General features: G+C 38.9%; 7 protein-coding genes across 13 annotated transcripts; 3 read left to right on the forward strand and 4 right to left on the reverse strand.

Annotated features, from left to right (window-relative positions):
* Positions 1-6,539: 6,539 nt before the first annotated feature.
* Positions 6,540-9,086, reverse strand: Ppa (F-box and leucine rich repeat protein partner of paired). The gene has a single exon (XM_014358836.3). The coding sequence runs from the start codon at positions 8,796-8,798 to the stop codon at positions 7,050-7,052; it is 1,749 nt and encodes a 582-aa protein (XP_014214322.2). The 5' UTR covers positions 8,799-9,086; the 3' UTR covers positions 6,540-7,049.
* A 6,667-nt stretch (positions 9,087-15,753) lies between these two features.
* LOC106643616 (protein Wnt-5b) lies at positions 15,754-26,269 on the forward strand. The gene is made up of 11 exons (XM_089592905.1): positions 15,754-16,111; positions 16,191-16,231; positions 16,316-16,581; positions 20,815-21,044; positions 21,990-22,075; positions 22,380-22,651; positions 23,714-23,894; positions 24,095-24,206; positions 24,279-24,381; positions 24,841-25,008; positions 25,212-26,269. Exons 4-11 carry the CDS (start codon positions 21,003-21,005, stop codon positions 25,397-25,399), a joined length of 1,152 nt encoding a protein of 383 aa, XP_089449031.1. The 5' UTR covers positions 15,754-16,111; positions 16,191-16,231; positions 16,316-16,581; positions 20,815-21,002; the 3' UTR covers positions 25,400-26,269.
* Positions 26,270-26,754: 485 nt separating this feature from the next.
* LOC106643641 (PHD finger protein 12) lies at positions 26,755-30,511 on the reverse strand. Its single transcript, XM_014358855.2, has 7 exons — positions 30,443-30,511; positions 30,257-30,374; positions 30,013-30,091; positions 29,718-29,917; positions 29,375-29,646; positions 28,040-29,220; positions 26,755-27,961 (listed from the first exon to the last, which is right to left on the reverse strand). The coding sequence occupies exons 2-7, from the start codon at positions 30,277-30,279 to the stop codon at positions 27,584-27,586; spliced, it is 2,133 nt and encodes a 710-aa protein (XP_014214341.2). The 5' UTR covers positions 30,280-30,374; positions 30,443-30,511; the 3' UTR covers positions 26,755-27,583.
* Positions 30,512-33,745: 3,234 nt separating this feature from the next.
* cno (adherens junction formation factor afadin) lies at positions 33,746-108,966 on the reverse strand. Of its 5 annotated transcripts, XM_089592946.1 has the most exons (25): positions 90,168-90,381; positions 81,494-81,605; positions 79,994-80,186; positions 77,793-78,077; positions 75,215-75,498; positions 73,343-73,442; positions 50,939-51,330; positions 47,807-47,928; positions 46,309-46,590; positions 44,824-45,109; positions 43,818-44,474; positions 43,502-43,747; positions 43,275-43,421; positions 43,132-43,197; positions 42,981-43,054; positions 42,784-42,902; positions 42,180-42,353; positions 38,853-38,954; positions 38,349-38,487; positions 37,994-38,218; positions 37,176-37,922; positions 36,137-37,113; positions 35,792-36,042; positions 35,127-35,239; positions 33,746-35,007 (listed from the first exon to the last, which is right to left on the reverse strand). In XM_089592946.1, exons 1-25 carry the CDS (start codon positions 90,182-90,184, stop codon positions 34,752-34,754), a joined length of 6,366 nt encoding a protein of 2,121 aa, XP_089449072.1. In that variant the 5' UTR covers positions 90,185-90,381; the 3' UTR covers positions 33,746-34,751. The 5 variants fall into 5 exon arrangements, with proteins under 5 accessions (XP_089449072.1, XP_089449070.1, XP_089449069.1 ...); XM_089592944.1 differs by lacking the exons at positions 38,853-38,954; positions 90,168-90,381 and adding an exon at positions 107,426-108,966 and having other exon boundaries at positions 39,738-42,353; XM_089592943.1 differs by lacking the exon at positions 38,853-38,954 and having other exon boundaries at positions 39,738-42,353; positions 43,281-43,421.
* A 2,289-nt stretch (positions 108,967-111,255) lies between these two features.
* Positions 111,256-116,679, forward strand: FLASH (FLICE-associated huge protein). 3 transcript variants are annotated; one of them, XM_023390769.2, is made up of 4 exons: positions 111,256-111,396; positions 111,871-111,982; positions 112,068-112,237; positions 112,305-116,679. In XM_023390769.2, the coding sequence occupies exons 2-4, from the start codon at positions 111,911-111,913 to the stop codon at positions 116,422-116,424; spliced, it is 4,362 nt and encodes a 1,453-aa protein (XP_023246537.2). In that variant the 5' UTR covers positions 111,256-111,396; positions 111,871-111,910; the 3' UTR covers positions 116,425-116,679. The 3 variants fall into 3 exon arrangements, with proteins under 3 accessions (XP_023246537.2, XP_089449269.1, XP_089449270.1); XM_089593143.1 differs by lacking the exon at positions 111,256-111,396 and adding an exon at positions 111,539-111,645; XM_089593144.1 differs by lacking the exon at positions 111,256-111,396 and having other exon boundaries at positions 111,837-111,982.
* A 10,986-nt stretch (positions 116,680-127,665) lies between these two features.
* LOC106643657 (uncharacterized) lies at positions 127,666-139,590 on the forward strand. Its single transcript, XM_089593225.1, has 25 exons — positions 127,666-127,803; positions 127,901-128,031; positions 128,361-128,487; positions 128,649-128,774; positions 128,922-129,065; positions 129,165-129,253; positions 129,330-129,534; positions 129,732-129,892; positions 130,895-131,000; positions 131,932-132,054; positions 132,702-132,910; positions 132,991-133,090; positions 133,168-133,502; positions 133,573-133,813; positions 133,901-134,038; positions 134,107-134,292; positions 134,365-134,814; positions 134,891-135,091; positions 135,160-135,549; positions 135,627-135,961; positions 136,022-137,474; positions 137,549-137,794; positions 137,892-138,173; positions 138,250-138,406; positions 138,507-139,590. Exons 1-25 carry the CDS (start codon positions 127,666-127,668, stop codon positions 138,632-138,634), a joined length of 6,201 nt encoding a protein of 2,066 aa, XP_089449351.1. The 3' UTR covers positions 138,635-139,590.
* A 3,780-nt stretch (positions 139,591-143,370) lies between these two features.
* LOC111643769 (non-structural maintenance of chromosomes element 4 homolog A-like) lies at positions 143,371-144,007 on the reverse strand. Its single transcript, XM_089593002.1, has 3 exons — positions 143,698-144,007; positions 143,503-143,612; positions 143,371-143,418 (listed from the first exon to the last, which is right to left on the reverse strand). Exons 1-3 carry the CDS (start codon positions 144,005-144,007, stop codon positions 143,371-143,373), a joined length of 468 nt encoding a protein of 155 aa, XP_089449128.1.
* Between the last annotated feature and the right edge of the window lie 172 nt (positions 144,008-144,179).

Below are 144,179 nucleotides of genomic sequence, written 5' to 3' on the forward strand. Positions count from 1 at the left end.
GTCATGTCCCAGTTATGAATGAATCATAGGTATCCTACTAGTCGAAATGTTGATTCTTCCCCATGAAATAGTCAATACATCCTTTATACACTATAGTTTCGCTAAAAAAAATCTCTTATTTTATTATTATTGATAAACATTTGGAAGCTTTTTTCACTATTTCGTTGGTAAAGAAATTTGCTCGCTAAGCGATTAACTAAAAATGTTTGCCATTCAAAATTCAGAGAGTAGGTATTGAGTATCTTGTACACACGTGTCGGTATGTATTATATATGTATATATATGTATATCCGTATATACCTGAATGAATACATGTTCCACTCTGGGACTTATGTATACGTGTGTGAAGGTGCGTGGGTGGGTACTCGTTGCGTCATGCATGCATAAGCAAGTTAGGTAGTATAAGGTAGTAGAATAACACAAATCGTCAGACGAGTGCACATATGCACGAGTATACGTGTGCAATCACATCACGTGGAGGGACGGACGAGAGAGAGCACTATCATAATAATATCATTATAAATAGGTAAGCAATCATAACAACAACAACAACAACATACATGTGTACCATTATACGAGAGCAAAATATCGTCGTCCAATTCTGATAGTTTAACATAAAATTTAATGTATAAAAGGGGTAAGTATAGTCCAAGGCAAGAGAGTTCGCTGGTGTACAGTAGCGAGAGCAATTTTCTTCTGCTATACTTATTATACGTGTATAGATACCATACTCGACCCCGGCCGGGCCCCTATAGCTGATGCATGCTGCAGCACTTCAAGAAGAGGAATTCTCGTCTGTTGAGCATTGAGCATCAGCTTCTACAGTAAAGGTGTGCGTGCGTGCGTACTTATATATGTATATATACATCCCGACACTCTCGGTTCTCTCATTTCTCACTCTCTCCCCCCTTTTTTCTTCTCACATACATATTTTCCGTCTCTCTCTCTCTCTGTGTGTGTGTGTGTGTGTGTGTCACTCCTCCCGGTTTAGCTGTCGCCCGTGCGTCCGGTCCGCTATATAAAAGTGTGTATATATATGTGTATATACGTACCTACTCTGTCTCAGAGTCTAAGCAAAGATGGACACCTATTACATTCATGTACGTATATAATATTATATCCTCCTCTAGTTTTTCCTAACGCCTGATTTTTCTTCCTTTTTTTCCTCTACGTCGCTGACGCGTGCGTTCCTACTTTATTTTATCGTCTGTTTAGCATCTATAAACTTTCAATGCCGATTTTTCGAAAACTGTAGGTATAGGCACCGTAATGTACGTATACTTACGTACAGTCGAGTTGAGTGGAGGCCGTTTAATTCGTTGAGCGGGAAATTCAAACATTTAATTCCTATTGGCTGATTCGATCACGAAACCTCTTTCATTGGTCAATTTTATACTTGCCGCTCAACGAATTAAACGGCCTCCACTGTACCTATGGCTATATGTGTATGCGTATTTCATGTTATACACACACACACATACATCACGTAGGTCTTTTAATTGAACTTACACTGGGCTCGGTTAAGTAATAATTGGCAATTATAAAGTTTGCAAAACAAAAATATCAATATCCATATTACGCCTTCGTCCCGAAATTTCCATTCGCGAAATGTCAATTTTGCACTTATGGGTATATAATATATATATATATATATATATATATATATATATATATATATATATATATATATATATATGTACATACCTAGGTTGCTTTACAAACTTTTCGAGGATGATTGCAGGTAGGTATCGCGGGGCAGGCTACGTGCAAACAGTGAGCACAGTACATAATATAATATATACACGTATATACAAATACCAACTCCTACGCCAACGCACATAAGATATTCAAATTTCATTAGCGCGAATATTAAAGTAGACAGTATGCGCCGAGTTAATTATCGGTCGATACCGAAAGAGAGAGAGAGAGAGAGCCAACAACAAATCAAAATAGTTTGAAAAATACCTTCTTTATACATAGGGATGCATTCTGAAACGTCTCTTGCAGCAAGGAGACAGATAGAGAGGAAAGTATAGGAGGGGTAATAGACGAGAGATGCAGTATATTTGACAAGCAGCCGCGGTCAAAGGGAAATAATATAGGCACAGGAGGTAAGTAAGTACCTCGCTCGAGGCTGCTCTGCAGAAGTCGAGGTGAACGAGCCGCCAACGCGTGATCGCGACGTGGCCTTGACTGATAAACAATTTTTCTTTCTCCCTCCTCCCTTTCACTGTTAGTACGTATAGTTACTACCATGTACGCGTAAATATGTATATATATATATATATATATATATATATATATATATATATATATATATATATGTGTGTGTGTGTGTGTGTGTGTGTGTGTGTTCAAAACGACATCTGCAGCTACGACGAAACATATATAAGTAAAAGATAGAGGTGGCAAAAATATAATATCACATGTAACAGGTACTCACACACACACACACACACACACACACACACATAATGTGTCACATTGGTACACCACACCACGGTAGTACGTAGACGTATACTATATGTACAGAGTAGGCGCTCATAAGTTTGGCCAGACTGTGGCGGGCGGACGAGTTGTTTAGTGAAAAATTGTCGAGTCTTGTATAGATTATATACGTATGTACACAAGACTGCTATATACATATAGGTGTACTGATTCTTCATTGCTCGTTGGCTTCCACCCACATCTACATCCACCAACACTGCAAAACTATAGGTACACCTACCCGCACACGTCTAGATATTACTACGATCACGGCCACGTGAGATCTGTTGAATTACTTATAGTACTCTAATGGCTATTTGCTGTATTATCTCGAACAAAGGATGAGACGAATACGCCGTTCCTGAGGCTTACAGCTGTACTTTTTTTTATTTTTATATATATATATATATATATTTTTTTTTACGGCAAGATGTGAGCACTAATATCAATCCGACGCAAGCAAATTCGTAAGCAATTTCATAAGTTATAGGTCGTAAGGAAAAAAAATCGGCGCCAATTTAAAGCCTTTAAAGCTTCGAGTATAGGATTATAGGTATACGAACCTATAGGTGGAGAGTTTTCAAATGTTATATGCGCAGAAAAGAGTATCTTATGTTTATACCATGTCCAGCAATTCTTCATTAAAGTATAAGTTAATCTTATTCAATTAAATTAACACTATAGTGGCTATAGACAATATTTTCGTATAAAAGATTGAAAAATTTGGTTTGCGTAACGTAAAACAACAAAATGTTTCCCGCGTAAAAAGTATCTTTGTTCAACGTATTTTTACAGTCCAGCGATTCTTCCTAGGTAACTGAATTTATGTTTTTACCGTTAATAGATTGTATAAATTGACATGGAAAAAAAAAAAATGGTTAAATTATACGTACGGGAGAAAAACAAAAAACGTAGAGAAAAATAACACATCCACAGAATATGGCACCGGTTTACAGTGAAAAAAAAAGTATGCGACGAATTTGGTATTTTTGTCAGCGGCACCGTTGCTCATAGGTGCGGTACCAGTGGATGAGATATAATAATTATTTAATGTAACAACAAAGAAAAATTACTCCGGTCGATCTAAGGGCTATAAAGTGCGAATTCACCATTTAGAGTACATACTTTCTTTAAACCACCATCGGGCATCCACAGTATCTCTTGCGCCCTCCTCCAACCCACCCTATCTCATCGTCTTTCGCAAACTTATTCTCCAGCCTTATATACACGTATACACTTAGCCTTTATAATATATAGTCATCCATCGGCAAAGCACAAAGCGAAAACTTGCGCCCTCGAAACCGAGATGTAAATACGAGGAAGGGGATGGTATACGGTAGAAAGAAACAAGGGATAACGTGTAGGTACGACTGTGTGCGTACCAAACGGGAAAGAGAATAGAAATGAAAGGAAGAGCGGCGGAGCACCAAGGAATAAGCCAAGGGTCGAGGGAGGAGAGATAAAAATAAGAGACGACGCGCCAATAGTATATTGTGTGCTGCATGCACATATACAGCCAAAGAGGCAGAGTGCGAGTGGAAAAGGATATGATGGAGGGAGAGGTAGAGAAAGGGTGTATCGAGGGGAGCCGCGCCGACTCCTACTACCACCACTCTTGTGAGCCATGTATACCTATACGGTGGAATGGTGTTGGTTATGCGGCGACAAGATATACACACACAAATACCTATATATACCATGTACAATACAAGAGGAGGGAGAAACAAGTCGACATTGTTACGGAATTGAATTTTAGGCCGCGGTCGCGAGCGTGCCGCTGATTACTCGGTGCAGCTACCTCTCTTTTTCCGTGTTTTTCCTTCCTCCCTCTCTTCCTGCATCCCTGCGTTGTTTACCCTCCCACTCCAATTATTTTTCTCTTCTCTCACCCTCACCCCCCTTATACCTACGGCACACGATTTCCCACAGTGACGCCGAACGAGCATCACGAGGGAAAAAAAAAAAAAGCAAGCTCCCAACGACCTGTTAAAGCGAATGTGGCACAGTTCGTGGCTGTTGCGTTTTTTGCCCGGTTTTCGCTTTCACTGCATGCATACACCTATACTAGTGGCCCACCACACTGCACCCATATAGCTTTCTGACCGAGCGAATTTCGACTGTACATGATGTGCGTATATGCATAAGGAACAATTTGCACGCGCTCTCTATCTCGCGTGCACCTGCGATGCAGTATACCTATATGCACACATCCCTGCCGCCTGTTTTTTGTTTTTTTTTTTTTAATTTCGCGCTCGAGACGCGATCATTCACGAGCTGCTGATGCTCCGAATTTTTTTCGGAGCCCACACACCTATTTGGTGTTGTAAGAGAACACGACCCTTTTCCTCGCTTTTCCCTCGTTTTGCCAGTACGTATAGACAGTGTGTCGGTGTAGCACTACTATAATATATATATACACATAGATTGATGATTACTTCGTAACAAGTCAGGTCCGCTAATCAAATGCACTCACGGTCACTTTCAGAAAAATAATTAATATAAAATTACCCAAGTTAAAACCTTTTCAAGTTTGTTTTTTCTTTTTATATTCGAAAAATGGTTTAATTATGCCCTAGTTAAACCTAGAAATAGTATCTTTTTTTTTTTAGATTACGAATTCCCACGTCATTATTTTAACACAAATAGTTTAGTCAGTTGTTGTAGCATGCACTGATTACCAATAACCCTCAAATGATAATTGTTCTTCATTTGATGAACGTACCAAAAAACGGAGTACAACTCTTTACTTTCTTACATACTAATGCATAGAATTAAGTTTTATGCTCAAATTAATGTCTTTCGAAAACTACTCTTTTTAACGATGATTCAGTCATTTGTGTTTTTTTTACTCTGGATAAATTTACAACAAATAAATCAAATTTCATTTGTAATGCGCGACAAAGAACAAGGTAACTAAATAATTAAGAAGTAACAATAGTATCGTAGGTACTGCGAACGAAGGTGCAAAATGCAAGTAAAGAGCAAATAAAAAAGGTTTAATCGGCGATAGGGACGTAACTCCAATTATTATCATGGTCGGGAATGCTTTTCCGACTATTGGGCCGAGGTTGATTTTTCATACAAGCGGAGGCTGTATCCATACATAGTGCACTTTCTTTTTTTTTCCTGCTCCCGCTTGTTTTATTCATTCGACGATGAATATCCAATTATAATACCTATATTACCCTGTAGGAGCAGCGCGGGAGCGGGCGCTCGCGTTGCCGTCATCAGAATGGACGATTTTTCGTGTCCTCTTCGTGCATCGCAGTAGAGCAGAGATATGTTGTTTTTTTTTTCGCGCATTAATTAGTCCACATCGTCGCATTCGGGAACCATTTTTATGCGTCGTGATATTATTTCGTTTTCTATTTATAATTTTACACTCAAATAAGTTATTGTCGATAGATTTAATGGTTCAATAGAGTATAGTTCATGATATAGTTTTCTTTTCACCAACTCATTGTAGTTAAAAGTGGAAGCCGACAAATAAATTTTTTTTTTCAAAAGCATTAAAAATATTTCAATGTTGAAAATTCTAATTTCCGTGAGTTTTCGGGATTGGCTTACCCAACGATTACTAGGTAAAAATATCGATAAAATTAAGTTGTAAAGGATTTGGGAAATGGGGAACTCACAATAGCATTGTACTGAAAAAATGAAAATTTTTTTTTTTATAAATATTTTTATTATGATTTTTTTTTTCATAAACAAAAATGTTCGCTTCGTTATCGTTTGAATATTTTTATTTATAAACAAACAATATTTACAATAAAATAACAAAACGTTTATTTACATCAATGCATTTGTTTTTGCAGTGTAAACAAAGATCAAAATATTTGGATAGAAAATATTAATCATACGTGTGTATTGGTATGCATGTGTGTATGTGTGTTATGGTATTTTGGTAGAAAATAATGTTATGTATTTACAAATTGTACACAAATAAGGAACTTATTTGTAAAACGCATTGGTATTGCATTTGGAAAAAAACATGTTTTTCAACTAGTCGCTCATCATCAGCATATTATTATTATTATTATTATTATTATTATTATTATTATTATTATTATTATAGTTGTCACTATAATTGTTACCATAATAATCATCGAATTCTTAAAAAGCCTACGTGTGTATTTACAAAAATATCCTCCTATACATCGAATAAAAAGTATATACACATTATTATTGCTATATTGCTGTTAAAGTACGCTTGAATAGTGGATGGAAAAAAAAAAAAAAAAAAAAAAAAAAAAAATCACGTCCATATGATTTGTATCTCACTTCGGCAGCGAATTCCACAGTATACTTGGGTACCTGAGGCTTCGCGGTCGCGGGAGGTTTATAGATAGAAATGAGAGGTGGGGGGTTGGTACACGGGTATAGTGCAGCGGTACGGGTGATGTAGAGGAACTAACCGCGGCCTCCCGACGACGAAGACGTGAGGCGCGCAAGAAGACTACTTACACGAAGGAGAAGAACGACGACGACGACGACGCAGGGAAAAGGAGGAGCTACCGGGGCCACGATGACTGGGGTCTCAGAGGCAGGGGGGCGAGCGGCCATCACCTATTGCGCTCGTGCTCCTCGCCGTGCAGGTAGAGCCGAAGATTGAGGCTTATCCTGAGCTTGTCGATCTTCTCGAGGCCGAACTTTGATATGCGCGTGCACCCGTAGAGATCGATGCACCGTAGCTCGGTCATGTTGTCGACGATGGCGGAAACGCTGCGATCGGTGAGCTTGCTGCACTGGCCGATGTGGAGGGTCTCGAGGGCCCGCTGGCTACGAGCGATCCTCGCTATGCCCTCGTCCGTGATCGGGCAAGCCGACAAGCCGAGGCACTTGAGATTGAAGAGGCCCTGGCTGATTTGCTGGAGCGCGGGATCGCCGATCTTGTCGCAAAACGAGACGTCGAGGCTCGAGACGCGCGAGCCACCCTCGGCGAGGTAAGCCATGCCGATCTCCGATATGCTGTCGCACGAGCGTAGATCTAGCTCGCGTAGGCTACCGATTTTCGCGACGTGCTTCATGCCCGCGTCGGTTATGAGGACGCAAAAGCTGAGATTGATGCTGCGCAAGGTGTCGCCGAGGCCGGTGGCCAAGTGGCGCAGGCCCTCGTCGCTCAATCTTTGGCAATCCTGGAGCCCGAGGTGCTCGAGCCTCGGGGTGCCGCAATCGTCGGCGGCCGTGCCCGCGAGAAAGGCAATGCCTTGGTCGGATACGTGCCAACAGCTGCGCAACTCCAGACGCCGGAGTTTCTTCAGGCCCCAGGATATCACGTGGAGGCCCATGTTCGTGATGTTGCTGCAACCGCCGAGCTCGAGGCGCTCGAGGTTACGCAACGCGTTGGCTATCTTGCCGAGGCTCGCGTCGGTTATGTTCTTGCATAGACTGAGATTCAGCTCCGTCAACGCGGGATAGCTCTGGCCGAGGGCGTTGTTCAGTCCCGTGTCCGACATGTTGTAGCAACCCGACAAGTTAAGACTTTGGAGCTTGGGTACCCCCCGAAACACGTCGCCGAGGCCGCGGCGCACGGTCAACGAGAGCACCTGGACGCGCTTGATGCCCCGCTTCTCCAGGCAATGGAACACGGCGCTCGCGTGTTTTCGCAGGTGGAGCTTAGCCTCGACGCCCCGCCAGGCCGAGCGCTGATAAGCCGCCTCTCGCCACACGCTACACACCTGGGCGGCCCGGCCCCGATCGCGCACCTCCAGTTTGCTGAATATCAACGCCAGGATTTCCGGGTACAGGCACGACACGTGGGTACTTGCGTTGCTCACTTGTTGCTGATACTGTTGATGCTTGTGCTGCTGATGTTGTCTTTGATGCTGTTGTTGTTGCTGCTGCTGTTGTTGCTGTTGTTGTTGTTGTTGTTGTTGCTGATGGCCATGGTGATGGTGCTGGCTGTTGTTGTTGTTGTTGTTGTTATTTAGCTTACCGAGGGCCCCTCGGGTCCTACGGCGATTGATGTCCAGAATGTGGTTGACCGAGTGACCGGTGAGGAGTTGTTGTTGTTGTTGTTGAAGCAGTTGGTCCTGGGTGAGCGAGGCGGCGGAAGCTCCGGCTGCTGCCGCGGGCCCGAGACTCGGGGCATCGGGATGATCCGCCTTAAATTTTTTGTGAGGCTGATGGTCCGCCAGCGTTGGATCGGCCGGCAGGCCAAGGTGCGGACGGTGCAATTGATAGCAATGTCCCGAGCGATGGATGAGGGTAGTGCCGTTACTCGGCGTCAGGCCCGACAACTTCGTCATCAGCTGGGGCTGCGGCGACGGCTGCTCCGGCGGTTGCTGTTCTTGCCCGGCAGCTTCTTCCATGCTATACGGGCTACCCCTGCTAACCACCACCGATGCTCCTGCTGCGAAGCTGACGTGGCCGAAGCCAGCCGCGGTCTCTTCACCCGATCCACGAGACTCGCGCTTTTTCGCTACTCTGTACTTACTCACGTACTTTGGGGGTGCGCTCAAACGAGGGGTATTATTTTTGCTGCCAACAGCCGCTTCCGTGTCACTCTTCGGTAACGGCACTTTTTTTCCGTCGCATCAAGCCTCGCCGCTACTGTCCTTTTTTTATTTTGCCGTCTTACTTCTTTTTTCGGAGTCGTTACCGGGGGGGGGGGGGGGGAGGAGGGCACTCTGCACAAACGCGTCGCTAATAAAACTACACGAAAGCAACGATTCTTTTATCGCAATACCTCACCACTTTTGTACTATTATTTTTTTATTGTTTTTTTCTTCTTTCTTTTCCACACGCGTACACGACCTATCGTTGAAATACATACACTTGGCTAATGTATAGATCGTTCGTAGTTATACCACTGTAACCATGGTTGTTGTTATTATTATCATTACTTTTATTGCCGTTGCTGTACTTATGTGTACGCGTATGACAATAATTTGCACACTGTTCTATACTAATGTATTTCCACGTCGTGTATACATCACCGATCACGGTTACTACTACGATCAACAAAAACAAAATAACAAAAGAAAACAACAAAACATAATATGTTATATCACTCGATGATATTATTATCACTTGTTATTGTAGTTTCGTTGCGATAAGCGTGAAACTTTGCACCCGACGTCCCAGCAAGCAGAATACACCAGTGGACATAACAAATGCGTATTGAACAATAACAACTATTATTATTATTATTATTATTATTATTATTATTATTTCAATAACAGCAGTAGTACTATATTAGTAGTTGATCAAGTAGTTTGCAGCACCAGGGAGGCGACAATGGTTTGTGGGTGAAAATGTTGTGCCAATCTCTGTTTCTTTTCTTTTTTGTTTTATTCTATGCACACAGCATCGCCAAGGTATGCGCGACGTCTGTCCTTGCGAGGGTCGATCGAGATACCCGTGGTAGCTCTGCTTCTCCCGCGGCTGTCGAGGAGAGTCTTTTTTTTTCTCGTCTCTTACGAAAGAGCGAGCCGTAGCTTTACGCTTTCAACGGCAGACTGACGAGCCGAGACTGTCGAGAGACCGTGTCTGCTGTGCTCTTCTACTGCTACGCTGCAGACTGCAGGTATAGGTATATACACCTATAACTTCTCCGCTCTCTTTCTCTCTGCTGCTCCCCCCTCCCCGCCCCGACGAGGACGAGATGGGGGTACTAGCATCAGCAGCAGTCCCTGGTGGCGCCTCGTCGCCGGAGCGAGTTTCGTTCCCGCAGCTGTTAAAAACAGCCGCCTACAGTGCCCGCAGCCGGGCTGGATGGCTCACCATCGTCAGCCACTTTTGAAGTAGCGTACACTCGCCGTACCTTGATTCGCAAACCGCGAAGTTTGAAGTCTTAAATTTTTTTATGACAAATAAACATAAAATATGATTTTAACATTGTTCAATAGTTGTTAATATGATAGTTGTTCATCATTATATTCTTATTTCATGGTTATGGTTGTTCTTCGTGTTTTAATACGATAAATTACTTCAAGAATTCAAACTTCGCGGTTTGCGAATCAAGGTACGGTGAGTGTACAACAATAATAGAGAGCTTGCCTGTCGCGCTGACAGGGGGCGGCTGTTCTTTTGATAGGTAGATGTAGGCACCTATACCTACGTATAAACGATATTCGTACCAACTCTCCATGCCTCTATATTTGTAACAACTTTTTTTAACAGTTACAATGACGTTAAGTATTTATCGCCGACTATTTATTATAGGCAAGCCTTGAATAGGGCACAAAGTGATTTACAGTCTTTCGACAAGATTATGGTTCATTTGGGATATCGGATGGGTCGATGATCATCATCCTTAGCTTTAAAATTGTTCTTGTGTTCATGTAAGATCGAGTTTCAAGATCACTGAGAATGACGATTTGGGTACTTCCATGTGCTTTATTGACAATCGTTCAAAGTTTTTTTCGAGAAATGTACTGCAACCAAAAGTTCTTTAGTATAAAAAAAATAAAATAAAAGTTAAAAAAATACACCTTTATTTTAAATGTATAAACAAGTTGGTCTCAATGATTCGTCCCCCTCTTATACGAAGTGTCAACAGGGACGCTACGACATTTAGGAAGCTGCTAGTTGCTTTTACTTATATATATATAGTACTCCCACTCATGCATTTGATTATAACAATGTCACGTCATATAGTGTGCATACAGGGGAAAATTGATCCACTACCTACACACACACATAATATAATTGATCAGATCAAAAGACTCAAATGTGTGAAATGTATAAACTGTTAAATGAACGTACCATAAGTACTAAAAAAAAAAAAAATTGTAAACATTAAACGGTCACAGAAAAACAAGCGTTACGTGTGGCATACAGCTTACATACTAAACATCACAAAATCAGGGATAGAAAAAATATTTTAAAAAAGGTGTTTCGTAGCAGCGTAGGACTTAGCTTGCAGCAGCAACACACACACACACACACACACACATAGTTATATATGTGCGTCCGTATATTATGACGAGCCAAAGCAGGCAAAATCCTCGAGGGAATGTTGAGTTGAGACGTAGAGTATTGTATATTTTACAGAGGCACGAGTGCCCAAAAAGGTCCTTGGGTCTCTTTCTCTCGCTGTTACCCTTCGCAAGGCATTCTCCTCCCCCTTTTTCCCCATCTCCTTCAAAATTAAAGTTTGAAAAAAAAAAAGGTATGCCGTAGTTGAAAGAGCTGATGCCGGGCTCTCTTTTTTGGATCGTAGCGATATACATGTCTACGTATACTATGTATAGAAATCAGTGGAAATTATGACGGGAATTACCCCAAAAATGTTTTTGTGATGATGTGAAATTACTTCGAGTAGTCACTTTGGGCTGGATCTGGCAAACATTATATTAACATGTGGTACACTTGTGCTGGGCGCGAAATTATGTTTATTTGCACTTTGAACTATATAGATACAGGTTGCGTTCCAAAATTCAAGTTTGTCAAGTAAATGATAGCGCTGCCATCGATGTCGACTGATCAATCAGCCGCAGCCAGCTGATGTGATTGATTTCGGGCCTTTTTACCTTTTTACCGTGTTAAGTTGAAAAATTGTTAGCTTCATAAATAAAAATTTTCGAATGAAATGAATTTTTTGATGAAAAGTGATATGTTTGTAGCACACGATTTTATATGTTATGCAAACGTCGACAATAGTGATGGACAATTTTTTAAATTTTTCGCTGAGGTACCTATAAGTCTGGTGGGAACATTTTTTAGCATCGAAAGTGACCAAACTAAGGAGGGAAAAAGGTGTCCCTTGAGCCAGGACATCGAGTCCCTGGTAAGTACGTACCGACTTCCATACTCCTTTTATCATCCGCTATTTATTCTTTCGTTTTGCTCCCACTGCCGTTCATTGTCCATGTCAGCGGCAACGGCTCTCGAAATGACATTGTGAATTTTAATAGGGCATACTGGGCATACCAGTACGGGAAACTATACTTTAAACTATGGCATGTTATTTGCACCCAAGAGAGTTGTAGACATACGCTCGCAAGGGGGGAGGGATCAAAAATACCTGTGAGCTCGTGGATCATGTATGGATGTAAACAAGAGTCGAATTATAAATGACATTGTGCCGAGGCAATAATGTTTCACAAATGGCTCTCTTGGCACGCGTGAACGGCCTATGCCTGTTATCTCGTCATGGCTCATCATACGGTCTTATTTTCGTGATTAGGATACGTATTATTTACCGTTTTGCTGAAATAATCATCAATTACGTGGATTGTCGCCTCGGAATGTACAAGCATAAAGGTCAAACGTTTGACGACCATAAGAATTTGTTTAAAATAGTATAAACTGCGAGGAGAAGATATTTGTTATGGGTATAAAAATATTGACTGAAACGCGGGCCAAACTTGTATGGATACTCAATGGAATTCCCCGCGATCCCAGCGGACTGGACGCCATTATTTGGACGACTCTTACGTTTAAAGTTGAAAAGGTATTTTGAGTTCCCGGAAGATAGCATTGAACATTTAGTGTGCCCCAACCCCCCTCCACGCAATCTTCTCGAGAAACCAAGTGTATGGGTGCGAGGTGCAGCACACCAGAGAATAAAGTAAAGGAGCGTTTGAGTTTTCCTGTGCGAAGGGCACGTTTCCATTCACGTCTCTGGCACGCCCCGTCGTTATATAGCACTTTCTTTCTTCCCCCTACAAGTAAGGATTCATAAGTATAGTCAAATCGCATCGTTTGGATTCGGACGGTACCAATATAGGTATACATGTACAGGTAACGCGTATACTGTACTGTATTGTACCCACTACAAGTGCATGGGTACCTACATCCCCTACATGACACTTGTGCGCAGAACGGCCCCGTGCTAAATGCTTTTTTTTTCCTTTTCACCCTGCACGACGTTTTTTCATAGCACAGCATAAGTATCTTACCTACACGCTTAGTCCACAGCACAGGACTGTTACAATGCCATATATACTAGTCACCTGTTGATACGTCCCGCGTAGTTCTATTGAATTGAATAAACCATTTTTTTTACCTTATTTCGCACGCAGGGACAACTTGTCCTCCACTGACAAGTATTGGGTAAATTATGAATTTTCGGCATCCCCTCGTGAGATTAGTCATTTGTTGATACATACATCTTTCTCCGAATGTTTAATCACGCGAAATTAACAAGTAATACTTTAACAGAAAAATGTATCGTGTCTGTGACATCAACTTTTAGGTGCACGACTTTGTTCATACTTTCACTCTTATAGAATTCAAATACATTTAAAACGTTTTACAATCATATTTTCATATTGGTTACCACGTCTCTCAAAGTTGTAACTATTAATAGTTAACTCCACCATAAGTAATTGTTTATTTTCATTTAAATTCTCTTGGGTTGTTGGTGATTTTTTTTTTATTCAACTTAGCTTTAACAACTATGTTGGTTTTTTTACTTAACTAAAAATTGCGTCACTAATATACATACATTGCAAACTAGGTATACATTGATATTTTATTATTTGGATTCGGAGGAATCATATTAGAAAATTTCGAGTTCTAATTAGACAAACATTTAATGCTCAATTTTTGGATATTACTGATTATATAATGTGTTATAACAAATCTAAATATATATATATATATATATAATATGGCAACTATATATTAAATATTTAAACTTCGACTAACTGGGTAACTTTTTTCAATCAATAACGTGAATTATGATCAGCGGTTACAAATTTTCGTCTTTTTACATTATACTAAATAGCTTATAAAGCTCTAGCAGTGGACAAGTCGCAATGCCTGTTTAAAAAGCAAAAGAATCCTGGGATAGTGATTCGAAACCATGTACAATATACTAAGAATAACAACTTTTTTGTTTATTAATAATGATAAACAGTTGGCTTAATAAAGTCAGATAAAGGTGGGCCTTAATTTTATTATTGCACAATGATTACGTATTCGAAAAATAAAAAATGATCGGCCTCTGCTCGATCGTTGCCGCATGTATTGAAAACATTTGACGTATAATAATATACATATAACTATTGTTGTCATCCTGCGTGTAACTCTATATAAAATATAGGCCAACTAAGCACCTTCTATATATATAACCTATACGTAAAGTGTATACAAGTATAGTATATACAACCACAATACCGTCCCACCGAGTTACCCAAAGTGTGACGATTAAGTGGACACTCCAAGAGAGTAAAGGAAAAAACAAAAACAAGTCGAAAGGGAGGAAAAAGGTGGAAAGTGCATTGGTGGTGGTGGTGGTGATGAGACGTGCTAATTGAGCCGGTCGGAATGAACTTGCGTAAGGGCTAAAGAGTGGAGCTAACAAGCATATGTAGGGACCAGTCAGCCGAACCACCAGAAGGAAAAAAAAAAAAAAAAAAACAACGGAGAGAGACATACTTAAACTAACACAACTTCCAAATAAAGTATTTATCATTTTAGTTGTATACAGATTAGAGAGAGTGAGAAGGGAAAGAGAGGGGGGGGTGGCAAAGGTTTACCCGCTTGTTTTCACGAGTAGTGTACATTACGTTTGTTTATACATGCAAATATTTATATAATATAAATTTATAATAAACGTGTGCTTTTCTGCGTATTAGGTAAGTACTGGAACATATTATAGCTTTAATACCTCATTATACCGAGGAGGGACGTTTGTCTGTCCGTCTTGGGTTCGCGAATGAATGAGCGTATTACTTATATAGAGTAGGAGGAAAGAGAGTTGGCAAAGCAAAGGGACCGCGAGGGAGAGGAAAAAAAAGAGAGACGAGGAGAACGGGCACATGGAAGGTGGGCAGTAGGTACAGATGCCGACAAGGGAGATGGGAATTAAGTGCGGCCGGCCGAGCAAGCGAAAGAGAGAAAGCAGATTATCGGCAAGTGCAAGCAAGCGGTGGAGAGAAAGGACCCACATGTTTATATATATATATATACGTATACATCGAGACGACTATAAAGTATATAGGTACACACTGAGAGCGAGAGAGAGTCCCTTTTTTGCCGCAGTTTTTGCTCAATATGTTCCTGTCTCTGTTCGACTCGCGGCATTACCGGGATATATATATATATATATATATATATATATATATATACACGCACACGCGCAACCGAATGGCTAAGTAAACTATATGTATATACAGGGCATATAATATATACCTTAAGCGAGAGAGAAGCTGCTGCCGCGGTATAAGCATATGGGAGTATCAGGCATTGCAGTGACTGGATAGGTACTTGCTCTCTCCCTCTCTTGCTCCTTCTCGGATTCCCCGGACGTCTCTCGCGGCAGCCTGCAGCCCCATCGGCAGCCCGAGAGTCGCCTTCCTCGCGCAGCCGCGAACAGTACAATACCTACTTACCTACCTTGGATATATTGTAAACCCCGTCTGCCTAGTATTCGCCGCCTCCAGTCTTTCGCCCATTACCTATACCACCTGCTTCCTCTCTTTGTTATACTTATTAAGTATGTATTACTACTGTAACATACCTGTCTTCTACTTGGGGAGTGTTTTCTCTCGACCAGGTCCCTTTTAAGTGAGCCATTTCGGGTATCGCTGAGCCGCTCCGGTGTGAAAAATCGGCAAGAAAAGTGCGCGGACGCAGATCGCGAGTCTGATATGATGTTACCTTCAATACAAAGTCTGTTATCTCTCGAGTGCTCCTGCCAGTCGCGTAAAGAATAAAAAATATTCCAAAAGTACAAATAAATTTGTTTAATATGTTGTTGTTGAAACTATGCAATTATTACCTACTATAAATTGTTATTATCGTTATAGCTAGATGTCTCACTGAAAGAGGCTAATTTTCATCGAAGGAGGTGCAACAACAGTTGTTAAAGTGCCCAAGTTATTTGCTATAGGATAACGATGATGATGATGATGATGATAATAATAATGCGTAGGATGTAGGCCTCTATGTGCGCCAAATACAAGGGGAGGAAGAAGAAGCGTGACAAGTTGTTCGCGGTGGATATTTCAATGTCAGCTGCTGTCCAAGATGTAGACAAGCTGTGGCTGTGGCCGTTTCGATTATCTTTTTTCTCCCCCCGTACTACAAGTATACCATTATAATCATTATCTACCTGCAAAGATTGGGAGAGGCTATACATGCACTTCGATACACCAGCCAAAGTAGCGAGCTGCCGATTGCCGATTTCTCCGCTATAAGGTAACGTTAAATTTAAGCTTGTTGCATATATATATATATAATAGTTACCCATACATTATAATTACCTAGTATACCTGCTCACATTTACACGTGCGTGTACATTCGTTTAGCTCATTCGTGCAGACGTATGTATGTATGTGTGTATACATGCTATGCGAAATAACTGTTTAATGTGGACATGCTTGTAAGAGTGCTCGTGAAAAGACAGCGAGATAGAAAAGTCTATATGTATATATCCATCGAATAGCATGTTTATATTATAATTGTATCGTCGGTTGCGTCGGCTCTTCATCTAAAATAAGCACCTACTCTTGTGCAAACGACAACAACATTTGCCCCGAGGGGTCATTCAAGTGTATGACTTTATGGCATCGGATCATATTCACATATCTCTAGGATTCTAAAAATAATATTTACCCTCAGTGCAACTGTGAACAATCGTAACTGTCTCTTGATGCAAAAAACCACCTCAAGTCTCGGAGGGTATGCCTTTCAATTGACCCCTGAAAGTAGGTATGCGCATTGCTTGTTTCATCGTAAGGGGATTATACAATTATACACACACGTAATACATAAATAACAAAAGTTAAATTACATCGGTCACCATAAATAAATAATTATTATGGATCTGACCGAGTTAGATTTCATACATCTCGTTAATCCTATAAAGGTATGGATATACTTACACGTGAGCCTACTTTTCATCGAGATAGTGTTAAAAAAAAAAGCAGTTAGGTACCTGCGGCATTTAACATATAAAAACAGTGAGCACCAGATGCGAGCAAATACCGATGCCCATGCAAAACCGGTGACGGACGATTTTTTTCCAATGACTATGAAAATGGATGCACATATCTAAGTTTAGTCGCGCATCACCTCGCGCACTTTTACAAGAACAACTGAGCAAAAATTAACTGATCGCTAATGTGACACCTATATATCAAGTATACAAGAACATTAATTAGTCTCGACGGTATAGACATCGAAAACTCCGCATGGAATAAGTATAGATACTTGTACTTAATCAATGTTTCAGGGAAAAAACGAAAAAAAAAAAAAAAAAACGCAGCTCTATAGAGCGCAAATAACAAGCCTCTCTTCGTCCTCACTCCGGCGTGTGTTAATTTGTGTATACATACATATATATACTTGTACAAGGAGCCAGTACCATCCTACATATTTTTCGCATAGGTACCTACCATAGCAGTGGTGGCACAGGCAAATACACTCACATACAGCCACGTACAAATATCAGGCAGGCCAACGTGAGCGCGAATCTTCAAAGCGCTTCTTTTGAGGCACCGACGCGTCTTCTCACCTTGCATTAATTTATTCGTCAGTCAAAAGGCCGACTTGATTTCTATGATGCTTTTTCTCTCTCTCTCTCTCTCTCTCTCTTGCAATGTATATGTATATGTGTGAAAAAAGGAAGGAAAGAAAGAAAAGAAACAAAAAAATCACTTGTTATGGTGAATAAATGATATAAACCCAAACAGCGCACGGGCAGCTTGTAATATGTTATTATTATCATTGCCGTACATATATATTGTTTGAAATGGAGAGCCAGAGGAGGCAAAGGGAAAAAAGAGGCAGGAAGATGCCAGGAGGCTGAGCAAGACGGCGAGCGCTCACGATTTTCGTCTTTCATCCCAGCCGCTCCACGCTGCTCTTTTTCTTCCTCCCCCCCCACTCTTCTTCCTTCCACCCCCAAGTGCTCATCCGCTCTTTTTTTATGTATATGTATCATGCTGCCACCACCCAGCGCTCTCTCTCTCTCTCTTTCACACATACACTCGTTGTGATAATAACGAGGGCCGATTCACTCTTTGGGTGTGTACTTACTTCTTCCTGCGGCGGCGGTTGGGAACCATTACACAGCTTAACATCCGTATGCAACAAAAATGATAATAATAATAATAATGATAATAATAATGATTTAGAGTGCTAGTTGCGTTGGACGTGCTTCGCGTGATCTCGTTATTTTTTTCATTGCCATGGCTATGTTCCATTGCCCAACTTGTACGCTACCCACAGAGTTTAAAGTGTTGTGCATATGCTTTTTCGCTCGTCTAATCGTTTCGTACGGTTTCGTACATACGAGGGAAATGCTTGCAATTTTCGTCAAATCAAAAACACTTTTTTACTATTTAAAGCGTCAAACAAATGTGCTTGGATCCCGTAAAATCCCGTATCATCTTTACAACACCGCCCATGGAATCCAGTCAAAGGGATTATCGGCGCTGACTCGTTGAAATCGAAAGTCACGACTTTTCGGCATTTTTTTCTTCACAATAGACAGGCCAATTTTGCGTATTAATGTCTCTGGGTCAGCGATGCGAATGTCCATGCCCACTTAAAATTAAGAGTCCTGGAGGATGATTCGAGTGACTTTTGGGGCCTGAAGGGGTTTGCTTGCTCGTTTCAGTACATAACCAATAACCCAAAGTTTATTGAAACACGCTCGCGCCCTTTACAAGAAAAAAGAGCTCATCAGTCCAAACGAGTGCGCAACTGGACGTTTATTGTTCCGTAGATAGTGTGTCTTAATTGTCGCGCAAGGTGGCTCGTTGTTATACCATGTACGTTTAAGAATAGATAGAGGACAACTCGGCTCGGCTACGTAAAAATAAAAAAATACGAAGGATTATTCAGCTTGCCACGATTTCGAGATAAAAACAACATTTTTTTTTAAATCTTTTTCGCTGAAAACTCGGGTTGATCCATCCCTCATTTAATTCAATGACCGAGTTGACTCCCTCCATCTTTCGAGTAATATCGTTTCCGTACAACGCACACCTTCATAAAAAAAGTCCACGTACAAATTTTGTTCCATTTTTTCTCTCCCAGCAAGAAGAAGGCGTTGTTTGGTTGGTTCAGATGTATATACGCATCGTATGTGTATTTTTACGTACTAAGGCAAATACAAGTCATAAAAAGCCTCTCGAGAGGCGAGTCCATTGACTCAAGTAGTAGGTATACCTAAGTACATACGACACATGAACGCGTGTGGATTTTTTTTTTCTCGAGAAAAGCGAGGGTTTATTCATTTGCTCGCAGGCGCTACATTTACAATATATACCCGAAGAAAATGCCAGTACTAATATTAACGTGCAGTACATATACATGTATACATGAATTATATTAAATATATTAAATAATTACCTACATGTGAATATTATCACGTAGGAGTGGTAAGTTACACACATGCATACAGTACAATACACCACCACTATATTTACCATGGACCGTCGATGGTCGATGAAGAGGTCCGGATGTTTGTATATATAATATAATGTGTGTGTGTGTGAGCGCGAGCGCGTCGTATGTACTTATACGTATATATACGTAATGTGAGTGCAAACTTATAGGTATTATTATGTATATATTATACTTGCTAGCACATATGAGCGCCGCGCGCGTTCATATGGGGTTTAGCTAAGTCAGGTATACTTGTGTATATATATATATATATATATATATATATATATATATGTATAACAGTGAGAACGGCGCGAGAAAATCCACTCCGCTTCGGCCAAAGTACCTATTACCTATACGTATATATAAGTAGTTACTAAAGCAGCCGATTAATATCAAGGTGAACGGCCCCGTGAACTTGTGCTACAACGAGCCGCATATACAGATTCTCTTTCTTAATTGAGCCCGTTTATTCCTCCGCTTCGTACTTCCTCTTATCTGGAAGCACTTGGGTGTACCAATTGATTGATGCGCGAATGATAAAGGAAATCCACGAGTGATAGGGAATATAAAAGATAAAAGTAACGGCTTGATTTCCAAGGTAAGTGTGCGTAAAAATAACAAACTACTGTTTTCCATCAGAGGCACACGTGACTTATGAACGAATACGATAATAACATGTTATGTGCTCTATGTGCATAATAATATGGTTACCTGAGACGATGATAGGAAAAACAATGAAAGAGAAATAGTCGGAAATAATAATCTATTAAACTTATTTTTACAATGTGCTTACGAGTCTCGCCGCGATCGGACCGGTCGCTTGTCAATAAACCGTAAAATCGGCAACTAGTTTTCATATCGCGTTTCTTCTCCCCCCCTCTCCTCGATACCTTGTCACCCACATACGTATATAATTATAAAACAAACACCATAAACGACGGGCCAAGTTTTACCTATACCTAATGTAATGCAACTTGTGAGCGTCCATCATCTTCATCGGGTTCTCTTTCTTCTTATTCTGTTTGGTGACAGGACACCGCCTCCACTCGTATGGGAACCATACTTACTTATCTCCTTGGGCCAGCTGAATCACTTGGTACCGATCAACACCCTAACAACGAGCGGAGAAGCCGATAGACAGACAATCAGATTGAAAACTTGAAAGTACAGTGCAAGGGGTGCAGGTAGCTAGTTGGAAGATTAATAACAGACACCCAGGCATGGCTGCAATAGGATCGGGTCCATCAGATGCATCAATAAGCGTGAGAAACAATTTCGTTTTTTTTTTTCCACGTTTTGGTAAATAATAATAATAATAATAATAATAATAATAATAATAATAATAATAATAATAATAATAATTATGATAATAATAATAATGATAATAATGATGATGATGATGATGATGATGATGATGATGATGATGATGATGATGATGATGATGATGATGATGATGGTGTAATTGCAGATTTATATATTATACACATATAGGTGATCCAATGCACACCAGGACGTGCTATAGGACGTGTGTGAAATTAATGAAGAAGAGAGTGCGCTGAAGCGAGAAAAAATCACTAGGGATCGAGATCGTCGTCGCGTTTCCAAGCAAATGACATGTTTCCTGTCCCGTGCGCTTGGTAATTCTCAAATAACCGTCCCGTACAGTTTTTCGGGTTATTGGGCTGCATGAACTCATGAACTTTGCGAGAAAGCTGTGCTGGTTACTTATCGAGACTTTTAGCTACACCAAAACAAAATACTCATATCGAAGCATATAGGTATACATATACGTAGAACAAGAACAACGGCACTGTTCGTACCATTACAACGGCATGCCTGACGTAACGCGAGCGTTCCAGTGTCGGCCCTGGACGAGTTCCGTGAGTACATTATACTACAACAATACTCGATACAACAAAAAATATATATATATACCGGATCAAGATTCAGCGCACTGGTATGATGATACAATGTTATGTTCCCGCGATGTGGGAAACATCGAGTAAGACTTTTCCACCCCATCCCCCCCTTTTTATCTCTGCGCGTTATTATCATTATTATTACTAGCTATTAACTTTCGTGTGCCTACGAATAAAGTTATATTATCTGGGCGCACTCGAGTACCATTGTAATGTATAATATTATAATCCAGTTTTTACTGTATACACATATAATAACGTATATCATACTATACTCCGTTGCTCCAGGTAAAAATCACTCTTGACATTCGACTGTTGCTCCTGCTCGAGCTGGTACTTGGAAGCTTTGCCGCCTCGCGCACCGGCACTTGGATGTAAGTACATAATAATACGTATTATATACCCTGCCGTATTGGGGCTTGTGTGCGTAACATAATCGATCGTTGTTCATCATTTTAAGTTGTTACATTATTATTATTTGGTACATGCACAATTTGCTCTTTTATGAAAAAAAAAAAAAATGTTAAAATGTTAAAATGTTATTTTGCACGTCGCGTCACCGAATAAATTAAGTACTGATACCTACGTGTGCTACACCGTGCTCAATGACCTATAGACAAATAATTAATGTATTAAGTACCTGTACCCTTATTATGCGAGTATCATTTGACGTTGGAGGCACTCGGGTCTGCGGGGCGTCTCACTCGGGGATCATCGGGGCGAGGCTGCTACTTCGGCCGGAAAGCTCGAGCCCTCGGCGCTGTGCTCGGCTCTGAGGGGCCTGTCCCGTGGCCAGGACAAGCTTTGCCAATTGTCGCACGATCACATGTCCAGCGTCGCCCGCGGCGCCAAGCTCGGGATACGCGAGTGCCAGCACCAATTCAAGTATCGGCGCTGGAACTGCTCGACCCTCGACGACGAGAGCGTCTTTGGACCCCTCATGGACATAGGTACGACCCACCATGTCATCGTCATTATTATTATTATTATTATCATTATTTTTTTTTTTTTTTTCCTCGACACTTGTATTCACGTCTGATCCTGTTTTACTCCCGGTGATGCACCTTTCTCTTATACGTATGTATAAGTAACCCGAGTAACTAACAGAGACACGTAAAATATAAATATCACTGTGAGAGGGTGATGGCTGTTTGTAATTTGAATTTATGCTGCCAAGACTGGAGCTATATATACAGTGTACCTAATATTACGTGGGTATATGGACACCACAGGTAGCGCTCTACATAGGCCTAACGCGCGTTCTACATAATAATATTACACATGTGTATATTTTTTTATTGCTCAATTCTACTTGCAAGATAAATACATAACATTATACATGATTTACCTTACATTGTGTGTAAATTATTATATATGTGTGGGTATATTATTTATGTATCGCGCGAAAACAGGTGGCAGTGGTATTTTACAGTTGTTGGTGGGCTGGCGAGTGATAGCCATTTGGCAAAAAACAACATTTGAAATGCTAATGTTCAGGAAAAATCTAGGTGTTTCATAGACACAAAATATATTTTATACCCTTTCGTTTGTAATGCAAATGAGAAAAAAAAAAAAAAAAAAAAAAAAAAAATTCTACATCCGGTTACTTACTCCAGTTTTCATCATTTTTAATTTTTTGTTAAATATACTTGCTTGCGCTTGTACATTAAAAAAGCAGAAGAAGAAGAAGAAGAAAAAGAAAAAAAACATACTTAAAAAAATTGATGAATAAATGTGTTTAATGCACACATGGGAGAGTGAATGAGGCTGCACGCGAGGGGGTTGTTTATTATAATAACTATGTTGTTGTTGGAAAAATTGAATCGTGTACTAAAGGATATACTAAAATACATACAAAAGTAAATACATAATATTTATATTGGTATAGGTAGGGTAGGTACGTGTACGTATATACAATTAATGTCCTTATAATGCAATATGCGTTGCATAATGCATAAACAAGTAGTTGTATAAATACATATATAGAATATGATATGCGATGGAGTCAACAGCGAGCAGAGAAACGGCGTTCGTGCACGCGATCACGGCAGCCGGGGTCGTTTACGCGCTGGGCCGCGCCTGTCGGGACGGCCAGCTATCCTCTTGCGGCTGCTCGAGAACCAGCAGGCCCAAGGATCTCAATCGAGAGTGGATCTGGGGTGGCTGCGGCGACAACCTCGAATACGGCTACCAGTGAGTTTCACCTATATACCTAATTTCTCTTCGTTCAACTTTTATTCCCGTCCCTGTTATTTTATATAATATAAAACCTTTTTTCACAACTATTATTATTGTCACTTGATAAAAATTTTGATTATTATTATTATTATTATTATCATCATCACACATCAATGTACTTCTTGTCTATCTTTCATCATATACTTATATAATAGATTCGCCCAATCCTTCGTGGACGTACGAGAGCGAGAGCGTAATTACAAGAGGCGCAGTCGCGAGCACGGCAGAAGCCTGATGAATCTGCATAATAACGAGGCCGGTCGCAGGGTAATGATTTAAGTGATATTCAAAATAAATAAGAGTTGTTCTCTAACAATACTCATGTAATTTACGTGACAGGCGGTGATTAGGAAATCTAAGGTGACGTGCAAGTGTCACGGGGTTTCCGGGAGTTGCAGCCTCATCACCTGTTGGCAGCAGCTAGCCTCTTTCAGAGAAATAGGTGAGAAACTTCTCCAATGGTTTTTCAAAGCACCAAGATCTCTCGTAAGTACTTAGATAAGGTACCTTCAATTTTTGTTCACACGATGAATATTATACATCAGTCCACGCATTACTTATATATTAACAACAATAACAACACCGACAGCGATGCCATTAAGGGATGATGAGTTTTCACTTATACAAATGAAAACAGTAGTTATTAAGTACATTATTTTCAGAAATATGCCTATGATGACTAAGTACTTATCTGTAGCGAATTGTGACGTTAAAAAATCCCCTCCCCTTCCCGCACCCCGACAGAGGTGTAATACATATGCACCATCAATCACTGCACTTGAAAAATTTTCTTAACTAACCAAAAAAAGCATTTATTATTTTGAATGTTGCAATGTAAGTACAATGTAAAATAAATTATACTTACACGATTTCTTGTTGTAATCGGGCTCGCACGTTGTAGGGGATTACCTCTTGGATAAATACGATGGGGCGACGGAAGTGAAGGTGAACAAGAAGGGCAAATTGTCCATCAAGGATCCGCGTTACTCTTTGCCAACTGCCAACGATTTGGTGTACTTGGATGATTCGCCAAACTTTTGCTTTTCCAATGCAACCTTGGGCTCCTTGGGTGAGTAAATTCGTAGCGTGCGCTGTGCTGGGCAGCAGACTCCTTATACCTATTCACTGTCACTTGGCGACTATCCTACACATAGATATTGCGCAAAATTTTCTTTTGTACACTTGCAAACGAATCACTTAACGTTGACCCGATATACTTATTTGTTTGTAATAGACGAACACGTTGTATATTGTTAGTTATTGTACGTGCAGGTACCCGAGGCCGAGCCTGCAATCGAACGTCGAATGGCATTGACGGTTGCAATCTGTTGTGCTGCGGTCGAGGCTACAATACGCACAAGAGCATGACGAGCGAGCGCTGCGACTGCAAGTTTCACTGGTGCTGTCAAGTTCAGTGTAATACCTGTTCCAAGAGTTTTGATATCCATACGTGCAAATGAGATCTTCGAATTCCGAAGATGCGATTTGACCACCGCGTGCCTACACCGTACAAAAGTTGCGCGTACTATTTACAACGGGAGCTATTATCTATTTATTACATATTATGCCGCTAGGGGGCGCTCGCTAACTCACGTTGTTCGTTAATCGTTGTTCATTTTAAATACTACAATGCGCACGCACTCACATAAAATATAGATATACCAAGAGGTGTGATGATAAGCGCCCCTAGCGGCAGACTAGCCCTCATTCTTTCTCATCAAATCAAATATTTTATATATTATATTATAATATGGTTGCGTGCACGGTTTATCCAAATCCAGGGTTATATTGTTCTTTGACACCTGTATTTTATTATTTAAATTGTTATTAGGTAACTTTAACTACGTAGCCGGTCAACAATACTTACTTAAGTGAAAACAAATATTACTAGGATGTAAATAATTATCTCATCTCCCGCATCTACGTTTTGCTTATTGTAGCCAAAACTAAGATTTTGAATATTAAAAAAGTGTTACAGTTTGAATTAAATCCTGAATTGTTGAACGTAGATCAATGGTGTTTCTACAAGTGTAGTGAATATATCAAATAATCACGTATATACCTACATAGTTTATAAACCTAATGCAAATTTTTCAAGTGTAGGTGAAAAAATATTATTAATGCACTAAGGACCCATCGAAGGAATAATTATCATCCTGTGCCAATAATAATTGTTTATTGTGTATCATAGAGAAGCAGTTTGGGTAAAAAAAAAGAAAATTATTTTGAGAAATATACTCAACACCGTGGTAAATCAATTAATAATTTAATAAAATACATGCTTTTGTAAATTTGTGCAATAAATTGAAATGGCGTTTATAAAGATTCCAGATTATAAAGATATAAATTTTCCAACTTTATTAGTTATTGGAAAAAAAAAAAAAAAAAAAAAAAAAAAAAAAAAAAAAAAATGCTAAAATTTACAATATGTTGTGGCGGCTATCTTTGAGATCTTAATACAACTACTATTCACAAATAATTGTGTTTTGAATCAAAGATTCATAGAGATCATGGAGATTAATTAGTAATACTTCTGTTGAATTAATACTATTATTACTAAATAAAAATTTGCAAATTTTCAGTATAGTGTGTTTGTGTGTCTTACTTTACTTTTAATCATACATAAATTAAACCATTAACCTTTTATTAACACAATAAAAATGTTATCACAATTGATTAGACAATTTATACACTTTTACTTTTATGATTGATACTTTATACACAAAATTTATTAATTAAATTTATCATCTTGATCTCAGGGATAATTTATACACAGTTTAAATTACATGTACCTTCAAACTTGAATGTCCTTTGTTGGAAAAAAAGTGTGATTAATCACATTCTCTCGTATGTCTGGAAAAATATTACTAAATCGTAGGAATCGATTGGCTTGCATTACTTGATGTACGGCATTATTTTCTACAGTTCCAATAAGAGTAACATGAATGAAATGAGAGTCAACTCTGTCCACCTGCAGTTTGAGATCAGTGATAATTTTTTTTTCTCATCGTTGATGGCTGCTTAATTCCCGTAGATGATATACCGACACCTTTTATCTTGCAAGCCTAACACACCATACTCGTTACGTTTCTGTAGTTGTCTGCACATAACTTCAAAATTTGTAACATAAATATATATATGATAGAAAATATTTTCATACATTGAAAGTTAAAACTTCTAAGAATCGTTTACAGCTGGATGTTTACGAAATTTATTTATTATTCGTACTAGATATCAATAACAAAATTTACATAGGCCATCGTCGAACGTGTGTTGTAGTGTCATTATAAAATGAAGGAGCGCAAACAATGCTTTGATGGATAACAGATTATCTGTTATTGTTTTGATCATATTCATAGTCACTCAGTCTTTAATATGCGCAGGCAAACGCGATTCTTTTAATGCAGCAAAAAATTGATATGTACAAGTAATACCAGAACGAGCAAATACTATGTTTTAATCAATAAAATATCAAACAGGGTTGAAATCTATAGACACCTGCAGAACCTTATTTACATTTCCCTGCAAATCGAACAAAATCTCAATAATCAAAACCATTTGACGGTGTTAATAAAAACAGTAATTTGCTCGTTAAAAACTATAAATAATAATTATTACAATAAAAATATGTACAGCTTTGAGTATTATCGATTCTTAAATTGATCTACAACACTGAACACAAAGGTTAGGCATCCAAACGTTATAACAGAACCGTGATCCACCATTGCGCTGCCCTCCCATCCCTGGTCACTGTAATTACCATCAACGCCCCTATTACTTTTTTTATTTGCACATTTGCAGTTATATTCTTTGTTAAGATTATTATTCGAAGCGGGCTTATTTTTATTGGCGATTCTCCGTATTACTTCAACTGTGTCTTGTTCTTTAGTTTTAAGATAAGCATCTTTTGAAGCATCTATCAATTCAAAATCACTTGGATGTATGCAGTTGCAAGAATATAAAACATTATCAACGATAGTTCCATGTTCACTGTAATTTAACATTTCATATCTTCTTGATATCTGTAAAATTAAGTTTATTTCATTGAAAATTAATAAAACAAAATTTAAAAATAAATGATTTATATAAACAAAGATTACCTCATCGAAAAAAATAATTGCATGTTTTGGCGATACAAAATCGCATGAACCATAATGACTGAGTAGCAAATCTGATTCACCACCAGTTCCAATGTTGAAAGTTTTGCTAGTCATAAATACAGGAGGACCCCCAGTTTGCCCTAAAGGAAACATCAAAGCTCTAGCTTTTAATGATGTGTTTAAATTTTTATAACACTCGCCACTCGGATTTAATATTTGCTCTACCCTCTGCTGTGCCAAAGCTTCCAAAACAGGTCTTTCCAAAAGACTTATTCCTTCTTTCACGCTTAAACCTAAGCCACTATTAATAAAAACATTGTCTTCCAAGTATTGTTCACTTTCACAATTATTACCAAGCACCACTTCAGCAGTCCTGTCGTTTTGTACTATTTCACATTTTGCATCATCTCTTTTATTAATTTCAATAACTTCTTCAACCTCACTAGTACCACCATCTACATTCATTACATCATTTTCATTTACTCCAGTTATTTCAGCAATAATAATATTATTCTCCTTTAGTTCAGTTTTTTTCGTTTTTTCCTTTATTTTCTCTTCACCATTCTGTTCCATTTTTACCTTTTCATTTTCACTTCCTGAGACGCCATTGTCCGTGATATCATTCACCTCATTCTCCAGTTTTAAAATCTTTTCTGCTTGTACAGCTTCGCAACCATCCTTAGAATTATCTGTACAAACAATTTTTTTGGCAGTGATAGGGCATATGAAACTATTTGGCCTGTAAAGATTACAAAATTCCAGTTCTGGCGGATTCGCATAGTGATACTTGACGCTAGCGGGAACTTTCACTCTAGATTTTTGGTTATGCGTGACTTTTATCCTAAATGGGGGATTAGCAGAGTGAGCTTTCCTTAAAAATTGCAGTTTGACTGCGTGTTGATCGATTCTCTGATGAGCAAATTTATCCCACAACTTGATTCTTTCGGTTGCTGCACACGATTTGAGCAAATTCTGATCAATGAAGTGATTCAAATGGTTTGGACACATCCATCGACCACTTGGGAATGCCGTGAGTGGAGGATCTAAGCAGTCTTGATGAAAATATAATGGGCAGTAGTCGCAAGCAATGAGAGGAGCTTTCCTGCAACTTTTTCCACATTCAAAGCATAGTCTTGCTGGTAATGGAATTATCGACCCATTTTCGTAGTATTGAATTTTTCCTGAAACGTCAACAGATATTTGTTATACAATATTGTTGAATAAACAGTATTCTTTGAGACAAGAGTAAAAAAAAATCGATATTTTCATACATGTGGCAATCGACTCTACATGCTCGAGTAACCGAGTATCAGATAAAACTAGCAAAATACTGACCGTTCAGTGTTGCTGAGTTATTGTTGTGCCTTCCTCTTTTGTAAGATACAGGATCTATTTTATCTGTGCCGGGAAAAGTTATGGGTAACTGTAATTCTCTGGGTAAACTAAACTCTCTAGGGTTAGACAGCGATGCCGCAAGTGCCAAGACCTCGAGAGCAGACTTTTTCTTTCTCTTATTGCCGGTAATATTATCTTTTTTTAATGCACATCTGCAAGCATGGCAGATCCACTCTCCATTTGGAATGTCGGACACCTCTAAGGGTGGATCGCTGCAACGGAAAATCATGAACATTGAGGGCCAAACGGGATTCATTAAAGTAAACCGTGCGTTACAACTTACTGGCACTGCAAGTGAAACGATGCTGGACATTTATCACAACAAATTAATTCTCCCCCATCGTGGCAGGCATCACAAGAATCCCTGTTGTGTCCTCTGCCAGGTCTCTTGAAATATACATGTTTCCTCTCCTCTTTCTCTCTCTTGAGCTTCAACGAGCTAGAGTCATCCGATGAAGGTGGTGCAATCAATGCCTGGATTTGCTGAGATGGAGAAAAACAACATTTTGGATTTTGGTACATACTAACAATGAACAATAAAATAGTTTAGCAATCAAGTGAATGAGGCAATAACTCACTGGCATCAGTCCACCAGGTGCATTGACATCTATTTCAAAAGGAACTTTTTGAGACATTTTGGCAAAATCACTGAGAAACCTGATGGAATGCAATTACTTAATGTGCAGGAGGCAACAGATTAACCAGTTCTATTTTCAAAGTTAAATTATCGATAATAAGTATAAGGAGGAGGAAGAGAGCAAAAGGAACCATCCACAAATTCTCCAGCCACACTTGGCAATAGGTATATACCTAGGTACCTACAATATTGTCTCTTTTACTTGCATCGCTCCTTTTTGTAGTCCATGACGAGAGAGACACTATGCGATACAAATGTACAGACTGCTGACTGCATATCGTGTAGCTGCGTGTGCTGTTAGTGCTGTGTAATATATACGTACATATGTGTATATATATATGTATATATAGAGTTCATGTATACATACGTACATACACACTACAGTACGTTCGACGTGTGTTGCACTACAAACTATACATGTCGTAGGATTCGTAGGTATAGGTACGCCCTGTAGCTCAGTTGAGCTATTATATACATGTAAAATTAGATTATCACAACTTTAGGTAACTATGGTACCATTATACATTAATACATAATTCATGGCAGTTACGTGTGTGTTTCTACAGTCTAAATTACTAACACTACATACAACATAGTACTGCATAAGTGTACTGTATACGGAATAGTAGCACTGGACGTACAATTTGTACGGTACAAACGTAAATAAAGACTTATTAAAGAGTTTACAGTACACACACACTGTGCACTAACATCCATGTCAAATGCAAACCCCCGCGCGACGAATGTGCTCTTCTTTTCCAGTAATCGGTTAGGTCGAGACTTTTTAATCGATAACATCGGTTTCTACCCATCATTCTGAATGATCGCTGATCGCCAGACTTGTTAGAGGCCGAATACGTATGTACATACATACAATAAATTATACATTATAAATATTTTAAGCGTAAGTACTTCATCAAGGAAAACTATACTTAGTGTCTCGAAATAAGTTGATTCAATAATACAAAGCTCCGAGTAATGATAGATCAAGAGGGACGATGAGGGATGCGTCCCGTTTAATCTAAGTTTTCAGATAATGTTTAGATAACTTTTTGGTGTGAGAGAGATAACATGTCACGCTATCCCTTTGCACTTAAATGTCCGCTGGAGCTTACGGAACGCACCCACGACTTTACGCTTTTACGCACACTACACCGTAAACCCAGTAACCCATAGGTAAACCGCATTTTCCCGGAAAGGCGGAAAATTAAAAAATTATATTTTCCAATAAGTGGCCTGCGGCGGTGGGCGGTGGGCGAGTACGAGAGTGCGGGGGTGCTCTCTCGCGAGTGTGAACCGGCAGTACTGGCACAACAAACTTTATGAAATTAAAAAGCTGGTATGAGAATAATGGTAAGGATTTTTTTATTTTACCGAGACATCGATTGAAGAAGTCAAACTTTAAATTGTATTAAATGTAAAGTAATTTTGTATAAAACAATGTGTAGATTATATCCTATTCTCCGAGAATTAATTTATTAAAAAAAAAATAGTGTTGTAACAAAATAAAAAAATTTGCTTTATCTTGAATGAAAAACAGCTCTCTCTCTCTCTCTCTTTGAAAAATTTGAAAGTGCGGCATTTTTTATTTTTTTTTTAATTGCCAAAAAATTACATGATAATAAAAATTGTTTGGATGATAAGTATAAAAACAAAAAAGTAATGACAATGCTCCTAGCAAGTCAGTACAAACGACGAGTCACATCATTTCTTCGATTTTTTAATTTTATTTAAATTTCATCAATATCATGGGTACCCAAGTAATGCGTAATGACACGATGAACAATTATTAAAAAATATAGTATTTTCTACAATTACAATTGTTATACATATAGTCATTAATGTAAATATAGTGTATATTATGTACTACGTACGATGCAGGCGCTTCACGGGGAAAAAAAAAAAAATCTCGTCGCTCAATAGAATCATCTCCTAGTGGCAAAAAATTTTACAAAATATAGTGCAAACACGTTTTTTCTATACACAGTAAGGAGAGAAGTAACTTTATTTTTCCTCAACTCGTCTGCCATTTAAAATTTTGAAAATTTTGCCACTTGTAGCTAGCCACCATATTACCTGCTCGCTCAACATAACGAGAGCGCATATTTTTTCGCACATTAAACTTGAAAATAAAGATGCTGGCTTAAAAGTTTACATTTTTGCGCATGCAATGGGCATAAACGACATTAGATTTATTTTCATATTATTCCCATCAACCTTTGTTCAGTACTTTTCCAAGCACTCGTAGGTATTATTACTTTTATCATTCAACTTATTTGTTCTACCATTTATCTCCCCATATTTATATAAAAAAACTTAACAACAGTTGTTTACAAGTTGAAAATGTATTTTTTTGCCTCTTGTTTCATTATATAAAATAATAAAGAAAGAAAAAAGTACGATTGATACTTTTTACGTAGACGCAATAATAAATTAAAAATAAAAAACAAGCTATAAACGATTAATTTTTTTTTATTTGCAGAACGCAAAAATCTCGGTGTTATCTTCTCTTGAGAGACGATGCGTAAGTAAATGCTCTACAATAATAACTTTCTCTTTGAAAGAAAGGCCTATGTAGTATCACATACACATGTTCAATGTATCTTCTGTACAATACTCATGATCAGTACTCGCGTAAAAAAAAACTTTTACTGTTTTTGTTAAAGCAAAAATCGATGCATATACATATCCATAATAAAATTTTCTGATTAAAACCTTGAGGCACGAAAAATATGTTTCTCCTTAAAAACCATTACAACTTTTTTTGCAAACTTTGAGAAAGAAATTTAGTAATGAAAACAAAGACACTATCCTGAAGAAAACGAAATTCGAGTTGTGCAGTAACTTTTTTGTTTAAAACATTCCACAACTCACTTGTCTTGTTTACGTACAAATTTTATTCGTTGAATCGCGAGGAATGATAATCTTATGCTTTAATGGCTATTGCGCTTTATGAAAGAAAACGCCAAAGAACATACCTACACTATAGTTGGATTATTGCCACTTTATAGTTTACAAGTATTTGTAGACTATGTCTACCACCATAGAAGATATAAAATCCAAACTTTTTTTCACTGACGTTTCATTCCGTTCAAATTTTCACTCTTAATTTAACTATTCATTATTTGTAACTACCAACATTTATGTGCTAATATTGCTATATTTTGTTTTTACCGACTCTGTATTAAAAAATTTTTAATGAACCGTCATGACGTGTATTCCACTTAAACTCCAAATATTCAATAATTGTCTTGCTATCTCCCATTAAATACATCGTGATGTTAAATTTATGTATTCAAGTTTACTTTTATAAACAAGTTTCTGCACAACTTTACATGTTACCCAAGTGTTGATCAGTAAGTTAATAGGGCTGTAACAGTTGAGTTGCATCCATGCAACATTTAATACGTTTACATTGATATGCAAATAAAATCAAACATTTTTCGATTTTATTACTATATTTGGTAGTTTCCGACCAACCCAACATATTCTGTTATTCTTCGTCTTGTTATTTTTTTCATAAACGATTCCATTTTATGCTGCATAAAAAGCCATCTTTAACGAAATATCATAACTTTTATAAACTTTTCAAGTCATTAAATAAAACGTACACTTTTTTCGTAACGTTAATTACATTTCTTTTATCGTATAATTCAAAAAGTATATACCCACTGTTGGTTTGTTAAAATATCAAAACAGTTTTTTTTTTATTTATCATCAGTAACGACAATAACATTAAGATCTATCATTAGTTTTTCAAACAGCATGTACAAACAACGTAGTCGTATAAATAAGTGTATTGTGGATCAACATTTTTCTTCAATATGCACAGGTCAAGGATCTTGTTTTTTGGAGTGATTAGTAGGTCCCTCGGTGATCTGTAATTCTCAAGCAACAAAGTATCGAGCAAAACAGAGTAATCGCCGGGTAAATGTACACTATGAAACGATTAAAATTTTTTGTGATAAAACATTTTTTTTTTTCAATATCACTCAAACAAAAGTCCGTATAAAGAAATATTACATACAAGGATGTAAATAAATTTTTCGGAAATCATCCGGATATCGACTTTTGCTTCGTCAATTACTTTTTGTTAATATTTAATCGAATGTATGAAACTCAATCTCAATTCAATTTCAATTTCACACAATTAAACAAAGGTAAGAAAAAAAAGTATAATAAATGGCAAAAAATAATTGCAGTTTTCAAACATGCTTTCTTCCAACTACGTCTCGAAATAATAGTATGAATTTTCAAATCTCTAAAAAATATAAAAAAATAATTCAATACTTTGATGCGTAACTAAGATTACTGTATAATACTAATACTTGCAATAAGGTACAAGAATAAAATCAAATTTTACATAGGATTCGTCGAGGAATCGAAAAATCATTACATACATATCTTAAACAATAACTTTACAATATGTAGTCTATTATAATTTATGTTTGTTAATCTTTACACCGTTAAAAAATGTTTACGCAAACAAAATTGCAACATTTTTGCTTCCATCCATTTTAACAAAGGATATCCTCATCATCCTCGAAAATGAAAAAATTAACGTCAACATATCCTCTCGTCCGATTATTCTATTAATCATGATTGTCGTGCACTCTAAGCACACAGTCAAATAAATTTCAGTATTTACACAACTGAATGTTGCAATGACACAAGTTTAAGTTAATTATTGTTATTGGTGTTGTTGTTGTTGTTGTTGTTGTTGTTATTGTTGTTATTATTCGAGCTCAAGGAATGACCAATGTTGTCGATTTCACGCTGAGCTCGCGATATTTTGACTTTGTCTCTAGGTGTGCCATCTTCTCCTGTCTCCATAGCAAACATTTTCATTTTTTCCTTGAAGCTTAGTTTTTCAGGGACAGCTTGCGTACTTTGTTGCAATCTCTGTTTTTCCGCCAACCTCTTTTGTCTCGGATCCCTATAGAGCAATCATCAACTCATTACAATGAAAAATTTGAATATGTAATGATTCAGACTCATTTTAGAGATGAAGAGAAAAAATAAATAAATAAAAATAAAAATAAAAATTATGCTTACTTATAAACTTCCTGAGCGCCTATCACGCCGGGTGTTGCTCCTTGAAACATATTTCCTGGACCTTCGGGTGTTTTCGGTGACGCCAACAACATTTCTGCATCGTTTATGAAATTCTACCAAAAACATTTAGTTATTCAATAAAACTATGTAAACGAAAAATAATCAATAAAAAACATCTACCACTGCATGACACATAAAATACAACTCTAAAGTAAACATCTACTAAATGGTTTCGATCGTCTTTTCAACTCGTAAAAATAATCAGTCAAGGAAAAAACACACATCAAAAATTGAGCACTAAGTAAATGCCAAAGTTCAATAAATGCACGCTTGCAATGATGGCAATGGCAGTATCGGTAACAACTTATGAGTGGGCGATATGTAGCACATGATGATTACAACTCTCGTTGTTGGGGTAAAACATTGCCACATGCAACAATAATAATAGTAGTAGTAATAATAATAAGAAAAATAACATATAAATCTAATAATTATTCATCAGGGTACCACTGGAACCTTGGTATACCTTAAAACATTATCTGCCTTTGGACGCATTTTGTAGGAAAGTTTGCTACTTGAAAATTTTTGGTTTATAACGACTATTGATCAAGTTTTGTTTCAGGTCATTATTGGAACATTATATTGGATTTTTAATAAATATTTACGTTTGGATCTTCTCTAATAATATCCTTTGAAATGGACGACGGTGACACGATATTGGATGTATTGTTGTTTCGTATCGGCAATTCTGTATTTGCATTGGGATCATGAAACGATACTCTTTTCGTAGTCGTTGTACCCAGTATGGAATTCGATGTGGTTGAATTATTTGAGCGCAGAGCACTTTGCTGTGACATTACTGCATAACTTGATCCGCGTTCTGGTGGTGGTGGAGCCTCGTTACCGCTTTGTGAATCTTAAAAAAAAAAAAAAAAAAAAAAAAAAATTTTTTGCTGTGTTTTTCACAATAATTTTACGTAATATTGTAATATCAAGCAATGAATACTCACTCGGCGAAATGGGCTCATCGATGACGAGATTGTCCAATCTGAGCATTCCTGGATGCAGTTGCTGCTGATTTCGCAAATTCGTCTGATGCTGCTGATACATGTTTTGCATTTGTTGTTGCTGCTGTCGCGCCTCTTCCTCTTGCCTTCTTCTTTGGCTTTCGTCAAATTCGGATTGTCGTCTCTTAAGTTCTTCCATCCTGCGTTGTCTCTCTCGATCTTCATTAATCTGAGCCTCGATACTTGCCTTTTGACTAGCACTCGACTGACTAATACTCGAGGACCCGTATGGCGGCGAGATGCCCGACTGACTGTTTACCGATTGGTTTTGTTGTACATAAGGACTGAAATTGTTTGACGTCGTAGTTGGCACTTCGTTCTGACCGCCGTACGATGAGTTGCCCAATAACCCTTGTTGGCTGCTGACGGTGTGGATGGGCACGTTTGTCATTTGTATTTGACTACCTACTGGCTGCGGCGACAGAGCTCCCCTGCCAGACTGATTGAGCGCGTTTCCACGCGAAAGACTAGGATGCAACTGTTGTTGTTGTTGTTGCTGCTGCTGCTGTTGCGGCGGTTGGTGGATATTCATTTGATTGCTTCGATCCTGAGCGGCGACCGAGCGTAACAGTCCTTGAACCCGCTGGGAAGTGCTTTCGTTTTCTGGATCGTTGCTCTCTTCGTCGTCATCTTGTTGTTTGGCGGCTTCCTCGGCGCGCTTTTGAAAGTCCCTTTCAAGCTGAAACGCACGCAGCTGCTCCTCTTGCTGCGGCGTTCGGCAAGGCAGAGCACTCAGGTCGGCAATCTGTTGATCCCGCCACTGTCTCACAACTTCCCTCCGTCTAGCTTGCTCTTTTTCTCTTTCCTCCCTCTGCCAAGGATTCGTAGCGCTAAACTGATATTGTCGAGGTTGCTGTGAATTTGTAGCCGACGTAGGATAATATCCGCCCCTAGGAGGGTCCTGCATACTAGCAGTGTATCTGCAACGTTAAAAATGATAATGTAAGGATTATCAATGCAAAAAGATGAAAATATGACATACCTCGAGGAGGGATCCAATTGTGTTGTGTAAAGCGGATGCGTCAGAGTGTTTGGCACTGGCGGGGGAGGGCTGCCAGTATGCGGCAGAGCAGGTCTCACGGGTGGATTGTCATTTGTGATGTCACCATCGATATGCGACTCGGGACCGTTGCTGAACTGTGGCGGCCCGTTTTGATAGTACGTACGGCTCGTCGCACCAGTAGCATATTGTCCAGGTACCTGTTGTTGTTGTGGTGGTGGCGATGGCTTGTTAAACTGCCCGTACTGATTGTACTGCTGAGCTTCAGGAAAGTATCCATAATTTTGTGCAGGCTGTCTGGCGGCGTAGTTGGGCGAGGTGGGACCAAGATTGGGCGTAGAACCGAGCGGCCGATTGGGTCTGATTGCGCCCTGTTGTTGCAGCCCAGCTGGACCAACTCTAGGGTTGTATGTGTTACTACGATACGCGTTCATGTGTGGAGGCAGCGGACCACCACGCAGTTCTCTGCGCCTAACTTCCTCCTGCATCTCCTGCAACTTTGCCTCCTGTCGGATTATATCTCGAGAAGACTGAGATCTGACTGGCGGACCTGGCTGCTGCAAGCCAGGATAGCCCTGCGGCTGCAGCTGCTGCTGAGGCGCCTGTTGTTGAACCTGTGGCACGTACGCCGACATTGGCCGCTCTTTGTTCTGGCTCATGTCGATCAAACCTCGATTGAGTGAACTTTCCGAGCCTCGCGACAGAGTTTTTTGCAAATGTAACGGACTTCTGAAAAATGGATTACGTTTGGTGTTAATAACTTACATCGTAGAATCGATTTTTTCAAATGTTCGTCTTACCTGTCGTCGGAAGACTGGGACGGACTTTGTTGTTGCTTCAACGATGGCTCCTGATTCCTGTAGACGCTTAAGTTTTGATAAAATCTTTCCGCTTCATTACCCTGCAAGCTGTTTTGCCCGTGCAAGTGGCTCGGATTCAAGTTTGGAGACGATTGTTGTCTGTTGGCCAATCCACTCGGCGGTAAAGTGCCGGGACTACTGGGATCGTGCAAATTGTGACTCGACCTGTTGGATCATTAATTGGCAATATTCTAAATTTTCTCCGCATCATGTTGGTACATTATTTTCAGCAGCATATGTCGTGCGAGTAGTATTGCATGTCGATTGTACGCATGAAAGTGACAAAAAAACCAACCTCGAGCGCAGGGAAGGGGCTCCGTTCATCGCAGGCATGGGTGGTGGCTGGACCGGTGGTGTGACACTGTTGCTCGAAGATGCCCTGCTGTATCCGGGGTTAAAGACCTCGTGCTGGAGTTTGCTTTCATTTCCTACATCTGTTTCATTATTACATGCGTTATAATTACGATGAGCAAATAAAACCCAGTGACGTCGTGTCACCGTGCCGATACACATTATTTCATCGTCTTGCGTATGTTGGTGGTGTTACTTTTATATTTGTTAAGATATTCCAAGGTGAAGGTATATTGGGGTGAAGCATGGGGTGATCCATGAGAGTGCGAATGAGTGAAAAGCTCTAGTGCGTGTACACGCGCGTGAGCGATGAAATGCAAAAAGTGGTCAAGTATTAGTAAAGCGGAGAAGAACAGAGAGAGAGGGAGAGAGACGTAATTTGCTTTTGTAATCAATTATGCATGTATAACGCAAAATAGCAGTGATGATTGCATAGTGATGTACTTACTGTGAAGAGCGGGAACGGATTTGCTGCTGTGTATTTGCTGCGGAGTGGGTGGCTCGTGTCCTAAGCGCGACGGTAAATCACGTTCGCTCATGCGACGGGGACCTGTACGGTGGTGATGGAAGCGCGCAACAAGATGCACAAAAACATAATGCAACATTAACACATCTAATTTTTTCTTACATGCTCGTGCTGTATATAGACGTGCAAACATGCTATTGATATAGCTATTGTTGCAACATCCACCAAATTTGTACTCATTCGAGAGTTGAGTTACTTTGAAGATTAAAGTTGCAATAAAATGATTCGATGATAATCTTCCAAGTATCCCTCAAATACTCTTGAGTATTAACGTAATAATGATGATATCAGAGTAAAAATTATTGCTATAATATTAAGTTGCGTGAATAAGCTCTTGTAAGTACGTATATTAAGCATTCACTGTCAAAAGCATAATATTATTGCACAAAAGTTTTGAGGTAAACAAACACAAGACGTGCAACAACAAAAATGTCTATACGACAAAATGGTTAGGTAAAAAGTATCTGTATTGATGGACGTTTTTGTTTGCTGCGCGTATCGTGTGCCCGTTTTATGTACAGGGTAATGTGTGATGTGCCCAAGTGTAATCTATGCATCTCTATTACATTACAATTAAAGTATACAATATTTTTGGCATTCAGACGATCGAAACCTCACTAATTAAGTCTATTGTGACGAAAAGTATGGTATGAACAAGTAAACAAGAATAATGTACCAAAGAAATAATAAAACACAATAATAATCTTGATAATGAGTTAAAACGAACTGAACCAGGCTGAGACATTCGAGTGCATCACTAAACGACGAGCAGCAGTGCGTTTGACTTGAAGATCATCGCTGGCTTACGAGATTCTCCAAGATTATCCAGGCGCCGCTGTTCGGGCTGTTGCGGCTGAAGCGCATCATCATCATTATCATCATCATCATACTCATCATCATCATCATCATCAATCCGCCGATTCAAGCCCGGCCGCTCGAATCGTGGAGTTGGCTTGCGCTCCGAAACGTCGAGATCGCTTTTCGCTTTTCTTCTCCAAATCATCATCCTCCTACTACTGTTGCTGCTACTACTGCTACTACCACCACCATTAGCCGCCTTGGCCCTGACGTTAGCCTTGCACTTTCTGAGGTAGCACCTGTGCCTCCTACTGCACGGCTGCGTCAACTTTTCCCACGATTTGCTGCGGTTGTTTGTTTGTTCGTCATTGTCGTCGTCATTGTGGCAACGGTCTTCTAGTTCGTCCCTCGAGATGTCACTCGTGCTCTTAGACAGTTTGACCGAGGATTGAAATGAGCCAATGGAGGAGGATCCCGTCACACTCTCGTCGCTCCTCCTGCGACCGATCGATATCGTGCTCTTGATCGTTATACCACCGCTCACGGGAAACTCTATGCACTTGCCAGAAATCTCGGGTGCTGAGACTACGCGATTGTAGCTAGGAAAGACCGTGTACTTGGCTCCTGGACTGTCGTGCCCGTCAAACGGCACCTTGTCGTTGGATGCGTGCATAGAGTCGAGCTCGTCGCTCGAAGCGAGATCTTTGAGGGACCAGTACTTGGAGAGGCTGTTGATTTTCGTTGTTTCAATAACTGGCGCTTCTCGGCACTCTCGCGGCTCGCAATAGTCGACGCTGAACTCTTTCAGGATCGCGGGCAGCGAGTGGTTGCGAAAGTGCTCGAGTCGCAAACTTCCGGATATCAGAGTTCGAAGGCCTTGCTTTGATTTCTTATGCGCCACGTCCGAGCCATCGACGCTATTCGTTTTGCCCAAAGACTCGGCCTCGGCGTTGAATGGTATAAATAGGGGGGCGTCCGTATTGTCGAGGTTCGCAAACTCCTTTAGCTGCTCGATTATTTGCTCTTGCTCCGCCAGAGACAGCTTCGAGCTTTTCATTGTCTCATCGCTTGTTTTGGTCGTATGTTTTTTCCCTCGTCTGTTTTCCTCCTTGTCATCGTCTTCTTCTTGGTACTCGAGGGAACCCCTAGCTTGGATATCCAGTAGAATCATGCTCCACTCCTTTTCCGGAGTCGTGGAGACGCTCTTGTTCGATCGGAGTAGTTCACTCTCCGACTTGAACTTGTCGATACTCGCTCTGGTGCGCCTCTTTAAATCGGCGCTTGATGGAGAAGCTATGTCTGGCTCGGACAGAAATTGCCTCGAACCGGCCAATTTACGAGATTTTAATTTAATGAGCCCTGCCTCACCCAGCTGCGAAAAGTGTTTGGCCAGAGCGGCGACTCGGCCGCAACCAAGGCGAACTTCCTCTGGCGATTTCCAACACTTGTCACCGTCCGATTCGTCCTCGCTCGACAAGTCGCTACTATTCAACCCGCTCAGATCGAGATTCAATTCTGGCATAACTGTGTGGAGCCTGGGTGTCGATATCACGGTCGCCTCGGTCTCGAGAGACGGACTGTCGGAGGTGTCACGATTTCCCGAGTTGTTTGTCATTTCCTCGGTAGAGCAAGCCTTGTCCGCTGACCTATCGTCATCCTCGTCGTTGACGTCGTCGTCGTCGTCGTCGTCGTTTTCCAACTCCTTCTTTCTCTCGTTTTCCTCATTCCGTTTGACCGACAAAGATTCGAAGTTCATCTGTTGTTTGTCCTGCAAACGATTTTCTACTTTTTGCTTGTCCGTTGCTTGGTCCTCTACAGTATAAACGTAACAGGATGGCTCAGGAGGGGGCGGTATCGCCGATATGTCGATACACTCCTCTGGGCAGTTTGCCTCTGCTGGAAACACTAATTCACTCTTGTCGTCGCTGTAGTAGCCGTACTGTGGGGCGTAGCTCGAGCTGGTCGAAGGCATCGGTTGCTGCTGATGATGATGATGATGATGCTGATACTGCGACTGAAGCAACGTTTTCCGTTGGGGGTCGGCGTGCAGTTGCGCTGTCGCATAGCCGTGGGTGTATCGATCGGCGTATTGATTCGGAATGGTCAGGAACGTCTCGGCCGTGGGTTCTAATATTACGGGTATGATTGGTCTGTGCTCACTGTTGCCGCTGTTGGCAGCCGTCCAGTAACCGAGACGCGTTGGGCCAGCAGCGTTAATCACGTCGTACGACATTCCGGGGTTCGAGTAGACCTCGGCGATGCCGGTGCTGGTTATTCGAGTGCTAAGGGGTCGGCCGAGTACGGGACAACCTGGTACTAAGCTGCTTGTTCTCTTAGGTAGGTAGTTTGCGTACGATAAATGATTCGCGGGCACACAATTGCGATAAGCTAGGTTAGCGTTAATTACGCGGCTTTGGGGGACTAACGAATTGACGCGGGGCATACTCGCACCTGGCTGTGACTCCCAGTCGTCGACGTATTGTTCATGGTAGACCTGGCCGGCTGTACGACGGGGCTGCATGGTTAGTAAATTGCCGACAGAGTGCGAGGAGGTCTCACCCGAGGTTCTTTCCGTTAGTCTGGAAGGGTCTAGGTGTTCCGATTTCGGGCGTTTCTTAGAGTTTGCTTGAAAAATAATTGTTAGTCGAAGCATTAATTTTTATTGCTTACCTCCCCGAGCACCACTCCACCCCCCCTTTTCCGAGTAAAAAATAAACTTTCAAATTTTCTCATACTTTGCTTACAATGTCACACAATTTTTATTTAATTTGTATCGTTTACTACTTTTCTAATTCGAAAGTTTACTTTTTCTTTCTTTTCAATAATAAACACATTTCACGTGACGAAGCATTAGTATGCTAGTTAAGCTTTAGGCAGTAGTAAGAAAGAAAGAGAGAGAAAGCAGTCAAGAAATGAAAGTTATTTTGACAGAGATCTTATCGAGAGCCGATTCCTTTTCCAATGATTTGTATTGTTTGCTACTATTATTATGCGCTTGTTATGAAAAATCCAATTCCCGAGTGGGGTGCATTTTTTGTCGCCATCGACTACTTACTTCTACTTATAGTTGGAGAGGGTTGGGACAGAAGTGTCGCCAAGCCGTGATAAATGGCTCCCTGTTTCGCAACCTCCAGCGTTACTATGGGACCCGTTCGTACGAGGTACTCGGCAGCCCTACGACAAAAGTCATGAAAAGTTTTATCACGTACATGATGACTACTTAAAAAATATTTTAAATATCGCGTGTCTTACTTTTCTTGAGTTATACCAACTAAGCTTTGCCCATCGACTTTAAGTAGTTGGTCACCTGCTGCTAGCTGGCCGTCCTAAAATTTTGTCGTATAAATTGGTTAAACAAAATGAAATGGGGGAAAAAAAAAAAATTGTAAAATCATCCACGTACCGCATCCGCTGCCCCTCCAGCAACGACGCTTTTGATGTATATACCAAGTTTGTCTTGACCAGCGCCCTGTCGAGAAACACATAAATACAAAAAAGATAAGCATACCGGTGTGTCTGGAGTTGATGTTTTTTTAAAATACCGACAACTACCTTTGCCGCAACTATACTCAGTCCCATTCCGTTGGACGATTTGTGAAGCTTGATGAGTTTGATTTCCGGCTGATTGTGAATCTGTGTCACATGACCGCTATAACCAACAGACCTGTTGCTCATGGCGCTGGGGCTTCTAAACTGTTGGCAAGAGAATTTAAAAGAGTAGGTAAAGGAAAAAAGAAGAAAAAAAAAAAAAAAAAAAAAAAAAAAAGTCTCACGCTGTGGTGGTCGATCATGTATATGGTCCAGTATCCGCTGCTCGTCGGCTGGGGAGCCATCCGGCAGAGGCCGTCGCGCTGCAGGGGCGCCAAAAACTCGGCCAATCCCGGTGGTACGCCCCTTATGACCTCGCAACTGTAGCCATCCTCGGGTAAAAGTAGGGCCAAATTGAGGGCGAGATCTTCCTCGAGCCGTATCTCCCGGCCATCCGTGATCGCCAACGAGTCGGCAATGTTTTGTGCCACCTGACATACGTCACGAATGAATGTAACCACAAATTTCATGCGGGCAATCAAGGTGGATAAAAAGACTCACTCGGACAACCTCCTCGATGAGCTCGGGTGGAAGCCTCGGCTCGTCGGCGGCTGGCTGATATCTTTGCAAGAGAGCGCGCACCTGTAGCGAGTTCAACTTGAAGCAGGACGAACTGAGCATGTCGAGTTCCTCGGAATTGTACTTGGGTGCCTGTAAAAGGTGGGTGGCCTGCATTATGGTCGCCAGATGGCATTGGCTCGCGAGCTCGAGGCCCTGGCGCTCGGCCCAGGTCTCGAGGGCGTTGAGCCGTGCCTTGAGCCGCCTGCCGAACCACCTGACGCAAAGATTGCCGTTCGATATGAGGGCGTTGAAGGCCGTTGCGTTTATCGTGTGAAACAAGTGGCTAAAGAGCTGTATCGTGAGGGCGGCGTTGACACGGCAGCGACGCAACAGGGCCATGCTGTTTGAGAATATCTGGAGGACGCCGGCCTCCTTGGCCGGCTCGTCGGCGTCCGCCATAAATTGGGACATGGCAGGGGCGAGCTCGAGGGATATACAACGCACGAGAGAGTCAAAGGCCGTATGGACGGCCTCGGCGAGTATATCCTGGGCCTGGGTCGAGAAGGCACCCACGTGGCGATCGTTTTTCAGCATGTGCAGCAACTCCGAGCCGTTGGCCAACCACAGGGCGAGAGACGACGCGTCCATGTATCGCTCCTGCAACCACATTACCTTTGTTATTATTTTCACGTCAACCTAACCTTGCAAATATCCAACAAAGCACCCTCTCTGTTCTGGGCTACATTATTGGATATGCAACACGGGAGACGACTGTTTGTCTTCTTTTTGTTAATGTAAAACAAAAAAAATGTGGTTATTTTTAATACGTCCAAATATCATGGAAATGTCGGTTTCGGTGATTGAAATACAAAGAAACAAAGCTCGGTAAAATTCAGTTAATCGGGCCACCACATTTATAATACTCTCGTTTGGGAGGTGGAGACGATTGAGTACCTAATGATAATAATACTGATGGGAAGAAAAATGAATAAAGACGGAGACTGACCTGTATGACCTGTTGGATCATGGTGGCGACCTTGGCGAGCATGACGGTGAGCCGGTGGGCGCGCTCTGTCGGCTGAAGCTCGGGCCTGTAGTGGGTGCTGGCGCGATACCGGGCGGCCAGATAAAGGGTGTAGGTCGGGGCGAGCTTGAACTGAGGGGCCGAAGGCTCGACGTCCGTTATAACCGCGTGAAGAAAGGCTTCCTCGGTCTCCTCGAGGAACTCGAGCACCGCCGGTAGGATTGGATCGGTGCCGCGCGGCTGCTGCCTCTCGTTGTACTGCGACAGCCTGTCATTCGATTATTCACTTATCATAAGTACCAATGGTATTTTATTGCTTTTCTCGTATCATTATCATCCACCCGTTGCCGCGTTATGGACATTTTAACTTTGCCCTATCGCTGCGCTACAGATGACATAAGTGTTATAAGGGACACCGTATATATATAAATGTACCACAGTACCCGACCAAGACAATAATTGATCGGTATATAAATGCATTTTTCCTTTCTCTTATTTACTAGAAATTCGGTTTATTCGGATCGACAAATATAGACAACATGATCCTGCCCACATGTGAATAAGCCTCGGGGCAGGTATGCACGATTCCGCAGATCGATGCATGATAATAACAAGTACAATCATCTGTACCTACACAACTGTCACGTTGTAACTTTAAGAGGGGGGGGGGAGGGAGGGCGAGAGTTCACATTAACATTAACATGTTGACGATACTTACAATATCTCTATGCTTAACATGTTGACGTGCGGTCACATACGGAGCGCAATAGAGCGAGCAGGATAGACTTAACACATTAGCTTATAGGAACGATTCCATCGTGACTACAGCCTTACTTACCTTAAAATTGTTCTGTTGCCGATCGTTTTATCGATCATTTCGTCCCTTTATTTACCGTATAATACATAATACCCGCGCGCACGCGTGTGTGTATATAACATGTAGGTATAGGTATAAAGTTTGCAACACAACAGAAAAAACACCAATAACCCAATACACCAACTGAGGATTTTTCTTTATATTCACGCGAAACTTAATTCTTATGCATACCTATACATTTATGTTATATACACGCAGTGACATCGAGAGATATAAGTGAGCAAAAAATTAACGACGAATACAAACAAAGCTATGACAAATACACTGCATGGCAAAATAATAATTGAGCAGAGGGGGAAAAAAAAAAGAAATACGTGTATGTAGCGAAGCGTGGGGATGGATTTTTAGGCTCACTAGCGGCCGATCTTCCGTCAAAACAAAACCAATTACCGTATTGACGTATCAAACGTCAACATCCGATTAAATTTGTCATTGTTCGAAACGGTGCCCTCGAGGCGAAAAAAAAGCCACGCGAATGAAAAAACACCACCGGCGTGGTACCCAACATTCTTACGGTACATATATGTATACATACAGTCGCGGATTTGAATGAAAACCGAGCCGATGCCCGTGGGTGCGTGGGGACTCACCTGTGCCCGTCCCGGCTGCTGCTACTCAAACTGGCGGTCTCGACGTTGCCGTCAAGGTCAAAGGTTGTCTCGTAATTGTGGGCGGGCAGCTGATCCGCGCCAGTGGACACCTGCTGCTGGCTGGCAATGGTCGGACTTCTGGGGCTGGCCATGCCAGTCGAAGATTTGCTGGGACTGGGTGGGTCGGACGGGCTCTGGACCACTGTTCCCCCGTTTGGTGTCGTTCCCATCTTATCCGCCGCCGAGCCGAGTTCCTGCTGGCTACTGCTGTCTGGCGATCGTCTGCATGATGGGCGTGTGTTTTTTTCCGTTTGTTGTTACGGTGGGATTTTTTTGTTTTTTGTTTGTTCCAGATAGTGGGGAAGGGAGTCAAAATTGGGAGAAAAGGACGTGTGGAGGAACACGAAAAATAAAAAATAAAATCGTGAAACAACTATCGTACCAGTACTAATGATGATTATAATAATAATAATAACAATAACGACAGCAAAAATCTCATCAAAAAATCTATAGCTAACGGTATACGTGTATTGTAAATTAAAAAAGAAAAAAAAAAGTAATAACAATAAACGTGCGGGTACGGTGTGGATCATAAATTTATGGCTACTTCTGTTCTTTCTCGATTTTCGTTGGAGATCAGGATGCGGTTCATGATTCTCAAACAGCAAATATTGTAGGTACGTTTTTTCTTTCTTTCTTTCTTTAAAGGCGATGATGGCGAAACCAGTGGGGAAAAAGTTAAACATAATTTTCCTCGAATAACCTGTATACCGTATGGATTTTAAGAAAAAGTCGTTCAGCTGCGTCGCTATGACATAGGTACCATTGTGTGCTACGAGCAATACATAACATGCAGAAGCGAGACTAGGTATACACATAGACATAGTGCCGTTTGCGTATCGGCAACGAAAATCTATGAAAACGAGCAATAAATAAAAAGTACGTATATACTTACTGTTGGCAGTTGTGCCAGAGACGACGAGAACGACAGCGCAAACGATGTACAACAACGATAACGACAATCATAATATTGGCATACATTTGCGCGACTATTATATTAATTTTTTTGTACAGAGAGGGGGGGGGGAGGAGAGAAAAGCATTTGCCGACTCTCTACGATGCACGTGGGTGTTTATGTAACAATATGCTGCACATACAGGAAAAGTAACAATAGCACGTCAGACATGGTTCGACAGCGCCTCTGTTTCTGTGGGGCTTTGTAAGTAGCTGTCATTTTCGTCTACCCCCCTCCCCCTTTTTTCGCTATGCAAACATTTCTGTACGCGTATACTTAATATCAATGAGCACGCACCAACATCCCCCTCAATGCGTTTTTGACATTCGAGACGAATGACTGATTTCGACAAAATAATGAAATACGGCCATCTACATAAATATATACATATACACGTCACGTACCCACCCGATAATAATAATATGTTATAGTTATGTATGTACACCATGCAAGGTACTTGTCAATAAAAAAAATGTCGTTTACCTGCTGTCATACGAGTAATCGATCTGTCGATTGGAGTCGTGGCGTTGCCTGGTTCGCTCCTCCGGGGCCGGATCGATGAATCGGAAGGTATGCATCCGTCCGAATTTAATGATGGCCCCGTTCTGCAATCGAAACAATGACAATGATGATGATGATAAACTATTGAAGGAACGTGCACATCATCACACACTCCAACTGCAGTAGTAACAATCAACCCGTTGGGCGTATAAGCTTCGCTAAATGTGTAAGATGATGGTTTTTATTGATATACCTACGCTGCACTCGATGCGTTTTTATGTATTTACCAATATAAATGTGGATTACACGCAGGGTACCCATGAAAACGTTAAATAAAGTATTACGAGGCTCTGGAAAATAATTATCAGCACACAGTAGGGGAGCTCATCCAAGGGGTCTTTTGTGATATACTGCAGAGCAATAATCATAAACACCTATACTTACAAGCATGTACCTATACTTTCATACATTCGACTTGCTCCGCGCAAAATACGAACTGATTGTTTACCTTTGCTACATATAATTTAACATTACATAATATTACATTTACAAATCCACTGCGAATGAACGAACGCTCTGTTTCTACTGGAGTTTGTTTGTTTGTTTTTCCCCCATGGACGCCGATTGACGCTTGATTCGCTCAATTCATATATATACACACACATACTTGTAGAGCGCGACTCGACGAAAAACAAACTGACTCGGTTCGCTGTTGAACGACCGCCCCCGACCTGATCGTAAATACTTGAGTACGTGTGTATCTACAAATTGCAAGTACGCGTATAGGTAATTATATATATATATATATATATATATGTGGGATTGTCATGGATAGCCGTAAAGCACGTTGTCGAAGAGAAAATGCTGGCGCAATAATTAATGTGGTCGACAACAGAGCTCGCCGGACGCTTCTTTGATTTTTGAGATGAAAGGGGAGAGGATATTGATTAAATTTAAAGCCTGTAAGATCGAGCAGTCGGGCATTATATTTATATAGTTAGCTGTATATATTTCGCAGTTTCAGTTAGACCGGAAAAAAAGACAAATGAAAGAGATACATGGAGGGCCCATAAGTATCCTGCATGATAACTTGAACGAAATTGAATGGAAATGAAACTCCATTTTTTTCCAACTACTTGTAATAGAAATTTAATAACTTCGATTCAAGGACGCGTACTCGAGTTATATACATATATTACCTAATGTATATTGTTATTGATAAATAAGTTTGACTTGGGCACAAATTGAATCCATTCTCGAGGAGAGTACAAGCAGTCATGAAAATCCAGGGAAAACAATAATTTTTTTGCTCTCAATTGGACCATGTGGCACACAAAGAGATTTGAAATGGAAAATATAGGTTCCTATAGGTAAGTACAAGTCATCAACGAGACTCTTGAGTGGGTGGTTACAGCTTAAACTAAACGACAATGAAGGCAGAAACCAAGCTTGGGTTCGGCCCTGCAACTGATTTACTTATTACATGCCAATTATTCTTATTAAGTATGAGACAGTACAGTGTGCGACGTGTGTTTATTGCCGTAGCAGGTGTGTGTATGGGTGCGTAAACAAGGTTTTGTACGTATGTTTAAGTACTTATACACCAACCTATGTTAGCTACAGAAACGTGGACAGACTACCCTGTTGTGTTTTTTTCTTTGTATAAACGTATAATATAACCTTTATCCTACACCCTTAACCAAAAGTAGGAAAAAGTAAGGATAAACATTGGAAATTAATAGTCAATAATCATTGCTCCCTGACTGCAAAAGTATAGAATTGTAATGTTCATATTATATATTTAAAGCCCAGAAATCCGGAAATCTGCAAGCCTGGTATATCCCAAAAAAATATATTTTCACTACTATTTGTTTTTTGTTTTTTTTTCAAGATGGGAAAAAAACGTTCCTACTTCTGAAAAGTAGGAATTTATGGTTTTATGCTTCTGTTTAACGTGTAATCCCTATACTTTTGAGAGTTTATTTTTCAACTTTTGTTAATAAAAGTGTGTACGCGATGGTATTGGTTGGTGGCGCAAAACTTGCAGCTCGTTGCACTTAATCGGTGGTAATTTGTCTCAACTAACCGCGCGCCAAACTACAATTACATACAAAATACTCATACCTAACTTTTCTCACTATAAATACAACACTGCATATTATATAGGGGTGGGTTAGATTTTATAGTGCCATTATTCAGAGCTCCCGAAATCTCTCGTACGAGTACTACGATATGTAGGTATATACTTATACGTATGCAACTTTCCTTAATACTTGAATGCCCGTAAAATTCAAATCCGAGAGTCCCAATTATCGTGGATCACGGCAGAGGTGGTGTTTAATGATGGTAATAAAAAAATCGGTATATTGGGCTGGATGAGGAAAGAGATATAGGTTCACGATAAATCGGATTATAATATATAATACATCGTCCGAGTTGCAATACCACAATCGATTCGTTGTCGCTCGTATGTTTTTTTTTAATAAGGACAAGTTGCTCGATTCTCGAGTTTTTCCGAGGACTCGAATAACACCATAAATATATGCATCGGAAAGCAATCTTACATGTCCCTTTTCAATCTCACTTTTTACCACGTAGGTGTAGGTTCGATTAATTTAAAAACATCCGTGTCGGATATACTTGTTTAACACCAGTTTGTATAAACATAGGTGTGTAAGCCCTGCAGCAGAGAGAGAGATGACACTTGATCATATATTATATCGCACGCTCCCCTCGAGCTGTAAGTGGTGAGCGCGACACCCTTTCCCAGTAGAGCGAGGGAAATCGTCGTCGTAACTTTTAATTTAATCGTATACGACGGTGGTGGTGGGCAGAGGGCGGCGAATCGCACTTCCGAAATTACAAAAGTCTCGCTCGATTGTGAAACATGCAAATGGGCCACGTTGCTCATAGACTTGTGGACACATACATGACAATACACGATACATGTGACCTCGTTAAACTGATGAAATTACGGGGTGTGCATGCACGTTACAATGAATATACTCGATGCATATAATATAGAGACGGGCACTTATTCTATATATGTATATATGTATATGAATTGATGCGCCATCAGCAGCACCGTTGTGTAAAAATTGTAAAAAAAGCAACCTGAAGTATGGTAGTCTGTTGTATCCTCTGGTTATTGACAAAGGTGTGGGCGTCCCTCGAGCAGGGCGTCAAAGTGACAATGTTCTCGGTGAAAGCGATGACGCAGTGCCTTGGCATGACCATGGGCCCGGAGAGGGTGATGGTTTGGGCTTGGACCGCCTGCGGCCCGACCGGGCGCTCGGAGCCGACTTCCGTGACGTTGGGCTGCAGCCGGTGCCGGGCCCCGGCTCCGTTTGCGATTTCCGTACCGTCGGCGTTTAGCTCCTGAAGGAACGGCAGCCGCTCGTCCTCGTACCTGTGCTCCAGCTCGTTCCACTTGCCGGACGGTTTTTTCTTGCGCTTACGCGGCACGTAATCCGCCGGCCGTCGTCGAACGTGGAACATTATCGATCCTGCAGCAATAAAATTAAAAACATTATCATTATTACTTTTTTTTTTTTTTTTTTTTTTTTTTTTCTTCAATAATAGGTACCCGCACTCAGGTACATCGTCATTTATATTACATATGTACAATAAGTATATGTACATCAAGTAATATTATTATTATTATTATTATTTATAAGGTGCGCAGATATATATATATATACACCGCCACATAATATGTATATCAAAAATGATGATAGAACTATACGAAGTGAAAGAAGAGAAGTGCTGTGGTGCACGAGTACACGTATAACCATATTGTATAGGTATAAGTACAAGTCGAATCAGGGCAATGAATTGCTATGACAGAGCTGCTTTTACACGGATTTCCAAATTTCAAATCTGCCCGTATACGTGCATACCTACATTATAATTATATTATTATGGTTACAGCTCACAACTGAACCGCTTTAATTTAATCGGGCAGGCAGATACCGACTCGCATGTCTATCACCCCTGATCTCGAATGACTTGATTTTTCATATACGGATGCAGGTTAATGGATGCAGAGGGGGAGGAGGAGGAGGAGGAGGAGAAATAATTAAACAGACGGTAAGCACGCCAACTTTATTTTTACCCATAAAGTATAGTTTTACATGTATACGTTTGTACAAACACGAGCGCGCGCAGCATTGACCTTTCACTCGACGGGCATCGATTCACGCTCTCGGTATACTTACTACTTATACTCGTGGCTTTCGAGTCGGAAATTTAATTTTTTTTTTTCTCCCTTGTCTCCGGAAGGAACTCGATGGCCATTCACAAATTAAAATTCCCAAGGAAGTATAAGTAAACGGAGGGAAACGTGCGTAACGACCAGACAAGATGTATATACAGATATACCTATAAATAATATGTACACACACACTATCACATGGAAAGTAAAAAACGGCACTGTTTCTCCCAACCCGAGTATTTTAGTCGATTTTAGTGGTAAAATTTGTACGCGTGCACATATATATTCAAGTACTCGAGTCATAGCGAACGATAGCGAAAGCTCCGTGGGTTGTCGCTTCCGCTGCCATCGCTGGAAAAAAGAAAGTCGTCGGCCTGATGCTTCCTTCCCTGCTTCCTCGTCACATCATCATTAAAATTACTAGTAAGTACGTACATGTGCATGCTTGACGTACCTTGCCTTGTGGACTCGAACTAACTATTAACACGTATAATATTACAAAGATAAAAGTACATATTTTTTTTTATTCCCCACCTAATATTGGCACCTGTGAGTAGTGGGTTAATGTGATACATGTTATATATATGTATATTCTGAAATGATCGTGAAAAGACGATGCCGATTGAAAACTATGATGTTCGTACACTTGAAGCTATAACAATAAGGATGTCAACGTTAAAATGACACCTTAAAAATGCTTGAATATTAGCAACATTCATATGGACTCGAGACATTTGTGGTATACTTGAGATGAGTTGAAAATTAGCCTTTGACTTTGGAGTCGGTCCTTGTATCGAGCTATACTTGAGTTGAAAGATCAACCTCACCCATTTTGACGTAACAATAAAATAATGTCTCACTGTGCACTCAACTGATGTATACACACATAGTACACGATATCAATGGCATGCTCAGGCAGCACTTTATTCAAGAGGATTTGAGCGCGAGATGAAAAAAAGAAAAAATGAGAAAACCTTTGTTTCGAACGATAGTACTGCACATTGGCTCCGAATCAACAGCAGAAGGGTTTATTATAAATAATATATAAGGCGAGGTGAGCACATCCCGCCGACTCTCGGGCGTATCTGTGACGTGTACGAGGCTTGGATTTTTCACCGTCTGCGTTTTCCTGCCGCCGCCGCCGCCGCCACCGCCGGCGGTACAACGGGGCTAAAAAATCCCATATACAGTGGTGTCGGAAAGATAACCAACCCAACCGATATATATATATATATGCGCACACGTGTGTATAACGTATATATGTGAAACTTACACACGGTAGTAAGGTAAGTAGTGTATGCGCTATGTGCTGTACATATAATAATAATAATAATAATAATAATAATAATCACAATAAGAATACGTACGGGCTGGTACTTAATGCACATTATATACAACGCGTAGGTACGTAATAAGACGAAAAAGTGGAGAACGGCGGAGGGAAATGGGTGTATACAGACACACATATTGAGATACACGTGCAACATGTATATATATATATATATATATATATGTATTTATACATGGGTACGTGTACGTACACACGCGCGCGTGAGGTAAACACTGTTGTGCGTGTGCATGGGCGCGGGGCCGGGAACAAAGGCACACACATCGCCGACGCGTCCAGCAACCGTGACGACAAGTGAGCCCACCACCGAGTTTCTCACGCGTCTCTCTCTTTCCCCCTTCACCCTTCTATTTCCCTCCCATCGACCCTTTTTCATCATCGTCTTGCTCCCACTTCTTCTTCAATTCTTTTCTTCCCTGCAGTATAACAAATAATCCTCGACCAACTTTTAAGTACCCACAATCTTATGTTTATTCTATATTCCATGTGTGTATAATTAATTAGTTCATTCTTCTGCTTGCCAGTAGTTATAAGTGAGGTTTGTCACTCCCATTTTACATGTATATGTACCACGCATCATTATTTTGAGCATGTTGTTCTAATGGTTCGGAGGAGGACGTTTTTCCATATCAAATAAACAATATGCCGTGTATAAATCAACATACTGTTTTGGTTATTGGTATAGAATTGCAGCTTTTGTTTTGCGACTTATTACATTACACCCAATACCTCATAAGTAGGTATACAATGCGTAAGTACTTGGGATTATTTGCTTGTGAAAAGGAATAAAAATTGGTACGTATTGGTACGTCGTGTGTATATTGCTGTTGCTAATTTCTTTGCGCGGCTCGATGAATCGAGGCGTAGGTAGGTAGGTAGGTATAGGTAGGTATACAAGCATTGAAAGAAAAATATGCTTTCTGCACGTATTATGTAGAAAAAATAAAAAAAAATAAAAAAAAATCACTCCCTTAGTGTTTAGCGCTTCACTCGGGGCTCGGCTATTTACTTATAATTAATACATGCAAGTACATGTATATACAGAGATTACAGAGTCCCGTAGGTTTTCGATCACTCCGGCATCATGGTTTTTATGTTGTTTTTTCAATAACGCTTTGCGAGCTCCGAAGCAGAAAATCACGCAGAATCCATATAGAATTATATATAAAATGTCCTCTCGTGTATATATATATATATAACAAGCTAGGCCGGGCGATGGAAGCGACAGCACACACTGGTAAGGGGGAGGAGAAAATTTCGTGCGTGCTCCCATTGCCCCGCCGCGCCGCTGAACGAACGTGCAATTAATTTCCATCCGGGGTAGATAAGTAGGTATGTCAACCCTATATATATATTATATTGTACACTCCTCTCATCGGCTCCGCTTTTGTTCCCCAATGTATAACTAATCGAGCACTCATATACGATTTGCGGTATTGACCCGCTGACGAAAACAAAGGATGGTCTGTCACGTATGTGTGTATACAGGTGTCGCGTATGTATACTTGTCAAGCGGACGATGAAAATGACAAACAGAAAAAATTAATACGAAAGGGAAGGTGCCGCAACGACGATGGCCAGTGCACCTAATGCAAAGCTCGCCCGTCTCCGCAGTTATATTATTTACGCGCTCACGTGCGTGCGTATGCGTGTGTGTACGTGCTCTCGTTCGTTATTAATAACTATAATCATCAAAGCCGATTAGATTGTTAAGTGCTGATGCATAGCTCTCACGCAAGGAGGCATGAAGAGGAGGATAGGGTTGTGTTTGTGACTGTGTGTTGCCACAGCACTCGTTGATAATTAGACATTCATTTTTCAAACGACTCGACTTTGAGCCACGCTGACCCATATTTTGCCGATACGTGCAATTGCAACAACCAAAGGCGACTACTCGTGCGTGTATATATATATATATGAGTACACAAATAATGTTACATTGATTTGTACACAATACCAACGTCGCGATATTTTTCTTTTTTTTTCATTTTTGTCGGAATTTAATTAAACATTAATTTCTCTTCGATGCCAGCAGTGCAGTTATACATAACATCGTATCGATATGCAGTCCCAAATTTCCATTGTACCGTATATATATTATAGCTTTTGCCAATTTATTGGAAATAAGAAATACTTTTGCCTTCGAAAACTACGTGGTAAAATGTACACCGATAAACAAGAATGATCGAGGTGGTGACGATTGTTAAGGGGAAAAAAAAAAAAAAAAAAAAAAAAAAATTAAATAAGTTATAGGTGTGTGTACTTTTATACGTAACTTTATTTTGTCAAGTGATGGAAGAAAGACTGTGTCAGTGACTTTTTGTTCTTTTTCATAGGGTATAAACAAGAAAAAGCCACGACCATTAGTGGGGCATCATTTGACACGTTCCAATGAATTATTTCCAATAAGGAAAAAAACCACAAAGCGAGCGTCGACGGTATACATGTATAGGCTTATCCATCGTGGCGATCGACGATATGGAAAAAAAGTCTGGACGACAAGAACATGAGCGCGCCAGTACTTAGTAGATTGAGAGCACCATTCTGACGTCCGAGCCCGAATGTGTGTCATCGCGTGCTCTCCCACACGTCTAGTCAACACACCTGCCAATGGGGGTGCGAGAGATAGAGATTCCTGATTGTACTCGCTTGACCAATATATACGAGTACACATATATAATTATATACATGGTTCGGCGACACTCGACGACGACGTCCACAGAGCTTGCAAAATAATCAATAACCCATCGCTCGTGAATTGCAAGGTCAAGAGTGCGCAGAATAAAAAAAATTCGTTTTTCATGGACAGCACGAGTCGATGCAAAAGGAGCTCGAGGAAAAATGATGATAAGAAAATGAAAAATCACAAACGTTTAGACGGGATGGACTGTCTCTCTCCTGCAAGCGAGCAATTTTACGAGCTGCTTGACAAATAATCGTCTACCTGCAGGTATCAACTGATGGGATATCGGGGTGCGAAAGAGGGAAAAAAAAAGAAAAAAGGTACAATATATGTCACTTACGAGCAGAGCAGGAGGAAATAAGGAATAGCTCGACGCGCCAGACTTGTGTACTTTTTCGACCAGAGACGCGCATGTGAGCTAAAAAAAGCGACGGCGAGAAGCAAAGATGATGCCCGTACGCCACACGGATGGAACAGAAAAGAACAAAATCAAAGAGACGGACGGATATAGGTACATGGTCAGACGTGCTTCAATTTCAAAATGCCACTCCAACGAGACTTACTTTGTATAGGTTGTAGGCATGTGTATACACCCTCGTGCAAGTATTGCAATTGAACCCTAAGACTGAGCCGAGGCTGCTCCGCGAGATGCATACATGGTCAAAAGGAGGGGCGAGGAGGCTTTGGAAAAAATTTTTCTCTTTTCACTGAACGCGTGGAAACTCCACAAGAGTTACTTTACGAAGAAAAAAAAGAGCTAGAGATGTGGGTTGAGTGTAAAAAAAAAAAAAAATCCCAATGGGTTGAACACATTTTGCGCCGAGAAGAGGATTTCGAGACAAGTCGCGTAAATCGATCTCCAAAATAAAAGAATAGCTAATTCTTCCGCATGCTCGGGTTTTCGGTCGGAGCAGTGCAGACGCTTGCTCAGGAAACAAACGCTCAACTTTTGCAGGCACTCTTTTTCCGATGCCCTGCACCATCGCGGATTCTTCTTATTTTTCTGTTTTTCCAAGTAAAGAAGTATTCGTCTTGCCCATAGGAATCGTTACATATTTACAGGGCCAAGGCAATACATTAAAGTCTGAATATACATGTACGTATATCTAGACTTAGTATTCGGTAAAGAAAATAGTTACACGAGCGCATGCATTGCAATTCCTTATCGATAAAACATGTTCCGCTCGATATGTAGTACATATTTATATTACACGTATTCTCATGTATAGATTTTTATTTATGAGCTTCTATAATATCGCTTACAAAAATCGCCAATATATGTATATATATATATATATATATAGGTATACATAATATAGAAGCTCACAAATTAAAACGCGCCCCCATACCGATCGGTTTTGGCAAATATCCGTATTTATATACATGTAGGTATACACTATAGGATAATATTGACAGCTCAATACTTGTTGCTATATATACTTGCATCGTCAATCAAGCTTGTGCCGTATATATTTTAAATTAATTTTGAGCTATTCAAAACAGAGAGAGAGAGAGAGAGAGAGCGACGCGTGGTAAATGAGGTAAATGATGTACGGATGTATACTAACTGTACACGGCCATAATTTACAACTATACTTGTATGCAAGTAGTTATATCTATACTCAAGCGTACTAATCAGAGAAAAATATATATTATGTATATTATAGAGTAGATATTAGAGGATGTACCGTCACCTGATGTGTTACGTTTCAATATGCCTAGTGCATGCACGGTGTTGCTGCGACGACCATTTAACACTACTTTAATTATACCTATATGTATAAATGTATGTATACACACGTACATATTTGTCCTCACCTGTACTCCAACTATATACGATAACGACCATAATGATGATGCTGTATCGCATTGTAACATTGGGGTTATTGGGGTAAAATGTTAATATGCATGTAATGCATGGATCCCTACTTGCCGACACAGCTATGCTGTCGAAATTCACATACAAAGCAGAGATAAACAATTGTAGCTGCAGTTGTGATTCATCGCCTGTACGAATGCCACTATCCAGCAAAATATTTATGGACAACAAGTCAATTTGAACTTGTACTTACTATATGTGTCTGCATGGATATGTTATTCAATAGTAATGAATTACCGGAAGAGTGCCAGCGATGGCAGAGTATATCGAACTGACACACCTGCAATGTAACCATGTACAAAGGAGATATTGATGAAGTATAGGTACCGGGGTTCATAAAAAATAATATCACATGTGTATTATTATTAGTGTGGTGCAAAACAGATGACCTGCAGTGGTAGGATTATGCCGCATTAATGTGCCATATAATTAATTTAACGGCTGATGGAGAAAGGAAGAGCCCCGAATTCCTCGTCGATGAGGTAACTGTATCTACGCATTTTTCACGGTACATTTATAGTGTATGGTGTCGCTCACGCGAGCTATAGGTACTATGTATATATAGTCGCAATTGCATGTGTACCTATCATCATACTATATCTTTTTTCCTTTTTTCTTTTTCTTTTTTTTTCTTCTCTTTCGTGCACGAGTGGTATATGTATATGCACATATATATATATATATATGGTGCGAGCGCGCGGTGGCTCAGTCGGCTAGGTCGTGGATTGACACGCGGACAACCGTGGTTCGATTCCCGGCCATAGTGCGACTTTTTTGTGCAAGTTCCTCTGTGATTTTTCACCACGCAATGCTCCTCGAGGAGGGTTTTAGGCGACCTTCTCGCAGCAAAATTGCCTTATGTCCCCCTACCCCCCTCCCAGTAATGGGAGGCCTTCCCTTCCTTCTCCCAAGTGCTGAGTGCCCATAGTAGCCCTTTATAGGAGCCGGATGTAGAGCACTATAATATAGAAAAAAAAAATATATATGGTGCATATCTATAGGTAAGTCGGTGGTAGGCGATCTAATCTCAAGTCAAGGCTCTCTCTCTCTCCTTTTCATATGGCTACAATAACTTTCTCGAGTTCTCGGATGTAGTTCAAGTGCATATTGTTATTATTCAATATGCATACAGGTATATAGGTAACACTCAACCTATAGCTACAACACAATTGTCGCACAATGAAATAAAAGCCAGAACGCGATGAAGGTACCATTACAGGTGTGAGATTGAGGTGAAACTTACCGAGCATGATCTCCGGCTTGCCGGCGCGCCTCGGCTTGAACGACCAGAGACCGATCATCGTTGGTACAGCTGCCACTTTTGCTGACAGGATGGAAATTTTTTCGACGCGGCACCTCGATGTGTCATTCTCTTTATCGCACCTGTCTACCAGTACTGGGCCTCCTCCTTATCTAGTACTTTTTTTTTTTTTTTTTTTTTTTTTTTTCTTTTTTTTTCACAGCAGCTTTTCCCGTTGCCCATAGCACTGTATTGTCCAGGTAACAGTCACCGTCGTCGCGACCAGCAATAAGAATTGGGGCGCCCTTGGGAAAATCATCCGGTCGACACTGGCCCCTCCGATGCTCAGCAGGCAGGTAGTCATGTATTTATATATTTTGGGCCCCTAAACACCGGCACGTGCCCGCACTATAGCATACTAATAATACCTCCGCAATTTGCCGAATCAGGTGTGAAAGCTTCGTATTTTTTTAACCTTACTGAGATTTTCGATCTCCTCAAATTTGCGGGTGGTGTGTATGTGTCTTTTTAAGACAAAAATCAAAAATTAGTTTGATCGCTCATGGGCTGCATTTGTTATTGTTATTGTTTTTATAACCGTACTGTTTCTGGCACACTCGAGAAAAAAACCAACCGAAAGAGACAAATAAACAAATGAATCACTTCTCAACTCATACATCATTCATATATTGTTTAGTTCGACCCAAGGTGGATCCTCACCAAACGGGCCCACGTCCCTATCACATATGAAGAAAAAAATGTAAAAAAAAAAAAAAAAAAAAAAAAACTATGTCACACACCACAAGTGTTGATGATATCACCGGGACGACAGCAGCCCTCGTTTGACTGCAGGCGTGTCATTGAAAAGTTGTCACCTTGTACCATTGAAAAGTAAGGTCGGGTATGTACTTTTTGGAAAAAAAAAAACGGCTAATCAAGTCGATTGACAATCAGCAGTGGTACTTATGTGGTGGTGGTGCTGTAACAACAACCACTTGCCCAAACAATATGTATATCCTAAACGAGGGCAATTTACGGATCCGCGCACTCGATTCTAGTAGAGTTGTAAGGCGGCACATGGGTATAATAGCGTGTGTTGTAATAGATATACTGGAGGTACAGGTGTGGGAACGTGTGGTAGGTACACGTCCACTTTGAGCGCTCGACTGATCCAAACTAAACCACCAAGAAGTGCCGAGCGCAAGTTCGTTCGTCCGTAATAATACTTGGTGTGTCTGTGTTGTGTCGTCGTTCGTCGTGTATAGTATATAAACCTATACCCACCTGTGTTATTATGATGGCGAGGGGTTAACCAAACCTACCCACCACCCACCCATCCCTGTGGGCACAATCGCTCCTTTGTATGTTTATTACTCTCTCTCTCTCTCTCTCTTTCTTTCTCTTACATATATATACGGTGTGGTATAGGCATTTTGTACTTACACCTACATTTTTATTTAGTAGGTATTTGGCGGTCAAGTGGGAGAAAGCGAGAGAGAATCCACCTACTTATTCGCCCGTCCGCACTGCACGTTGTATGCATAGGTACACATCTACCAACACATGCACACTGATCTTGATCGGATGATAGTGTGTACAAGTATTGATGGAGTTAATACACGTGTAGGTACCCACGAGTACAAACGATTGGCGCAGGCGCCCGACAATATGGTTTATCATTGTCCATCGTCCTCCTTCTGTGTTAAACCATCGATAAAACTCCCAAGGTGGGGATAAGCGATGAAAATCCATCATCCCTATATTATATAGGTACAGCTGTTAGGCACAACCATCCTAACTCACCCACACGCTTATGCCTATCACGGGTTCCGTCGTTTGTTTCCCGTACCGTAATCATCTCTAGGTATTATTACGTATGGATGCTACACTAGATGCTGCAATCAAAGTTTTCCACCATACGCAGGGCAACTTGAGTAACTCGCTATGACTCGTGGCAAGGGTTGTAATAGTAGAACCCAACAGAAGATTTATTGATATTCGAGGAAAGTACGAGCGCCTGTACTCCCATTCTCTATATAAGTATTCCGCTTTCTTTCATGCATCGTTGGTATCACCTATTTTTTTATTATTATTTTTTTTTCCTATCACTACTCGATCGCTATGTACAGAACACTGAAATAGCGCCCTCTCATAGTAAAATTGGGTAACACCCTTTTGGTTATCTCCTCAGCATGCATGGTGTTATTTTACATTACATAACAAGTCAAGTGTATAAAATGTAGGGATAATAGCAACTCTATGATCAGTCAGGCTAACCAAAAGTTCAAAAATTTTACATAATATTATATTTTACAGCCGAAAGGGTTAATCGAGTAGTTCCGATGAGTGCCACCAACAGCACAATCTACATTGTTCCCATTATACCTATACTAGCTCACATTTTTACTCTGTTTCGTTGCTCTCGTCGTTTCTTGCTTAATTCAAGCACTTGTTTGGTGCGTATAATTATACAGATGTTAGCAGGGAATTGCTTAGTTCGCGAATCACGAAAAATAACTACTTCACTTCTTTTTATTTTCAATGACCGAAAGTTTTTATTCACATTTTTTACTCTGAATCTCGATTGGAGGTACTTTTTATCGATTTTTTCATTTAATTTGTTGGGTATGTTACTTGATGTTACATGTACATATACATATATGTACATATACATATATGCACACACACACACATATATATATATATATCGTTTTTATTTGAACGAATTGCGTGTCAGATTAAACGGAAAAGCTCTTTCTTTGATACATATAAAATACCCACTTATCCAAAAAAAACATCATTTGCAATTGCTTACTTTGGAAGATGTATTTATAGATACATCAAATAGCACAGTAGACAACTAGATACACATGTTTTCCGATGAAATAGCGTATATTGTTTTAAAAAACTGACGTGACATGGGGATAGTAAAATCATGGGCCCACATAATGTATACTTTGGAAACAATGAAGTAGAGCTCAAACATGATTCTTGATTCGCGGAAAGTTTTCCGACTAACAACAACAGTTGCGATAAAAATTCATTTGCCATTCTCGCCAAATAGTATATTATTTTGCCGAATGAAAGACTTTAGCGTCGATAGGCAAAAATAAAGGACGGAAGGTTGGACGGTGTTACACACGCAGGCGATTTCACGGGTCGATGCATCAGCTTCTCTCGCTTTTGCTAGTGTGAAAATAGCGTCAGACGAGCACCGCCTTGTATAATAAGTATATATGTATATATATGGGTGTGCTCTCGCTCGTTATACCGGGTATATCGGCAAACTGCGCTAGCAATACAGTACCTATATATATTATGTGTGTGTATACCTATACTAACAGTACTAACGTGCACGAAAGAAAAGAGAGCATAGCAGCTGAGAGAGAAGATGCGCGACAAGAATGTTTGTTCCGAGGTTTGTTCGTTGCAAAAAGGTGCAGGGTCTGGCACAAGTGCGTGTGTACGAGTGCACAAGAGCGAATTTTGCCTTTCATTTTCCCCGTTCCAAATTTATTTATATATATATATGTGTATATTGTATTGAAAATGCCCGAATAAAACAGAGCGCCAGGGGGTGCTGGTAAATTAAGCTCTGCCCTCTAACTTTTTGCTGTTACTATTCGTACACCATTAGCTTGATCGAGTGCGAATTATTATTTTTCCCTCTCCCTCGCTTGTACAACGAGCGATACCCAGCTCTGCACTTTCGCTCGATAGTTTTTTCTCGTGTTCTTTTTTTTTTTTTTTTTTTTTTTTTTTATCCTATAGTTTTGTACATAAATCAAGACCTCCGCCGGATGGAGCCCTTTACTTTCTCAATAATAGCTGCAGCTTTATTTTCTTCGAGGGAAACAGAGCGCGAGAGCTCGTCTAGCGAAAGAGTTTGTATAGTAACGGTGGGAGTATACAATAACAGGATCGAGCTGTCATGGCTTTGCTGTGATATGTCAAATTTTCGAGAGTAATGGAAAATATACGTACGAATGCATGATTTTTTTTTTTCATTTGCATACATGGGCTGTCACACTTGAGACATCGTTGTGTTGAATTATTTGTCAAACCGCAAAATTTCCGTATCATGGATCAGCGGGTACCATGATAAATCAAGCGGTTACTTGGCACTTGTGAGCGCAAACATACACTTTGTTTTATATATTAATAATAATAATAATAATAATAATAATAATAATAACAACAATAACGTTAATACCTATGTGTGCAACGTACATTCTTATAGATCTCCTATCGCGCGTAACTGTGTGTGCTGCATACTACATGTGTATACTGCACTCACTCGTCCCGCGACCAGATTGCATTCCACCGCCGTTCCCTTACTCGCCCATTTCCGCTTAGCTGTTTGTTTTAAGTAGGTCTACGAGTTCCGAGAAAACAAGCTGAAGCCAGGCCCCATTGTTTTATAAATTTCGTGCCCTCGGTTCGATGATCTTCACCCGAATACATTGTTATCATTATTAGTATTATATTTTTTTAAATTATTTTATATGTTTCACAAATGAGATTGAAATTCTGCACCGGTAGCTATTATCAATTTATGCACACGTTCGCAAATTAAATGTGCCTGACGCTTTGCAATAAGCCGATATAATCAAAGACTGCCTCGCAAATATAAATATCTCTTTATGAGTGAGAGCTTCGTTAAAACCTCTTTGTAAGCTCAAAATTGAATTTTCAAGCTTTTTTTTACTGATAGCTGTGAGAAAAAAAAAACCTAACAACAAAGACGTGCGGCAGAGAGAAAGAGAGCAACAGCATCAATATCTGTTTAAAGTCCGATTAAATTGTTAATTAACGAACAGAGCGTGTTTTCTAAAGCCACTTGTGTTACGCAACAAGGATCAGGTCATGCATTCGATTCTTGTACAACCAGCTTTTATGCTTCATCATTCATTTTATGAGTTATTTGCGTGTTATATATACTTCAACGGTGCTTTTTGCTCTGGTGAAAAAGTTTAACTACTCATTTCTTTATTTGAAAATTATTTTTCATCTAAGAACGAGACAAAAGTAATTGTAATTTTAGAGTATAAATATTATGGAATTACGTTGATATCCTTTTTTTTTACTGTACAATTTAATAGGTACATGGACCTTATGTGCAATTGTACCGTGAAAAATGTCAATTTTGTACAAGTTTTTGACCATAAAACTGTTCGTGTTGTGAATTTGAAGTCATTATTTTCTAACCTTAGAAAAGTAAAAAAAAAAAAATTTGTATTTGTCAACCAGTATGAAAAAAAAAAAAAAATCAATGTTTAGTACAAATTTAAAGTTTGATCGCTATTTGCTCGTCAATTGCAATAATAACGAGAACAGTACATTCATACCTAAAACGTACACAAGTAGGTATTAGGTAAGTATAGGTATACAGGATAATAATAGCAATGTAGGCAAGTACGCACACACACGTAGAGAAGGAGAATAGCTAAAATTCTCATCACTCGGATGCTGCAGTTATCTTAAATGATGAATGAAAAGGAGTGTTTCAAATAAGGTACCTACGTAATTTTAGTGCCTGCTGATGTGCAATTCACGGGGTTATTGCAAGTGTTGTATGATTATGCACTGCACCCTTGCTTCGAGGGTTGAATTTTACTGTTTTGCATAAACGTTTGTTTTAAGATGTAACATTATCAGCCCATTAAAAGTGACATCACTGTAAAATATACAACATGTCTCGACGAATTATTTATTAACGTGAAAGTGAGTAAATACAGTGAGTAAGGAATATGCCAAAAGATGAATGATGCCTATGCGTGTGCTCGTAGGATGGCCAATCCAAAGTAAAGGGGAAGAAAATGAAGAAAGAGTACAATTGAAAAGATCCTTCGTAGGTTTCGATTAAAAATAATGAGATGAGATTGAGATGAAGTACAACAGCAGCAGAGCGGTAAAGTCAACTCAAGTGTTAGGTATACGTGTATCAACAGCAGGTGCAATCAAGGGCATTAGCCGATGTATACATGTTAAAGGGAGAGTACCTACCTAACTATTTACTCGGAGCATTAATGAGAGAGTGCCCTAAATTTCTCAATTAAGCGATCATCGATTTTTGTTTTTTCCGGTGGGTAAGTGCCTTATATTATTAATCACGAAAGAATTACACGTAATGAAGATGAAGCGGCTGAAAACGGAGCATGTACAAGCACAAACTCTCTAGGCGGCGATTCAAGGATTGTGGGGAAGGCAAAAGCCCAGCCAAGCCAAGGGAGAAAATATACATGACAACATGGACGCATGATCGAGTGTACGATGGCCTATCATCATATTATTATTATTATTATAATTATCATCGTTTTATCGCAATCGAGACTTGGTTCTCTTTCCATCTTGTAGGTACTTACTCGCCCCGAATGAATTTTGTTTTTTTTTTGTTCCAGAGCACTGAGTCCCTAATGGCAGGATGCGCTCAAAGCGCCACGTATACTTTAATACCGTACAGCGCCTTCCCTTTTATTTCTTTACAACTTCCGCAATCCATGCGCGACACCGACGACTTCGTGACGTCGTTAAAGCATAGCTTATATACATAAAGGAAGGTTTTTCAGGAAAAGAAGAAGGGAAGTACAGTCTATCGATTTACCAATTTGTTGTGCACTGTTGCGTATACGGAGTACCGTATCACAAGGTACGAGTTATAGGTCAAAGATGTCAACATTTATTTATTTATTTATTAGGCAACCCAATAAACTTGTGTGTATTATCCCTGTGTACAAAAAAATGTACCTACACAACATGTGTATAAATATCTAGAAATTTTTCTTTACCCGCATTGTTTGCTGGAAATCACGTGATTTGTTCAACATTTTTTGGAACTTTGAATAATTAACATCTTGGAAAGCATTTATTTTAGGGGAAAAAATGAAAGATGTACGTTCTATTTTAACTACAAAGAGTGTGAAAAAACTTTACAACAATTTGTTTGAAAAAATGTTTCTCAACATTTTGGTGCAACTTTTATACTTGGCACGTTTGTTTTTAGGGGGCCGAAAATCCGAAACCAAATATTACTTTTAACGAATAACTACGTTATGGTCTGGAGTGTATACACTCGTATCTCACTTGAGTAAAAAAAAAAAAAAAAAAAAAAAAAAAAAAACCAAAGGTAACAGGCTTTTGCTAGATTACAATGGTTTTCAAGTTTAACAAAAACTTCATTGCGTAACTATACTGTGCGACCAATACTAAGACAAATACTCACAAAAATGGTCATTCGTATCAAGTTGGTTGTAAACGTGATAATTAAATCCACGGAGAGAAAAAGGACACTTTTTTCCGCTATTAAAAATTTCCGAGGCTGCACGACGATGATGGTTTTCCAATCTGCATGATTGATGGTCGAGGCGCGATGATAAAATAAAAATTACCGGCCGCCAAGCCATCAGCCGAATTTAAAGCCATGCTGTAACATTATATGTCACTTTGGCCCTCTTAGTGAAAATAATTAAGTATACAAGTGGATATTTAATTGGGTGGTTGTTTTCATTGGATTTAAAAGTTTGGTCCACGAATCATCGTTATCGTAGCGGCGCGTTCTCACACAAACAACTCACCCGCTAATTTACTTGGCATCTCCGACAGCCAAGTTACATCCATCATCACGGTCGATCTGTTTGGACCGGAAAACAAGAGTGGAATTTTTTTTTTTTTTTTTTTTTTCCCTGTCGATTGCAGGCTGGTATATGTATGCTCGAGTGTTTTCGTCGATACCGCTAAAGACAAGTAAAAGAAAAAGAAAATAAACACAGCTGCTCTTTTCGACAAATAAAGCTCTCGAGCAGACATACCCATCTATAAAAATACGAATATTTTAGACACAATGGGCTGGTCTACTTACTCGTGACAACTAAACGTGCACAGTTTGTGTATACACATACACGCACACACTCGGTGGGACGTATGGGAAAATTGTGCAACGAGTGTGAGGGGCACGCAAGTAAAATCGATAAAGTTAAGTGGTTTATTTACAATGATAAAGGAAGGAAAACATAATTATTTTAATGAAGTTATGTTATACGCGTATCCATAGGTGTATGTATGCGTATGCGTAAGGTAGCACGTAATCCGTACATGCAGGTACGATGGGATCTAAGATGGCGAGATTGCACGTCAAACTGTAGAAGAGGGCGAAATATAAATGGGAGGGGTGCGTGATTCGTTTTTTTTTTTTTTTTTGTCGCTTACTTCTTATCCCCCAATCCATCATCGTTGAGCTTGTTGCGCGGGTTGCGCGCTTGAATCCTCGGTCTGGACCAAGTACGCCGTTCGCCGGGTACGGGCGTGTTGTCCTCACAGGGGTGGAAAAGAAAAAATGAAAGCACAGACAGTCGTCTCCCTTATCGCCTAATTGGTCCGGTTGAGTCTCTTGATACGAGTAGGTATCCCCCACCTACTCAATATTTGTAGTGGTGTTGCCTATTCGGCCTCTTCTTGGATTTTCGATGTGGCTAATGAATCCATAAATCTGTGTATCGAATGATGATGGTCATTTACTTGCATGGTATACACACTGGATGGTTATAGTATCTACCCCTCCTCCTCCTCTTCCTCCTTCTTCTTTGCGTGTATGTGCGACGAAAAACACAATCCACAAGAGTTATCGATCAATGAGTATACAATATTATATTTGGTCCGCCAAGTAGTCTTATTCGTTATAAATTTAATTTGACGAAGGAACTATTATTGTGTTATCATGTTAGTTAAATACACACGTAACATTATGCACGGCTGTCAACTATGCTCTACTTATTTTCTCTGCAGAGTCAATATTTTGTTATGTATATAGCAGTAGTTTAGCCTACATAGTAATGCTGCATAAACATTCTAAAATCGATTGCGTTGCGTGTAATTAATTTAATGCGCAAGTAGAAAAAAAAAAATTAATTTTGTATTTTTTTTGTAAAAGGACGCCCGGAGTCTATATTATGTAATATGCACTACACGTATCCAACACTTGAATAGGTGTGCTCTCTTATCTTGTCGGTGTGCATATGAGATGTAGGTACCTGTGTACAGGTATTGTTGGTCCGTGAAATTTTATTGGTACAAGGTTAGTCTTTTGTAGGACTAATGTTGTTGAATCAACAAGTTTCATTGTTCGTCACGATGATAGGTTTTTTGGTCCACATGATAAGTATTCAAGTACGTATACGGACTGACGGCAAAATTGTCCACGCACACTTTTGTAGTAAATAACCTAACGGGTGAGTCAGTCACAAATGACTCCATTAATAACAACACACTCGGTCCCTATTTCGCGGTCGATTTCACCTGGGCTTGGACAACGTCGTCATCATCATCATCATCATCATCATCATCATCATCATCATCATCATCCATCATCGACCCATCAAGGACAGCAGTAGCGTATAGTGTATCTTCTTCGCCAGGGCCAACTAAGTTGGTCAGCCCTATTTGACCAGCAGCAGCCACAGTATAGCTGATTATCCTGACATCGATCCATTCGATTCGCTAAGCGAGTTGTTTTTCCAATGTTTGCCACTCACATCCGGCTTCAAATCAGACCTCAATTTACCAGCGATCCCGCCTGCCGATGCACAGTAAGCCAACAATAGGTGGTACAAAAAAAAAAAAAAAATGAATAAAAAATAACCACATGCTGCACATATACGGGTTACCCCGTCTAGTATATTGTAACGAGCTAACTCACAGTCCATAAAAGTATATACAGTGTACAGCAGTCAAGGCCGCACGGGCTGTGTGGCGTCGAGTAAAGTTGACGAATCTCTTCCGACGTTGTCCCTCCTCCCTCGACTCGTGCCAAGAAATCTTCGGTGGTGTATCGAAGGAGGGGATGCCACGGGGCAAACGGGACACAAGGAGGAAAAAAAAAAAAAAACCCCTGTGCCTGCTGTCGTGTTTCTGGACGTGCCACACTAACCGTGACTACGACAACAGCAGCTGCAATCCACGATGAGGAGGAACAGAGAATGAGCCAAACCACCAAGGCAAGGACGGCCGTGCCATTTGGGATGAGATGATGACCTATTGTAGGGCATCGGACAGCTGTACTCCATGAGGTACAATATAATATATTGTGTTGATGATTATTATTATTATTATGTATATCGATAAGTAGGTGACGTTTTCGACGTCGGGAAAGGTATAATACGGAGAGACGAGCGCGAGTACGAGCGCCCGACCCGACGAGCGTCTGTTAACTAGAAGCATCTCGGTTGACGCGTGGCGGGTGGGCTTTCTCTCTCTCTCTCTTGGTGGGTGAGTGGGAGTGGGTGGCTGCAGACTGGAGTGGTATACCCACGCACGTAGGGGTAGGGATAGGGATGAGGGAGAAAAAAGGTGGCGTGGCGATTGAGGAGCGCCTTCTCTGCTGCGCAGCAGCTGATTCCTACAAGGTGACCGCCCGACTGCACGCTTAAGTATAATACAGCTGTATACCAAACCAGTCCGCGTGTGTTGAGCATCATCATCCAGGTATATGTATATACCTATAACTAACTACCCTAACATGTTACTCTGCTCATAGGGGGCTACACATAATTTATATATATGATGGTGCGACCGCGGTGTACTTATTGGGCGCGCTAAAAAGAAAAACCGGGGGACGAGGACGAAGGTTAAGGGCCATCTTGAACGACAGCCGCTCGTCGGACACGTTCGACAACGAGAGCTCCAGCTCCTCATCTCGGCCGTTCTTTCCCGACGCTATACTACCTCACGATGATTTTTATCTCCTCGTTCCGGCGTGGATCGGCAAGGGTGGTTATTGTTTCACCCTCCCACCTTCGCGTAGCCGAATAATAAGATTAAGTGGCGGAAAAAGGAGAAACAGGGTTCAAGCTCGATCGACAAACTGTATGCCCCTCTCTCTCTCTCTCTCTCTCTCTCTCGTTGGGAAGGGCTATAAAAAGGGCTATACGGAGGGTGCATGGCATCGCGAAGTTCGCGTTACTCCGTTTAACGACATGGCCGCAGCAGGCGGCATGTGAATCGTCGATTTTCCTCCGCGCAGCGGTAAGAATAGGTATACGCACGTCCATGTACTTTTTCATGCGACATTGCCCATTGACAACGGCCACTCTTTTATCTTTTATATGAACTGTTTGAGTAAAATAGGTGTTGTTGCGTTTACGTGTACCTTATTTATTTTATTGTCAGGAGTACAGATGTACAGCTATAGAGCCATGGTTCGTTCAAGGTAATGGTGCATAGATGTGTATACCTAGACCACGTAAAGGTATTTCTCGTTCGTTTTTTAATATTTGTTCGTTCGTAAAGTAACCCAAGTTAAAACTATACAAGAGTATGTATAAATTAATATGCGCGTTGTGATTCGTCAGTGATGCGAATTTTTAATGAGACTTCAACGTTTACGATGTCTTTAGTACCAACTCGGTTAACTAGCACCTACTATAGTAAGCTGTGGAGTCCCGAGAGACATGAAACTTCCAGGTGAATAAAAAATCACCTCAGAGATTCGAGTACAAAACAAAAACAAAAGAAAAGAAAACATGCGCGGTATATTATGTTATTTACACCTCTGGCTCTACTAATTCTCCATTTCGCAAACGAACTTTGAATTGGCCCGATTTGGGGTCGTCGCATCTCTGTAAACAGGCGAGTTAATAAATCGAGCGATGCAAACTACGAGTATATACCGGCCCTTTTCATTAAAACTTATACCTGCAGTGAATGGGTACAATATGTGTGGTTTGTTTTTCTTTTTTTTTTTTTTTTTATGAAAACGTACCGTAGAGTTTGGATTTGCATTTTCGGCGCAGCTCTCGTTGCTTGAGAAAACTCAATTATCGAGTCTAACGAAAGTCAGCTCTATATACAGAGCTGTAAAAAAAGTCTATATATATATATATATATATATATATATATATAATGTATAATACATGATATACGTCTCGTCCAGCTCCTATAAAGGGCACTTAGCACTTGGGAGAAGGAAGGGAAGGCCTCCCATTACTGGGAGGGGGGTAGGGGGACATAAGGCAATTTTGCTGCGAGAAGGTCGCCTAAAACCCTCCTCGAGGAGCATTGCGTGGTGAAAAAGCACATGTGAAAAATCACAGAGGTACTTGCCCGAAAAAGTCGCACTCTGGCCGGGAATCGAACCACAGTCTCCCGCGTGCCGACATATTATATGCTACATAATATAAATACACACCGAACAATCCCTCATCCGTATTGTAACGCAAACTATGCACACAGATGAGCCGCCATGGCAAGTGTCGCGCAATTGTTGTGACAAATTTATCAATAACTCGAGATGAGCTGATTGTGTATTTTATCTCAGAGGAGCTGGGAAAAGACAGAGGGATCAACGACGGACAGGCACAAGTACATAAAATATCAGCCGGGGCCACGTCGAGCGGCCCACATCAATTATAAGTATAAGGTAATCCTCGATTGGGCGATACCATTGGGCGAAAAAACTGGAAGTATAGAGCTCTGACCTCGGCTGAGTTGGCGTGTACCAAGTCGTTGTCGTCGTCAGTCGCAAACTCACGCAAAAAAAAAAAAAATTACGCCAAGTAGAGGGTGGCCAGCTCTCGTAAGTATAATATATACTACTATCGTACCTCTCTCATGCATGCGCCTTTTGTCAGGCACGGCTCTCCAATTGCCACCGCGGATGAAACGGAAAAGGGAGACTGGCATTAATTGCGCGTGGATTGCGGCTCTCTGCCTACACCTACTATCCACACCCTTTCGTTCTACTTCCATCCCGTTTGCCGGCAACACGACCACTCGACGACGATTCCCCGGCTAACGAGATCGAGGTATAGCTACGGACGTAGCGCCTGCACGGCTCCTCTTATTAGCTCAGTCGACTGGGCTGCCTTCCATGACCGTCCAGCCGTACTGTATATTATCATGTACTCCTTGAAATCCCTCAAATTTTCGGGTTGTTGCACCAGCCGAGCGGATAATATGTTTACCTTACTGTTCGTAACACTCGTTATCCGGCTAAGCGGCCGAAAGCCTTCGTAACTTGATTTTGCACAAGCGCCGCTATACTAGCAAAAAATGAAGAAGGTGGAGCGTGAATGCATATATATTTAACCGAGCGCTGCCGGTAGATACGTAATTATAGGAGAGCTCCGGGCGCCGGTCTTTCTTTTAGGATGCTTGAATCCGCTGCCGGTGGAGAGACAAGCGTCAGTATAGGCACCAAGTACCAATGGTAATCGAGGGGGGGGGGGGAAACATTGATTGTCACTCGCTGGTTGTTGGAGCAGCGTCACTTTGACAAACTCGCCAATACCTACACCCCGTACGAATGACAAGTAAGTTTTTTTTTTTTTTTTTTTTTTTCTCGATCCTGGGCAGGGTGATAATGAATTTTTCCTGGAATTCATACAAGTGTAATAAGTACACACACAGCAATCTAGTGTATATACATATTGTATACATATGGTAGGTAAATTTTAACGAGGTTGGCAATTACTGTTGTCCAGTAGATGAACGCTGCTGTTGTCCATTAGGGTGCATTTCGATCATTCCAAAGATAACGTTTAACTTGTTGCGTAACCCTTTAAATCCCGAGCTCCATTGTTTGACAAAGTTTGAAGTTTTGGTGAAAATTGTTCATCCATTTTACAATTTTTTTTTCTTTTTTTTTTCATCTAACAAACTGCATCTCGCGAAAATCGTCTCATCGGCGAGCTAATTTATTTGAACAGCATAACATTACAACCGAGTCCCTAGTAATTAACCGGCAGACGTATAAAGCGTCATTCGATAAACAACCACCAACTCATAAATGAAAAAATATAAACGAATAAATGGATATGACAAATTTTACATCAGCAGAGCGTGTCGTGCAATCGACGTATGTGTAACGTTGCACCGCCACGTACCTACGGCATCGCGTTGCAAGATCAAATTGAAAGAAAAACAAAAAAAAATCACGCACAGTAAAAGTAAGCATGGATGTAGAAGAAAGAGGCAGAAAAACAAGAAAGAGAGCTGTGTGCATCGCTCCCAATAAATGTAATTAAAAAAAAAAAAAAAAAAACTCGAGTACGAGTTGGTGTGCAATAATAATAATAATAATAATAATAATAATAATAATAATAATAATAATAATAATGATGATAATAATTATTATTATTGTAATAAAGTGGTGACTGTGACTCACCTCGCGTGGACGAATGATTCATGAGAATCGCCAGGGGACACTCGTCATCGTCGAGAATGTATTCCTGATGCGCGTTTCCGTTCGCATTTTCTCCGTTGACCTGCAAATGAAACAGAGAGACCCTCGTTAACGCCACATTTTATCTTTGTGACTCACGCATCATTTTTTTTTCCTCCCCGCCATCCTCGCCGTACCTATTCCTCTCTATACGTACAACAATTTTCACTCTCAACTTCCGCATTATACGTATGCAGTGTTGCAGTACCTCTATACGCATATGACCAACAACATGTAGCTCTCGGGGCAGTCGCTGAAACAGCGCGGTCAAATCGAATCGGTCGCCGTCGTCCGGAGTTATCAAAGCGTTCGGGCCGGCTAGCTATTATACGATAAGTAGTATCACATTTTTTTTTTTTTTTTTTTTTTTTTTTTTTTTTTTTTGCGTGTTTATACCCGCTCGGTCTTGATAATTCAATCCGTTCCCTTGGCTGTCCTACTCGAAAAAGAGATAACAGCAATCCGAGTATATATCCCATGTTTATATGCAAGTGTGTACATGATGGTGGTGTACATCAGCGCCAGTATAATTTCGTTTTGTATAGGTATAGGTGTGTATGTACGAATTCAGTTCCCCATCGGGTTTGCTCGGGTTTGCTTCAAATTTCTCAAGTAGGTACCGGAGAAAGTATAGGTATAGGTAGATAGAGAGGGTAAGTGTAGTTTCGAGGTATCGCCTAATACAACGACGGCCACTCGTTGGAAACGACTCCTTCGATCCGTTTGGGGATATTATACACGCGTGGGGTAAAAAATTCGAAAGCCTATAGCCAAGTGACGGGAACGAGGGGGGTGAGTTGCGGTCGAAATGACCCGAAGCTCTAGAGACGCCGGGCCATCGGTGCGGCTCGGAAGAGTCCCGCGCTACCGACGGCTTTCCGGCAGAGCAGGGATTGACTCGCCCTTAATGCCTCACCGGTGTAGCTGCAGACTTATCGAGCGTGACGACCGGTGTAAGGAAATCCACAAAAAATATCCCGTTTTTGTCCCCTATTTTTATAAAAAAAATCTTTTAAAGGCACACCTTCGAGATAGGACTCATTGCACTCCTAATGTAATGTAATACGAGGAAACAACACGGGTTTCAGTAAGGGTGACACCCTTTTTCCACAATTAACATGCTATTATATCTATATAGGTGATACGTATAGTTATAATTTTATTACGTAAATCGCGGAAAAAGGGTGTGTAAGTTTTGGTAAAGTTTCATGAGAGCAAAACAACTGTTCCGAAGGCAGTTTTGCTCAGTAGGGTTGGAAAAAAAAAAAAAAAAAAAAAAATTGAAAGCTAAAAAGAAAACGCGTGATGTACCGACATTGTACTGTAACAACAACATCACACGCGGCGAGTGACGTAAAAAATTCAAAGACTCATCACCAACATCATTGTTGTTGGCGAATAAGTAGGCAAGTAGGTATAATAGAGTATCGTGCAGCGTTTCATTTCCTTTACGCTTGGCTCAACAGACTCGCAACTCGCAACTCGCAAAAAAAGGCTCCAAGTACTAAGTATACTCAATGCAGCGTGAAAAAGTTTATACGGGTGGAAAGAAAACCAAATACCTACCCATACTCAATACATTGTAAGTATACGCCTTCAATGCCGTTCGGGGCGGCTGATTATATTATTATTATGTTATATAATATTGTATAATCCTTTAGATGGCTCATAAACGCAAAACGCTTATCTTGATTGTATAAACTGTTGAGTACATGATTATGTATGTATGTGTGTATGTATGTACACAATTGTGCGTGTAGTTAAAATATAGGTATACTTTGTGTGAGATGCGGTTTATATTGGTAAAGAGCTGACCTGAACGAGGCAGTACTGTTGTGGGTCGACCTTATCGAGACCGTACTTGGCGAGCATCTCGCGGACTACCTGTGCCGCGGTGTCGCGTATGCTGAGCAGAAGGGTCTTGTAGGGCACATCCTTGCAAAGCGCCTCGCCGTATATCTTGAGGGTGCCACCGGTATCAGGGCCCCCGTCCTTGCTCCGGAACTGCTTGAGCTTTTGCTCGAGCTTTTGCTGCCGGCGACGGCTCATCACTGCCTCTGGGTTCGAGATGCTGCGCGTGAACCTCGTCTCTGGCAGTTCTGCGAACAAATTATTCATCGATCGATGGGAGGCAAGTGACATTATAATCATTCCTCTTATATCATCATCATCATCATCATCATCATCACATTTATTATAAGAAATCCCGAGGTCTTGCGAAAAGAAAGAATAAGTCAAGGGGGGGCGCGTTTTGACCCATATAAATTCTCTCTCTTCTCTAATGAATTTATTATGACTTAAATTTCATCGGAAAACAACATTGTCCACGCAAACACACGCAAAAATATAATAATAATAATAATATATTATACAGTAACAGAGTCAGCCATACACACCTAATATACCTACTGTCGATGATGTAACTATATACATTATACCTATACCCGTGGACAAGAACATCGGGAGATCTGATGTAACGTTTAATCGTGCAACAGGTATAGATATAGAGCCCACATATTAATAAATTGACGTGCGATTGACTTGTCGAAAAAAAAAAAGAAGATATATTTATATTTTAAGCGACAATTTTATATATACTTTAGTTACTGCTATATGTGTATGTGCTACTATCTAATTAGAAATACGTGTGTGTGTGAGTATGTATGTATACTAGACGGACGGATATTCGCGACCCCTACAGCATAAGGACCTTGTGTTGTAGGGGTCGTGAACATATATATATATATATATATATATATATATATTTATTAGAGTGCTCTACGTCCGGCACCTTTAATAAAGGCACTACTATGGGCACTTGGGCACTTGGGAGAAGGAAGGGAAGGCCTCCCATTACTGGGAGGGGGGTAGGGGGAAATTAGGCAATTTTGCTGCGAGGAGGTCGCCTAAAACCTCCTCGAGGAGCATTGCGTGGTGAAAAATCACAGAGGAACTTGCACAAAAAAGTCGCACTATGGCCGGGAATCGAACCACAGTCTCCCGCGTGCCAATCCACGACCTAGCCGACTGAGCCACCGTGCGCTCCATAAATATATATGTCCGTCTAGTGTACCTACGAGACGTATAAACGTGTGCAAGCTCAGGAGGTTCACCGGCATTCGGTAGTATGTAAGAAGGAAGTACCGGAAGAGAGTGGAAGTGCTATGAGAAGAGACTAAGCAAGTATGTATTATCATAGGCGGGAGAAGTGTACAATGCTCTCCCAAAGAGAGTCACCCCCACGTGTGCGGATTGCACGCTGCCAAAAGAGTACACTGGCCGTATATGGCGTATGGGGGTGTAGCTGTTTCCGTCACCGATTATAGGAAATTATCGATTCGAATTTATGAGCCGAGGCAAAGGCAGCTCCTGGCAACCACGAACTGGCTAATCGATGCGCGTGAGGTCCGTTTGTTATTCCATCATTTTCACTCTTCTCTCTTTCTCTTATGCTTCTCTTATACTGCATATTATGTCTCCTAGATCAAAAGTTGCGCGTGTATCGTGAAGGCAGCAGTATGTATGTATATATATTTTTTTCTTTCTTTTTTTTCTTCTATATACATGTATATATAGAAGAAAAAAAAGAAAGAAAAAAAAAAGTTCAAAGGTGCATGGCATTGGTAAAGTATTGCAATTATATTTTTCGACACGCGTCGCAGCTATTATTTTTGACGTCACGCGATGATAAGGTATGCACCCCTGCACTTTCGTATACTTAGGTGTATACTATATCAAATCTCGTACGAGTAGAGGTAGCGTGCGTGCAAGCGCGGTTCGAGAGTGCCAAGTGGGAAAATATTTCCGATACCTCAGCAGGGTCTTGTTCATGGATCCAGCATTAACGTAGCCCACCACCGCCAGTTGGGATAAAAGCCGAGAAAATTGAAAAATTCTCCAAACCCATTTTTAATGTTTCATCGATCCGATTATGATTCTTTGCTTCCAGAACTATTAGATGACAGTTTGGACACCGTGCGAAATTTAATGGACGGAAGGTGGTGCCCGCTCGGATCATGTGATATTATATTGTACGCGCGGAATCGATCAATCGAGCGATCAAAGGGCAAGTCCATACCGAGAGATCGGCCGGCTTACGGGAGATGGGTGGGGCGACGGAGTAGCACACGTGCTTATAGGATATGTGCATTATAAACCTCGGTTATCGTGCGTCTCAGAAACAACGCAGAAACAACGCTGCAATGCACATAATCTTATATCATCATACATACGGAAATGATGATGATAATACCCGAGCGGCGGATGCTGACGATTGTATAATTGTTTGACAAGCCAACAGCGATGTCGTTACACGAGCGTAAGTAATAATCATAATGATAATCAAATACATATAATATTAGTAGTAATTGCCGAGAGTAAAGCGGCGACTCACCGGTGTAGAGTTTTTCGGCGAAGCCGTTCTGATCGACGGGCGCGGCATTCTCGTCCTGCTCGGCGCCCATGCTCTTGAGCCGGCTGAGCTTCTCTTGTTTCTTCATCTGCTTCTTCTCGCGCTTGCTGAGCTTGCGCCGGAAACTCGTGCCCTCGGCGAAGCCGACCCCTTGGGCGTTCGTCTTGTCGTCGATGCGCCGCAACAGGAAACGGCCCTCGCGGTCGTCGATGTGCCAGTTCAGCTGCACCAGCAGTGGCTTCTCCTCCAGCCCGAGTTTTCGCTCTTCTGTGTCCCCAAACAAACGATTTCACAGGTCAATACATTTGAATGATGTGCGCGTATCTCTCTCTCTCTCTCTCTCTCTCTCTCTCTCTCTCTCTCTCTCTCTCTCTATATATATATATATATATATATATATATATATATATATATATATTATACATATAAACGAGTATACCATCTACTATACCTAGTGTATACTCGAGTTTAGATGACAACAACAACGCAAACTTCATTATAGAGGTTAAATTAATAATAACTTCAAGTCATTTTTTTCACATCTTCAATTTTTACTAGTTATTTTCAACAAATTTCACAATTATTCGTAGAAAATTTTTAAAAATTTATCGTCCAACTCGAGTATTCTTGAATTACCAAACCAGATATTCAAAAACGACATTTCATCCAAATATATTTGAGACAGTGCTTTTTCTTTTCCTATAATATCAGTTTATTATTATGCTGTGATCATTTTTTTGCACGCGCGACATAAACGTATTATCTGAGACTTGTATGAAAAAAAGTTAAAAATTTTTATTGTAAGATGATGAAAGTGCCCTAGTTTTCTTACATTCATCAAGTTTCTAATCATCGTTAACATAAAAAAAAAAAAAAATTGTGGAAATTGAAGTCTTGAAAAATAATAGTAATAAAAATTTAAAAAAAATAAAGTTATGTGAAAAGTATTATCCTACTATAAAATTCTGAAAGCAGGTAAAACACCGTCATAAAGAAAGCGAATGATATTAGTCGTTTTCATTTCACGTATAATAGGTACTTAGGCACCCATCAACTAGATAGACTTTCAAACTTTCTTTGAACTTTCTGAACATATTGCTCTCTTTGGACAAAAAAATCAGACGTAAGAAAAAACCGTGCACGTTAGCCAAGATGTCGGATAAAAAATGCAAATGATATAACAGTTATAATTGTAACGACTGCATACACTATTGATTTTTAAGTACACGAGTAGGTACCGTAAAAAATTTTTTTCATCCCAATAATTGAAATAGAGAAAGAGTTAAAACTTGAGTGTTGTCATAATAAATAATTTTAACGTCGCAAAGGCATTAGTGCATACCATTTTTTTTCCATAGTATTTTTAATTACAAGCACAGAATTTATTCGCGTGAGGAGAAAAAACAAAAAAAAACCTGATGTATAAGTTGATGTACTACCAAAAATAAACTCGAAAATCAGTTTTCAGAGGGTGCGCTACGATCAGTCTTGTTTAAACAAATTCTAGTGGCTCAGCTATTGCTCGATTGAATAAAGAGGGCGACAGTAATTTACAGTCATGCAAAGATGATAGGTATATAGAGACTTTTTCACCACGCAATGCTCCTCGAGGAGGGTTTTAGGAGACCTCCTCACAGCAAAATTGCCTAATTTCCCCCTACCCCCCTCCCAGTATTGAGAGGCCTTCCCTTCCTTCTCCCAAGTGCCAAGTGCCCATAGTAGTGCCTTTATTAAAGGAGCCGGACGTAGAGCACTATAATATAAAAAAAAAAAAAAAAAAAAAAAAAGGTATATAGAGACCAAGTAAAAATTCGCTAAATCCCACATTGGTACCTGAATACTTATTCATCATTAAATTTGTTGTTTGCGGTGCAGTAAGAGTAGAGATGGAAGGTAAATACAGACATGGCAATGTTAGATTGCCAGCACACTTTAATATCACTCTGCTACGCGTACACGAACTTTGGTCTCTTTTCGGTGTTTTTATTTGTCAACTACACGTTTACCGAGTACGGTGGAGTTCCCAACACATCAGAGAGCATGGAATTTATTACTACCGCGGTGCTGCTCGTACATTATAAATAATTTTTGTTATTTTATTTGATGCACCCTATACGCAAACGCAACTACTGTATACATAAAGTGTTACACATTGCGTGTACATGTTGGCAGGTGTTACTCACCCCCATTCTCGTGGATCTCGTAGAGGGCGTACTCGGGCACGGAGAGCATCCGCATGTCCGGGCGGAACTTCTCGATGAGCGTCTCGATGACAGCCTGCGTCGTCGCGTCTGAGGCGACTCTTATGCACTTGGTCGCAACCTTCTGTCCGCTGTCTTGAAAGTAAAAGCGCATGACCCCGTGAAACTCGAGATCCTACGTCAGACAAACACAAGCGCCAACATTACATTAGACAACATAAATGAATTACACGTGTGAATGCCTGCCTGTATATAAATATATTATATACACAATGTGATGTTACGATTACCATTCTATATGCGCAGCAGTCGAGATATAGGTGCACAAAGATTAATTATTTGAAACACGGAGGGGCAACTTGCAAGCTCGTTACTCCAAGTCTGGGGGGGCCTCATAATATCATGACTTTCGACACCCCGAGGAACGAAGCAGTTTGTTCAATGATTTCTATGAAACAATGGGTTGAGAGCACGTCCAAAATAATGCTTGGCCCCCTTTTCCGAGATGTATCGAAAGTCGTGATAAATGACCCCTGATACACGAGCCTCCCGACATTTCAATGAATCGATCTTCTCCGATGTTTCCTCTCCTCGACTGCAGCAGTGCTGTTTGTTTTTTTCTTTCACGGTGTTTTTAGTGCCAAAGAAATCAACGTAATGAGAGTTCGGGGGTCAAGTTTGCTTTGACGTTGCGTGTCCCGCGCGTTGCTGCTGTTATTGTGCCGTTTGCAATGTCCAGGTACACACACTCGATTAGCAGCAGCAACCCCCGAGACTTGCAGGGGCTCGAGAGGTAAGCTACCCGTGCGTGTGTACCGTACATAAAAGTTTTGTCGATTTATTTTTCGCTGGTCGGTCGCTCACCCACCACCACTTTCCTCTCTAGACCACCAGCGAGCGACAACAGCGCGAACTCGATACTTTTCCGGGTTGTTTGTTGCTGTTGCCCGAGATGCTAGCGGGTGTTCCGATTTAAACAAGAACGAACAAAAACTTGAAAAGTTTGTAGCGAACATACAGCGCAAAATATGCACATATTCATGATTTATGCTCAGAGCAACAGAGAGCCATTAATTTATTCCGCCAGTAGAAAGATACGCTGCTGCGCGGGCGTTCATCAACCCCCCCCCCCCTCCCTTTTTTTTTCTTTAATGCTTATTTTTCACTCTTGACTTTTGCCTATACCTACCTATTACGTGTTTATAAATGTATACATACGTATAAATATATAAATATAAAAATACACACACATGCACGGTTACTGTTTTCAGCTTACCCATAAACTATGTAAATACTTTTACAAGTTTATAGAGACAGATAAGTATAATCATAGCCAACTATTACATTGATGCACGAGTATTTGAAAAACGAGAGATGAGAGGATTGTTTGTAACATAAGGGGATCAAGCGAGTACATGCAAGTAAGTAAGTAAGTACAATTGTATACAATGTACTTATTTATAAGTCGACAACATGACTCACCTCGTTTGGCTCCGAGAGCTCGAATAGGTCCAGCCTGTTGGCGTTCCATTGTTGGATGACGCCTCGCAGTGCCTCGCGCTCTGCCTTCTTGCTCGCCGCCTCTGCAGCCATTCTGCAATCAATCCAAACATACACCAATCGTTAGTAACCACGAGCATCTTATACATTTCCCGGAATATAATTAATTGCCCTATTTTATTAATACAATGCCTACATTGTTGTATGTGCGTGTGTACTGCGTGACTCGTATATGTATCGAGATGAGTGATGGGTACGCAATGCCGTCGTCGGTGGGAAATTATTATTGCTGAGATAATAGGACTTGCTTAGCGGCCAAATCTGCCGTGCCACGGGTTAATAATATTATGTGATCCTACATCTTCTATACTTAAATATAATGTTTCACCCTCGTGTAAAATAATACGTTACATTTGTTGCTGATGCAACGTAACTACTATTATTATTATTATTTTTTTTTTTTTTTTTTTTTTTTTTTTAACCTTCAAATCGATATGATGATAAAGTAGGTATACAGTATATTGTAACCGTACACTATATGCACCCATACCAGTTATCAGTAAACATTAGTAGAGGAGGGGGAGGAGTGAAAACACACGTTGGATTAAAGTCGTTGTTTTTTTTTTTTTTTTTTTTTTTTTTTTTTTTCTTCTTCTCGTAATATCACTACATTTTTCGCGCTATTTCGCCATGAATTTATTTCTCATGAAAAACAAAGTGATCGAAAAGTGGACGGGGACGTCAGGCAAGTAACAATCAAATCGTGTTGCGCGCGCCATCAGCTAGCCGCATCTACAGTCTTTCGGTATGCAGCGTATAAACACCTATAAACTTATTTCAATAACATTGGTAAAAATAATTTAATAATGATGCGGTACATTTGGCTGAAGAGGGTGACACCACACCATTTTTTTAATTTTTTTTTTTTTTTGCAACCCAATATTTTAACTGAAACGACACCGACCAACCAAAACGAGAACCAAAGCGAGATATCCGAATGTTTGATGTAAACATGAATAACAAACGTGGGTAGGATAACACAACCAACATTACATCATATACTCATTAGTGCATAACATAATATATGCAGGGCGGGTTGTTACCTTCGGTACGGCAGATATCAAGTTTACTTGCACCGCGCTATTCTACGAAGTAGGACAAAGAAAAAAATAAATAAATAACAAAAAAGAATTTGTGGTTTTTAGTTACCAGTCTCGCTCGTTCAACGTGCCCATACTAAAAGAGGCGAAAAGGGCTCTCGTTAAAGTATAGTACGTTATGAATATAGTACTTACGCGAGCCCACACGTTAGTGCGAAAAAAAAAAAAAATGTTTCGACAGACGAAAATGCTTGAGATTTATTTTAGTCGATTCGTAGAATCAAATGATGGCGCCTATGATTTGCCGTGAAAAGTATGTAGGTATTAAATAAATATTCCCAATGAATTGAAAATTTGGAAATTTTTAAATAATGCCATTAACAAGGTTCATCGGTCGTTCAGAAGGTACTCAGTCGTTTTTTTCAATCTCGAGAGAGACTCATAGCTTGAGCTTCCTTCGCAAAATTACTCTGACACGTGCATGCATGTACACTCCACACCCACGTGCATACACACGAACAACAGTACCCAGTGTCCCTATAGTGTAAAGTCGACTGCACACATAGCGCACACTCCGAGAGTTGTGAACATTGCAACGGGACAGGCCGAGAAAAGGATGAGGGAGCACAGAGAGAGAGAGAGAGAGAGAGATTACAATGCCCAAAGTAATCACCAAACTCAATGATCTCTCAAAGTGGAGGCTGTAAGTAACTATGGAGCACTTGTTGTATAATTCAGAATAGCGACGACAACAAAAGAACAACTCTCGGTTGATGATTTTTCAAATGCAATTGTGCTCGAAGTTCGGGCACAAGCAATTAACGCAAAAATTAGATTCATGTTGCGATTGGCATTTTACTCCATACGATATCTGCTAGTTGTTCAAGAATTAGTTAGTAGGGCGGAGAAAACTTTAGCAGCTGGTTTAACGATGTTTCGCGATATTAATATATAATGCAACAACAAGACAGTGTTGGGCAGCGGCAGAAAAAACCTATAATGTATTTCAGGGGCACTCGTCGTGTAGGTACCTACCTCACACAAATGGAGTAGTTGAAAAAAAAAAAAAAAATGATATGAGTGTGCAGACATCTATAAATAATAATCATACGCTATCATATAAGTGTAGCTATATATATATATTATCATTCACGTAAGCGACACCACACGTATGGTAATACCCGTGGTGAATAAGTATAATATTTATAGGTACAACGCATTATACGAAAGAGCAAAGAGTGAACGGCTGTTTGTTTCCGCCATGGCCTCCTCTTCCTCCTCAGGACGCTAATTACGCGTGTCACCAATACCTACACCGTATCACCTTCTCCGCTTCTGCATGCGTCCATGTGTCGTTGTTTTTATGTATATACCTATCAGAGTATATTAATTTATATGAGTATAACATATCGTTAGATCGTCATAACATACACACACGCGCGCGCGCACACCTCTCTGTATCCATATGTACTTACATGATACATCTCGACATATAGGTAATCTTGCTCGATCTTCCTGTCTTCCCACGTGTCCGCGTATACGTACATTTATACCTACTGAGGATACGCGAGAAGGAGGATATTTATATTATCCATGTGGTGCTAAGCTTTGGTCTGAAAAGAGAGCAAAAGACCGTACCTATCTCGATACATATATACCTACATATACTTATAATATATAATTATATAAGGAAATTACCGATACCTTGAGCTCGAGGAAACTGCTGATGCTATATTTATACACATCGCTGTTTATATTATGATAAGTGAGCGGTCTGATTGACAAGCGACAACTATTACTGTTGTATGTAGCTCGACTACTAGCTGGGTATATACTAGTATTATTGATACCTATGCTGATCGGTACAGAAATACCGGTACTCGTCTTCCTTAGAGTATATAGGTACGGGTGTGCAACGTATAGGTCTATATTATTACCTGGTATATTGTATATACCTACCACGATTTGTAGGTAAACCGAACTACATCTTTTTTAAAAAGTTTATGAATATTGATTTTTCGAGTTCTACCTATACTCTGTTCGTATTTCTTTTTTCTCTTCTCCCTTCTCCGTTGGAGGGTACTGCGTATCTTGTGTTTGCCAGCTGCAGCAGCTTTCCAATCATTATTATTATACTTTGGCTTTTAAAAAAGATGTGCATATAGTATAGGAAAAGCGACAAAGTGAGGAAAAAAGAAAAAAAATAAATAAATAAATAAATAATGAATCAACGAGCTCTTTCGGGGAAAGAGTGAACGATTGCACGGTACATCTCACGTACATTCCCAAATTAAATACGAGATTAAATACGAATAAAAGAAAAAAAAAGAAAATGTAAATTCACCCGAGGATCAAACTCAAGGCGGAGGGAGGATCGATGAAAACTGAAAACACCTGGCTCCTCGCGCGCTAATCGGCAGCGACGGAAAAAAAATAAATAAATAAAAAAGAAAGTGAACAATCGGTACGATCGAGTACGATTGGCTCCGAGCGAGCAAACGGCACAAGAGCGGCGGAAAACCTGCTGGTAAAAAATTCGCCGCCGCTGCCACCCCCTTCTTTTCTAACTTGCTGATAAATAAAGAAAGAAGTGAAAAATCCACTCTAATTTTCCATGGGGCTGCGCCAGCTCGTAATTTAATCGCCCCATTGGAGCGGGGGAGGGGAGAGAAGAAGAAAAAAAAGAAAAGTGCAGCCGAGCAGTGAAATAATACTCACCTGCAGCAGCAGGGTAGATCCTTCGAACAGTGCAGGTACACTTACAATGAGTGAGTGAGAGAGAGTATATATACCAACGCGCAGCGACGACAACTTGGACCACAAGTAGGTATTACTTGTACATCAGTGCGCGTGTAGTCGCCTTCGGGAGGCTCTGGGAATGCCGTTTTCATTAATTACTCGGCTAACCGTGAAGCGCCGTAGTGGGGGGGGGGGGGGAGGTTGAAGCGCATACAATGAGAATATAATATACGCGTACTGTACAGGTATATGCATATCTCGCACTTGAGAGAGAGGGAGATCCGTGGCAAATTTCGCAATTTGATTCCTCGAGTCGGCGACAACAACGACACGGTCGCCCGTTTGCTCGAGTTGGGCGTACTTGTAATACTATTATTGTATCACCACAACTTTCTGATGGTACCTATTGGATTATCTGATGCGCGCGCGTCCCCACCTGTATACCTTTACCCCAATTGAGGATGTGCAACGAGATATTTCCCACAAATATCTGTGAATATGATGGATGATTGCCGTATAGGAGCATCAGTATAGGAAACCCCAGCAGTAGTAGCCTGCGGCAGCATCGAGCCTCGGTTGGGTGTTTTATGACACGAGTCAAGCGAGATATTTGACAGAGAAGGAAAGGGACAAACTGTTGAAAGATAACCTCGTCAAGTTTTGTTTGTGCACATCGTTACGAGCGTTACGTGTATTATCGTATATGTTATGTTATATTATTATTATTATTATTATTATTATTATTATTATTATTATTATGTGCGTACGACGACTACAATTTATAATACCTACATGGACGGATTGTTGTTGTTTTACCATGTGCTCTCGGTTATTCACGCAAAAGGTGTATAATAATGTTATGGGGCTAAAATTCCTCAGCTGGGGTATGCTACTTGTCATGTCAAAAACGCGCATTGAGAAGCCAAGCGGACACATAAATGGTGCCAGCACCCACCCGCATATTCATCTCAATTGTATACCAGCTACTACTATACTTTCCATGCGAATCTTTAGCACTCGTAACGCCAAAATGAAAGCCCCACAGTTTTTTTTTCATCCGCAATCCTTTTTACTTTCTTCCGTTATTTCGTATCAATTTATAGATAGATAAATAATTAAGCAGCTATATTTTGCCTATACATAGACACCTATGCTCCTCGGTACTTCTCAGGCTTCCTTCTTCATTTATTCTTACATTGTTCTCTTTCTTTATTTTACTCGTTAAAACTAAACTCGAACGGGAACGCGTGCACGGGAATCAATAGTTTGGCCGAAGAAATTTAATATATATTTATGTCCTCTTCCTAATTACGTTGTTTCAAAAGTCGAGAGAAAAAAAAATTCAGCGCGCGGATGGTGGTGATACAAAAATCTCAGAGACAGGGAGCAAAGGCTTTGCCGAGTCGGAGTGAAAAAAATCCTGGAAAAATGAATTCCTGATGTGGAAATCGCACATGCCAGAGCCAGTCAGCCACGGTGGTAGGTGTACGAGTACGTAAAATAACTCTCTCTCTCTCTCGAGTGGTTTGGGGTTGCTCTTTTCAAGTGGCCGACGGACGGACGGATATGATCCAGGACGAAAGCAAAAGACAGAAGAGAGGGAGAGCCGAACTTGAAGGCCGAGGGACTTTTCATTTATTAGAATCTCCGTCTCGCCCTATACCCACCTATGGGTTAGCTTGAGAGTTTTTCCTTGGACGATTTTTCCCACCGATGGTCGGCTCTTGAATCGAATCGTAAAGATGCCAGTTTCAGCTCCTTTGAAATTTTTTTTTTTTCCTTTCTTTTTCGAGGGTTTTCGTTACTCTATCGTCAATCCGATGCACTAGAAAAGAGAAGCGCCCTGTGAGCACGAGCTCATCAAGAGGGTGGTGATAAATCGAGAGTTTATCGTCTTGTTTATTTTTAATGATCATTATTTTATTCTCGTTTACTCCATACGCCAGATATTATATCATACATAGAGTTCTCGAACCCTCTTCTAACTTTACAAGTGGAATTTGAGCGCTTTTACCTCGCCCAATTATATACTCGTTCTCTCATCCGAGCTGCCCCTTGAAATCGTATAATATATACAAGCTCTTTTCATATTACATTTTATCCTGGGAAAATTTTGTGATTCGTGCGCGATGAGACGACGACGACTGTAAAGCTCGGTGTGTCCACTAGAAGCAAAAGTTTCTGATTTCAAGTACTCCATGAAGTGTAGATATACTTATGACTTTTCGTTATTACTTTTCCCGAGAGAGCAAATTTGCTCGAAAATTTGATTCACGCGGAATGAAATTGATACATCTAGTATTCCGACAGCAAGTCATTCGGTTGTCATTTACATCATGCGAATCTACTACTATTATTGTATCTACGTGTGAGCGCGTGACTTTTTTTTTGTTTAAGAGAAATTAGTGCGTCGAATTGACTGGCGGATTCTTACTTACGCCGTCGTTAACTACAATACCGAAGAAAAAAAAAAAAAAAAAAAAAAAAAAAAAAAATACACGCTACACTTCGCTTTATTACCTCACTATTACTTATGTATAATAAAATACTCGGGGTTGTGCTGTTGCTCGTTACCGATTCGTGGGGGTATTATGTATACACACGTATGTATTTATGTATGCATGTATATGGCTGAGTAATCCAGTACAAGTCATTTCTCGCTTGAGAGTAAAATTCCCACGAAATACCGCGGCGTCGGCGGGCGCATGCTGTGTAACACCTTGGGTTCTTAAGTATACTTAGAACAAACAGCAGTCATTACAGCTAATTAATGTTAATGCGCGTATAGAACATCAGAGAGACTTTGTTCCTTGCACGCATTAAAATTTTATGAAGCATTTTTTTTACCATGCAAGCTTTAATCGTTGATTTTAACGTACAGGTATATTTCATACCGGCTAAGTAATGATTTTTCATTTATATTTATTTTACTTTATTTTTTTTTTTTTTCAGGTATGTCATCATTATTTGAGATGCTCAAGTTGGAGATATTTTTATTATCATATGACTAACTTATTGATGTGTAGGTACACCGAGAAAAATCACTCGGCTGGTACCGAGATAAGCCCCTGAAACGTTGATTGTTGGCGATTGTTGGCAGATGACGAGAATATACTTTTTATTTTTGGAGCACCAGTGTCGACTCATTGAACACTCGAGTGTAGGGTTGAGCTGAATAATAGGTATACTTGGTGTTTACCTATATTTATAAAAATTTCAAATGAATTGCACATCGAGAACAGTTTTTTTCTCTTTTCATATATTATATTATATTGATAATATGCATAAATATATTGTAAGGGAATATAATAACATGATATACATGTACGCATAGTTTGGAACATCTCGATAAACTTACGCATTCGGTAAGTAGTGAGAAAAAATTGAGTGACGACACTTGGTTGCCAAGTATATACGTAATTGGCAGCTAAGTCAAAGTCACTGGTGAAATACTGCGAGTGACGACCAACGGGAACAGTACACCCACATTACTTTTGAAAAATTGCATATCGTTACGCATTGGTGTACCTACTATCACTTTTCAACTTTTCGTGGATAAATGGACTCTCATCATCAGCGAGTAAGGAAAAAAAATGAGCAAACGCGGCAGTGAGTGCTTCAAAAGAAGGAGAGAAAAATTTGCGATTCAATCATCGGAGCGTACATAAGTAAACCAGGGGTGGGGGAGGAGCGAAAAATCAAAACACGACAAAAGTCGACCTATAAGTAGTGCAGGTAATTTTCTGCGCACAAAAACACAACACGAATCATCGTCGTGTGACGCAATTTGGGGACTTGGCAGCAGCCCACAATGTAATATGATGTATATATATTGATATATGTTACAGCCGAGGTTACAGCGAGGCTCACTGCTATGTAAAATCTATCTATAATCAAGCCTGGGTCTGCTCGTCCGTATACATTTATCACATAGAAGTACAGTCGTGTTAGTGCTCGTCGTATAGCATTGATAATAATATTATCTATGAAACGTCATTTGATTTCCTAAAAATATGCATATACATGCGAATAAGTATATCTGTTATTGTGGTTATCTACACGTAAGTGTGCGTTGCGTGAGAGGAAAAACAAAAAGGTGACACAATATGTGATGGGCGTTGTCTCTCTTTTCTTTCTCTGTACGCACAAGTGCGTTCGTCTCTGCACTACTGAGCAACCGTATGCACTTACTTTTACAGTTTTTATCTATAAGTACACACAATCTTACTGATTGTAAAAAGACTAACAATGATGATCTCGATAGTAATATAAATAATTCAAGTTCTCTCTCTCTCTCTCTCTCTCTCTCTCTTTCATTTTTCCCTGCTTTTTTTGCTCCAATTTTGGTTGCGGCATTTACAGTACCTACACTACAGAGATGCACGTGTCATATCGATGTAACAACATTAAGGAACGTCCAAAAATTATTGAATCCATAAATTTGTTGTCACAAGAGAATGTTTTTGGTAAATTATTGGTAAACCTCGTAGTGCTTTATTTAATGATTTTAAAATACATTTTTGTCTCGAAATAGGCCAAGAGATGTTAAAAAAAAAAAAAAAAATTCTTTTTTAAATTCCCGAAATAAAAAAAGTGGTTACAGAGTTCGAGTGCTTAAAAATATCTTTGTTATATTTTTTTTTCTTCTCTTTTTTATACAAAATTCTTTATAATATATTTTATGGCTGCTAAGTAGGTGATGAGTTTTACAAAAGAAAAAATAACAAGTAACTTAGGGGACCAATGAACCAACAACAATAAACGAGGTGAAAAAAAGAGGTGGGAGGATTAATTTAATACTAGGTACTAATACTCACAATTCGGGAACTGTCATATTATCCTCTTCGCAGATTCCGTTACGGAGGTATAGGAAAACCAAGTGGAGGCAGTTGACAACACGATTTTAAATGCGTGTGTTTGTTGTTTGTCTCCTTGCCCTTGCGGATAGCCAGCAATACCTATGTGTGTGCATTATCTTGTCCGTCGCTTGTGCAATCACTGCAATCACTTTCCCCTGAATTTATTACTGAATAAGTTGGGGGACACAGTGCGGGACACAAATGTTATAGGTATTGATGATACGTGATGCCTGTACAATATTATCATAGCAATACCGCTCGATACTTACATAGATATAAATAAATACATATTAATGTATTATGTATACCAGCTATAGTATACATGGTAGAGAAAAAGAGACACGGATTCTCTCTCACGGTCTCACGCGCGCATATATATATATATATATATATTGTATATCACGGTATGATAGATACGCACAACGCGCATACTGTATTTATATTATACGTACGTATAATAATAATAATAATAATAATAATAATAATAACAAAAAATAGCTTAAGAGTAGGTGTATACGAGGCACTGACGAGATGAGAGAGACTGTGTGAGGCCCCACATCATCAAATCTGATGACAGCGCACGCGCACTATGTGTGTCGCACAACTTGTGAGTCAAGTATTTTGCACAAAGCGCTCCAACAATTCCAACAACAGTCGTCAAGATGATAACGTGTTTTCCTCGTTCATTCTCTCCTCATTATTACACCCGATTACACCATAAGTTTCAGTAAATTTAATAGTTAGGTACTTGTGCCTCCACATATTTGGAGAATTCACGTTAAACACTGCATATTACACATGCATCGATGATGAGAAATCAAAAAATGATAAACTCATGTGTTTTTTTTTTCCAACTCCCAAAATACTTATAATTAGATTAGGTACGACGAGCATGCCGTCATCATCATCATCACTGATGGGTCCCGCACTCACTTCTCATAGGATAATATACCTATACCTACTGCTCAAGTCAGTGCTGCCAATGCAACGTACGCGGTAAGGTGTGTACCCCTACTGTCGCGTGTAGGTATGTAGGAATACACCACACCCAGGATCATCGTATATATAGCCAGTAGGCCAGCGCTAAGAGTAAAGATCAGACAGATAATATATATATACGAACAAAACAGTTTATCGTAAATTCGTCGTCTGTTTAAGTATTTGTAGAATTGTTATTATTTAAAATACTTAATGAATGAAAAAGGCCAGCTAGGACCCGCGAGCACGCAATACAGAAAAAGCTACGGTTACAACGACCGCCGATACAGCTGCGACGAGGAACTCGACGCTACTGGCGGACGAGTGGGACTTGGCGTAAGAACTGGGCCCCTGTGATGCTTATACCTATACATCATCAATGTGTATGCAATACAGCATATTTTGCTGCAGCATATATATACATATATATGATGCCTATACAGAAAGCGGCTCGGAATGTCCGAGACGCAAAGAGGGGGAAGGGAGGATGCATTCGAGTTCCCCTATGTAATTATACACGCTATCCCACCACTCACTTGTAATGAATTCATATAGGTATATATCATGATGACTTCAGCGCCACTCTGCTGCCACCGCCCCTCCATCTCTCCCTCACGCAGCACAAGACCCATTCTTTTAGGAGTATATGTATATACGCTCATTCTTTTGTCAAGCTGCACTAGGTATGACTGTCTGTTCTTTCAGAGCTGCACCGTAAAAGCACTGCTTTTTTTTTTTTTTTTTTTTTTTTTTTTTTTTTTTTCTTCTAGTATATATGGAGGTACGTATGCACGCACGCAATGAAACACACGTGTTAAAAGTATACGTGATGTGCATGGCATGGCAGCTATGAATTTTGGAGCACGTAGCACGTAATTTTCGACCCGCGTATACTTATTGTAAATCCTACCGAGGAATGGGACGCAGGTGTTTTAAGGGTATGGCAGAGTGTTCCTTTGTTCCTTGAATTCAAGGAAGGCAAATAGGCCGGCCACAATGTTTCGTTATAGCTGTATATAAAATTGATTATTGCGTACCATATTTTTAGTAGCAAATTTATAAGTATTCATATTTACTTTTGATGTCACTTTCAATCGAAACTTTCTTTCATAAAGATGATGTACACTCGGATCAACATAAATATCTTATATTGTGATGATTAATGTTTATCAGCGAAAATTGTATGCGCTTTACGTATTATCAAGTACTACCATGTACATGCAGCAAACATGAGGGATAAAAATTTACAATATAATATGTTTTAACTAGCACATTACCGTGTACTTACTACTTTATTTAGCTAAATTGGTATTAATATATGCACAAAAAGTTCAAATATTGGAATAATATGTTACGTAGTAGGAAAACCATTGGATGTGATGCATTTACCGGCAAATGGGTTAACGCAAGCGCCCAATGGCGAATGAATACATTATTGAACGAACGCAAAAAAAAAAAAAAAAAAAAAAAAAAAAATGTGAAAAGAAGAAAGTTGGAGCTCGGCAAATTTAGCACGCGCAAGATAACATATATGTATGTTTCCGACGAAGGAGCACTGATACATTATAAGCGAACGCAGTGGTAACTCGTAGTTTTTACTTTTTGCGTGCTAGTTTTACAATACTCTTGTGATAGGCAACCTTTGGATGGTGAAAGTTTCAGGTAATAGCGAGATCGTCCGAGCTAGAGGTGTTTTTCACGCGTGCACACACACACGCTTACATGTTGTACGTACACATAAACAAACCACCAGAGTTTCAGTAGAAATTTTCCAGCTGCGTATATATGTGTATGTATATATATACATACACATATATGCACATTTCCTTTTCCTCTCGTCTATGTATGTTTTTACACCTAAAGCGTGCTACGATACGTGCTGTTGTGCAGTACAATATACCCACATCTGTACACCACAAAGTATACCTGTATCTTCACGTACTGTGAAAAGATTTTTTTTCTCTTCAAAAAGTGTGTCACGCTTATTTACCCAACGACTAAGTTACTTCTTAAGATCCAGATAACAGAGAAAAAAAAATATCCCCGCAATTAAGACGCTGCAGTTAATTCAGAGTTTGGTAGAGGAAAAAAAAAAAAAAAAAAAAAAAACGATGATCGATCGTGAAAAAATTAAAAGCAGTAGCGTGAAAGGAAATGCAAGGACCGCGAGATTCTCTTTAGAGCAGTGAATCTAGCTATTTGCCCACCCTCTTGTAACAAAAACTTTCAGATAAAAATCGATTGAAAAATATGAAAGCACATAAATGTAGTTAGTTGTACATCCCTCAAGTAATATACATTAGAATCCTACTCGACTGCACGCAAATTACGTTAAAAGTTACAAACAGTACTTACTTTACACTGCCGTTCAAGTTTTTCGATGTATCTATTGGCGCGAGTTGGCAAGTTGGTGTTAGACGTGTATTACCTTTATCCAAGCGTGGTCGTCTATAATGACAGACAACAAGGTATAGCAATTTCTTTACTATTATAGTAAAACAATTGAACAGCGCGATTTTACTGTTTATCTTGACTGGTCCATCTTATGTGTAATATAACAACTACATCCTCTGGGAGCTTTCCGCTGGCGTAGCGGTAGCCGTTGGCCCTGGGAATTATTAATCATCCTCTCAGCCACACTGAAAAACCCTGCGCCACCCCAGCCTCAGTCCGCGCTCTTTTTTCACGGCACACAGAACAGCGCCCAAGCCACCCTCAAGTCTTTCATACTTTCAAATGTGTCTATATATAGATCCGCCCCCCCACACACACACACGCGCGCGCGCGCGCGCCAACATCGTGCTGTGACTCCACATACGCACATTACGTCACATGTATCCTCCTGTGATCGTCATCTTCTACCCGCTTCTACTTGTAAGAGGTGTCAAGTGCGCAGTGATCAGGTGTACACCTAACACTATGAGGTAGATTTTTCTCAAATCCCCTCATTTTTATCAACATTTACTCAAAAAACCAATTTAAAAAATCCATGTATCATTCTGCTGTATTTGTCTCGGTATTTGCTACAGCAGTGAAAAAAAAGTTTTGTTTTCAGGTACCCTCCCTTTGAGGTACCTCAAAATACGTAAAATACATACATTTTTCTACGCATACAAGCATATTTTTAGACGAATTGCTCCAACACTTGAGTAAGAAATTTGCAAAGTTTGCGCGTAATTTTACGAGTTTTAAAAAACCATGAAAACGGAGTTTGTGAGCGACTGGATACGATTATTACCGATTATTATACTAATCAATTCGTTCCATATTGCGCGGAAAATAAAATGTAGAGATGGCTGGAAAGTCGTAAAAGATTGTGGAATCTCTTTTTCTAGCTGCAAATTAATATTTGCTCTAGAAACAAAAAAATACAGAGACAAGTGTAGCTCTACGTGCTCCAGAGTTAGGACATGATTTATCTCGTGATTCATCATTTGGAGACGGTGAAAAATTTTCGCACACGTCCCTTATGCGAATCTTCTGCAGCCCCGGAATAATGGAAAGAGAGAATCTCTTGTACAACAATAGCGCGTGCGTGGTCGTGCGTGGTGATGGATATACGCAAGAGGGCGAGAGATCACTGATCCACTTACTTCACTCTACAATTAAATTAAATCCTGATGGGCTTGAAAAATCTTTAAAAAATCTCTGGTTTAATTTAAAAGAGGCTGCAGCAGCTCAGGTGAAAGCGATAAATAACGAGACATTTTAAGCACCCACGAGATGACTCTTTATGATTGATACGCTATTGAACGTAAGTGCATGCATGTATAAAAGTCCAAGGTTCATCGCCGCGACTTTACTGAACTCGTGGATGTGTATATATATATTTTTTTTATATATTAGAGTGCTCTACGTCCGGCTCCTTTAATAAAGGCACTACTATGGGCACTTGGCACTTGGGAGAAGGAAGGGAAGGCCTCTCAATACTGGGAGGGGGGTAGGGGGACATTAGGCAATTATGCTGCGAGAAGGTCGCCTAAAACCCTCCTTGAGGAGCATTGCGTGGTGAAAAAGCACATGAGAAAAATCACGGAGGAACTTGCACGAAAAAGTCGCACTATAGCCGGGAATCGAACCACAGTCTCCTGCGTGCCAATCCACGACCTAGCCAACTGAGCCACCGTGCGCTCTCTATGTGTTTTTATACAGGTATAAAACGAACAAACATCAGAGCTCGAGAGAGAAAAATACGAGATAGTTCCGCAAGAGCCTGTGGAAGCTACGGGAAGCTATCAAAATAACGGGATCATCGTCGCATTTAATCGCGGTATCTAAGTTACATTTTCACCAAGAGGGTCAGACACCGCAAGGCCTCCATAAAGTAAAATACAAGTACAAATACAACATAGAGGTTCGATTTTGTCGGATTTTGTAAATTGATCAAGAGGAAGCACAATGCATGTATACCCTTATGTACTACATTTAAACACAAATCGTCGACGAAACGAGTGACATATTATCGACCCCCTTTGATTGATCAGTATACTCTATTTTTTTGGCTCTCCATATAAAATGGTGAGGTAACGACTAATAGGTATAAAAAGGTTCAGTAACATGTATACATGTACCATATATAAAACACACACACACACACATACCACGCACATTATGAAAATATGTATAGACCTACGGGTTGCAGCGTCTCATGAGAGAGAGACGAAGGCTCGGTGCATTCCTGCTATCCCGTTGCCTCCACCGCACACCTATATATAACGCGTCCGTTCACTCAGTTCACTTATACGCTCAATCATACGGCATATATTTACACGTACACCTGCTCCTCTACTCTGGCTCTCTTTTTCATATGAAGTAGGTATATTTATAATATAACAATACGAACGTACAAGTTAGAGAGAATGTCTTCTTTTTTCTCTCTCGCCTCTCCTTCTCTTTTTTCATTTTTAGCGCTACCTGTATCGCAAAGAGAACCAGAAAACATTTTTTACCCCAACAAAGAAGCTTACGATAACCACAAATATTTGCTACTCAGATTAAATGTTGTAGATGCTGTAGATTAAATATACACACACACACACACACACTTATATATACCCACAGATAACCACTAACCTTTTTTTCCAATTTTTCGTTCACACGAAGATCATACAGAATTATATCTATTTGCCAAGTATCAGGAATAAATTTCATTTTACTCCCTCTTCGTGTTGTGCTGTCGCGTGCCAAACTTTAGTCTGGTGGCCAGCCTCCGATCTCTCAAGTCTTTGCACCGAAAACACTGGACGTACGTACATACATAATAGGTACATTCCGAGCAGTGAAACCCGTTGCCGGCACGAAGTTTCCTCTGCAAGTTCGGCAAACGCTTTTTTTTTTTTTTTTTTTTTTCTCTCTCTTGTAATTATGCGCGCGCGCATACACACCTGATTTACAACATATAAATAAATACACTCTCACTTGTCGCCAGAGCTCTCGTAAGCGTCTAACTTACTTTTTTTTTGTATGTACTCCCTGTGAAGGGGGAATTGGGGGAGCAGGGGTAAAATATGCGGGGGCCGAGCTACCGAAGACTTAGTAAAGCGGGCATCAACGTGAGGTCACAGCGGCTTCCCTCCCTCAAGGTATACCTTTTTCTTTACTGTTTTTACTTACATCCTATATATATTGTTACATACACTATATGGTATATACAGCACACGGATATAGGTATATATAATCACAACCTGCTTTACACGTAGAGTGCATGTATAAGTATGACCAGCGACACAAATATTATATATAATTATTTAGTATTTAAAAAAAAGTTCATACTCGTTATAATATAATTGGTCACAAGGAAAAGTGAGACAGCGACACCTCGATGGAAAAAATGACTTCGTTCTGCGAGGCGCGATTGTGCCCTCCTCTGAACATGTCAGAGCGACAGCAGGATAAATAACGATAAATAATGAGACTTTCCCCGCGAGAGAGAGGGATTTCTCCCCCTTCCCTGTATATAGATAATAACCATCCATCTCCGCTTGAACCTGCACCACTGCAGTGATTCCGAAAATTTCCAAGTTATTGGATTTAAGGATTATACGTGCCAACAAAGCCCAAGTAGTTGGACTTTTACATGTTTTGGTACCTACTGTCATTACTTGCGGTACTATATATATATATATATATATATATATATATACACACATATGTGCGTACACAGGTAATTCTCTGCTACAGTTGCCCACTCGAGTTTGGAATAATTTCTAAATAACACATGCACATACTGTGTTAGGTTAATGCTCGCTCGCGGCAAAAGTTCATTTGCCGAAAGCTTTGTTGTGAATTAGAATATGCTGGTAATTATGTTTCGTATTATGCTTAGGAGCCGCTCGTACATTCAAATTTCCCTACAAGCTCGCGCGAGAGAGCATCTCGCTGTATGGTATCTATCGGCATACTGTACTCTCTAAATTTAAACCAGTGAAAATGTTCACTATTTTGGTAGTGAGTGTCTGTTTCACTTGAAGCTAAGTGAAAATGTTGACTATTTAGATACAAGTCTTTTTTTCACTTTCAATGACGTGAGAATTCCACTTTTCTAAAGTGAGACGTTCTTCAAATCACTAATCGCTAAGAAATAGTCAAATAATTCACTATTTCGTGAAGTGAAAATTTATTTCACTGTGTACAAAGTTAAGTTGTCCTTACGCCTGTATGTACCCTATACATGGATCGAGAATCCTCCAGTGTTCGCGCTAATGGTAGTGATGGTCGTCAGATCAATATTCCGCCATAAAGTTTTGTCGATCACAGTTAGTAACCACGATTTTATTAATACTAGCTTGTATATATAGTAAAGTGTAAAATTATCAAAGTGTATCTCGACGCCCCGGGCGAAGACTATGCCCTGCTTCGAAGCCTGCACGAAGACTATGCCCTTTTCTGGAGTCTGGACGAAAACTATGCCCTTTTGTCTGTTCCAGACGAAAACTATGCCCTTTTAGGATCCCGGACAAAGACTATGCCCTTTTCTCGCGCTCGGACGAAAACTATGCCCTTTTGGAGTCCCGGACGAAAACTATGCCCTTTTTTTGGTCCCGGACGAAGACTATACCCTTAGTTTCCGTCCGAACTCGAAAAAAAGGGTATAGTCTTCGTCCGGGACCAAAAAAAGGGCATAGTTTTCGTCCGAGCGCGAGAAAAGGGCATAGTCTTCGCCCGGGCTCGAAAAAAACGGGCATAGTCTTTGTCGGGGACCAAAAAAGGGCATAGTCGAGCATAGTTTTCGTCCGGACTAGAAAAAAGGGCATAGTCTTCGCCCGAGACGTCGAAAGGACATAGTTTTCGTCCAGGGCCAATTAGGGAATAGTCTTCGCCCGGGGCGTCGATCTATATCATAATTGCCAGCAGTAAGTCCATGCTATTTCATAAGGCAAATATTAGGTTATGTCGTGTACCAAGTGTCTATGTGATATACGTTGAAGTAAACGTGCCTCTCTGCAGTGTAAAATTAGTGTCATTTCACTGTGTGTATTATGTAGGATGCATTTCAGTTCATAATAAAAGTGCAGTGATTTAAGTATTATGTTATTACTGTTGTAGCAATTTATAAATACACCACTAATATGTGGTGATAATTTCACTGCTTGAAGTAGTGAAAACTTAACTGCTTTATGTGGTAAAAATTTCACTGTTTCGTGGGGGAAAATTTCACTGCTTTATGGGTGAAAAGTTCACTGCTTTATGTGGTGAAAATTTCACTACTTTTGAGAGTTAAAATCATTTCACTATTTTATGAAGCGAATATTCACTATTTGCATGTGACCTGATCCTAACTGACGAGGGTAGTGAAAATTGAGGTGAAAATTACACTATTAGCCAGTGAAATTTCACTGGTTTAAATTTAGAGTATACATGCATAATATTACTCTGGGACAAACACCAATATAATATGTAGAATTTATGGTATTCGGTGATACGAGGACTCGTTCCAACTTACGGTTCCCCGTGCACGTGCGAATGAAGAATTTCAGTTCATCGGACAATTTATGGCGCACCGTGTGATTCACACATATTTGTGTGTACACTAGACGGCCAGATATTCGTAATCCCCTCCAAAGAGTTGAGTGACACTGAAATCATCGAAAAATCATGTACTTCAGTATATTTATGAATTTAGTGTCACTCAACTCTTTGGAGGGAGTTGCGAATATCTGGCCGTCTAGTGGAGGTACGTAATATATATATATTATCCGGTGCTAGACAGAAGCTGCCGTAACAGTAGTAGCTAATAACTTGTTTATTGCGCTTAACTAGTCGCATCCTGCTTACAACGTCGTAACTATAATAGGTTATAGGTGTGTATGAGTGTGTGTGAATGCATGCATGGTTAATCAATTACCGTGTACAAAAGTATTGCGGAGCTAATGACAATAATAATTTATTGGGATTAATATTTATTGTATTTATACGCTTCTGTAGATTCCATAATTAAATATCTATGCGTGCAGATGAGAGAAAGGGAATAATATTCGACATTTCACGGCAAACGTTTGCTCACACGTTGGATCATACAACGAAGTAACCGGAAATAACGTAAGATTTTGATGGCGAGATTCATCGGTGTTGTGTGCCAATAAATTATCGGTGAATAATTTGTTGTTTTTTCATACGCGTGGAACGCAGAACTTTGAAAGGCTTTAAACTATCAATTACTTGTTGCTTGCTTATGTTAATTGTTGGCTACAACGATCGGCATCATCAAGTGTCTGGCCGCCAGCTTACAAAAGTTCACAATGCCGTGGTGGGCTTGGGCCAATGTTACGTTAAATTAATATTTCTACGTTTTAGCATCCATTTCGTCGGTTTGCATCGGTTTGCATCAACCGTATATGGTTATTAGAGAATTTGAATTTATATGATGACGCGGAATGATAGGTATTCGTACCTACCATACCCAAGTACACGTGCAACCATGCATTCACACATACAATATTTTTATCAAAGTCTAGTCTCACATATTTATGTCGTCGTTAGAGCTTCCTCAAGAGCTTCAATTTCACAATTTTTGCGTCTACATGTACACCACACGCATATCGATCTGTACACACTATCTTTAAATTCAAATAAGTTAAAATGACAATTTTTCAAATGATACATTTACATATAGATATACTTTTTTATGGAAATATACACGCGTGAGAGAGCAGTGCAGGAATAAAAAAAAGCACCTACATTGGTCCCTTTTATCATTCGTATTTGAGTAGGAGAAAAAAAAAATCTTTTTTCTATAACCGATGTCGATCATTATCTCGATTATACTTGGATAATACTTTATTTTAAAATACCTGGCTGCAACTTTTAAACGGGTAAAGTGAAAAAATATTTCACGTACTGCAGCGACGAGGACGATAAAATCGAAAAAGTATACCCCAATTGAATGGAGGAAAAAGACATTTTCTGGAATTTCCTCCTATAGCTTCGTCGATTTTTGTTATAACATAGGTTAGTGTACCTGCGAATAATACAAAAAGAAGCAACAAAAAAAAACAAGAAGAGAGAGTGAGAAAGACTGTGTGCTTTCAAAGAATGATGTCACGGGACGACTGCTGCTACAACTGTACAAGTATAATCAGTATCAATGAAACGCTCGTTACTTTACCCGAAAGAATGAGGGTTATTATTATACAAGCTTATTACGCTTCAGCGGCACTGGAGCCCAGGTCGTTGGCTCTCTACTCGTATTGTCTCGATCGTCGTCGCTAATTAATTCGCTAACCCAATTGACCTCGCAGACTTGACACCAATTGACCAAACTAACTCAACGTGTGCCACTACCACCATCATACACCTATATCCTTTTTTTTCTCTGATGCGCAGTTGCGTGTCGCGTACCCATACAAAAAACAGTCTTTTTATTTCATTTGTTGAGACTACGAGCGGGTCAGCTAGCCAACCCCCGCTTTCCGGATGAAAAAAAAACGCTACGGCTTACAATATCGGTTTCTATTTTTCTTTTCACGTTTATTTGGTGAGCGAGCCGCGCACGCGCGCGTGTATGATTATTATCTTAATTATTATATGTGGCACAATGCTCCAAAAAAAAAAAAAAAAAAAAAAAAAAAAAAAAAAAAAAAAAAAAGTGTAAAAAATTTCGAGAAAAATTTTATATGAAGCTGCCAAAGGAGGTAACCTATTAACTTGTGTACAACAGAGATAATTTCACACAGATGCTTCTGCTGCTTATCTACCTGGTGACAAAAGAGATATTTTTTTTTCTTTTTTTTTTTTTTACGACAATATCCTGTGGTGGTCGGCGGTTTCGTGTACCCATGCACACATTGAAATTATCCCTCATTAACGAGTTCTGCACTCATCTGCAGTACCTCCTGCTTATTTGTTTGCCTTCTATCGACAACGAAAAAAATTTAAAGAATGAAACATATGGCTTCTCGGCTCGAGCATTTAGTCGGTACTTGGTGCCTGTACTATATACTCGAAAAAAAAAAAAAAAAAAAAAAAAAAAAAAAAAAAAAAAAAACATTTTTCTTATACATATAATAAATATAGTCGATGGATGAAGTATTTGAAATAGACGCACTGTTGTTGATAATAATAATAATAAAAAAAAAAAACAACTTATTTTCACAAGTTGAACAAATTGAAAACTCAAGTATAGGTATACATGGTAGCGCGATCGCCAAGGCTTAAAAAACTTATCAGTCATGCTGCGTTTAACACTTTCATGTTCGCATCTGCATAGTTCCCTGAAGAGGGAGTCAGGATGACTCCGAAATATTGGATCATATTGTCCTATTAATAATATGAAATAAATAGCCATGCTCCAAGATTCCAAGTTTTTTTCATTTAAATTTCCTTAAAAAACTTGCCTCGTAATTATAATATTATATGTATGTATATACAGCACGGAAGCAATTAAGCCCTTCTTGTTTAGAAGTTCGCTCTTTAGACGCGTCATCGATTTCTCGATATGCTTACATCGAGCATTGTTGTAATATAAACCGAGCCCAGAGCGCTAGAGACAGGTCGGATGGGCGAGAAGGGGGGGAGGGGGCAGCGTGCATTTCACAGCCACGAATTGCCGTCGTGGAAGCAATTGGCTAAAGAGCGTACTTTATGTATTTATTTATGGAGTTATAAGAATGCGATCTTTCGTGTAGGCTGTCCATGCACGACAACAAGAACAAGCGAGCGTGGTATTGGCGGGACGGAGAAAGTAGCTATATACATCCCCTATCTACCGCACGAGGAGACCGGACCGACCGACGTGCCGTTTTTAGAGCGATTCACGTATGCATGTGTATACACGAGTACGCGCAGCATCCGGGAGCGATAAGCCTGCAAGATAGGAGCTCCTGCCTCTTGTGTAGATTCCGCGAACGCACGAGCACACCGTCATCTCTTTTTTTTGGACAAGCAGCTCGCGTACCTGAGACATTCATCCCTGGTGTGCTTGGATGGCTCTGTTCGCTATGCTCATCCCGCGGTGTTCCCGGTGCAACGGGGGAGACAAGATTAAAAAAGACGGATATCTCGCGAGCATGAAAAAGCTTCATCGGGGGGGAATGGGGGGAGAGCGAAGGAAATTGCTAGGGTGGTGGTGGCGGCGATGACCTCGAGGACGACAAGACACCCTCCTCCCCCCATTCATGGGGCTCTGCTCTTTCACACAGTCTGACGCTCGTTGTAGAACATGATGATCATGGAACCTTTTAATTTATCATCCACTCTCTTTCATCCCTTTTGCAGGCAGGTCGACGTCTGGCGCTCTACGCAAACGAAACGACTAGCTAACTAGCTATAAGCAGCAAGCCCTAAGTATATATATATGTATATACATATCCCACCTTATACTTTAGGTATATTGTATTGTTGCCATCATCATCATATTATTATTATTTTTATTATTATTTGCCAAGAGTCACTTAAACCTTTTCATACGATTTGTTTTGTATACGTAACGTATAACACGAAGACCAAGTGCAGCTTGTTTATTTATTTATTTTAGTCATTTTTTTTTTTTCATTCTCTTTATAGTTGCGCACGAGTTTTTGAATCGCCGCTGGAAGGGCTCCGCGTTACGCGTCGTCAGGCAAGTACATCTTATTTTAGAGCCAGTACGTGCCAATAATGTAAGTATAATATACGTAAACTCATCATCAGGACCATAGGCATGGAGTCATAGAATGCGGAGCTCGACTCGGAGTATACAACTAGCACTTTTTTTCAGTGGGTCAAGTCTTATAAACAAGAGAACTGATGCACAAGTATTTTCAATTTCGGAGTACCTGTAATGCATCGTGACTCTATATAACAATAATACCTATTGGACGTATTAAATTTTTAATAATAATAATCGAATACAAAAAAAATAAGAAGAATGGAACTTTTCTTTAATGGGGGTGTTTTTTAATCGAGGATTATTATTATTATTATTTGTACTGGATGTATGGTAATGTAAAGAGGTGTATTTACTTTTTTGCCGAAAATTATCGAAAATTATGATCCGTATATGAGTTGAAATAACGAGAAAATTATTTGCAGTCCCGGTGCACTGAACGCAGCAGCAGAGAGACGGTCCTTTTCACCAGAACTTTGATTGGCAATTTTCGAGGTCGTTTGAGGGAGCTTTGATTTCGCAAATCCTTTGGACACGCGTTCGCGTGCCGCAGTTGAGGGTGGCGGCAATAGTGACGGCAAAGAAGTCTACGTGCTTCCAGCCCCCCCCCCCCGCCGAAAAGCTATATATAAAGAGAGAGACTTTTGCTTCTCTCTGGGGAGCTCGCCTCGTTTTCTTTTAAGCTCGCCTTTGACTCTCGCAGCTCTCTTTCTTTAACTACACACACACGCGCGCATTTATACGCCACGTGTACGTGTGTGCGCGACAACGTGATATTCACACAACACGTAGAGATTGTATAAATTCCCATACAAATTTAAGAGTATGTGGAGTCGCGAAATTAAAAGTTCAGCTAGCCATAGATTTTCCACCGAGGCCACTCTGTCTCTCTTTCTACACACACACACATTTTCGTCACCCGAAATACCCATTTCAAGTGAAATTGCAACGTGTAAGTAGTTGTTGCAGAGAACACACTCTTGACTCGGACATACGAAATTCCAGGGCTTTTGCTTGTAAGTATTTGTATGAACTCGACGCAATCTTTTTTGAGCTGAAAATCTTTTTTTTTTTTTTCCTTTAATTTACATGTGGCTCCACTGGGAAAGGACAAATAAAAATAAATGCAATAGTTCCACACGCGTATAGGTATATGAAGTATACGATATGTACGCATTATTAGCGCGTCTCTTGGTGTTGGATGGATAAAAAGTGATGGTGAAAATGGCCGAAACGGTACCTGTACCTATATAGATACACACAGCCTGCAGTGTAAGGGGGCCTGACTATGCCGCTTTTCTGCCACTTCATACGTATAACAACATATATTTATTTATATTTTGTACTCTTTTCTCCACTCGTGCATGCATGCGTGAGTGAGTTACTACATAATTATGATCATCGTCTGTCTTGCTTGTCCCATCAGTCGTCGACTGGCGTTTTTATTTTTTTTTTGCTATGTGTAAAGATATCTTACTGCTTTGCAGTAGCACCTACAACTAAGTGCCAACGTGTCCGAGGTACCGCTCATTACGCCGTCATTGACATGATATATAGGGAGTAATGTACGAAGACAACGAGGAGATACGAGTCATTCTACAAAACTTATTTATTCAGAAAACCAAAAACCATACTTACGACTTTATGCTACTTACTGCTGTTGTTCTCGTTGCTGGTGGTAAGTATTATGCATAAAAAGGAGAGTTTACTCGTAAGTAGAGTATGTACAGTACTTTACAAGATCATTAGTCTTATATGAGAGAGAGAGAGAGAGAGAGAGAGAGAGAGAGAGAGAGAAATGAATCACACCAAGTTAATGCAAGAAAAAATTATGTCAAGCGGGATATCAAATTTTTTTTATACGTCAATTAATGAGTTAGCTTCTTCAGTGGAAAATATCAAGTATCAGACAGTACGATAAAGTTGATTGTCACATCTACAGTATTGTGTTGACAATGCTTTCGTTGGTTCATACTTTATAAACATAATTTTTTTTACACTTTATAATAATAACAATAATCACGAAAAGGATAAAACTCGAACTATTCATAGTTTAATTGAATAACATCACAAGCCTTGCAAAAGTGGTGGTTTTTTTTTTCTTATAAATCACGATTTGATGATTTGCTATACAACATGGCTTCTTCTTCATAATAATAGTTTAGTCAACCTTTGATTTTTAATTTGTATTCCGTTTGAATAATAATAATAATAATAATAATAATAATAATAATAATAATAATAATAAATACTTGTAACAAATATTTTCATTACGTTGATAATAGTACGATGTAACATTGAGAAAATATGAAGTCAGTGAAAAAGTATGAAAAGTAAGGTAAAACAGATAAACGTTGAGCTCCAACATCGATAAGATTAGCCGAGATTAGCAAGCTGCAGGCGTGTGGATATCTATCTCTTTCGTGCCCTTCTTTTCTGCGATCAGAGAGCTGACAAGCACGTTACGTAGAGTATGTATCTCTCTCTCTCTCTCTATATGTATACATACTCATACTTATCCGAGCCAAGGCCTCGTTCAAACAGCAATAAAGAAAAATCAACATTTTAAATTTGTACTAATACATAAAACCACCATGCAGACAGGCACCTAAGATATGAGAACAGAATGAAAGAATAACAGTCGAGTAGAGTCGCAATAGTTATCGTACCGACATAACTATTATACCCAACAACGAGGGAGTTCACTTAAAAAAAATGCTCATTATCAATCAAAAAATCACAAACTCGGACAGGTTGAGCTTCTAGGGTAGAATGGACCACTCAATTTTACTATGCGAACGATTGCAAATGCTAGTTCCCTCTCTCCCCTATTAAAAGTAGAGATTTTGGAAGACTAGTACACCACAAGTAGGCTACACTGGAAAACTTTTCATTGTACAGCTCTATAGTGGTGCAATGTAAATAGTGTGATCATTTTCAATAAAAGTAGGCATTTGAAAAGCATCAATGATAACAGATGATTCAAATTGTTCGACAAAAAAAAAAAAAAAAAAAAAAAAAAAATTGAAAAATGGACTTACAAAGATTTAATCTACATTTTGGATTATTGCATATAAAATAGATTGATCAACCACGTGGAATGTGAAACATGTACAGCTTTAGCTGTAGTTACAGCTTTTAGCTTGTATGAGTTTTTATTCAGTGTGCGTTGCGCAGTAACAGGTAATATTGCGCCACCAATACTTATCAATCGTCTAATATAATTATAAAATTATCGGAGACAACGTTGTTTACTGGAGTTGCTTGAAGATATACAATCAGCTCGAAAACTTTTGGGAATAATTTTGTATCCACCCCCTTCCCAGAACTTAAAAAAAATTACTTCCAAAGTTTACTTATTTTGGACACAAAATACTTATGGCACCGGGAGAATGCTCTGTTCACGTCATACGTGTATATACGCTGCTCCAAAAAAAAAAAAAAAAAAAAGAGCCGGTAGATGTATCATATGTGGGTGTGTGCGGCCCAACTACATATATTATATTATACGCGCATAAACACAAAAGTGTCAATATTATATACTTGCTTTTATGAGGCACACTAATAATAAGTATATCATGTACATAAATTAATAAAATCGAATAGAACACAGGTAGGTAGGTACCCTATCAATTGTACACTTACACCTATAAGGTATAGGGGATACTAAACTTATTCCAAGGTAACCTCTTAGCATATAAAAGCGAAACACGTAAGTTTATAGGTATGCGAACAAGGTTATACATATATAGGTACATGTATTAAGAGACAGAGGCTGTGTGGCGAGCGTCGAGTTGCTCTCATCCTCCTTTGGCACGCGGACCATCAACAGGTCTTCCAGAAAGAAAGAGACGAGGGAAGAAAAAAAAGAGAAAGAGAGCAGAGAGAACTAGCATGTAGGAGAGTAAGAAAAAGGTGCGCGGTAACTAACTAACCATCAGCAACCATCACCACACGCGTTTCCTTCTCTTGTTCTGTGTGTACAAGTGTGTAAATATTAGGGTGTATAAATGTACCTATACACTCACGCTCAGTAGGTGGTAAATTGTATAAAGTGATTGTACGAACAATTATGATGATGATGATGATGATGATGATGATGCTAATACTTAATAACAATGATAAAATGGATAAGGTATGCGCAGTGAGTACGTACGTTCTTTGCTAGCTAGCTCCTGTGAGGAGTAGCAGCCGTCGTTGGGCCTCTCGGCTTATTATCTTCGATGCCGCGATGCTGGACTGGCGAGTGAGCCAGCCCGCAGCACCAGCAGCAACAGCCTCTTTCACTGTACTTCCTGCGGCGCCAACTTTCCTCCCGAGATCGTCGTAATTGCCGGCCGTCGTCGTTTTCGTTGTAGTAGTTACACAGATTAACTTCACAAACAATAACAACACCAATCTATGCAATGCTCATTCCACTTTCACGTATCAAGTATCACGCACAAAACACAACTGGAGCGCGAGTGGTGCGAAATGCAAAAATATCTCGACACTTATTACTTAAATAAAGTGTTGCAGTGTCACGGTTGTACCTCGCATGTACCTATACCTATATGCTGCATACACGGTTACGGTAAAGTTAGAGACCGGTAGACAGCAGCACTCTGCACCGATGCTTATAATTTAACAAATTTCACTGCACTTTTAAGTGATAAGTATACAAATTCAAGTAGGTACATAAGTACTTACATACAGCCTGGTAACTATAGTTACTAGTTACACCCGGTGCATTAACAATTGATTAACCGTAGGTAAGTATATGCAGGAAAAATAAACTTAACTACGGCTGATTGCTCAATATATACTGGAGATCGGCATCGGCCTGGAACCAATTCGCGCACTACACGGCCAAATAGTGTATAAGGTATACTTATTACTTACAAGTAAGTATAGGTACTACACAGTAGCAACGGCGCACCAGAGTATAGGTAGTATGTATCCAGATTTCAGGTATATCCCCAAGGCAGGCAGGATACTTATAAGTATAAAGCCGAGCCATCAACCATCAGCATCGGCAGCAGCATTCAGAAGTCCCGCATCACTCCGTTTGTGTGTTCTCTCGCGTAAGGTAGGTAGGTGGTATACATGTATGAGGGGAATTGAATGTACCCGAGCAAAACGGCTATACTGCACTATACTAAAGAACTAAAAGTACACACACACAAACTTCACCGCTCTGCTCTCGCACACACTAGCTGTTGATGCTTTTATACTCAATTGTAGAATAATATTTGCCGTAATTTTTAATTGCTGCTACAAATATACTTATGTAGATCAATTGTCGTGTATTGAATATGTTGTATGCACATGGTAATGATTTAATTGCAATGACGACGAAATAATGAAAGAGCGATGCGAGATGACGCGCACACAACGACAAAAACGGAGCGAACCATCGAATGCCTGCTCGACGCTTTCACCTGACTCCTGCAGCATGCAGGTATGTCAGCTATTTTGCGACTATACCAAGTATAGATACACACAAAAATACTGTTGTATACAATTATTGAATCGTTGATGTGATTTTTCAGATACACGTAAGAACAACACTCGCGCTTTAAACATGTATACCACTGTACAGAGCGTATGGGTTTAAAATCACTCAAACGGCGCACCCGCGACTCCTTTTCTCGTAACTGCTCTGATGCAGAATCGTTGCTATATAGACGATAGCGATAATAACCTGACCAGCACACGGATACGCGTCAGCAACACTGAAGTCCGACCGCCGGAGCGCAGAGGTACGCGGAGCCCGCGGAGGCCGATCGGAGCGCCCCAGCACGTATACTACACACGGCTGTCGCTATATGCGCCACCGGCCACAGTCACACACACACACACACACACACTACATTAGGTACTTACACTACTTACTATGATCTCGTTCTATTGTATACCTATAGGTATACTGTTAAGAGTATATCTCTTTTTTTTTTTACCACTCTCGCGCTCTCACGATATTTTGTACCTACACCTACTACTACTACTACCTATAACTGTTCAACAAAATAATACCTATACAGTTCTAAACTACTAGTACACGACAGTACCAGGTACTGAGTACCTATCGCGTTATTTGTTGCATTTTTGTTGCGTAAAGCACGACACGCTGTACAAAACTACAAAATGAAAGTAGCTATAAGTAAGAACAACCGATCATTCACAGGAGACATGTATATATTATATTATATCATGGATACTCCTGGACTGGACGCACACAAGGTTTGATTGATGTAGATTATTCCCCTCTACTATTTACACCTACTTTATAATATAGTTACTATCTCAATCCCGTTTAAAATGTTAATTTATCGGTTTTTTTATGTTGTTTTTTTTTTTTTGTACTTGCGAAGTTCATGGAGATAAGTGTTGTTACACGAATTCGAATCCTCTGCTGGGCGAGAAACTTATTAATTTTCACCCTTCAAAAAAGAGACCCAATTTTAAATATAAAAAAAAAAAAATTTAAGCATGGAAAAAATATTTTAATTTCAATCCCGTAATTGAAAAAAGGAAACTGCTTTTTTGACAGCATGGTAAAAAGAATGGCGAAATACAAAATTGGTCTGTGTAACAGTGTACGTTGTACCTACACACCATTGACAGACAAGTCTTTTTTTTCATGTGTGGATGGGTTTCTTGGAAGAACAACAATAATAGTTCTAAGCCACTCCGGTGAGCAATTGCGGCCATCATTTTCTGTTGTTTACTGCAGAGGTGGGCTGATAAAAGAAATAACCGCTTTTTTCTCCGACCAAGTAAGTTTCTACGAAATTCTAATTTATGAAATTCGCCGTTTCTTCATGTTACCTCCTGGCAACGCTTTGTTCTCAAGTTGTCGATATATGCATTTCTCTACTTTGAAATATTATAGCCAAACTCATGTTCCATACTGTTAACAATTTTGCAATTATTTGTGTGAAATCAGTTGTAAAAAAAATATACTTGTTGGATAACCAGCCGATAAAAAATAATGTTTTCATATGAGTGTACACTATTCAAAAAAAAATTTCTTACTTATCGACTTATGCTTCAACAGTTTTTTCACGATTCCTTAACATATATAATTTTTATTATGTATACCATAACATATTTCAATATTTTTTCGTTCATAAAGTTATTAATCAGGTGATATAAGTGACAAAAACTCATAACTAAGTTGTATGCATCTACAGATAGTGTTTATTCGGACACGTTCCGTGTATATTCCGTGCGTTCCGTGTATACTCCGTAAAATAGTTCGTGTACACTCCGTGTAGACAACATCTAGATGGCGTGCCTTTCCGTTATCTTCCGTAATCTTTCCGTAAAAATCGTTGTCTACAATACCTCACGTAGTTTCTAGTGGAAACAAAACTCCGTATACTTCCGTGAGGAAAAAAAAAGTTGTCCCTATCAATCCGTGAAGGCAATACCAAGTTCGTAACGGTCCGTGAGGACAAAGCCAAGTTCGTAATGGTCCGTGAGAACAAAGCCAAGTTCGTAATGGTCCGTGAGTATAAAAACCAAGTACGTAACGGTCCGTGAGGACAAAGCCAAGTCCGTAATGGTCCGTGAGTATAAAATTAAGTACGTAACGGTCCGTGAGGACAAAACCAAGTTCGTAATGGTCCGTGAGAGAAATAACAAAGTTCGTAGTGGTCCGTGAGGACAAAGCCAAGTCTGTAACTTAATTTTATACTCACCGACCATTACGGACTTGGCTTTGTCCTCACGGACCACTACGAACTTTGTTTTTTCTCTCACGGACCATTACGAACTTGGCTTGGTCCTCACGGACCGTTACGAACTTGGCTTTGTCCTCACGGACCGTTACGTACTTGGCTTTGTCCTCACGGACCGTTACGAACTTGGTATTGCCTTCACGGATTGATAGGGACAACTTTTTTTTTCCTCACGGAAGTATACGGAGTTTTGTTTCCACTAGAAACTACGTGATGTATTGTAGACAACGATTTTTACGGAAAGATTACGGAAGATAACGGAAAGGCACGCCATCTAGATGTTGTCTACACGGAGTGTACACGAACTATTTCACGGAATATACACGGAACGTGTCCGAATAGACACTGTCGCATCTACATGTACCTACTTGGATGTTCTTGGAGGTATTCATGAAAACGTTGTGTAAGTGAATATATTCATAAGTGTAGGTAAATGTGTCTCGTACTTACTTATAAGGTATTAGCGACATTAGCGTATTAGGGATTAGTATAGGTGTACAACTCTGTACTCTACTACTCTGTGTCTGTATAGTCTGTACAGTTGAGCCAAACGCCAAACTCGCAAAGTATATGACACACATGACAAAAGTTTCTGGCGCGAAAATGTATCGCGGAAATCGCAGAATAACCCAATTAATAGCTAAAGCTCAAGGTATAACTAATTTACTGCATACTTACAACTCTTACAAGTGTACTATATATTTGCCTTGCTGCTATATTGAAATGTGTAAAGGTACATAAACTTGTATACATTTTTCTGCTGTCGTGTTTATGTGTGGTATTCATGTGTCATGTGCTAAAAATGTTTATCCATCATAGTCTTAACTGTCTTAAGTATGGACGAGTAAGTAAATTATTAATTGTAACTGTTTTTTAGCCAATAATGATGTTGCTTAATAAGTATCATTCTTCATACAATGGAAGACTTTGATATTTATTCTGACCTTCCAAATATACGCATAGAGAATACAGCAGCTGATGAAACAAAAGTGAGTGACTCCATAGGTTAAGTACTTCAAAGGATTTAATTAATTATATTATCCATCCATATGATTTCCTTGTACTTTTTTATAGGCTGCCGAAAAAAGGGCAGAGTTGGAGGGAAGAATTTTCAATCTGCTGGAAACGGTCAAAAATCTTGAAAGTGAGAAATTCCAGTTGGAAAAAAATTTATCATCGTTGATGAAAACAGCTAGAGAAGAAATTGGCAGAAAAGATCGTACTATATCTGATTTAAGGGAAAAGTATGAAATTCAGTTGCGTATTTTCTTTGTTTTTGAGAACTTTGTTTTATGGTGAATTAATTTCCAGGGTTAATAACTTAACATTTAGAAGAAACCATCGCAATCATGAGAATCCAAAATATTCATATCATAATCGATTTACACCAGATGTGACAAATTCACAACTCTATCAAAAATCATTTGATACAGAAAATCAGCATCTACCACCAGATTATCCAAACCATCACCAATTAGATAAAAAAAATGTATTACTGCAACAACCATCGATTGATTTGCTGAGTAATAACAATTTTCGTGCTTCAACCATTGACATAAAACCGAAAAAGGAATTGTGTAATAGTGATGATGAGTCAGATGGCGAATACATAAATAAATCTAGTTATAGAAGTACTGTTTATGGTGAACGGCTGCGTAAAAAACTTGCTGAAGAAGCAAAGAATGACAGAAAAAAAAAAGAAGAGGCAGAAAGTATTAAGACAAAATATGAAGCTAATATTGAAACAAAGAATTTTGATAAACAAGAAATTGAATGTGTGAAGAATGAAGGGGCAACAGAAATGAATAAACAAAAAATACAAGAAAATCACAGCACAAAGCAGGAAGCAAGAAATGATGACAAAGAAGAAAGGCAATTCAAAGGAGAGAAAGCTGAAATGAAAAGAAGTATAAAGAAGGAAGTGAAGTTAAATACAAAAACTGATTCTGTTGTCAATGTCAACAATGTTGTAGAAAATGTCGAAAGAGAAGTTTCCAGCAATCTTAAAAATATCGAAATTAAGAACATCGATTCTTGTAGTAACAAAACTTTAGACAAAAAAGTCGAGTATCATGAGTCTAGAGCACACCGAGACTCTTACCGACGACGAGATTATCATGCTAGCCACCGTAAATACCACCATTATAATTCAGAACAAAATAGTAAATACGACAAATTCAAAAATTCTCAGTATGAGAAATCTCGATATTCAAAAAATTTTGATCACCATAGGCCACGAAATAGAGAAAAAAGTAAGAGTCCTTATAGAACAAAAGAACGATCACGCCATCATAGGTCACGGCACAGAGACAGGAGTAACAGTACAGGTAGAAATAGAAGCTCACGCTGTCAAGGAACACAATACAAAAAAAGGAGTATCAGCTGCGACAAAGTCACATTAGGCTTGACACACGGTAGATTGCCTAGTAAAGAAAGAAGTAACAGTTCAGACCGAAATAAAGAAAACTATTACGATCAAAAATCACACAGTTATAACTATAAAAAAGAAAGTAGAACTTTTGATGGGTGCAGAGAAAATTCGACGAGAAATCATGAGCTACTGAAGAAATCTCTTTCACCTCACGAATTCAAGCCTCACAGCAAAGCTCAAGAATATGACAGTTTGGAAAAGGAAAATAATCTTGTCGAAAACTCAGAAAAATATAAAATTCCGAAGGTAAAGCACCAATCAATTGCTGAAGACAAGACGATAGAGCAAAACAAAAAAAGAAAAAGAAATACTGTTGACGTTGTCGATGATATATTAGAATTAAAAGAAGAATTAAAAATTCTTCCTGAAAAAAGGCAAAAAACACTTGAGAATGGTGTATTTAAAAATAGTACAGATTGTGCAAGCAGCAAAGACAATGCAAACAGATTAGAACCTAATGACAATAAGTTTCAAAAAAAAGAACAAAAGTCAAGTGATACAATTAATGAAGTAACAAATAACATAAATTTAACGGACCAAAAAGAAAAAGACATAAAAAAGATAACGGAAGTTCTTATTAATCGAAATAGTGATGAACTGGAAGAAGGAGAAATAGATGATTCTTTAGATTCTTTACCACAGCCCGAGTCTGCAGATAATATAAACGTAAACTACAAAATTAGTAGTATAAAATCTATAGAAAGTATTATTACTGGCAACATTGTTAAAAATGACATTGCTCCCGAAAAGCATGATGTTATTTGCAAGAAAACATCCAAAAATAATTTGAAAAAGACCATAGACAATGTAGTAAAAATTCAAGATAATACAAAGAATGTTGATCAACAGATTTTCCCATATCCAAAATGCGTGAAAAAAAGTGAAAAAATTATAAACGATGTACTGGAATCTGTACGTTCTAGCAGTGATATAAACAATTTATCCAATCAATCCAATGTTAATCTTCATCAAAACATTGGCAATAACGTGGAAGTTGATGTACATTTGGCAAAACACACAAAAAATATTAAAAATAGTTTGTCGAGTGAGAAAGCTGATCTTGATAGTGAAAAAGGTGCTTTACCATCAAAAATAGAAAACAATGCTTCATCTTGTGAATTTAATCATTATGATTGTAAAAATCTCAAAACCGCCATTGAAGAAGAAATCATCAGCAGACGGGATAATATTCTGCAAATCAATCCAGAAAATATTTTAAAAAGTACATCTCCATGTGGCATAACTGAAAGCTTGAAATTAGAAAATGAAAAAGCATGTCCAAAGTTAGTACATTTGGTTGATGATAATAAAAAAGATACTAAACTATCATCAAAACACCTTAAACTTCAAGTTTTCTATGGGAAGGCAAAAGAAAAACAAAGCAAAGAACAAACTATCAAAAAGACAAAAGATGGAAAGTTAGAATTAATCTATTCGAAGCCTGTAAAAGTGGACACTATTGTAAAAAATAAAAAAGTGAAAAAAGTGGTAAACATAAAGCATGATCAAAAGTCTCCAAAAAAATATGTTGATACTAAAGATGATTGTGTTATAGTTGTGAAGAAAAAAATTATCAAGAAAGATTTAAAACAAGGAAAAACTACAGAATCAAAACAATCGGAATCCGTAGGCAATAACTGTGCAGTAAAACAAAATCTTACAAAGATTTCTTCTGAAAAAGGAAATGACAAAGAAATGTTACTCATACCAGTCGAAATTGAAGCAGATGGTAAAATAAACATGGAAAAATGTGTAAAAAAGGTATCCAAGAAAGTTAAAGGTACGGGAGCAAAAGTGGAACGAATCAAATCTAAGGTAAATGAAGATAAAGAAAAAGAACAATTTGTGGAAAAAACTGTAAAACATAAGGAATATCCAGAATCACTAAAAAACTGTTCTAAAATTAAAGATGACCATGCCAAAGACAACAAAAAAAATGTAGAAAAAAACTCAAACCTCAAGAGAGATTTGGAAATAAATCCAATTGAGTTTATAGATCCTTGTAGTATTGCAGTTAAAGAAAAAGGTTTTGAAAATAGAAAAGATACAGAATCACTACCAGATCCTACTAATCTTGAAAATTTTAAAAATAAAAAAGTTATTAAAAAAGTTGTGAAGAAGGTTCTTCAAAAAGAAAAATATACAGGCTGTAAAGAACAACAAAAAAAACTTGAAATTGATGAAATCGAAGAAAATAACATAGTGCCAAAAACTCTAGAAGACATCAAGCAGAATTCGGAATCACCAGAAAAGCGTACGAAAATTGAAGATAATTACACAAAAACAAATGAAAAAATTGTAATGGAAATATCAAAGATAGGGAAAAACATAGAATTAAAAACAAAGCAAATTGAACTGGCCAATATTGGCCCTAAAACAAAAGAAAAAGTTTCTAAAAAAGTAAAAATATTACAACAAAACCAAGTTGAACTAAAAGCTGATGTTAGTAATACGAAACGAAAAATTTTGATTAAAACACCTGTAGAAAAGAAAATCACGCAACTGGAAGATGATAGAAACGGCTGTAAAATTAATGATACGAGTGTGGAAAATATAAGTCAAACCTCGAATGATATTATATTGCTGGTTAAACGAACCAAAATGAAAAATGACCGCAGTAACATGAAAGATAAGAATTCCAATCAAGTACTGATGAATAAGAAAGATCTAGAATTGGAAATAAATCAAACTAATTTTAAAGTTGATATTTCTAATACAAAAGAAGAATTTGTAGAATCTGTTTGTAATCAGGAAAATGGCATTGATTCCACCATTGAAAAAAATATTTCAAGGAAATTACCATTAAAACCGTTCATTGATTCAGAAGTGTCCAAAGCAGAAACTTCAAAAATTACCTCAAATAAAAAAAAGCCAGTGTTGAAACGATTGCCAAAAAATGCTAAGAATGTTATTGTGTTTAAGCGTCGCAGAAGGCCAGTGCAATTGTCTGACAGTCTACCAACTATTGTCGTTGACGAAAGTGGTAAAAAACTACTGTAGTTCACTAGTATTAAGCTGTACATCTGTATAAATAGTATGTATGTACTTATCACAGTGTGATAGTTTTTATCGTATCTATTTCTTTGAGATCAAGAAATATTTTTGGTTTAAATTTATGCTTGTCATGAGAAAGCATAGTTCTGAGTTATAATTGTGAAATAACTTGATGCATGTTTTCTTGGGCATGTGTAACTATGCGTGTGGACGAACATAAGATTCTCAACGTTAAAAGTTTCATAAAATGTAAATATAAAAAAATCACATGTTATATTATTAAAGAAAAATATTTTTCAATAAATTGTTATAAATTTTCACAAAATACATGAAATTAATTGTAATAGCCTATGATCATTTCAATGAAGGCTTATGCTTATGCACTTGCACTTCTCTCCCCTAAAATTCATGTAAAACAATTCGCCTTGGTAACCATCCCCACCACACACACACACACTGTACTCTGAGGTCCTTCTCTCTGGCTGCGGGTGTGTTCCAGTAACGCTCTCCGACAACTTACCGATAACTTAATTATGTCTTACGATATCTTGCGTCATGTTTAAGTTGTCGGTAAGTTGTCGGAGAGCGCTACTGGAATACACGGTATACAGTCTCTGCAAGTCGGCGTCTGCAGTCTGCACTGTCTGCAGGCAGCATTGCAGGTTATTGTCTTGTCTTGACTCAACCCCGACACGAGCTCGTGTCTTTTCATTCTTTTCCTGACTCTCTTTGACGCATCAATAAGCTTTGCTTGTACAAGCTGTGCTACTGCAGTTGCTGCTGTCCCATCTTCTCATCGTCCACGCGGGTAGTACTCCCGGAGGCGAGAGACAGGGAAGGACAGATTATAACTACATCCTCGAGCCCATCTTCTTCTTGCTCCCTTCAACGACACCTGCACGACGAATGTGAACGTCGAGATACGTATTAAAACACATCACCAGTGCGAGCCACGTTAAGCTGCAGTAAAGTTCATCTGGGTATCAGAGGTATTTACAATATCCCTATTATCATGATTCGCCCCCTCCATTTCGTAGTTTACAAAAAATCATTTTCGCAATGGTTTTATTAGATTACACCCATATAATTATGTTATACAGCTTACCGGCTGACCCTCCCGTTTTACCTGACAATAATGATTATATTCCTCTACTTATATGATAAATATGTTAACATTTATGGTAAAAACACCGCTCGTATTGTACAACCACATTATTTAATGCAATGCCGCATCGTCATTTGTCATGTGATGCCCTGGTGTGTGATGATAAATTACTTGATAATAGTTATACACCCATTAGTCGTCTACTTGATATTAAGAAAAAATTTATTTTGTTTCTATTTCTGTGCCACTTACAATAAACACACCCCTGCCAATAACCCGAATGTGCTACGGGTGTAACCCTGCGCAGTATAGCACAATCATGCGTGTGCGGAATGTAAGTGCTTATCGACGGACGGAATTTTCCACTGAGTGTGAAACACCAAAATTGTACTTACCTTCTTTTATGTATATGTATAAGTATAGGTACATCACCTTTTGTATATTTAACATAGATTCTGCAAAGCTAAAAAAAAAAGTTACAGACTACTACTCCTGTCCGTTTTTATGTTGATTACCGGATGATTAAAAACAAAGGGTTACAAGGAGCATCTGACTCGTTATAATAGATAAACATTAGATAACTTTTCATGCTCTGTCAATAAATTGTTGAAAGCCGTTGTATGCCTTAAATTCCCCAGCTCCCGATATTATGCGTTAAAATCGTTTTCTCTAAATAAAGCACGTGCAAACACTGACAATCAAGGTCGGATGCATGCTTAATTATGAAATACTTGTAAGTTTTCGTCACATGAGTGTTTTCGTGAAACTATGATGTCAGTACAGCGCTGAAAGTAAAATAATCCGTCCGCTACCAAAATTGACTACATGAATTTTAGTTGGAGAGTTTATTAATGAAAATAATCATTCAGATTACTAAAAGCAATGAAAAAAAAAAAAAAAAAAAAAAAAAAAAAGTTTTCACAGGGGGTAGACACTCATACAGCAACGCTCTCTACTGCCACCCGGAAATCACGTGTATTATGCCTACAACGCGATGCAAATAATCACAAAAAAAAGCCAGATGGAGCGCGTGAAATACCCCAAGAAGATTGAAACAGCCGATAAGGCACAGCTTGTTTGAATTCATACATCTATACTACAATGATTAAACATTTAATGTCTAGAGGCGAGCCAGACGTAAAAAGAGAGGGAAAACAAGCGACACCACGTAATCTTGATTGCGCGGATCAAATTCAATCATTTTAATTTTCTCATCGTCTGCCAAAGTGGTGTACTTAAGTAGAGAGAAGTAAAGTAAGGTACCTACTTACTCGTCAACAATCAATAATCGCGGCTATAGACTTTTATCGCGACTCGAGCCATGCACGTGCTCGAATTAATCAACTTACACTTTTCGTGATTATAAGGCATATACCTATACAACAAAAGACGACTATACGAGTTTATCAGCAGCGACAATACATATCGTTTTTCTTTGGCACTTCAATTCTGCACGTGTATGTGTAAATAATGGTTCACGTAATTATATAATTACATATGCAGATGGCAAAAAGTTGAAATGCCGACGGTATAACAGGTGCTGGTTACTACATAATATATACATGGCTGAGAGCTTAAAAACTCTGAATACTGGAATGCTGCGTGCAATGTTTTTCCTCTCGTGTAATTTATCGTTAAACTATCATCAGACTCGACAAATTAATCTGTTTGCTTTTTAATGCCTCGGAATATCGGACTCATCAAAATTGACAGAGCATATTTTCTCGTTTTTTCAATTTATGCAAATTGTTTTCACTCTGTTTTCGAGTTATGAGCCTCTTAAATTTTTGCTACCATTTTTCCCAGCAACATCGAAAACTTATCAAAGCTGCACAACTCTTACGTTATCCCAAAACAATAAGCTTATCTTGTATTACTTTCTCAACTAGTTTCAGGAAGGAAACAAAAACTCGTTTACGTCGGCCTTCTATTTCACAATGATAATTTTTCAAATATAGTTTAAATCCATATAAAACGTTTACATAACTCGCGCATATACTAGACTTTTGATCAATAAACCTAAAAAAAAAAAACCTATTTCGTTTTCCTCGAGCTTGTAACGGAGCTCCTGATGTTGAAAAAAAAAAAAAAAAAAAAAAAAAGTAGTAAATAAATAAAATCAATAGCATCATAATTTCAAGTAATGGTTAAATCAGCGCGTATCGTCGTTTTTTCTTGCACAAGCTGTTGAAATTGTGGGTGGAAGAAAAAACAAGGGATTAAAGTAAAGAAGTAGGTATAGGTATTCAAATATTTGAGCGACATAACACGTAGCCTATGTCGGCGTATACGCAGGAAGAGAAACTACAGCGTTGTTGTGCTGTTTCCGAAATACTTACTTTTGTGATCTCTAGAAATTTTTACGAGCGATCGGGGCAAGCGGAAACCAACGTCTGTCCGCTTATTTCTTTTTCCTTCTTTTATGGCTCCCAGCCAAGTTTTGCAGTCCTCTCTCTACATATAATATACATGTATAGTATGCACTCATCTGCTTAACTTTTAAATATAATATGCCTATGATATTTTTGACCCTCGTCTCTCGTCGCTCTCTAATACCGCAAGTATCTGCAGCATAAGCGCGCGCAAACTTAACAGCTTTCACGATTCTTCGTATTTTCCAAGGTGATCGAATACCTACGATTTTCAGAGATGCCAGAGATGCCAATTATTAATTCTCTCTCAAAACATGTATGGTCTTGTTAATAAATATAATATAAGAGAGCGTCAAAGTGTCGCCAAGTAAAATGACTACTTGTTGAATTTCAATTCAATTCACGAGAACGCCAATAAAGACTCGAGTCGTAGGTACAATCGATCTCTAAGCACCTCTAACATGTCAGGTATATCACATAACTTGATTTTGCCGGTACTTTTAGAGAACAATTGAAAGGTATATATTCATCAGCTACAGCAAGAATCAAGAAAAATATGTAGTAACATAATGATAAGCAAACATGCAGCAGCAAGCAACCAAGTACTTGTGTATTATAATTATACTGCTCTCATATTGTATACACAAATTACACCTACGCGGCAACCTTTTGTGCATACATATATACATACACGTGCCCAAAGGTCGGATCGATAAGAGTATTCGGAGTTACATGGAACGTCTTACTTGGTAAAAATAAGTAAGTACTCCACACGCGTGCGCTCATTTTTTTATTGATTCGTTTGTTTTCTGCAGCATTCGATGTTTCACAGATGCTTCATGTAATCAATTATTTGCCAATACACTAAAAATTCATAAAAAATTCTCCTCTCCCCTCCTCCCCCTACGTGCTTTAAGCACAAAACTTGTGTTTTTTTAGTGTTTATGTCAAATTTAGTCGATATTTATTTGAGGTTGAAAATTTTTCATGCATAAGCTCATGTTTGTGCATTTGGAAATACTAATCTTTACGACATAATGGAAAAAACCTCCAGTCATAAAAAAAAAGCCTGTATATTTATCGAAAACCGTTTTGATTGGGAATATAATGTTCATTGACGCTACAGCAAAATGCTTTAAAAGATTGTGAAAAATTAAAAAAGAAGCAATTACATTCAAAACCGTTGAAATTAAAATCAAACAATAATTATAAAAGTTTGTTATTTTTATCGTCCAATTACTGTTTTTTAAATGATACATGATGATGAGTTGGATGGTACGTGAATGGCTTTGTCAAATATTTCTTAAAAAATTTATTTTTATTTTATTTGGTTTACCGGCATCATTACGCGTATAACAACAAAAACATATACGATTGCATTCTCACTTTGAGCACGCATGTATCTTTATCAGGGGTGCCCCACGTAAACTATTAAAACACACGCAAGATAACAGACTTATCTTTCATAAATGTATTATTTACATTGAATAATTTTTTTGATAACCACAGTTTCCTTACATTACAGTGAAAATACATATCTAAACATTTTTGTTGCGTAATAAGCAATCAAAATCACCTAGTTTTGAAACGCGAAAGCGTACCGCACTTGATATTTTAGAAGCAATGAAATTTTCGAGGATAAAATACTAATCGATTTCGATATCTTATGACCGCAGATTTGATTACGTTTGCGGAACGCATTTACTCTTCATCTTTCCTTAATTATACCTACTGCATCGAATTCGTTAATGCATCAATTTTTTTTATACGATTGATTTTTCAATTTCATCACGACTGTGATTACTTACCAAGGGGGGTACATTTATCCTTCATCAGCGTAAAATCCATTGCATGAATACTTGTGATTCATATATTTGCTAATGGGTAATTTTCCGATGAAACGCCGGTATTATTATTTTCATTTTAAATTTTAGCTTTGCTTGATGCAGAATTAACTTTACTAGTGCGTATATCATCGCACGATCGCTAAAATGAAGAGAGAAAAAATTATTATTACGCCACATTGTGCACGCAAGTTGGCACACACGATCCATATATACACCGCATTGACGCTAAAAGCATCGGATCATTGGTTGATGTAGAAAAATATCTTGAATTTCGCACTGCTCTCGGATGACTGACGTTTGCGCAGTTTGATTAGATAAGAATTCGTTGTCATCATTCATTGTGAAACAATTTACGTTGCACCAGTCTCGTGGAAGTGCCTGATTTTTCTTTCTTGTTATCATGTGTTTAGTATATCATAGGTGTACTTACGATACCGGGCAATTTATTTCCCCCCCCTCTCAATAATTCATGTTTTTTAGCATAATATTGATGCATCATGTTGTTGAAAGTATTCTTGACGTCAGTGACGAATGAAGGATTTTTTTTTTTTTTTTTTTTTTTTTTTTTTTTCAAATCTCTCCGAAGAAAGATGTACGACCAAGTAGTACAGTATTTGCTGTACTTGGTAAACGAATTTTTTTTTTCCAAAGCTCGTAAAAAGGTTTTTTTTAACCCTTTCTTTTTTAGCGATGCAATACTTTTGTACTGTTTAAATTACGCGATGAGATAATTGATGAGTTATTGGCATACAATCGCAATCGAACGTGTATCAAAAAAATGTAGCGCATTCAGTGTCGTAATATCATTGTACCATCGAGTTGTAAGGAAAAAAATGTATATGTAGCCTTATTTGAACAGAACCTCTGCCACGGCCTTGGCAAAACTGTGTTTTCATTGGTGTTGTAAGTTTAGTCTGTCGTTTTTTTTTTTTTTTTTAAAGTATGTCTTTCGCCACCAATATTTGAGATTTCGAAAGAGAAATATTTATTTTTATCCAAGACAAAAAAAAAAAGTTGGTAAGTACATAACTTTTTGGTTGCTGCTGCGAGTGATTACCGCGTAATATCGACGTGTTTGTTGTAAGAGTATACTATATTGATTACGGAGAAAGAAAAATTTGCGGCGCCAAGACTTTTTGTGTAACATGGGGCTAGCGGAGCTGTAGCCCGGAGCGTCACGCGATCCTCGACAAACTCGAGAAATGGACAAAAAAACGTAGGTACCCAGTTGAAAGCTAAAATAGCAGTACCTACTACGACACAAAACACAAAAAAATGTCAGATGCAAAATCTGCAGGTCGCCTGAAAGTGTACAAGCGCAACACAATACATATAACATATTCTCGAGTGTATGTATTGCGCGGCAATGGAATTTAGTAGAGAGGAAAATTGATGCGACCGTGTCAGTCACGTCATTGTTCACAATACCGAGTAGTATATAATATTATGAACTTCATACGATATCAAAGGTATAATATAAATTGATATGGTATACCTTATACACGTTGACCGGCGATTGTATAAGCCCGATGCATAAGTATGCAGACAGACAGAGAGAGAGAAATTACACGCGCGCACGCCACGCCGTTTAACGCGCAGAGTTGGGTGATGGTAAGGTGGGGTGGGTGGTGCTTCTTCTCGCGCAATTGTATAGATATTTTACATGGACATGGGTGATGTATATAGGCGGGCATTGCGAGGAAGCGTAGCTCGCTTCCAGGCCAGTCTGGCTTTGCGCCTCCACCCGTCAACACCGAGTCGTTTTTGTTATCGCGCTAACCACGAAGAAGGAAAAATACACACAGAGAGACGCATTTTCCGAGACCGAGAAAATTTTGCACGAATGTGACGTTCTCGGTGATATCGTTATCTGCAGCCCGACTTTATTTCCTCATCCATCCCACCGGCTCCAGAGTTTACTGTCACGATATCAGACGACCTCGGGGACCGCCATCAAGTCGATCGATTTTCAAGATTATTCTTGCTCGACTATACAGCACGAGAGGTATGCGAAACACCTGACTCTCCCCTGGAGTTGTACATTTTTATCATCATCATGCTTGCACTTTCGATTATCCTACTGTGCTTATTGTGCACATGGTATACAGGTACTAATATTATTTTGCAGTGTAAACTACGTAGCTAGTCTGTATGTGACTGATTGTGGTGCGAGTTTTTTTTCTTCCCCCACTCTAATGTTATACTTTCTACATTACCTACTTGTACGTGATGTATACGCAGTAACCATTCGGCAGCGAATCAGTTTTTCCTACAGTTGCGATAAATATATTATTGTTATTACTTGGTTGGCTCGTTAATTGGCGTATCTTGAAACAACTTGTCTTCATTATTACGCAACATAAATAATACTCAATGTGCTCTTATGCCGTTTGTCGGAAAGCAATTTATTGCAATTTTTTTCTCGTCTGTTTTTAAGGTCTTGTTAACACAACTGTAACACGTTATTAATCGCGATGCGCCGCATCTATAAAATCTTATCGCAATGAATCAATTTCATCAGTAATGGATTGATTATTAAAACATTTTTTTTTTTTTTTTTTTTTTTAATTTCCTTTTTAGATTTTTTACTATCATTATTATTGTAATCAATTTTTATCACCACAACATAAACGGTTTCGGGTAAAGAATTTCACATTGACGGTGCTAGCGCAGAAAAAAAAGTTTTCTTTTCAATTTAAAGGTAGTATATAGTACGCATACTCTTGCTGGCTGATTTTTCTTGACGATAACCACTACTTGGGGTTTTTTTACTCATAGAGTCACTGATACCAAGTATTAAGTATCTTATACACATATACAAATCGAGACAAAAAGTTATCTTTTTCAGACAACTTTCATTCCATCGCTTTGTGACTTTTTCAATAAATTTGTCAGAGTAAAATAATAAAACTTTTTTTTTTTTTTTTTTTTTTTTTTCGTTTTTTTTCTCCAAAACTTACACTTATTTGTTTTTTGGTTTCCCATACATTAGTGGACAACAATAAGAAACCTTACGATATATTATGAATATACATTTATTCGTATCTTTGAGGGTTCAGTTGTAACGCGAGCCTCGAACCTTTAAGACACGTGAATGAATAAGGCGGTGTTCGATTGCTCGCGGTATTGCGCAGAAATAGAACTGCCTACATGTTATATATTGCTGCTTCTTCTTTGTGCAAAAATAAATGGGCCTGCTCGTTCGCGAGCAAGTATAGCAACCGGCGCGAACATATATGTATATATGTGTATATATTTCTTTGTGCACGTGCACGTACAATATGTATATAACGCGTTCGTACGCACGCACGCAGCACTTGACATTATGTGATGCGTATAAGTAGGCTATGTTTTTGGTATGGTAAAAGCTACCAGCACCTCAAAAAGATACAAAAAAAAACAAAACATTTTCTTCTGGCAAATTGAAGTTTTCTGTCCAGTTGTAATACCTACTTACGTATAAATGTATTAGAGTTACGCGGTTACAGATAATTATAAGGAAAAAAGTAGTAGTACAATTTTTGTGGAAATTATTTAGATGCGGTCGCGATAAGTAGTGGGTGCAAAAGGTGCCATTGAAATTATACGTAGATATTATTATAAATTTTAAACTAATGGGGTCGCAGTCGTCGCCGGGATATCGTGCACATAAGCGCGCCGCCACCCAAGCGAGCAGCTCGCTGACGCTATACTTTTGCTGGTCCGTGGTCCTGATCGATACCATCTATACCTATATACATGTGCCGCTAACAGTCTGTATATAAATATACTTTTTTGGCTCTTTCGCTCTTTTTCTATACATACATATATATTTTGTATAAAACAGCGTACCTATACTCAATGCCGAGGGATCTGCCGCCACTATAATATGCTTACCGTGCACATAAATAATCCTTGTATTTATGTGTACCGAATTTGCCCTGTCTTTTATAGTTGCATATACAAGAGGGTTTTGGGCATTATTTTTATTAGGTGACAAGGTTAACAAATGCAAACAAAATGAAATGGCAAATTTCTTTTTTTTTTTTTTTCAAGTTGATAGATCTATGATGAATCATACCTGAAACAAAACGATTCTATGTTTTTATCAAGTTTTTGCCCAAAGAGTTGAAAATTCTGTGCAATTTGGAACTTTTAACTTCATGTATGATAATGACATAAGGGTTATTGACAAACCGAATGGAAAACTGTACAATATAGACATGCAGTGCGCCCGTCTCTCTATATCTTATGCGATGATATTATTATTATTATTATATACATGATATAAACAATCGATTCCTCCCAATTAACAGTTATGGTGGGAATAAACAAATCAAACGGTCAATCTGATGCTGGCGTGCAAAGCGAGAGTCTGCGTGATGGGCCTGACGCGGAGGGAAAAAAAACAACCTCCTCGCGAACATATTGTCCATACTTATATGTATACCTATACTATAACAGATGGAATAATAAGCCGGCGTCGCTCCCTACAAGCTCACGCAGACGCACCCCCGTTTCTCTGCAAATAGGTATCCTTACCTATTTATTTACGAATCAATAGTTTGCGGGGAGACGCCTCAGACGCCTTGTCGGCGCGGACCCACACTCTGTACACTAGATACCGACGGGTACACACATACACATACATACATACATATATACCTCGCTTTGTAACGCGTGCAGTAGGTACAAGTGTGTATGTAAATATATATAGTGTCGCGCGCTTATCGACTCGCTCCTTCTGCGTGTGTGCTTCTTCAGTTACGTCAGAGTTCCTTGTCGATCCATTCTTTTGGAAACACGAAAAATCAACCCGCACTCTAAGCCCCCCCCCCGCCCCTCTCTTTTGATATCGCGGATTTCTTTAGCACGTGTTTACATTGTCCACAATTCGGATTAAATTAATTAATTACAGCTTGCCCGTAATTACTATAATATATTGCATGTATAACTCCAGTGCCGCTACGAATGAACACTTTAAAGAGGTATTTTTTTTGCTTTTCGTCGCAGGTGACGTGAGGGCAGGAGGTATAAAAAAAATTATTAAATTTGTTTCTTCACATGTCAAATACAGAGCCTTTTAAGTACAACTTGTATATATATATATATGTAACAACGCGTTGTATAAATAACTTTGCAAAAAAAGTACGACGTGATGAATGCGCATTTAAATAATAACTAAAAAGAAGAAAGTTTCTCAGCAACATATCGATTCATCTAATAATCTGAATTTCTTTGTAAAAACACAATCGCCCAAACATTATTTATATTGTTGATATTTTTATTTAACTTTTTTTTTTCTTTTATATATCTGTGACGGAAAAAACAGTGATTCTACAAGCCTTATTGTATTCAACTGCTCTCTTATTTTACTTGTACGTTAATACGTTATGTGTATGGATTTTTTTTACTCTGGTAGTCCACTCTGACATTCAAATGAGACATTTTCAAGACTCGATAGAAAAAAAATCTTGTTTATTTAAATGTAAAAAATTAATGTGCAATATTTTTTATTAAAAAATGTCGTATCATTATTCAAAATTTAAATGCAATCGCTGCAATTATAAGTACAAGTATTGGTACGTTCATGGGTACGTAAAATAATTATATTGGCATACATGGGCAAAGTTGTTGTATTTATAACGGAACTAAAATTTTGGGATGAAATGAACCCCTAATTAAATAAATAAGGTTTCCAAGCATTAATTTTTCAGTATTGCCATTACAACTAATTTCGAACATTATGCAATGCTTTTTAATAAACTACTCAGTGAAAAGTAATGAGATGCATATAAAATTATTACACAGTACAGTATGTTTTTACAATATTTTTTCTATCTTTTCTTTGTTGCCCTGTGTTGTTGTGATGATTACTTTATTGTACAAATGTACATGTAAAATCAGGTGACGTACCATATAAATATATAACGTGAAATTAATTATGCAGCAGGCACCAAGTATGAGCTACGGCGAACCGTGGTCGCTTCCAGAAAAGAAGGGTCTCTACGATCCAACCCTCGAACGGGATGCTTGTGGTGTCGGCTTCATCGTTGCCATTGACGGCAAACGCTCTCACAAAGTACGTACAGCGCGCTACCATATATTTATAATTCATTTGCCTGGCTATGGTTATATATTATTTATGATTTTTTAAATTTTATCAATTTTAATTGTAGATTGTTCGCGATGCAGAGACGTTGTCCGCTCGCATGAACCACAGAGGTGCTTGCGCCTGTGACAATGACACCGGAGACGGAGCCGGTGTTTTATGTGCTATACCACATCAGTTTTACGCCAACGAACTACGGTATAACCCAATAACCATTTCAAATATTCAAATCGATCGTACTTTCTTTTTCTTTAGCATGGTTACTTACACCTTCATGAATTATTTATAAACCAATCACTGTTATTTTTTTTTAAATACATGGATTTTACAAAAGTAGATCGTAAATTAACTTGTTACAAAGATTATATATAAATGATAAATGAGGACTGAGCAGCCCTGGCGCCGCCCTCTAGATTTAGTTTTCACACCAAATATGGCAAATATTCCTCATTACCTTACGAGCGAGCGTCATATACTTAATATTTTAATATTATACACTTGCGCGACTCTTGTGACTGTCGTTGCAGAGAAAAGCAAGGGATCGACCTTCCACAGTTGGGGCAGTACGCGACTGGAATTCTATTTCTAGACAAGAAAACTCACGAAGAGACAGAAGCTGCTTTTGCAAAAATTGCCACAGAATGTAATCTACGGGTAAGTAAAATCTTTCAAGTGTATATTTACGTTTCATCAAACAAATTCGTTTTTTATGGTAAGATAACCTTAAATCTGTAAATAAAACATTTATTATTGAAAAACGTTTTTATATGGTAGCAGTATACTTACTTAGGTATGTTATCATTTTTCGATCGTAGATAATCTGTTGGCGTGACGTACCCACGGATAGTTCCGTCATTGGTCAAGTGGCTAAAAAATGCGAACCTTACATGCGCCAAGTCTTTGTGACTGGCGATCAAGAAACCGCGGCTTTAAACCGCCAGGTAAATTTGCACAATATTTTACATGACCTAAACATTGGTCTTGGATTGTTATGATATCTATCAAATCGTCTCTTAAAAATTTTCTTTCGTGAAATAAGTACTGTCCGCTCTTTCTTTTGCGACGATGAAAAATTTCTTTTTCCCCAGGTATTTGTCCTGCGAAAGAGGTCGTCGCACGTTATACCCAAACCAGGCTTGAGATACTACATTTGTTCTCTGTCCTTGAAAACAATTGTTTACAAAGGACAGCTCACCGCCGATCAACTGTGGAACTACTTTACAGACTTGAAGGTGCGAATTTTCAAAAGTGATTAAATTTTTTTTTTCAATTTATTGATGTGGTGACGCTTGGTTTGTATTCATTATTAATGGCATTTGTTATTATTTCAGTCGCCAAAATTCGAAACTTCTCTGGCACTTGTGCACACTCGCTTCTCTACAAATACATTTCCCAGCTGGGAGAGAGCACATCCACTTCGGTAAGTCCATAAATAGACACCTTCGGATGGAGGCTAATTTTGCCAACATTTAAACTGTATTATTTTCATTCTCCAGACTACTTGCTCACAATGGGGAGATCAATACGCTACGGGGTAACGTGAATTTTATGAAGGCCCGTGAAGGAGTGATGAAGAGTAAATTATATGGTAACCAGCTAAAAAATCTTTATCCAGTTGTGGAGCCCAATCTTTCAGACTCGGGATCCGCTGATTGTGTGCTCGAGTTTTTGGTCATGGCTGGAGAGCGTTCTTTACCAGAGGTAATTAATTAATGATGGGTTTTTTGTTTTCCAAACTTTTTATTTTACTTTTTTTTCTGTCAATGATTATACATTGGATCCAATTAATGATTTTATATTGATTCAACCTTTTAAATGAGATTTTTGAATTGTTGTTATCGAAAAAGGCTTATACTTGAAATGAAAGTTATACGTGTTGAAAAAAAAATTTTGTTTAGGCGGTGATGACAATGGTACCAGAAGCTTGGCAAAATGACTTGACCATGGCAACCGAAAAGCGAGACTTTTATCACTGGGCTGCATGTGCAATGGAGCCGTGGGATGGTCCAGCGCTCCTTACTTTCACCGATGGCAGATACGTTGGTGCCATTCTGGACAGGTATATATTGAAATATATGACACAGTCTTTTTTTGATATGAATTTGCTTTCATAAACAGTTGACATCGATTCAGCCAAGGAAAAAAATTGACTTGAAAATCTTCAAAATAAACCTTTCGAGCCATCCGATAAATTGATATTTTTTTCTTTAAATTAATGATTTAAGCACAATATTTTAAAATAACTAGTTGGATTGGAATTCAATTTACAGTTGAACCTTCTTTCTATTATTTAATCACTCAATATTATGCCATGATACAAAAAAAATGAAAAAATTGTTAATCCTCTCGTTGGTATTTAAAAACTCACAATTTGTTGAATATTTCATTCTCAAATTTCGTACAATTGAGCTTGAATTTTTGTATCACGGTAAATTTAACAATTCGTTGTCCCCTTTCCTTAAAAATCCTTTTAAAAATCCAGCTATTGACGACAACATACTTCATACTTTGTTGTGATATAAAGTGATGGATAATAAAAAAGGTTCCACTGTAAGTAAGGGTGATTGGCTCGTTGAGTTTTGTTTTGTCACTACAGAGTTTACATAATGATAAAAAGGAAAACAAATAAGTAAGTAGATGGTGTATTTCGTGAAACGACATTGACTTGTAGAGACAATCGGACGGTTCGTCCGATCTTGATCGAGCGCCTTCTGCGTCGGTTGACACAGTGAGAGAAAGAAAGAAAGAAAGAGAGAAGACCACTGAGACACTCGTACAAGCATTGTCGTTCTCGCTGCCATATACCGCCTACGAGTGAGCTTAGTGGGGTGGTAATCGAAAATGAAAGATGCTGCCGTCGAGAGCACAGGGAAATAAAGAGTGAGTCTGTACAAATATGACGAGACAGGTGGAAAAAGGGCAAGCAATTAATTGCGTAAAAAAAAAAAAAAGGCAACCAAATTTTTGATTAAAGTGTACTCGAGCGGATTATTACAACACAGCGCTGTCATAGACTGAGGCTTGGTAATACAAAAGACTTTTTTGAATTTTTGTTTGGCAGAAACGGCCTGCGCCCGTCGCGCTTCTACGTCACTAAGGATAATGTGATGGTGATGGCGTCCGAAGTGGGCGTCTATGATACTCCACCCGCCAATGTTGTCCTCAAGGTAAACAAGGAACTTTTCGAGAAATTGACAATTGCAAACTCCACTACATGGAGATGTTGGAGCTATCACGTTATGGGAATGATTATGGCGATTTATGAAAAAAAAATTGTCTTCTCTCAACATCACGCATACACACACACTACTTTTACTCAAATTCCTTTTCCGCAATCAAGTACTTGACGATGATTTCAGCTTCCAGTTGTGTGGAATCATTATTTGGCAAAGCCAACAAAGAGGCTGATAAATTTGCAGGAGACCTGAGATTATCGAGTCATTTTATTGTAGTAGTTGTATCAGGTTGACAAGTGATACGTATTAATTTCCTTTTTCTTTTTCCGTTTTTGTAACTATTGATCTTGGAGTATATTTTTTTTTATCATCAATTGCCTTTAATGTTTTTTTTATGTACATAGAGTAACATTATTATAAATTATATAAATTGAAACAATCTGAAACATGTTTTCATGAATGTACAATTTTTATTTATTCATTATCGAAAAAAAAAAAAACTTTTGTAATGGTATTCTGTTTTTACAATAACACGTTTTATCTTTAATTGAAACGATTAATGTTTATAAAGAAAAAAAAAAAAAAAAAAAAAAAAAAAAAAAAAAAAAAAAAAAAAGGAACATGTAACTGGAGTAAAGACAGAATGTCACTTGATGAATTGAAAAATATTTTTCAAGTGCCTGGTATGAATAATGAAGTAGAAAGTTATTTTAATTTACTTTTAATTATATGCTCCTTATATATAATATTTTTAAATATATCTGTATGTATTTATATATATAAATATATTTTATATCATCCAAGGGCTAGGTTTGTATAGAGGCGTAGGACCGTCATCCAGTGCTGTCATATGAATGTCTATTCAGTTGTAATTATTCCACGCAATAGTGTTGACCAAGAATTTTATTTCTTTTATTTTCAGAGTCGCCTGAAGCCTGGCAGAATGCTGCTTGTCGACACCGAAGAAAAACAAATCATTCAAGATGTTGAGCTCAAGTTGAAAATTGCTCGAAGCCGTCCTCACTCGCAGTGGCTGAAAAATCAGGTATTTTGTAACTTGACCAAATATTCCACGATAATGAAAATTATGCTCATCATATTGTTGTATTTCCACATTCGTGTTGATACTTGATGTATAATCATTACGCAAAGACGTCCTAGTATTATTTCAAATTTGTTATTATTGTTTATTATAAAAAAAAAAAAAAAAAAAAAAAAAAAAAATCGATATTATTAAATATTAAATTAGCAGATTTAGAGTTGAGAATGACCAAGACAAGAACAAATCGTTAATTCATAATCATTTTTTTTGCACTTCTCCGTATGCTGACTATGATTGGTGTTTTTGAAAGATGGTGAGTTTAGACATGTGTCATCCAAGTATTATCTGTGTGTATTTTCTTTCTACACTTGAATAACTAAAACCTTCTACCAAACAGGAAAAATAGCGTTTTTATACTTTTCCTCCTTATTTGTGACTGCATTCTTTTTCATCTCTACATCTTTTTATCCCTTGTCGTAGATCATTTAGATTTTCGTGTTTCATCTTTATTTTCTGTTATCTAGGTATTTTTGTGTTGTAGTTGTAGTATATTTGTTGAAAAATTAAACGAAAACTGTAAAACGTAAATTTGTATGAAAAATGAAGGAAACGAGTCTTTGACTATTGATAAAAATGCTTATCAAATCTAGATGACTATGGACGATTTTCGCAAAGCTCACAATGAAACGGAACGCAGTTTAGAAAATGGCGTCAGTAACGCTTTAGTACCGAAAAATGGAGTATCCAAGGATGGTATCTCTGCAGTAAATCGCGTATGGAGCGGGGACAAGAGAATCGCTTTATTTGGTTACACCCTGGAGACTATCAATCTGTTACTTTTGCCAATGATTCAGACCAAGTAATAATCAATCATTTTACTTACCAAGAATATTTATGAAAAGAAACTCTGAATATTACACGAGTTTAATTTTATTTCAGAAAAGAAGCTCTTGGTTCTATGGGCAATGATGCACCTTTGGCATGCCTCTCTGAATTCCAACCACTTATTTATGAATATTTTAAACAGCTCTTTGCTCAAGTGCGTATTTCGTGAATAATATTGTTTATTTAGACGTATCAAGTGAAAATAAATTTTTTTTTTCTCGCCCAAAATAGGTAACGAATCCACCCATTGATCCATTCAGGGAAAAAATTGTAATGTCACTTTTATGCCCGATCGGTCCAGAAAGTAATATTTTAGAACCGAGTGAAATGTATGTCCATCGTTTATTTTTAGAACAACCAATTCTATCCTTGTATGACCTCGAGGTCTTAAAAAAAACAAGCTACCGCGGTTGGAAATGTCAAGTTATCGATTGTACTTATGCTAAATCAGAGGGACCTGCGGGATTATTAAAGACCTTGAATCGAGTCTGCGATGAAGCCAATGCTGCTGCCAGAGCAGGCTATCAACTCATAATTTTGTCGGATCGTCAAGCCGGACCAGAGAGGTATCGAAATATCGAATTTCATCATATGCATCACGAGTGAAATATATAATTGAACCGAATGAATTTTCAGAGTACCCGTAAGCATAGTTTTGGCACTTGGATCGGTGCATCATTTCCTAATCGAAGAAAGGCAGCGTATGAAGGTTGGTTTGATCCTGGAAACCGGTGAAGCCCGCGAAGTCCATCACATGTGCGTCCTACTTGGATACGGAGCAGATGCCATCTGCCCCTACTTGGTCTTTGAAATGGCTAAAGATCTTAGATCTGATTTTGTTCTTGACCAATCGATGACTGATCAAGTTATATTTAAAGTAATAGTTTATGTATAAATAGAATCCAATTAACGAATTGCTCTTTTGTACAACCTCGACAAATTTCGATAATTACTAAAATTTTAGTGCTACGCGGAAGCAATGGAACGTGGCATTGCCAAAGTAATGGCCAAAATGGGAATATCCACATTGCAGTCGTACAAAGGTGCTCAAATATTTGAAGCTGTGGGTCTGGCTGATCAAGTTGTAGAAAAGTGCTTCAAGGTGTGTAAAAATCCATACGAAAAATTTTTCCTTTACGCGTTTTGTATCATCGTGTTTTTCTACACAAGGGCACTTACTCGCGAATCGGAGGAGTAAACTTTGACATATTAGCGCGAGAAGGTTTCTCGCGTCATCGAATGACCTACTGGGATGATAGCTTTGACACGGTCGTCATCAACAATCCAGGAATTTATCATTGGAGAGCCGGTGGCGAAAAGCACATCAACGATCCTCGCAGTATCGCCAGTCTCCAAGTAATTTTCAGTACTCAAAATTTTACATGTGTAATGTTTTACAGACGATGAATCATTTTATTTCATCCATAGGAATACGTCAGTTCCAAGAATTGGAGTGCGTACGAAAATTATCGACAAACATCGATGGAAGTTGTCCAAGCCTGCACTCTTCGCGGTCAACTCGAATTCGTGAAAAACAAGACTGCAGTTGACATTTCACTCGTAGAGCCAGCCTCGGAAATTGTCAAGCGCTTTGCTACGGGAGCCATGAGTTTTGGTAGTATTTCACTGGAGGCTCACTCTACCCTTGCCATTGCTATGAATAGAATCGGTGGTAAATCAAATACTGGTGAGGGTGGCGAAAACGCAGACAGATACTTGAATCAAGATCCGCAGTTTAACAAACGATCGGCCATCAAACAGGTTGCCAGCGGTCGCTTTGGCGTTACTTCGAGTTATTTGGCCAATGCCGACGATTTGCAAATAAAAATGGCTCAAGGAGCAAAGCCTGGCGAAGGTGGCGAATTGCCAGGTTACAAGGTGACTTAATTATTTGTTTTGTCAAGTATCATTGTCCTTGATCCGTTTTATATAACTCGTTTATCGGCAAGTTTAGGTAACAGCTGATATCGCTGCTACGAGACACTCTGTACCAGGAGTAGGTCTCATTTCTCCGCCACCTCACCACGACATTTATTCCATCGAGGATTTAGCTGAACTGATTTATGACTTAAAATGTGCCAATCCAAAGGCGAGAATATCGGTCAAGCTCGTGTCCGAAGTTGGTGTCGGTGTTGTCGCATCCGGTGTGGCCAAAGTATGTATTGAAATTTTTTCAAGTTTCCAATAAAACATGTCCATTAATCACGATGATGATAATTCTAGGGCAAAGCCGAGCATGTTGTTATATCCGGACACGATGGTGGCACCGGAGCGAGTAGCTGGACGGGAATAAAGTCTGCTGGATTGCCGTGGGAATTGGGTGTAGCCGAGACACATCAAATCCTAACTCTCAATAACCTTCGCTCGCGCATGATTGTCCAAGCTGACGGTCAAATGCGAACGGGCTTCGACATTGTAGTTGCTGCTTTAATGGGTGCCGATGAGTTTGGCCTCAGTACTGCTCCTCTCATCGCTATGGGTTGTACCATGATGAGGAAATGCCACTTGAATACATGTCCCGTTGGAATTGCTACACAAGATCCTCTTTTGAGAAAAAAATTTGCTGGCTCACCCGAGCACGTTATCAATTTTTTCTTTGCTCTTGCGGAAGATGTGAGTTGCCTTGAAGTATTTCAAATATTAAGCAAGTGATACATGACGTATTTTTTTTTTTTGTCTCCTATAATTAGGCCCGCAGAATTATGGCTTCTTTGGGAATAACCAAATTTCAAGATCTAATTGGTCGTACCGACTTGCTTAAAATTCGTGACGACATTTCAAGTGTCAAAGCCAAAACGTTGGATTTATCAATGGTCCTGCGCAACGCTCTAGAATTGAGACCTGGCGTCAATATCAAGGGTGGAAGCGTCAAACAAGACTTTCAACTCGAGCAGAGACCCGATAATCAACTCATCGATAGAGCAATGCCAGTTTTAAATGGCCAACAAAATAGCGTGACCATCGAGATGACCATCAACAATGAAACCCGAGCATTTGGAAGCACTCTGAGCTATCACATTTCAAAGTATGTACATTTTTTTGTTTGTTTACTACATAATTGTATACTTTTCTTGTTCGTTTACAGGAAATATGGTGAAAAGGGACTGACCGACAACAGTATTAACATAAAATTAAAGGGCTCTGCAGGCCAGAGTTTTGGTGCTTTTCTGACAAAGGGCGTTACTATGGAATTGGAAGGGGATGCCAACGATTACGTTGGCAAAGGTCTTTGTGGTGGTGAGATTGTCATTTATCCTCCCAAAGAGTCTGAATTCAACTCGGAGGCCAACGTGATTGTGGGCAACGTTTGTCTGTACGGTGCGACTTCCGGCCGTGCTTATTTTCGTGGTATTGCCGCCGAGAGATTCAGCGTGCGTAACAGCGGCGCTGTAGTCGTTGTCGAGGGTGTCGGCGATCACGGCTGCGAGTACATGACTGGCGGAGTTGCTCTCATTCTCGGCTTGACTGGAAGAAATTTTGCTGCTGGTATGTCGGGCGGCATCGCGTACGTTTTCGACGTCGATGGGTCATTCAAGAGCAAATGTAATCCAGAGATGGTGGAGCTTTTGCCGCTCAACGGGAAAAAAGATATCGACCATGTGCAACAATTGCTCGAGGAATTTGTCGAAAAGACCGGATCGTTGATTGCCCAAGAAATGCTGCAGATCTGGCCAGAGCCAACCAATCGCATTTTTAAGGTATTTCCGTACGAGTATCAACGTGCTTTGAAGCAGATGGAGGAAAAGGAGGAAGAAGAAAAGCCTTCGAATGTCACCATTATTTCAAACGGCAATGGTAAAACCGAAGCTGTGCTCGACATTGAAGATGTCGTGGCCGATACCGAGGTAGCCCAAAAGAAGCTGGATAAAGTAAAAGGCTTCATCAAGTACAAAAGACAGGGTGGACATTACAGGTCGGTTGACAAACGTATGACGGATTGGGACGAAATTTACAATTTCGGTGGCGTGAGGAAGGGCCTGAAAGTTCAAGCCGCGCGTTGTATGGATTGCGGAGTTCCGTTTTGCCAGAGTAGCCACGGCTGTCCTCTCGGTAATATCATTCCAAAGTGGAACGATCTTGTTTTTCAAGACAATTGGAAAGAAGCTCTCAACCAACTTGTTCAGACAAACAATTTCCCCGAATTCACGGGAAGAGTGTGTCCTGCACCCTGCGAGGGTGCTTGCGTCCTCGGGATTTCCGAGCCAGCCGTTACAATCAAGAATATCGAATGCGCCATAATCGATCATGCCTTTGAGCAAGGCTGGATAGAACCGCATCTTCCGACGCAAAGAACTGGCAAAAAGGTTGCCGTCATCGGATCTGGCCCAGCGGGTCTTGCCGCTGCTCATCAATTAAACAAGGCCGGACACTTTGTCACTGTGTACGAGAGAAACGACCGAGTTGGTGGGCTGCTGCAGTATGGTATTCCTACGATGAAGCTTTCAAAGCAAGTTGTGCAGAGGCGAGTAAATTTACTGGCCGAGGAAGGCATTATCTTCAAAACTGGCGTCAACGTTGGAAAGTCAATCTCCGTATCCGTAAGTAGTGTATTGACTCGTTGAATCGAGTATCAACACATAATTTTTGTTTTTCCTGCTCTTTTTCAATATAGGAATTGAAACAACAGAACGATGCCGTTGTTATTTGCACCGGAGCAACTTGGCCGAGGGATCTGTCCATTACCGGAAGGCAGTTGAAAGGCATTCATTTTGCCGTCACATTTCTCGAGCATTGGCAGAAAAAGCAAATGGGTAACAATACCCCGCTAAATCTCGAATTGATGGCTAAAGACAAAGACGTTATAATCATTGGCGGCGGAGACACTGGCTGTGATTGCATCGCAACATCTCTGCGACAGGTATTTCGACTCTATGATGCGATTCATAAAAATGGCTCTTGTTCATTACTTGATAAAGCTATTTTTTTTTTTTTTTTTTTTTTTTTTTATACTGTAGGGAGCCAAATCGATCGTGACATTTGAAATTTTACCAGAACCGCCCAAAAAAAGAGGACAAGACAATCCTTGGCCACAATTTCCTAGGATATTTAAATTGGATTATGGACACGAAGAAGTTGTCCACAGATTTGGCCAAGATCCACGCAAATTTAGTACTTTGAGCAAGGAATTTTTGGATGATGGCAACGGTCACATAAGTGGCATCAAAACCGTAAATGTTGAGTGGACGAAAGACGATGTTGGTGGGTGGAAAATGGATCAAGTTCCCAATTCCGAAAAGGTGAAATAAAGAAATTAAATGAAAAATTTTCAAATTTTTTCTGAAATGAAATTTATTATATACCTCTTAAACACAGGTTTACAAGTGTGACTTAGTATTACTTGCCATGGGTTTTTTGGGACCTGAAAAATATATTGCTCAAGAATTATCCACTGAAATGGATAGTCGTGGAAATTATTTGACACCTACTGGTAAATATGCAACAAGTGTGCCAGGAGTTTTTGCTGCTGGAGGTAAATATTATCTTAAAGAGTTGATTAATTAGTATTAATATATATGAAATAGGAAAAAAAAAATTGATTTTTCAAACTAATGTTACTTTTTGTCTGTTAGATTGTCGGAGAGGTCAATCCCTAGTGGTATGGGCTATTTCAGAGGGACGACAAGCTGCACGAGAAGTCGATTTGGCCCTAATGAAGCAAACTTGCCTGCCAGGACCAGGTGGCATTGTAATTCAATGAATGAAATGAACGCTTGTAATGATGATATTCATCCAACTCGTAAACTAAATTTTACATACTCATGCTCCATAAAATTTTTTTTTTGATACTCGCATGATGATTCTTCAAACAAACAAAAGCATCGAGTACCAAAGATGGCATCATCCTTGTAATTTTTTCATGCAATTGTTTTATTGCATATTAAACAGTGCCCAAATGTCGTACGAAATTTTCCTAGTTTTGCCATGTAATACTTTGACATTGGGTCGCTTTGCATTCCTTGTTATTTGAGAGGCACAGTTACATCAATAGTGAGACTAGTACTTATCCATTACAATCCTCACGTACCATTCCACGTAAATGGTAATCCTCAATAAATTGTATTGGATTTGTATGGTAATGTTGACTTTTAAATAAGGCTGGTGAAACATGCGTCCATGCGTTGTTATAAATATACAGTAAATTGCGCGTTTGTTGATCGAGCGACCGACGACTTGAACCAAACGAAGGTCAAGTAAATATATCGTCTGTAATACGCCTATTTTGTGTCCGAATGACTAGTTTTTATTGAAAAACAAAGAGAAAAAAAAAAAAAATTTTGCGTAAATTAAAACATGTCAATTAATTAGTTCTCTACGCTTTTGAATCCCACCAATCGTAGTATTGCTCCAACCAAGCGTGTGTAGAGAAAGACACAAATTCGTATTTGCTCGTGACATTTCATTTGTTTAACAATAATTTCTTTTCTTTATTTTTTTTCTTACTTTAGTAGTTTTATTATTACCATTATTACATTTTAGCATGTAAGCAAACCTTAATCTGACGATGGATTTCTATTGTACTGAGAGTATGAAACCTTTACTGTTTCCATCTTTGGATAAAAAATTCTCACATGTATAATGCTACAAATTTATATGCATATGAAATTATATTTATATGCAATGAAACTATCAAGACAATAAAATTATATCGAATGTTAAGTATCGTTTTTAAATCAAAAAACTGATCCGATAAACTGAACTGAACTGCAATTTCTTTCATGAACTGAAAGTTGGGTAAACAACAATAACAACAACAACAACGAAAGTTATGAACAAGTAATTGTGCAAATCTTCGTAACACTTTCATCAACAAGAACTGAACTAGTTAAACCCTTGATAGATTCGAATCATATTATCCCAAATAATTATTTACCATTGTACCTATCGTGTATCGTCTTTCACATTTATTCTTTTTTTTACTTCATCGAGGGTACTTGTCAACAATATTCAACCCAAGCGGAAGCTGTAAGTAGTAAGAGTTGTAAAATTTGGAAGTTACCAATAGCTGAAACAGAACCAAATGAATAAACACATGTTCTAAGGGTTATTGATTCATTATCAAAGTGAGGGTTACTCCGTTCCACTCGTTCCTATAACACTGTTTTTTCAAGTATAGCTCAAACAACTTAAAAACGTTATAATAGAGCACTAAACCCAAATAAATAAAAAAAAATTTTTTTTCAATTTTGATGATTTCAAATGAAGGCTTATTTCGCTGTATCTCCATTATTAACGGAGATACAGGCATTTTAAGTTTTGGCTCTATTTTAAGCTGAAAATTTTGAGTTTATTTATTTTATGTACTTGGGATTGCTCGTAGGTATTCGTGAGGGTGCCTACGTAGGTTATCAAGTCGTATAATTTATTTTCAATACGAGTAGAATTGCCTAGCACGAGCATTTAAAAAAAAATTTTTTTTTAATTTTTGTGACTCCGAATATGGGCTAACTTCGCGGTATCTTCATTATTAACAGAGATACGGGCAATTTAAGTTTTGGCTCTTTTTCAACCTTAAAATTTTCAGTTTAAAATAATTGGATGGTCTTGAGATTGCTCGTAGGTATCCCTAAGGGAGTCTACGTAGATTATCTAAGAGTCATATAATTTATTTTCAATATGTTATAGAGCACTGAACTCCAGTTAATTAAAAAAAATTTTTTTTCAATTTTTGTAATTCCGAATTAAAGCTAATTTCGCTGTATCTTCATTATTTACGGAGATACGGCCATTTTAAGTTTTAGCCATCTTTCAAAACCAAAATCCCAGATTTTCAACGTTTTCACGGGTTTGGGTTAATTTGCTATGATGTTCTAGACTGCCTGGACTCCTAATTACCACAATTTAATCATTTTTCGTGTAGTTGCAAGAGCCTAATTTAAAAGAGAAAAAAAAAAATTTTTCCAAATTTTGATGATTCCAAATTAAGGCTTATTTAGCTCTATCTTCATTATTTACGGAGATACGGCCATATTAAGTTTTGGCCATCTTTTAAAACCAAAATTCCAAATTTTCAACGTTTTCACGGGTTTGGGTTAATTTGCTATGATGTTCTAGACTGCCTGGACTCCTAATTACCACAATTTAATCATTTTTCGTGTAGTTGCAAGAGCCTAATTTAAAAGAGAAAAAAAAAAATTTTTCAAAATTTTGATGATTCCAAATTAAGGCTTATTTAGCTCTATCTTCATTATTTACGGAGATACGGCCATATTAAGTTTTGGCCATCTTTTAAAACCAAAATTCCAAATTTTCAACGTTTTCACAGGTTTGGGTTCATTTGCTATGATGTTTTACACTGCCTGAACTTATAATTATAACAATTTGAACATTTGTCGTGTAGTTGCAAAGGCCTAATTGAAAAAAAAAAAATTTTTTTAAATTTTAATAATTCTAAATTAAGGCTTATTTTGCTCTATTTTTATTATTTACGGAGATACGGCCATTTTAAGTTTCGGCCATCTTTCAAAACCAAAATCCCAGATTTTCAACGTTCTCATGGGTTGAGGTCCATTCGTTATGTTGTTCTAGACTGCCTGAACCCTCAATTACTACGATTTCATTATTTTTCAGTAGTTGCAAAGGCCTGATAAAAAAAAAAATTTTTTTTCAAATTTTAATGATTCCAAATTAAGGCTTATTTTGCTCTATCTTCATTATTTACGGAGATACGGCCATTTTAAGTTTTGGCCATCTTTTAAAACCAAAATCCCAGATTTTTAACGTTTTCACGGATTTGGGTTTATTTGCTATGATGCTCTAGACTGCCTGGACTTATAATTACCACAATTGAATCATTTTTCGTGTAGTTGCAAAGGCCTGATTGGAAAAAAAAAAATTTTTTTTCAAAATTTTGATGATTTCAAATAAGGGCTTATTTTGCTCTATCTTCATTATTCACGGAGATACGGCCATTTTAAGTTTTGGCCATCTTTTAAAACCAAAATCCCAGATTTTCAACGTTTTCACGGGTTTGGGTTCATTTTCTATGTTCTAGACTGCCTGGACTCCTACTTACTACAATTTTATTACCTTTTGTGTAGTTGCAGAGGCCTAATTTAAAAAAAAAAAAACAATTTTTTTTTAATTTTGATGATTCCAAATTAAGGCTTATTTTGCTCTATCTTCATTATTTACGGAGATACGGCCGTTTAAATTTTTTGCCATCTTTTGAAACCAAAATCCCGGATTTTCAACGTTTTCACGGGTTTGGGTTCATTTGCTATGATGTTCTAGACTGCCTGGACTCCTACTTACTACAATTTTATCATTTTTCGTGTAGTTGCAGAGGCCTAATTTAAAAAAAAAAACAATTTTTTAAAAATTTTGATGATTCCAAATTAAGGCTTATTTTAATTGGAGACGTAAATGATTAGTCTAACTTCGGCAGTTCAGATGTACAGATGTAGCAGTTCAAGCTTGAGAAAAAAAATTGTGTATCTTGGCAGAAAAATAATGAATGTACCTTATCAAACAAAGCCAAATGATGTGCTTGATAAAAAAATTGAAAAAAATATACTTTATAAAAAGCAACTGTGGATACTTTAATTGAATAAGTTAATTGTCGTTATGACGATATTTATTCGTCATAAATTTTTACTGCCTGGTGTCCATGAAATAATATGTCTTATCACTCACCGCGGTTGGCTTGTGATACTGTTGACTAATGCACACGTACATAAAAAATAAAATGCACAACTACACGAAAGTGTAAGTATAGAAATATACACAAACAATTAAAACGGTTTTTGGAATTTATCGGAATTGTTTATGTACTGTAGGCCCTTAGTGTTATTGTTAAAAAAATGATGATGTCAAAATTAATTAAAAATTTAGATTTGAACATCAAATTCTCAACAATCTTTTTATGAAAAATTTGAGAAAACATAAACTGTAATATATAGCTGATGTATATGTAATGTACAGGTAATTGTAGAAATTTTAATCGGTATTAATAACTTTAATTATGAAAACAAGTTATAAGTCTAATTATAACTATTAATATTTGACTGTGACAGCTAAAAGTTTTATCATTTTTATTTTATTTGGGAAAATCAACGGGCAAAAATACCCTTCACATACTAGTAAAGTATTGTAGGTATGAAAATAATAAGTAATCTAATTATGCTATTGCACGCGTAGATAAAAATTATACAGAAGCAATATAAAGTTTTATGCGACTCCTAAACAAACTTAGTGAATTAACATTTTGGGCTTTTATGAGGAAGAGTATTCGATTGCCTTTTCAAGCGATAAACAATTAAGTAAAATATATATTTTTTTTCAAACAAAATAATTAACGTGAAGATTTAAAAATTGTACAATGGATGGGAAAAAAAAGGTAAGTATAAAAACAATACAATGTGTTTGTTGTGGTATTATCATTGTATGTATACATTAACACTAAAATTTACAAATTGTACACACGCTTAGGCATCACTAGAAGTCTATTATCGGTTCGACAATGCCGTAAGCTTTAACTAATTCCTGAAAATGAAATTATATAAATAGTAACAAAGTAACCAATAACGTTCTTAGCATTATTGATATATATTATTCATTGATACTTACTTTCCATTGTCGCATCGATAAACTTAACACGTTCTGGAGTTTGCTACCTGTTGCAGCATCAGCTTGATCCTCGTCGTTACATACGCTGACGAGCGGCAAACCATCATTATCTGTAAACACCGAACAAGATGTTAAAAATATGTAGTGAAAAACAATACATTGGTGCAGTAAAGCCAGTAGAATAATTATTCTTACCTAATATAAATTTCACAATGTCATCGCGAACGAGAAAAGCTACACAAAGAACATTGTCTAGAGTTTTTCCGAAGTCCGTCGGATGGAGAACAAGTGAAAAAAAATCCACTGACCCCTTGGCACTGCGAATGAGGTCAGTAATTTTTGAGGTTTTTTCCTTGTCGTAATCTTTCATTGGCTCATTCTTCGACGTATCCGGGTGTCGTACAGGAGCATTGTCTTGCTTCTTCCGTACTACAACTGCCTTGGCAGCGTTAACGACAGGTTTTTCTGGAGTCGACTCTAACGTACCTAAAATGTTATGGAACATTTTGAGAAAAATGATATGTAAATGGGTTATTATGTCGTAACTTGTTTAGATCCACTTACAAAATATTTAAAAAAGAATTTATTAAAAAAAATTCTTTTTATAGTATTTTTACTGTACACAACATCAGTAACAACAAATATCATATCTTCTAAAGGGATGCAACTATAAGATT

This window comes from Copidosoma floridanum, unplaced genomic scaffold, assembly GCF_036245765.1.
Source record: "Copidosoma floridanum isolate Cflo_tuat_1 unplaced genomic scaffold, Cflo_Japanese_pri ptg000019l, whole genome shotgun sequence".
NCBI lineage: Eukaryota > Metazoa > Arthropoda > Insecta > Hymenoptera > Encyrtidae > Copidosoma > Copidosoma floridanum.

What these genes read in the sequence shown, in the direction of transcription:
- FLASH (XM_023390769.2), top strand. Translation starts at nt 111,911, where the DNA reads ATGGAAGACTTTGATATTTATTCTGACCTTCCAAATATACGCATAGAG. An exon ending in CAGCAGCTGATGAAACAAAA is followed by an intron (nt 111,983 to 112,067) that starts GTGAGTGACTCC and finishes ACTTTTTTATAG; the next exon opens with GCTGCCGAAAAAAGGGCAGA. An exon ending in ATATCTGATTTAAGGGAAAA is followed by an intron (nt 112,238 to 112,304) that starts GTATGAAATTCA and finishes ATTAATTTCCAG; the next exon opens with GGTTAATAACTTAACATTTA.
- cno (XM_089592943.1), bottom strand. An exon ending in CGAGATCCACGAGAATGGGG is followed by an intron (nt 78,078 to 79,993) that starts GTGAGTAACACC and finishes TTGGGGACACAG; the next exon opens with AAGAGCGAAAACTCGGGCTG. An exon ending in GATTACTCGTATGACAGCAG is followed by an intron (nt 46,591 to 47,806) that starts GTAAACGACATT and finishes CCCATCATGCAG; the next exon opens with ACGATCGCCAGACAGCAGTA.
- Ppa (XM_014358836.3), bottom strand. Translation starts at nt 8,798, where the DNA reads ATGGAAGAAGCTGCCGGGCAAGAACAGCAACCGCCGGAGCAGCCGTCG.
- LOC106643616 (XM_089592905.1), top strand. Translation starts at nt 21,003, where the DNA reads ATGGCTGCAATAGGATCGGGTCCATCAGATGCATCAATAAGC. An exon ending in ATAACGAGGCCGGTCGCAGG is followed by an intron (nt 24,207 to 24,278) that starts GTAATGATTTAA and finishes TTTACGTGACAG; the next exon opens with GCGGTGATTAGGAAATCTAA. An exon ending in TGCAACCTTGGGCTCCTTGG is followed by an intron (nt 25,009 to 25,211) that starts GTGAGTAAATTC and finishes TTGTACGTGCAG; the next exon opens with GTACCCGAGGCCGAGCCTGC.
- LOC106643641 (XM_014358855.2), bottom strand. Translation starts at nt 30,279, where the DNA reads ATGCAAGTAAAAGAGACAATATT. An exon ending in CAAGTAAAAGAGACAATATT is followed by an intron (nt 30,092 to 30,256) that starts GTAGGTACCTAG and finishes GCATTCCATCAG; the next exon opens with GTTTCTCAGTGATTTTGCCA. An exon ending in CAATTATTTTTTTCGATGAG is followed by an intron (nt 27,962 to 28,039) that starts GTAATCTTTGTT and finishes TTAATTTTACAG; the next exon opens with ATATCAAGAAGATATGAAAT.
- LOC111643769 (XM_089593002.1), bottom strand. Translation starts at nt 144,007, where the DNA reads ATGTTCCATAACATTTTAGGTACGTTAGAGTCGACTCCAGAAAAACCT. An exon ending in CATTGTGAAATTTATATTAG is followed by an intron (nt 143,613 to 143,697) that starts GTAAGAATAATT and finishes CGGTGTTTACAG; the next exon opens with ATAATGATGGTTTGCCGCTC. An exon ending in TATCGATGCGACAATGGAAA is followed by an intron (nt 143,419 to 143,502) that starts GTAAGTATCAAT and finishes TTTCATTTTCAG; the next exon opens with GAATTAGTTAAAGCTTACGG.
- LOC106643657 (XM_089593225.1), top strand. Translation starts at nt 127,666, where the DNA reads ATGCAGCAGGCACCAAGTATGAGCTACGGCGAACCGTGGTCGCTTCCA. An exon ending in TTAAACAGCTCTTTGCTCAA is followed by an intron (nt 133,091 to 133,167) that starts GTGCGTATTTCG and finishes CGCCCAAAATAG; the next exon opens with GTAACGAATCCACCCATTGA. An exon ending in TCGCAACATCTCTGCGACAG is followed by an intron (nt 137,795 to 137,891) that starts GTATTTCGACTC and finishes TTTATACTGTAG; the next exon opens with GGAGCCAAATCGATCGTGAC.